The 121,896-nt window shown below is 40.5% G+C and overlaps 2 protein-coding genes across 3 annotated transcripts; one reads left to right on the forward strand and one right to left on the reverse strand.

Moving 5' to 3' along the window:
• Positions 1-14,289: 14,289 nt before the first annotated feature.
• Positions 14,290-47,622, reverse strand: trmt44.L (tRNA methyltransferase 44 homolog L homeolog). The gene is given in 11 exon segments (NM_001089055.1): positions 14,290-14,608; positions 18,647-18,763; positions 23,445-23,847; positions 25,461-25,644; positions 26,974-27,080; positions 29,360-29,431; positions 32,863-32,970; positions 37,315-37,383; positions 40,430-40,649; positions 42,998-43,103; positions 47,202-47,622. Coding segments are annotated over 11 exon segments (2,007 nt in total). The 5' UTR covers positions 47,572-47,622; the 3' UTR covers positions 14,290-14,357.
• Positions 47,623-47,940: 318 nt separating this feature from the next.
• acox3.L (acyl-CoA oxidase 3, pristanoyl L homeolog) lies at positions 47,941-121,549 on the forward strand. 2 transcript variants are annotated; one of them, XM_018228433.2, is made up of 18 exons: positions 47,941-48,086; positions 56,458-56,642; positions 57,993-58,226; positions 61,399-61,473; positions 63,188-63,277; positions 65,874-66,017; positions 70,565-70,653; positions 87,039-87,135; positions 88,570-88,752; positions 90,114-90,236; positions 97,748-97,868; positions 101,290-101,412; positions 103,200-103,313; positions 113,296-113,411; positions 114,323-114,497; positions 114,844-114,911; positions 118,482-118,568; positions 121,231-121,549. In XM_018228433.2, exons 2-18 carry the CDS (start codon positions 56,481-56,483, stop codon positions 121,348-121,350), a joined length of 2,121 nt encoding a protein of 706 aa, XP_018083922.1. In that variant the 5' UTR covers positions 47,941-48,086; positions 56,458-56,480; the 3' UTR covers positions 121,351-121,549. The 2 variants fall into 2 exon arrangements, with proteins under 2 accessions (XP_018083922.1, XP_018083928.1); XM_018228439.2 differs by lacking the exon at positions 47,941-48,086 and adding an exon at positions 49,849-49,899.
• Positions 121,550-121,896: the final 347 nt, after the last annotated feature.

Consider the following 121,896-nt stretch of genomic DNA (forward strand, 5'->3'; position numbering starts at 1 on the left):
CATCCTGCCATCACTTCCTGCCTTACGTAACATTTTTTCCTGTCTACCATCCTGTCATATACAATATTGGCCTGTACTTCATGTCTTCTTTCTCTTCATTGCCACCTATTCCTCTTTTTGAGCCCGATGTCTTGTCACCTGGAGCCTACATTGTGTAGCTGTGCACTGAAATCAGCCCACATTAGTTGTGCACCTTACAATATCCCCTTCTATTGGGTGTAGACCAATGACATACAATAGAAGCGGACAATAGGCTAAGCTGCTAAAAAATTAGCAAAACACGAAAAATTTATGAAATGCATTAAAGTCAAAGGGTGACTTTTTTGTTGCAGCACCTTTTTTGTATCAAAGTATATGAGACTCTATGGGTGACTTTTTTGTCTCTCCAATTGTATTGAAGTAAATGGGTGCTTTTTCTCATTCCAAATGCATGTCAATGGGCATTTTTTATTCAAATACAAGGGAGACTTGCAAAGCTGTTGGGTTTTGGACAGAAAGACCCCAGTTCCCTGACCATGCTGGCAATCTGCGAGTACCCTTTCTGGGATGATTGCAAGCTTCCATTCCCCCACCTCCTCAAAACAAGTATTTTCCCTTTGACCTGGTTGATCTGCCTCCGGAGTAACACCACTTCCACCATAAGTGAAGTCACTTCTGATTTGTGTGGGTCCAAGTCGGCTGAATTTTGGGGCAGTGTGGGTAGGTTCCACCACCAGGGACTGGGCACTTAATAGCGGGACAGCGGGTCCAGGTTGGACTCGCAGTTATTATGCTAGGTCTGCCCAACTGGACCCGTGCAGGACTCTAGCATGTGGCGTTATTAACTGTATTTATACTGTAATCAAACTTTTTTAATAATAAATACGGTCAAATAGTGGATTCTAGCTTGGTCGGACTTTTTTTAAATAGAAATCTGTGGTCTGTGCTGGAATTAGCCCAAAAATCCGACTAATTCAGACTTTTCAGGTAAAAATCAGAAAAATTCAATCTATTCGAGAAAAAACATAAAAATCATATGATTCGATTTTATCGTGTTTTCCTCCGATCCGATTAAATCGAACTTTTTTAATAATAAATAAAGTCAAATCGTGGATTCTAGCTTGGTCTGACTTTTTTTAAATAAAAAATCAGAAAAATTCCGATTTTGATAAATAACCCACTTTATGTAAGTATATTTTCTTTAAAACGGGGCTCCATCTTTATATATATAACAACGTAGAAGACAAAAAAAGAAAACATTTGAAAAGAAATCCCTGAAATAAAGTATTCTTTATTCAAAGGCAATTCAGTTGCTGTCATTTCTCTCTGATAATGAGTTTGTGGAGTTTTCAGGTTTTGTTTTATACCCAGTGAATTCTTTTACCCAGGAGAAAAAAAAAAAATCAAATTTTTCATATTTTTTTTGCTGTGGCAGAAATCCTGATAACCAAGAAAAGTTCCCGGAACAAAGTTGAAAGTCGGACCGGTGCTTTGGAATGGCAACAGCAAAGCAAATCGCGCACAAGGTGACAGCAATATAAAGTAATCACCCTGCCGCCAGCTAAAGCGGGGAATTATTTATGATGGTAACAGCTGGATGAAAGGGAATGAGCAGAGTGCATGTTCCTCTCACCCTTTTTAAACCAACAGGGAAGACTATTTAATTGGAAGAGATTTGTTGAGTAGTGTGTCACCGGCAGCGGAACGAGGTGGGGGGCAATCAGCAGATCCGCCTGATGACATTGCTTTATGGATCTGTGTGCGGGGGCAGCAGCAACTGAGTGCAATAAAGAACATGATTCTGAACCGCTGCATAAACATAGTGAACTGGGACATCCTTTTGTCTACAGTTGCCAATACTGTACATATGTACACATATAATAAGGGCTCATTTACTTACACAAGTGCAGTGTGCAAAGAACAATTTCTGGTGCAATTCATAATGCAGTATATGTTACCCAGAATGCAGTAGTGTTCCCACATTTCCAACAAGGAGGCGGGACTTTTGCACCTGTGCCGAGTGCAACTATACAGAAGAGCAAGGTAGAGTCCATGCAAAAACCTGCGGTACCCTGTGGGTTGCAGGTAGACGTTCCGGGTGCGGGTGTAGACGCGGGTTTGCAGGTCGCAGGTCGGGCTGCAGGTCTTCTCAATAATGATTTTTACTCCTTTTTTCTGATCATGTCTACTTCCGATGATGCCACTTCCGGTTTAAAATGACAGCACTTCCTGATTCTTGTCAGCTGGACGTGGGTCTGGGTTGCGGATAAGGTACTTGCTGGTCGGGGAGCAGGTCCTGGTTGCAAGTTGCGGGTACGGTTCGGGTACAGGTTTCAAAAAATGAACCCGCACAGGACTCTAGTGCAAGGCAGCTTTGCATGTAAGAAATTTTAAAGGGGTTTTATATCTTCCAAAAATTACTAAGCAAAGTATACCCCACAGATTGGGGTGTCCATAAACAAACCAATTTGGAATACATATACAAAAATTGGGACTTTTTTGTCTCCAACCGTGAGCCCAAAAATAAGACAATTCTATGAATAATCAAAACATGTAGATAAAAAGGCAATATGTATTCACAACCATGATATAGTCCATATTTAAAACCAAGTTAAAACCATAAAGTTTGAAAGGGGTTGTTCATAGTGATGGGCGAATAAATTCAGCAGGCGTGAATTTGCAGTGAATTGCCACGTTTCTAAATCATGAAACTGCAGAGAAAATTCGCCAGCGAAAAATCCACCGTGGCAAAAAAAAATCTGAGCGCGCGTCAGAATAGTTGCGTGAATAAAAATTGTTGCTTTTCAAAATTATTTGGACGCCCTTTGATGAGTTTGGACAAAATAGACACAAGTATAAAAATCGCGGGCGTCAAAAATTGCTGCGTGTCAAAATAATGTTGATGCCCATGGACTTCAATGCGTTTCGCAAATTTTGCGGGAAATTCGCAAATTTTTAGGCGAAACAGGACAAATTCGCCCATCATTTGTTGTTCACATTTAAGTTAACTTTTAGTATGATGTAGAGAGTGATAGTCTGAGACCATTATCAATTAGTTTTCGTTTTTTATTATTTCTGGTTTTCATCATCATTAGGCTGTATTAGGCATATACACCTGATTGGGCAGATTTTCCCCATGTTTTTAGTTACCGGCACGGTCAAACATTTACTCTTTGATGACCTTTCAACAATGACCTTTCACCCAAGGTTGGAGTGCATTGTGGGTGAGCACTTAACGAGATACACAATTCTAAAATATATTACATAGAATCGATGAGACCACACAGCCAGGATCTATACTTTTGCAGAGATGGTTGCCGTTCCCGAAGAGACAATATTCCACGCAGCAGCCACTCTATCTAGAATACTATTTATATAGATCTATAGAGTAATAAAAATAAAATAAAAAAAGGTGTTTGCAGCTGACAGAGTGACTGTAGGCAGGCCGCCCCAGGGAGTGCTAGGAAAAGATGGATGGAGGCTCCTCACACGTTCCCTCTTTCAAAGACTTCTATGTAGAAACCTGGAATTATTGTTGGCATTATTCTAGCCTGGCTTTATACTTACTAGGTCAGAGGAATAGGACTCTAATAAGTCTATAAATCTTCTGTGCTCCCCGGTGGCTGTGCTTGTCATGAAGGTGGCGTGTCAGAGTTCTCGTGCCCTTTAGGGACATTTATGATATTCTGAGCTGATTGTAATACTATAGGGCTGTCCTTTTTTATCCTCCTTAAAATTATTCTTCCATTGCATCTCACAAACAGCCCACTTCTAGTCATAAAGAATTAACAGAACCCCGCCATATGGTACAGTCCTGCAGTGGGTGAGCTACCAGCAGGTTACCCCCAAAACCACCCCAGTAACCTACAGGTTACTGGTATAGATGCAGGTCTGTGTGTCATGGGTTGCAGGTCTTATCTATATTTCTTATCTCATATTATCAGGGCCGCCATCAGTGCTGCAGTTTTTTAAATAGCCGGGCCCCATTGGCAGCGCCTTTTTGAAAGTCCCGAACTGCCGAAGTCCCGAAGCCACCAAAAAACCCGAAGTCACAAAAAGAGCCGAACTTGAAGTCCTAAAGCCGCGAAAAGACCCGAAGTCACGAAAAGAAGCTTGAAGCCTTGAAGCCACTAGTTCAGTTCTACTAAACACCAATGTGTGTTTTTTTATTTATTTAAAGCCCTCGCTACCAATGTATTTTCATACTCTATAGGCCTCTTCCACCAATTTTTTTAAATATTCTCTGGGGCCCCAATGTTTTTTTTAACTTGTAAGGGGGGCCCTGCCACCAATATTTTTTTTTCAACTTATGGAGGCCCTGACCACCAATGATTTTTAAAAAATGTTTATGGGGTCCCTGACGCCAATGTTTTTTTTCTTAACTTATATGGGGGCCCTGACCATCAATGGCTTTTTATAACTTGTGTGTGGGGGGGTTTACCATTTTTATCGCTGATGACTTTGTGGTCGGGCAGGATCTGGGGTGGCGCTTGGGGGGTGGGGTGGGCGGGACCCAGGGGCCCTGAAAATGTTGTTGTATGGGGCCCTGTGATTTCTAATGGCGGCCCTGCATATTATGTATATTTTACTCATTTAAACATGTTATCTGCCCTTTAATGGTCACTTCCGGTTTGCAGAAACAGCACTTCCTGTTTAATGGTGGTAGTGGGTCACAGATTGAGTTTCAGTTATTGGTAGGGTTGGTTATAAATGGGGGTTGCGGATCTGAGATTTAAAAATTGGTTCTGTACAGGACTCCACATGGGTAAAAAGTAAAATTTTTCTCTTTTCAAGGACTTACCCAGAAGCTGAAGCTTAGCCACTTGAATAAAATTCAGAAGAGTTGCTTGCCACACTTGATAAGCAAAAGTTAGTTCTAGGGTTGCCACCTTTTCACATGGATGAATACGGGCAGGCCATGATGCAATGGGGTGGGCATGATACCAGGGGCGGGGCTATGATGTGGCGATCGGCATTTGGCCAAACGCTGCGTCAATTATAGGATTCTGACCGGATTTCCAAATTTCGAAAAACAGACAGGCAGTTTTGACCTGGGCAGTCCTTCAAAAAACCAGGCTGTCCAGGTTTAAACCAGACAGGTGGCAACCCAAGTTAGTTCTATGGATGTAGATATTCCATGGTCTGAACTTCTGCCCATCTCACTGTGCATCTTGAAGGAACAGTAACACCAAAAAAAAGTGTTTCAAATTGTTCAAAGTGTTTCAAATTGATAAAAATATAATGTAGTGTTGCCCTGCACTGGTACAACTGGTGTATTTGCTTCAGAAATTCTAATGGGGGCAGCCATTTAAAGCTGAAAAAGGAGAAAAAGCACAGGATACACAGCACATATACAATGTGATTCGTCAGAGCTTATCTGTTATCTACTGTGTATCCTGTGCTTGAATGGCTGCCCCCATGGCTACACAGCAGCTTGTTTATATAAACTATAGTAGTACTTATCTGTTATCTACTGTGTATCCTGTGCTTGAATGGCTGCCACCATGGCTACACAGCAGCTTGTTTATATAAACTACAGTAGTACTTATCGGTTATCTACTGTGTATTCTGTGCTTGAATGGCTGCCCCATGGCTACACAGCAGCTTGTTTATATAAACTATAGTTGTGTTTCTGAAGCAAACACGCCAGTTTTACCAGTGCAGGGCAACACTACATTATTTTGTCATTCCTTTAAAACACTTTCATTTTTTGGTGTTACTGTTCCTTTAAGGTGCTCATAGACATAAGAGTTTTCCTTCGATCATTGGTCCTTAAAAAAAAAACCACACACTTGTTGGTTCAGGAATTAAAATCTATATTGTAGCATGAATTATATGCAGTGTTAATGTAATTTAGAAATAAAAACGAAATCATTACAGAATCCCTTTAAGTTTTTCGGTTACTTATTGGTTGGAGGGAGCTGAGTCATGCTATAAGAAATGAGCCCAGTCAGCTGTGTGCAAGTCACTGGGGAAGAAGCTATAACTGGGGAAGCTCCGCGTCAGGCTATTACCGGGAACGCATGCCTGTGTTTTCCTGGTCCCAAAGGATGAACCTAGTCAAGACTGGGAGCTCTTTGCTGTATGATGTATTTGTTTTCTACGTTGTGATATACAAGGACAGCAGAATAAACACTTGAACATTGAAGCTCATTAAACACTAAATGTCAGTTAAATTGGCTGGGCCATGGGCCCTGTTTTGGGCAAATTCTGCTGCAAGGTAGTGTAACGCCCACTTGGCCAACCCCCCTGGTGCCAAGGTCGTACCTGCGAGTCCTGAGTCCCCCTGAGTGCAAGGTGAAAGGTACCTCTGGCAGTGCCTTCCCCTAATGGGATCCGGGAATACACCTGTGGTGGCCCCATTAGGACAACAAAACAATCACACACTTTATTATAGTTACATAGTTAATTGGGTTGAAAAAAGACAAAGTCCATCAAGTTCAACCCCTCCAAATGAAAACCCAGCATCCATACTCACACCACTCCCTACTTTCACATAAATTATATATATCCATATCTATACTAACTATAATCGGTGCAAAAGCATTGCCTTCATCCCTGTAATGGCAGAAGCCCAGAGCCTGTGTCTGTATGCTGTAAGCTGCTACCTAGAAACCAGCTAGCTAGTCAGTGATCTCAGTGCAACAGGAAGTGACACAGCAGCTAAGGAGTGACAGGCAGGAAAAGGTCACAGATACTGGCAAAAGAAGAGAGCCTGGCATAGAGAGTCGCAAGAGCAAGAGAGTTGCTGGTGGGCCCAGAGAGCTGAGAGGCTGCACCAAAAGTATTCATTTGGATCAGGCTGGCACAGGGAAGCCACATACTGTGCCTGGAGAGACAGAGAGTGTGAAAGGAATCATTCGAGTTTTCGGGTTGTTAACCCCAAATTACCTTGTTTGAGGTTTTTCCCATTCAAGTTTTTTTTTAAACTAGAAAGCATTTGACCCCTAAGAATTACCGACAGAAAATATTGGTTGGGGTTTCTTTAGTGTGACTGAGCATATTATATGTGTCTGCGTCCATTCAATGCATGGAGCATGGTGCAGAATACACAGGGCCGGATTTCTTGGACGAGCACCCTAGGCTGTACAGTCCTGGCACCGCCCGCATTAACCCAGCGCGCATAAGCGTCAGCTAACGGGGATCGCACAGCTCCCCATAAAGCGGCTGGATGGCATGCCGCCCCTAGTTTTTTGTCGCCTCTCCACAAATCCGGGCCTGAGAATATGTATAACTATAGGATTTGCTGGACGATATCCCTTGTTTAAAGGAAGTCCATCATACTCTAGCACATGTGAGAGCACATTAAATAATAGGAGCTGCAGCAGGAACCCCCAATCAGCTGCCCAAGGGGAACAAAACCGGATCCTCCTCTTCTGTATCTGCATCTGTGGTGTCACATGAAAGTTCTGAGTCAGTCCAATAATGAATCCTTGATTATCACGACTTCCCAATGCTGATGATCTTTTCACTGAGCTCAGTAGGAACTGGTCACGCCTGCTCATGGGGCACAGCAGTGGATGTTTTCACTCTGCTATCTGAGGGACTACTTCCAGCTAACTGCAAGGAATGCTTTCTATGGATAAGACACATCCACTTGGAATGATCTGTTCTACATGGATTTCCAGCTGTCCTTGATCTAGAGCAGGGGTCCCCAACCTTTTTTATCCATGAGCCACACTCAGATATAAAATAATGTTGAAAAGCAACACAAGCATGCAAAAGGTCCCTGGGGGTGCCAAGGGCGGTGATTGGCTATTTGGTAGCCCCTATGTGGATTTGCAGCCAACAGAAGGCTCTGTTTGGCAGTACACATTGTTTTTATGCAACTAAAGCTTGCCTTTAAGCCGGGAATTAAAAAATAAGCACCTGCTTGGAGGTCACTGTCAACAACATGCAAGAGGCTGAACAGCAACATGTTGCTCACAAGGTATTGGTTGGGGATCACTAATCTAGAATGTAAGCTTCAGAGATGCTCCTCAGTTGGCTCACTGCTCCTGCCTCTTGCAGTTGTTGGCAAACCTATTACTTCTTTCACATTTATATTTCCTCTGCAGGCTAAGAACCCTCCAACCATATCCCAGCATTAAGTGCTTGGGTTCACTTGACAGTGTAGCTTTCTAAATAAAACAGGCCTATTACTGCCAAACCAGTTGACACCTGCCCTTATAAACATGTCCTCTGTATTTAACCAGTTTATCTCCTCCTCGTAGCTCTTTCTAAGGATATATCCCCAAAATCTACCCTGCAAAAAGGAATCAAGGCATGCAACATCTAAAATATGTATACTATAAATGATTTGCTTCCATAGGCACAGCTCCAAAATAACAAAATACTCTATACTTCACTTGCTACAACAATAAACACAATTCAGGCAGAATTACAGCACCACCTAGTGCAGCGCGATGAATTATTCATACAGCAATGGAAATACACAGTAGTAAAGAGAAATCTGGTAATGCATTATAGAAAATATGTGCACAAAAGCACTCTCTCTTGTACCTGAGCATCAGGACCGTGGATTCTGTTAATTAGATAATTACAACTTTGCATTTATTAACTGCACCCACGCTCCACACAATAGGCATTTCTTTGCTTTTAGTCATGTTTCACACCAAAACTGATGACTTTTTGAAGTTTCTCCATAAGGCAAATGTCATTCACAATGTGAAACCATCTGTCTACCCTTGGAGGATATTTCTCTCTCCTTAAATAGTTTTTTTTTGTTTTTTTCAAATCCTCTGGATCAAATGTAATGGAGTAGTAACATAACTGGAGTCTCTAGCAACCTGGCTTCCAATTATTTCAGTACAGACACATTATTAGACCAATAGGATTTCAGCACTGGGCAAATGAAGCAGATATGTTCCAAGGTGCTCACATCCAGCACTGGTGAGTCAATATTAAACACTAATGATGTGCAGGTCAACCACCGGGTGAGTGGGATTGAGTTGAAATTTGGCCAGCCATTGCAGGTTAGGGTTAGGTGCAGGTCAGACTTGGGAAGTACACTACTCCTCTCGTCCTATAGACAGAGTAAGACATACAGTCATATGAAAAAGTTTGGGATCCCCTCTTAATTCTTTGGAGTTTTGTTTATCATTGGCTGAGCTTTCAAAGTAGGAACTTCCTTTTAATATATAACACTTATGGAAACAGTAGTATTTCAGCAGTGACATAAAGTTTATTGGATTAACAGAAAATATGCATCATAACAAAATTATACAGGTGCATAAATTTGGGCACCCCAACAGAGATATTACATCAATACTTAGTTGAGCTCCTTTTACAAATGTAACAGCCTCTAGACGCCTCCTATAGTCTTTGATGAGTGTCTGGATTCTGGATGGAAGTATTTTTGACCAATTCGTCCATACAAAATCTCTCCAGTTCAGTTAAATTTGATGGCTGCCAAGCATGGACAGTCTGCTTGAAATCATCCCATAGATTTTCCATGATATTCAAGTCGGGGGACTGTGACGGCCATTCCAGAATATTGTACTTCTGCCTCTGCATAAATGTCTTTGTAGATTTCCAAGTGTGTTTAGGGTCATTGTCTTGTTGGAATATCCAACCCCTGCAGCGTAACTTCAACTTTGTGACTGATGCTTGAACATTATCCTGAAGAATTTGTTGATATTGGGTTGAATTCATCCGACCCTCGACTTTAACAAGGGCCCCAGTCCCTGAACTAGCCACACAGCTCCACAGCATGATGGAACCTCCACCAAATTTGACAGTAGGTAGCAGGTGTTTTTCTTGGAATGTGGTGTTCTTCTTCCACCATGCAAAGCGCTTTTTGTTATGACCAAATAATTCAATTTTTGTCTCATAAGTCCAAAGCACTTTGTTCCAAAATGACTGTGGCTTTTCTAAATGAGCTTTTGCATACAACAAGCGACTCTGTTTGTGGCGTGAGTGCAGAAAGGGCTTCTTTCTCATCCCCCTGCCATACAGATGTGCAAATTGTGCTGAATTGTAGAACGATGTACAGATACACCATCTGCAGCAAGATGTTCTTGCAGGTCTTTGGAGGTGATCTTTGGGTTGTCTGTAACCATTCTCACAATCCTCCGCATTTTCATACATTTTTCTTGGCCTGCCAGACCTGGGTTTTCCAGCAACTGTGTCTGTGGCCTTCCATTTCCTGATTACATTCCTTACAGTTGAAACTGACAGTTTAAATATCTGCGATAGCTTTTTGTAGCCTACCCATAAACCATGATACTGAACAATCTTTGTTTTCAGATCTCATGTGGATCCCATGCTGTCACTCTTCAGAGGAGAGTCAAACCGAAGCACAACTTGCAATTGGCCACCTTAAATACCTTTTCTCATGATTGGACACACCTGCCTATGAAGTTGAAGGCTTAACGAGCTAATCAAACCAATATGGTGTTGCCAGTAATCAGTATTGAGCAGTTACATGCATTCAAATTAGCAAAATTAATTAAATCACATTATTAATCACATTAATTTCATACAGCTGATTACTGCTTCACTAAAAATCTTTGTTCAGGAAACACCCCAGTACTCAGATGTCCCTGGGAAATGAAAGACATATCACGGTTATCTTTTTTGTTGAGAGTGGTTCCCAAACCATATGACTGTATGTAAAGGTCTTAAAATGGCAATGTGTTGTGGGTTAAGGTTGGGTGCGGGTTGAGTTTTTCCTGATCGTACAATCTCAGGGGGCAGCCCTTTATGCTTACAATGACAATTTTTTATTTAGGATTTTTCGGTCCCTTTCAGTGAATTGTGTGCAGTATTTTATAGAATGCATTATTTTTGCATTATTTTAAGGCAGTAGATATTGTCACACGTTATTAGTGCAATCTATAGCACCCATGACATTCGGGATGCCCCTGGCCGAGTAGAAGTCCCTTTTTACAGTATTCTTGTCATTCCTTTCCCTGGGAAACTTGATATAATTCCACGACACAGAACTCCAGCTCTAGACCTGCCCAAGGCACCATGAAAACGTGTTCGTGGCTGTAGGTAAGGCTCCAGCTCCTCTAAAAGGCATTTAATTACTGCCCTACAGTTGCGGACTACTTCTTCCTCAGTACATCCATCTGATGTTGTCTAGCAACGCCTATTCCTGGGAGGTGTTACGTTTCACAGTAATTATGGCACTATTTTATGCTTCTATCGCTTTAAAGATGTTGGTGAATTATGCGTTAGGCTTAATTCGCAATGCGATTCGAATACCGATTTGTGGTAATGTAGAATTAACGCGTGCAATAAGTCTATTAGCGCATGCGAAAATACTTTGACGAATCGTTCCTTAAATAAATTGTTTTTTTTTAACGTGCAAAACTGTGCGTTTAAGGGATACTGTCATGAGAAAACATGTTTTTTCCAAAACGCATCAGTAAATATTGCTGCTCCAGCAGAATTCCGCACTGAAATCCATTTCTCAAAAGAGACATATTGTCAGTTTCCCAGCTGCCCCAGTCATGTGACTTGCGCCTGCACTTGAGGATGGAATTACTTTCTGGCAGACTGTTATTTCTCCTTCTTAATGTAACTGAATCAGTCTCGGTGGGACTTGGCTTTTACTATTGAGTGCTGATATTCCAGGGAGCTGTTATCTTGTGTTAGGAAACTGCTATCGCTTTACCTTCCCATTGTTCTTTTGTTTGGCTGCTGGGGGGGGGGAAAGGGAGGGGGTGATATCAACTCCAACTTGCAGTACAGCAGTAAAGAGTGATTTAAGTTTATCAGAGCACAAGTCACATGACTGGGGGTAGCTGGGAAACTGACAATATGTCTAGCCCCATGTCAGATTTCAAAATCGAATATAAAAAAATCTTTTTGCTCTTTTGAAAAATGGATTTCAGTGTAGAATTCTGCTGGAGCAACACTATTAACTGATGTGTTTTGAAAAAAAAACATGTTTTTCCATGACAGTATCCCTTTAAGGAATAACTACCATTTGTGAATCGGCCCCATATATTCTTATGAAAAATGGTTTATTTAGACAAATCAGGGTTTTATATATAGGATGTTTCATGCAAGATAATTTTAGAGAGACCTAAGTTGTTTGGGGGGGGGTTTATAGTTTTCCTTAAATGAGAACAGAAGATGTAATTGTTTGGGTGGTACTATCTATTAACCGACTGCAGGCTGTTATAATAGAGGGCGGAAAAAAACAAAAAACAATTAATGTTTTAATTAGTTGCAGCTTTTAAAGTCCCAGAAAGTTCTCTCTGCTATGCGTCTATGTGAAATAAAAGGCTAGCTTGTTGCACGTTGTTCCAGAATAAAACAGAATTATTTAAATGTGGGTTCACGAAGTACAGTAAGCTATAAATTTATCCCCAACCTTTTGTTCAAGCCGCAAATCATGGATACGAATTTTAAACACTGCAGCCGTCTTGGCCTTAAAATGACAGACAACAAAAGAAAGCGCCACGACGGTGACAGTTGAGAAATGTGAGGGGTGTGGGTACGTAGGGAATAACAAGTCTCCGCTGTCTTGTTTATTTTAACAATTGTACTTTTGCATCAGCTTTTTATCGCTCAGACAGGTGATGGAGAATGACAAAAGGCATAACAAGACAAGGCTTTGAAGGCAAAGTATTCTCTCTGAAAACAGCCAAACATAGGCCGAACCTGCACAGTGCCAGGGTGCCCTTCGAAGCACCTTTGTAATTTACATGAATTCTTTTTTCTCTATTTGAAAGCTATTAGGCGGTTTATAAATTGTTAATATAATGTCTTTTTGTAACAGTGCCTCCTGCTGGTTGGAGAAGGAAAACAGAAAACTGTGCTGATGTTACTCCAATCAGGAAAGAGATGGGAAAGGTCATATAAGGCTTTTGCAGGGGAATGTAATAAAAGTCACAAAGAGCAAAACAATTCGCACCAATAAGACTAAAAATCCACATCTCGCAATGTAATATTGTTCCTTAAACTGTTATTGCATTGCGAATTTTAATTGCGCATTGCGAATTTTAATTGCGCACTCATAAGAAGTGCTTGAAGGTGTCGTAATCTTTTGGAGCAAACATAACGACTTTTTCAGTAAGACTTGATAAAGGATCAACATGGATCCGAAACATGTCATGTAGTAGCCTGAATAAACACATCACAGCATAAATTGCTATTTATGAGTGCTCTCCTCATTCTTGGAAATTTTTCAGTAAGAAGTTTTATTACATTGACTGCGTATTGGCGCAAACTATAAAATTCGCAAACGGTCTTTCACTGTCGGAAGTGGTCGCTAAACAGTTTCTGGGCTCGCAAAAGCTATATTAAATTCGCACAAAGCAAAATTTGTTCGCGCAAAGGCATAACTTTTCGCATTGCGAATAGTTTTTAGCGATTTTTTTACATTCCCCCGTTGATCTCTTTCCTGAACAGAGCAACACCAGAATGGTTTTCAGTTTTCCTTTTCTTACCATTTGGGCACTCTTACAAAATTCGTTATATTAGCAGTTAATAGAGAGCCTAATCAATTTGAAATGGGGGGAAAAAAGGAAATGAATATAAATTGCTAAACCGCTTAAAGGAAAACTAAAGCTTAAAAATGAATATGGCTAATAATGCCATATTTTATATACTGAACTTATTGCACCAGCCTAAAGTTTCAGCTTGTCAATAGCAGCAATGATCCAGGACTTCAAACTTGTCACAGGGGGTCACCATCTTGGAAAGTGTCTGTGACACTCACATGCTCAGTGGGCTCTGAGCAGCTGTTGAGAAGCTAAGCTTAGGGGTCGTCACTAATTATCCAGCAGAAAATGAGGTTGGTCTGTAATATAAGCTGATGCTACAGGGCTGATTATTAAATTCTGATGCTAATTGCACTGGTTTCTGTGCTGCCATGTAGTAATTATCTGTATTAACTACTAATCAGCCTTATATTGTGACATTTCTATTCTATGTGTACTGTATATTGTGAGTGGGTCCCTAAGCTCAGTAAGTGACAGCAGCACAGAGCAGGTGCAGTGAATCAGCAGAAAAGAAGATGGGGAGCTACTGGGGCATCTTTGGAGACACAGATCTTTACTGCTAAAGGGCTATGGTTGCCTTGGGCTGGTGCAGAAGCACAAAATATCATGTACAACATTTTTAGCTACTTCTTTAGTTAGGTTTTAGATCTCCTTTAGTAGCCTGAGCAATTTTATATATTTTTTTCCATATGCTTTAAGCTGAAGGCCTGGTGCATGTGCTCCTAGAAAGCCACGTAATCTGTGTCAAGTGTATACCAATTATTACTTTTCCTTTTGTCTATAGCGATATTCATTGGCTCTTCAGCATCATCAGAAAATAGTTCAACAAAATAATTAACGATACTTTTGCTTAGCGTCAGAGTTCATTTAATTTAAAAAAGTTTACAATAAAATGTGCGATTAGAAGCTGCTACGCAGTCAAGTGCAGAGCTTATTTCTAGGATTCTTTCTTCGTGAAATGAAACTTGGTCGAAGCTCTTCAGCTCCGTGAGCATATGGACAAGACTTGGCGACCCGGGGACAGCCATTGGGATGATGTACATAGAACCAACATAAACGAGTTTTTAGGACATCAGAGGGGACCGTTCTTTTGGCTTCCGGTTTTCGTTTCTTTGTGTTGGTGGGGGTGTCCTTTTGCCAGTCCCGGATAGAAACATTTGAATTTATCACTATGTAAAGAATAGAAGATAGTAGGAGTTAAGAAAAACAAAACACACAGGTAGTAAATTTACAGTTACAAGGATAACTTGTAAAGAACTAGTAAATCCCTTGGCATTATCGAATCTTCAACTAATAATTGGATGAAAGGCAGGCTTTTAATGAGCAACTCTAAAGCAGCCGCATAAAATTAAATTACCGTATATACTCGCGTATAAGCCGAGTTTTTCAGCACCCAAAACAAGCTGAAAAACGCTGCCTCGGCTTATACGCGGGTCAGTTACTGATGCGCTTCCGACCGGCAGCTTCTGACCTGCAGAACCCCGGAAGTATGCTTAAAGCGATTCTGACACGTTCCTATAAAAATCATAGGAACGTGTCAGTATGAAGAAAATGCTGCACATAAAATATTTCTGCAATATTATGCTGCACATACCGGTAAAATATTTCCTGCAAAGGCCCCCCCCCCGCAAATCCGCCCCCAGCCCTGCGCACCTTTCTCAGCCGAATCGGTTCCTGCACTGACTGATCTTCCAGGTTGCTTCACTGACGCAGGGCTGGGGGCGGAGCGATCCTTCCATAGGCTGAGCACATACCGGTAAAATATTTCCTGCAAAGGCCCCCCCCCGCAAATCCGCCCCCAGCCCTGCGCACCTTTCTCAGCCGAATCGTTCCTGCACTGACTGATCTTCCGGGTTGCTTCACTGACGCAGGGCTGGGGGCGGAGCGATCCTATTAAGCTTCAAATGGCAGCAGAAAGCCCCCTATGACGACGTGAACACCAACCCCATGATGGCACGAATAACCGCCTTCAGGGCCACCATTAGAAATCACAGGGCCCCGTACACACACCCCAGATCCCATCCACTCCACATCACAGTTAAAAGACCACACAGACATCAGCGCTAAAAAAAGGTATCACCCCCACACACAAGTTATAAAAAGCTATTGATGGTTAGGACCCCCTTATAAAAGTAACAAAACAAACAAAAAAAAAAAACTGTGGTGCCAGGGCCACCCATAAAAGTTTTTTTTTTAAATTGGTGGCCAGGGTCCCCCTTACAAGTTAAAAAAAAAAATTGGCGCCCTAGAGTATATTTAAAAAACAAAAAAACATTGGTGGCAGGGGCCTGTAGATTATTAAAATAATACATTGGTGGTCAGGGGATTAAAAAAAACAAAAAACACATTGGTGTTCAGTTGAACTGAACTTGCGGCTTCAGGACTACAACTTCGGCTGCTTTCGTGACTTCAGGTCTTTTCGCGGCTTCAGCTGTTCGGGACTTCAGCAGCGGCAGCACGGCTTTGGCGCTGTCAAGGGGGGCCCGGCTATTTCGAAAAGTGCAGCACAGCCGGGCCCCCCCTTCAGGCCCAGGCCTGGTACAGCCGTACCCCCTGTGCCCCCCTGATCCCCCCCCTGTGCCCCCCTGATCCCCCTTCTCCATAACTCGCTTGTGCACCAACCCCTGCCTCCCTTCATACAGCTAAGAAGAGAGAACAGAGATGCAGTTGTCTGGGAGAGCAATTCAACCAGCTGTCAAAACTCCTACCCAACCAGTGCGACTCCATTCTCCCTTCTGTCACCAACAAAAAAGCATCAAGTTCCTCCTTAAAAATGTGCCAACCTAGACTCCTTTGTTGCCTTCCCACAAAATCAGACCTGGGTGCCAGACTGCCAGCCTAATATTCTATGGTAAACATTCTTGGAATTATTTTGTAATTCCTTATACCCTTTCAAGGTCGAATTTCGAATTCCCCTAAACCACCATTAATTTGAAATTCGACCAATCGAAATGTATTAATGAAATCTCATTTTCAAAACTCGGATGAATAGAATCAACCTGAAAACTCTAATCGATTTTGATTCGAGTTTTTTCCCTCGAAAAAAAAAAACTCAACTGTCAGGAAGGCTGCAAACAATTCAAAATGGATTCCTGGACGTCTCCCATTGACTTAACAGCAATTCGGCAGGTTTTAGGTGACGAATAGTCAAATTCGAGTTCTTAAGGGCCAGAGTATGATAAATCTCGAAAATATAATTCAAATTACATTTTTTTTTTTTACAAACTCGTATCGAATTTGAATAACTCCCTAGTCAAATGACAGTTTTGACCATAAAAAAAAAACAAAGCTTGAAACTTTGAATTTTCAATTCGACCCTTGATAAATCTGCCTATTTATGATACCAAGACGTTTAGTCCCAGACGCAGCAAACCAACCCTAAAGATGGCTATACACAGAGAGATCTATGTTGCCAAACGAGCGGATCTCTTTCTGCCTTGAGGTGGGCGATATCGGGCTGATCCGATCATGGGCCCTATGGCTCAACAATCGGATCATAATGCAGGAGTACGGGTGGTCGAATCGCGGGACCACATCAACCAACAGATGCGGTCCATGATCCAACGGGATTTTTATCCCTGTCTGATCGACATCTGCCCGACTTACGGCCAGATATCGATTGGGGAAGCCCATCGGAGGGCCCCACACACGGGCCAATAAGCTGCCAACTCGGTCTGTCGGCAGCTTTTATCAGCCTGTGTATGGCCATCTTAAATCATGCTACTCCCCCCGCGCTTCATGGTCAAGTAGTGGTTCTGGAAATACATGTTACAGATAAAAAGTACAACTTCTGTCTCATTCATGCACGCAACATTGTCCCTGAAGAATTGTGAAGCATTCATTCAGCCTTTTGCAAATTGAATGTCCTACTTCAAATAATACCATTCATGTTCAGTGGTTTCCTTAAAGTGGACTTATGAACAGATACATGGGCAAGTCCAAGACATTTATGAAGATCTTTTTACAGGTTTTTTTTTCATTACCTTCTGAATTGCATACTTTATGCTTGCCCTGATCTAAATTTCTACTACATTTCCTTCATTTGTAAACAATTTGTCTGACTGTACATTGATTTTCAATCAGGCCTTACAGATGTTTTTCTAACCTTTCTCTAACTCAGTGGCAAACTTGTCTTTCCTAAGGGCAGGTCTCTTACTACTCCCACTTCCAATCTCTAATCCAGTTAGCACTAAACTTTTTTCTAAAGATAGATTGTGAATATTTAAACAATGTTTTTTTGTGATGACAAGTATACAGTCGAATGTGTGTGAAGAAGGATTATCCGCTATTGTGACTTAGTTGAGCACCCGGCCACATCAATGATTCCGGCAGTTTCTTTTTATATGTTTTGTGTACCCTTTTAAAAACGGTTCACAGAGAGTTGTGTGCTTTAATAACCACAAATGAACAGCTTACAGGTAGCATCTTGCAATAGCAAAAGAATAAAGCCAAACACTAGTGCCCAGGTCAAAAATTGTGTATGACGTGACTGATTTAAGGTGGCCATAGATGTAGAGATCCGCTTGGATGGCGATGTGCTAAACGAGCGGATCTCTCCCTGATATGCCCACATTGAAGTGGGCGATATTGGGCTCATCCAATCAGGGGCCGTAGGGCCCAACGATCGGATCATAATGCATCCAAAACGGGCGGTCAGATTGCGGAACCGAATAAATACACATCCGCGATCCAACGGGATTTTTTTAAAAGAGAACTAAACGCCCCATTATTCAAAAATCCCCTTCCGTCCATTGGCCCCCCTCAATGCTTTCTCCTTCTTTAGTAACTCAATGGAAAAAATATCCCGGTCATGTACCTTGGCATAATTATGCAAAGTAACGCAGCGGAGCTCTCGGCACCATCTTCTGCATCTTCGGATACGCTTCTTTTCCTTTGGCAATCTTCGGAGCTTTCCGAAAAAGCTCCGTGCCGGTGCTCACTTCCGCGAGAAACCAGAAGATACAGAAGATAACACCGGAGAGCTCCGCTGTTCTACTCTGCATGAATATGCCAAAATGGGGATTTTTTTTTTTTTTTTTATTAACGGGGAGTTTAGTTCTCCTTTAACCTGCCCGATCGGGTGGCCCCACACATGGGCCAATAAGCTGCCGACTCAGTCTGTCGGCAGCTTTTATCAGCCCGTGTATGGGGACCTTAAGAGTAAAAAATATACAGACCCCATGGATTTTAAACATCTAAAAAACTACCTTCAAACACTTGATGATTGTTCCGAAGCAAAGTCTGCAAACCACCACATTCATTCTTTAGTTTTTGCAGTGTGTCTGTGTGAAGATGCTCTGCAACCTCCCGTAATGTCAGAGACCCTAAAGAACAACAAAGAAACACTTATCAGAAAACAGTTCCCACGCCATGACACATTAAAGGGGTTGTTCGCCTTTAGATTAGTATATACAAAAAAACTACAACTTGATGACCACCAAAAAGCCCATAAAAAGCATGATACGTAAATCTAAATATATAACTAAAAAGGCAATATTTATTCACAACCATTACATTGAACACAATTGAAATCAGATTAAAGGAGAACGAAAGCTACAAAGGCAGTTTATTGCCAATAGATTAGCCACAATAGTGCAAGCAAGAAAGCCATTTTTATTCATTAGAATGTCTTTCCATACATAAGTAAACAGCTCTAGACACTGTCTCTGTGTGTTTAGGATAGCAGCTGCCATATTGGAGTGCTGTGACATCACTTCCTGCCTAAGTCTCTCCCTGCTTGCTCATAGCTCTGAGCTCAGATTACAGCAGAGAGGGGAGGATGGAGGGGGAGAGGAGCAAACTGAGCATGCTCAAGCCCTGCCCTGGAGGTTTAAGCTGAAAACAGGAAGTCTGATACAGAAGCCCATGAGTACACAATAGAAGGAAAGAAATGCTGTGTTTCTTTTGACAGAGGACTCAGAGCAGCATTACTTTGAGGGTTACTGGTATATTTAGGTGGACCTTTCTGATAAAGTTTACTTAGTTTTAACCTTTCCTTCTCCTTTAAAACCATACAGTATTGCATAAGGGAGAAGGGAACCCTCTAAAGCGAATGCTTAACCTCACAGTCAGAGATATATAATCAGATGTGGGGATAATGCATATACAATTAGATGTACAGGTTTACCACCTTATCTATATTATTAGTGCACAATGGGAAACATAACATAGGTCATAAGCCTATGACCTATACAATAATGTTAGGCATTTAATAATGTTGTCGTACATGTTTCCTGGGACTAAGAAAACTGTGATGGAAGAAAAGTCATGTACAGGCGTGATAGCAATAAATTATCCAATGCAGTTGGTATTTCAGCGGTTAAATGTAATTGTTTAAATCCCAGCTTGGTGGGTTCTGGACCCATGTGCGTGTTGTAAATTTCTGATGGAAGTCTATCCAAACGTTCGAAAGATGAAATCACAGGAGGATAGTCAAGTTGGTGCTCAGGTGGTAATATATAATTGTTATAGTTCAGGCTCGATTAGATTAGGTACCCATAGGCAATTTTATATGCTCCATAATACGGCCAAATTATCATTCAAAAATGAAATTGCAGTGTAAGAAACCCCTGCTTTATTGGAGTCTACACCATTTATGTGGGTGCTAGCCAATAGAGTCCTGCGCGGTACCATTTTTAGGAAACCGTACCCGACCCGTACCCTTACCCTCTTGGACCTACTACCTCGCAAGTACATTATCCGCAACCCGCTGACCATTCAAGAATCAGGAAGTGCTGTCATTGTAAACCGGAAGTATTTACAAAGTTCGGAGTGCTCGACCCTTCAAGAAAACCCTGTGCAGGGTATCAGGTGCTTACTCTGGTTGACCCTTTCCTGCCCACCGGGTCCAGCATACAATGTAGAAAGTAATCCAGCAGCACACTGATTTTTGGTGTGACAAGCCTTGACAAAGGCTTGACAAAGGGCCCAGTGGGGTCCGAAACGTTGCCGTTACCTTGTATGTATGTGGGCTAAATAAACAAATTATCACTTATCACATCAAAAATCAGTGTGCTGCTGGATTACTTTCTACATTGTAAACCGGAAGTAGGGATGCACCGAATCCAGGATTCAGTTCGGTATTCGGCCGAATCCTAGAGCCTGGCCAAACCGAATCCTTAAAATCATGTGACTTTTCATCACAAAACATGGAATTAAAAATTTTTTTAGCAGCACACTTCGTGCGCAGCACTATTTTTCCCTCCCCCTCACTGATTTGTATATGCAACGTGCTCAGAATCAGAAAAAAAAAGGAGTGAAAGACTCACAGCCCAACCTGCAAATAAGCAGAACCGCCAACCCGTGTCTATACCATACCTGGAACTTCTACCTGCAAACCGCAGGGTTCCGCAGGTATTTGCGGGTAACCCGCAGGTACCCGACCAGCTGCAGGACTCTACTTGCCGATGAAATTCCGGATACCTAAATGTCCTTATTAGATCAGAAGAACCACATCATAAACTTAGGTTTACTGATGATTGGTCTCTTTATTTTGATCAAGTTGACCCTAGGCAGGAATCTAAAATTCTGGAGTTGTCACAGGGTTAACTATTTTATTTATTGGGCATTTAATGGTTATGTATCGTCATAAAACATTCTGGATTTGGTAAATTTACCATGCCAGATTTTTTTTTTCTTGGTTTATATTTATATAGTTATATAATCTTGTGTTGTCAGCTGCATTTATTTATTCTTTCAAGCTTAATATGATCTGCATTGTAAATCTTTTAAGCTTTGTAAAGCCCAATAAAAATGTTGAAGGATACATGTCCTTATTAAGCATATGAAAAAGAGCTTTACAGACCATGTGTCATGTCCAACCGTTATAAAGCAACGCTGAATCTAGTGGGTCAGCCTGATGTCCGTCCAGCCTCAGCTGATTAATTTCGCTGTATGTTATTCGCGTCAGAAGTCCTCGGAGAGGTGTTTGTTACACTGCGATTTCAATTTTTGAATGATAACTTGGCCGTGTGATGGAGCATAAAAAATGGCCTATGGGTACCTAATCTAATCGAGCCTGAATTATAACAATTATATATTACCACCTGAGCACCAACTTGACTATCCTCCTGTGATTTCATCTTTCGAACGTTTGGATAGACTTCCATCAGATATTTAAAACACACACATGGGTTCAGAAGCCGACCAAGCCGGAATTTAAACAATTACATTTAACCACTGAAATACCAACTGCATTGGATAATTTATTGCCATCACGCCTGTACATGACTTTTCTTCCATCACAGTTGTCCCTGGGATACATCTACATCAACATAATTAAATGCCTAACATTATTGTATAGGTCATATGCTGAAAAAGGCCGAATCCTGAACCGAATCCTGGATTCGGTGCATCCCTAGTTTTCATATTTTATTATTTGTGGTTTTTGAGTTATTTGGCTTTTTTTATTCAGCAGCTCTACACTTTGTTATTTCAGCAATCTGGTTGCTAGGGACCAAGTTACCTTAGCAACCATGCATTGATTTGAATAAGTGACTGGAATATGAATAGGAGAGGCCTGAATAGAAAGATGAATCATAAAAAGTAGCACTAACAATACATTTGTAGCCTTTCAGAGCATTTGTTTTTTAGAGGCGGTCAGTGACCCCTATTTGAAAGCCGGAAACAGAAGAAAAAGGCAAATAATAAAAAGACTATAACAAATAAATAATGAAGACCAAGTGAAAAGTTTCTTAGAATTGCCCATTACACAATATATTCAGGGGCAGATTTATCAATTCGAAATTCAAATATTTTTTATGGTCAAAACTGTCAAATCCGACTAGGAAGTTATTCAAATTCGATTTGAGTTTTTTTAAAAAAAACATTTGAATTTGATTTTTCAAGATTTATGATACTCTGGCCCTTTCAGAACTCAAAATTCGATTCTCCACCTAAAACCTGCCGAATTGCTGTTTAAGTCAATGGGAAAAGTCCAGGGATCAATTTTGAGTTGTTTGCAGCCTTCCTGACGATACAAATTCGATTTGAGTTTTCGGGTCAATTCCATTCATCCGAGTTTAAAAAATGTATTTTTTTTTTTTTTTTTTTAAAACAAATTTTGATTGGTCGAATTTCTAATTTTTGGGAGTTTAAAAGAGTTTTTAAAAACTCACATGAATTCGAAATTTGACCTTTGATAAAGGTTAAGTTAAAGGTGAACTGCCCCTTTAATTGTTTCAGCAGGCAAGTTTCTAAATACACAAAATGAACTTTCAGATAAAAAAAAGTTTCAATTCACTTAAATTCCTTTCTATGTCCCTTCGGTTAATTAAATCTTATTTTGCTGAATATAGTTAAAATTATAAATATATTTAAAAAAAAAAAAAAATCCAGAGTGCCCCTTGCTACTAATATAGAGTCAAGTCACTATAAACAAAACGACAGAGACATGTACAAAATGAAAGCACTTATTAACGTTGCTCTAGACCAGAGACGAGTCACTTTATTTCTCCGGAGTGCCTAAATCAGATCAGACTTGAAAGGATATTCCTACTGCAACACTTAACTCAATTACGGAGTCTCTAATTAGCGGCCATGTGATTGGCAAGGACAATGTCCTTCTGGGAGCATCATTAGGTTAATGCATCTGCTTCTCAAAAGTACAAAATGCTGATCAAAATGAAATGCAATTTATAGTTCAAATTAGGGAAAAAAAAAAAAAAAAAAAAAACTTTCCCAAAAGCAGGGATGCACGGAATCCACTATTTTGGATTCAGCCGAACCCCCCAATCCGTCACAAAAGATTCATCTGAATACTAAACTGAATCCTAATTTTCATATGCAAATTAGGGGTGGGAAGGGAAAAAAAAATGTTTTGTGACAAAAGGTCACGTGATTTCCCTCCCCATCCCTAATTTGCATTTGCAAATTAGGATTTGGTTCGGCCGGGCAGAAGGATTCCGCCGAATCCTACTGAAAAAAGCCGAATCCTAGATTCGGTACATCCCTACCCAAAAGTTTCCCAACGTTCTTTCAACGAGTAAAAGCTTTGGAGGCACTTACTTCCCATGTTCCAAACAGTCTCACTTTGGTCAGTAATAGGGGTTTCCTTTTCCTTCGTGTTTGAATATAACAGCAACTTGGCTACTTGCAATACCGTTTCATCGATAAAGTCCCTAGGAAGAAGAGCGCAGTTTCGGATGGGTTCCTCTTTTTCCCGGGGTTGGAATCCAGGCATCCAGCTTCCTGGAAGCTTTTCATATTGAACCAGAGAAGAGTCCCCATTGTCCAATTGGCCGTTTTTTGCATGGCAGTTTAAGAGTGGAGGATCATTTTTGTCTAAGGACGACTTGCTAGAAATGTGTAAACTGTCAGTATGTTGGCTCTTTATGTAGCGTGTCCTTTGCTCATCGATTCGTTTTTCCTGGGTCAGTGGGTAAGTTCTAGACATCCCTATAAGGCACACCTGCAATCAGAAACACATTTCTTTTTAATACACTCATACATTTTATTCAATACACATTGAAGATCTTTTAATACATTACAATCACTTCTTGCCAAATTATTTTGCCCCTGATTCCTATTGTTTATAAATGTATAATTTAACCTACGTCCATACTTGAATGTTTTGGGCCAAGGTGGAGATAGTTAAAGGAGAAGGAAAGGTTAAAATTAAGTAAGCCTTATCAGAAAGGTACATCTAAATATACCAGTAAACCCCAAAAGTAGTGCTGCTCTGTGTCCTCTGTCAAAAGAAACACAGTATTTCTTTCCTTCTATTGTGTACACATGGACTTCTGTATCAGACTTCCTGCCTTCAGCTTAAACCTCATTGCCCTGGGCAAGAGCATGCTCAGTTTGCTCCTCTTTCCCCGCCCCCTCCCTTCTCTACTGTAATCTGAGCCTAGAGCAGGGAGACTCAGGCAGGAAGTGATGTCACAAAATGTTAATACTGCAGCTGCTATCCTAAACAAACAGAGAATTTCTAGAGCTATTTACTCAGGTATGGTAAAACATTCTACAGAATAAATATAGCATTCTAGCTTGCACTGTTGTAGCTAATCTATTGGCAATAAAATGCTTCCGTAGCTTTCCTTCTCCTTTAATAGGAAAAACATAGAATTTGGCAAGACCACACACACAGGAAAGGGCAAGAAAAAAAAATGCCGGAGGGCCACTGGAGCAGAGACAGTGAGCATGCCCAGTAGGCACAACTTTGAGGTCTTCATAGTGGGAGGGAGAAGGAGTGCTCAGAAAGCAAAAGGGGGCAGAGCTTCAAACTCAACAGGGAAGTAACTAAAAGAGCTGCAGCGGAACAGGCTTTAATAGAGAAACAAAATAAATCTAAGTGCAGGTAAAAATTTATTTTCTTCCTGGGGCTGTTTAGTCATTTTAGAGATTGAAAAAAAGGTTCGAGAACAGGCCACAAAAAAGTAGTAGAGAAATCTACCATCACCTCTAAAACTTTGCGTGTTTTGTGTCCAAAGAAGATAGCATAATTATTTTTCTACTTTTCTTAATACCTTATTGTAACCATTTTCCAAAAAAAATTATAAATAGCATTCAAAGATAATGTTATGATAGATAATAAAAAAAGGTTATTTTAGGATGTCAGTATCTCTTTAAATAAAGACAGTATGAGGGCACAGTTTATAACCACTGGTTCCCAAATCCACGATGTTGCTCCTTCCCTTGTTTGGAAGGGAGCTTAGCTATTCTCAAACGCCTGCTATTGAGATTATTATTTATATAGTGAATAAAGTACCCCCTCTTGTAAAATATATGGATATTATAAGTCACAGAGTTCAATGACCATATAAAAAGGCCGAGTGTTTTTATACAGGTCATGGAACTCCAAGGTAACTTCACAAGTTTCAGGGAGTCATGTGACAGAAATGACATCACTAAGCTCTGATTATAACCGATGACCTCACTAATCACCATTTATAAGGATATAAATTACAGGATATTCATGGCTTGTGTATTACACACACACACACAAACATGAAAATGTAAATTCTGGCTTCTTGACATTTGCCAGAAATGCAACAGCAATGTTTTAGATAAACCAAAATGTACCCTTTTAGTAGAAGGAATTCTAAGGCAGTCCTCTTCCACATTAAATCCGCACTGCTGACCGACTTCTTTCACAAAGTCAAGGTATTCTCTGTACTGGGTTTTCTTACTTGATTTCCGATTGTATTTTCCATAGAAATTGAAAAAGCAGCACGGCAGTACAAAGTAGCGGCAAGAGTAGGAGGACCTAAATGGCAAATTTAAACAGCAAAGCTTTGTACATGTAAAATAAATATGGAATTAGGGCAACACACAAACATGCAAAGATTTTTTTCTTTAAAGGCTCGTTTACAATCCAAATATTTCACAATCAGGACTTTCGGTAATACAGGTATGGGACCTGTTATCCAGAATGCTCAGGACTTGGGGTTTTCTGGATAACTAATCTTTCCATAACTTGGATCTTCATACCTAAAGTCTACTAGAAAATCATGTAAACATAAAATAAACCCAATAGGCTGGTTTTGCTTCCAATAAGGATTAATTATATCTTAGTTGGGATCAAGTACAAGCTACTGTTTTATTACTACACAGAAAAATTATATATTTAAAAAAAAAAAAAATTGATATGTTTACAAATTTTAATTATTGGGATAAAATAGAGTCTATGGGAGACAACCTTTTGGTAATTTGGAGCTCTCTGGTATAGGTTTCTAGATAACGGATCCTCCTCTGGCATAGGTTTCCAGATAACGGATCCTCCTACCTAACACACAGCTAGGTCTTCAAGCATTGTACCCTTTTAAAAAAGTATATACAATAGGTCTAATCACCAATAGCAACCAGCTAGGAGGCATGCCGGTTCATGGAATCTAGGGGAAATATTGATCACACGGATATTCTGATAGAGATGATAAAATGTGCTGCCTCCACCCTAAACTTCCCGTCTCCAAAATTGGCATAAAAGTTGTTATTTCTAATATTCGCTTTTAATGTCAGAAAGTCCTCCGATTAAGGAGTATTTGAGATGTTAAAGGAGAACCAAACTAGGGATGCAGCGAATCCAGTATTCGGTTTGGGAGTCGGCCAGGATTCCGCCTTTATATGTAAATTTCGATTTGGTTTGGTATTCAGCCGAATCTTTCGCAAAGGATTCTGGGGTTTGGCCAAATCCAAAATAGTGGATTCATTACATCCCTAAACCAAACCCTTTATATTAAAATCCCCTAACCCCTTACCATACATAGACCCCCTCCCTGCTCCCTCCCATCCTAGGTGTTGCCTTTGGTAAATGCCCCTAAATCTTCACTTACCCCTCGTTGCAGATTCAGAGCATCGGAGTTCACCGGCGCCATCTTCTCTTTGGTAAAGTAAAGTTAGGGGCATTTACCGAGGGTAATACCTAGGCTGGGGGGAGCAGGGAGGGGGGTCTATGTAGGGGATTTTAATATAAAGGTTTTGGTTCTCCTTTAAGGTACAACAGATATATCGGTTACCACTACTCAGAGGAGATCGATTCATCTACAGAAACCCTCACAAATTACATAGCGGATTAAAATGAAAAAAATCTTCCTACCGAGATGCAATAACTGGAAGCCACGGAGTCAGCTCATCCGAGTGGTTCCCGATGAGCCAGTCTGTGTCTGGAAACAAGTAATCATCATTTGGGAGAATGGCAGATTCCTTAATGGAAAAAAAAAAAAAATATATAAAGTTAAAAATGAAGTAGTTTGCAGGCAATAAAAGCACGGTATCCTTATATACATTTTATTGCTACAAACTAAAACTGCAGGGTAAAAGTAGCAATTATATACACAATTTTAGTTGACTCCTATCAAAACAACTATCAAGTAACAATATATTAAGTCAAGAAATGGGTTCAGGTTAAAGGGTGACTAGCAACTTAATTGTTTTGATAAAAATTTTAAAGCCTACAGTTATTAATGTGTACAGGTATGGGATCCATTATCAGGAAATCCATTATCCAGATTACGGAATGCACATTACCCGTAAACTCCATTTTATCCAAGTAATCCAAATTTTTAGAAATTATTTCCTCTTTCTCTTTAATAATAAAACAGTAGCTTGTACTTGATCCCAACTAAGATATAATTAATCCTTATTGGAAGCAAAACCAGCCTATTGGGTTTATTTAATGTTTATATGATTTTCTAGTAGACTTAAGGTATAAAAATCCAAATTATGGAAAGATATGATATCCGGAAAACCCCAGGTCCCATACCTGTATTAATATATTCAGCATGCTACCACTGTATAGGCCACTTTCTTCTTAAATCCTTAAAGGAGAAGTAAACCCCTTATTGAAAAAAAACCTCTACCCTACATAGACACCCCTCCCTCCTCCCCCTGCCCAGTCTAGCAGCTACCCCGGGAGAATGCCCCTAACTTTTTACTTACCCGTCGGTGCAGATTCATGGCATCGGCGTTCACGGGTGGCATCTTCTTCTTCAGTCTTCTGGGCAAATTTACTAAAGGGCGAAGTGACTACTGCTGGTGAAAATTCACCAGCGTGACGTCATTCAGGCACTTTGCAGATTTACCAACGGGCGCAGGCGTCACTTTGCTAGCGAAAAGTAGACACTAGCGTTGCTTCGCGCTCTTATCGCCAGCCGAATTTTCTCTCTGGCGAATGGACATAACTCTGCAAATTCACTAAGATGGGGATTTTTTACTTAACGTTACCTCTTTCGCCAGACTTGCCTTCGCCAGCTCAGACCAGGGGAATGTGCATAGGATTTTCTCAATTTTTAGTGGAAAAAAATTCTAGTCCCAAAAAACGCTGGCGTCTTTTCCTTTTTTCAGAGTGATAGCCTGGAAAGTCCATAAAATTTTTTTTTGGGTAACCGGGTTCCCCCCCTACATTTCCTAACATATGGAACATAAACTATACAGTGGGCTCATCTGTAGGGCATTATATTAATTCTAATGTATTTATTAAGGTTCCCTGGACTTGTGTAATGTAATGTATTTGCTGCAACATCTATGTCCATGTAACTTTATAATTTCCCGCCGTATGCAAATGAGCCAACGATAGCGCAACTTTGCTGTGATTGCTGAAGTAACGCTAGCGAAACTTAGCCAGCATTCGGCGCCCTGGACGCAACTTTGCATTTTAATGAATTAGCATTGTCCTAGCGAATATACGCCTGCCGTAGTGTTGCGATCGCTGCAAAGCCATCACTGGCGGTTAGTGAATTTGCCCCTTCATCGGGTCTTCTTCTGGTGCTTTGCAAATTTTCGGCGCATGCGAAATTAACAAAAACCGAAGACTGCTCCAACTGCGCATGCGCCGATATGGATGGCAGCGATGATATGGGTGGCAGCCGTGAACTCCGATGCCATGAATCTGCACCGAGGGGTAAGTAAAAAATTAGGGGGAATTTGCCCGAGGTAGCAGCTAGACTGGGGGCAGGGAGGTCTATGTAGGGTAGGGGGGGTTTTTTTTTTTAATAAGGGGTTTACTTCTCCTTTAAGATGGCACTGCTACAAAGGCTCCCTATAGATCAAATAGAATACTTATTGCCAGACTGTCTCCCATTGTGAACTGAAAAGTCTATGGAAAGAGGAGGCAGATCAGAGAGCCTGAGAATTGTTTCTAACAGGGTAAAAGAATAGTTCTGGTTATAACCCATACAGTATTGCCTCAAAACGTGACTGCCCAGCATAGATCCACCCAGGGAGCAGTTTTCCTAAATAAATCAGATCCCGTGCACCCATTAAGGCACCAAAAAAAAAAAAATGAAAAAAAAAGTCCACTGAGATAGTAGTCTACACAAAATATTAAAATTGCTTTGTTTAGCTATCCAGTAAAATTGCATGTTTTGAGTTATAACAGTACATTACACAATTGTTGTTACAATTACATTTAAATTACGTACTTGAAGGGATACAGTTCAATTCTAAATGTAATATTTAAATAGAAAAGTTTAGAAAAAAACTACCTCTAAAATAGTCTGTGGTCCATACATATCCCATATTTTTCTTCTTCGGACATCAATTCCTCTGCCAGGATGCTGCAGACAAATATTCATACATTAAAGTAAGAAACGGCACAAACAAGAAACGAGAAAAACTCTGGCACTCGAGGCAAGTGAAATGCAGGGTTTCCCCTTGCTTTTATTTCTTGTGCAGATGTGCAACGTTTCGGGGTGACCCCCTTTATCAAGCCTCCTGTTCCTGTTAACAAACAAGAAACGACACGGAGCTTTTCACACATAGTTGTCTAATATCGTCTGAAACTGAAATGACATTCAGTATTGTTAATAGCAAAGACAATAGATGGAGCAATCCCCATGCCTTTTAGGAGCACTTGGTGTTATAACAGTGACGGGAACTGCACACAAGTCAATTTTATGGCATTTTGCTTGTGGAGTTTATTAGCTGCCCAAACACACGGAGCTGAATCGGATCTGTACAGACATAGGCTGAGGCCCACTGGTGACCCTGGTATCCTTCATTATCACAGCATTTGTCATGAGGAGCAGTATATTTTTAGAGATACATTTTCAATCATTGCGCCAATATCATTTTCTCTATCATGAACAGTCACAAGTTTCTCTTTAAAAGCATGGAAACAGGACATTATGGAAATAGACAGGGTCCAGAGAAGGGCAACTAAGCTAGTAAAAGGTATGGGAAATCTTAGCTATGAGGAAAGACTGACCAAGTTGACGCTAGAGTCCTGCAGCGGGTCGGGAACCGCGGGTTACCCACAAAAACCTGTGGTACCTTGTGGGTTGAGGGGAGAAGTTCTGGGTGTGGGCTACTTCCGATGACTTCACTTCTGATTTACAATGACAGCACTTCCTGATTCTTGATGGTCAGCGGTACGCGGGTTCGGGTTGCGGATAAGGTACTTGCGGGTAGGGTAGCGGTTCCAAGCGTGTAAGAATGCGAATTGCAGGTTGGGTACAGGTCCCAAAAAATGGACCCGCACAGGACTCTAGTTCATGCTGGAGAAGGAGAATTCAACCCAAAACATACAAATACCCAAACCCCCTACTCCTCCCCAACCTACCTGGTACCCGGGGAAAATGCCCATAACTTTTTACTTAGCCCTCAGTGCAGATTCTGTCCTCGGGAGTTAACGACAGCCATCTTCTTTTCTTCGTTAGACTTCGGAAGCAGACTGTCATTTTCGGGGCATGCGCATGTGCCGAAAGTCACAAAAAATTACAGAAAATTAATCCAACTGCGCATGCCTCGAAAATGACAGTCTGCTTCCGACCTTTAATGAAGAAAAGAAGATGGCTGTCGTGAACTCCCGAGAACAGAATCTGCACCGTGGGGTAAGTAAAAAGTTAGGGGCATTTGCCCCGGGTACCAGGTAGGTTTGGGGGAGGAGGGAGGGGGGTATACTTAGGGTAGGGTTTTTTTCTGTTAAAGGAAAACTATACCCCCCAAACAATGTAGGTCTCTATTAAAAGATACTGAGTAAAACAGCTCATGTGTAAAACCCTGCTTCATGTAAATGAACCATTATCATAATAATATACTTTTTTAGAAGTATGTGCCATTGGATAATCATAAATAGAATATTGCCATTTTAAAAAATAAGGGCCGTCCCCTGAGATCATAAGATTCACTGTACACACATACAAACCACATGTAAGGTCACATGAGCCAATTAACAGACAGAGTTCTGCCTTTTGCTTCCTCACTTCTTCCTGTTACAGTTAGTTTTGTAGTATTTCTGGTCAGGTGATCTCTGAGGCAGCACAGATAGAGTCACGAAATGGTGGTTCAAGGCAAGAGATGTAAAAAGGCAATATTTACTTAAATATATATTCCAGTTTGGTAAGATTCTTTAATACGTCATTCAATTTGATATAAACTATCTGTTGCTTAAGTATTCATTTTGGGGGTATAGTTTTCCTTTAAGGGTTGAATTCTCCTTTGAAGTGATACCAACGCTAAAAAGCTACTTTTTAAAATATGAATGTACATTAAAAGTAACCTATAGGTCATGTTATTTGTTTTTTGCAGAGGGGGTCTCTTTTTGTAAGTAATAGTTAGTTGAAGTTCCTAAACCTGACTAACTGACAGGCTGAGATGGGACAATCCGGTTGGCAAAACAAAGTTTCTCATGCTAACGGACTCCTGCTGCACTAATATGGCAGCCCCCTCATAGACAAACACAGAGAGTCAGAAAGGTAATGTAAAAGCTTTGAGCAAATACTTAAAACAAAATTAAAAGTAGTAAACAAAGCCAATATTATGATAGATGTAAAAAAAAAAAAATTCAACTCCTAGTGTCAGTATCTCTTTAAGGGGAGATATGATAACTATGTATAAATATATAAGGGGATCATATAATAATCTCTCTAATGCTTTATTTACCAGTAGGTCTTTCCAGCTGACACAAGGTCACCCGTTCCGATTAGAAGAAAAGAGGTTCCACCTAAATATTCGTAAATGGTTTTGTTACAGTGAGAGCTGTGAAGATGTGGAATTCTCTCCCTGAATCAGTGGTACAGGCTGATACATTAGATAGCTTTAAGAAGGGGTTGGATGGTGTTTAATTTAAAAAATATATATATTTATATACACATAATTTGTTGTAACATGTTCAACTCTCCGATGCCTCAGCACTAATCAAGTACACTTTAACATAACTTACTACAGAGTGTGGAACAGTTATTATTCAGATCTACTTTATTTAAAAACCAGGGCAACAGACCTAATTATAGCAGTGCCTTTATGTGCCTTTCCTCCACAGTGGTACCCAGGCTTGATGTAAAACAGATTTTATTCCTAAAGTCAAAGAAATTGGCCCGTAGATGTTGTGGTCTGTCACAATGATAAAACCATCAATATTTTCCTGCTGACGTTCTGAAATGTAAGCGAGGCACATCACTGTTCTAAATACAATATGGCCAAGGTTATCATGATTATTCATTGTGGGGCCCATTCACACTCATTTATAGGGGTTGTTCAACTTTTAGTATGATGTAGAGAGTGATATTCTGAGATAATTTGCCGTTGGTTTTCATTTTTTATCATTTGTGGTTTTCGAGTTAAGTGGCTTTGTATTCATCAGCTCTCCAGTTTGCAATTGTGATAATATGGTTGCTAGGGTCCAAATTATCCTAGCAACCATGCACTGATTTGAATAAGAGACTGGAATATGAACAGCAGAGGGTCTGAATTGAAAGGCGAATAATAAAAAGTAACAATAACAATACATTTATAGCCTAACAGAGCATTTGTTTTTTTAGATGGGGTCAGTGATCCCCATTTGAAAGCTGGAAAGAGTCAGAAGAAGAAAAAGCAAAGTAATTAAAAAAAACTAATAAAAAAATGTAGACCTATTGAAAAGAATAACATACTAAAAGTGAATTTAAAGGTGAACCACCCCTTTAGTGAGAAATGCACAAAGACATAGTAATTATATGTAATAATAAAATAATAATAATAATAATGAAATCAGGTACCAAACACATACCCCCTCGTTGCTCAGTATATGGACCAAGAGACCATTTCCACATCCCAAGTCCACAAATGACTGTTTTTCTTTTACTTGATTCTGCGATCTCTCCTCTTCCCAGATAATCTGAAAACATATTTCAAGGCAAGATGGTGGTGTCAATAAAATATAGGACACATTGTACAAAAAAGCCTGATGATCTTTAAAGGGACGATTTATTAAACCGAATTTCATATTACAGGTATGGGACCTGTTATCCAGAATGCTTAGGACCTGGGGTTTTCCAGATAAGGGGTCTTGTTCACCAGTGAGTTAACTTTTTAGAATGATGTAGAGAGTGATATTCTGAGACTATTTGCAATTGGTTTTCATTTTTTATGATTTTATTTAGCTTTTTATTCAGTAGCTCTCCAATTTGCAATTTCAGCAATCTGGTTACTAGGGTCCAAACTACCCTAGCGGCCATGCATTGATTTGAATAAAAGACTGGAATATGAATAGGAGAGGCCTGAATAGAAAGATCAGTAATAAAAAGGATCAATAACAATAAATTTGTAGCCTTACAGAGCATATGTTTTAGATGGGATCAGTGACCCCATTTGAAAGCTGGAAAGAGTCAGAAGAAGGCTAATAAGTTGGAAACTATTAAAAATAATAATGAAGACCAATTGAAAAGTTGCTTAGAATTGGGCAGAACATACTAAAAGTTAACTTAAAGGTGAACCACCCCTTTAGGTCTACTAGACATGTAAACATTAAATAAACCCAATAGGCTGGTTTTGCTCCAATCAGGATTAATTATATCTTAGTTGGGATCAAAAAAAAAACGTACTGTTTTATTATTACAAAGAAAAAGGAAATCATTTTTAAAAATTTGTATTATTTGGATAAAATGGAGTCTACGGAACATGGCCATTCCATAATTCAAAGCCTTCTAGGCCATGGGTTTCTGTATAACGGATCCACTACCCGTAGAGCACAAAAAGAGAATGAAGAGATGGATGTTGTCATATCTTTATTATCAGCTCATTTTATTCAGGGGAACAAGGGGTACGCTGCTGTGGAACGTTTCGGACATTTCTGCACTGCATTTGTGATGTGACCCTGCTTTATTCTGAATAAAGTGAGTTTATCAGGTAGAGATCTATCCAATGTTGTAAATAAGCACCGTCCATCTCTACATTCTTTTTCCGAGGTAGCTTCATGCATGCAGACCAGACATGGCTGGCTTTTAAATAAGGTACATTTTCTCTTTAAAGGTTATTTGGTTGTTATTCTGATTAACCAGCTTCACCTTCATTTGCCCATTAATTTCCACAACCCCTTTAAAGAGAATACTTTATTCCCCTCCAACACTGTTCTACATAACTCAGTTCAAGGTGCCAGCATTCAAGAGATTTTTAATGGCTCCCCCCAGTATTAACATGGCCAGGCACATACGGTAGAGCATAAAAAACACTAACTGGCTGTAAATTACAGAAAAGAATCCTGGCAGATAGAGTGGCTCATAAAGGAAAATTCAACCTGTAGTTTAAAATAAAAAACTCCCTCCCACCCTGGGTAGACCCCCCTCCCTTCTCCCCCCCAGCCTACCTGTCCCCAGGCAAATGCCCCTAATTTTTTACTTACACCTCCGTGCAGATTCTGGCCACGGGAGTTTCTCGGTCGCCATCTTCTTTCTTCGGAAGTTTAGGCGCATACGCAGTTGGGAGTAAATTTCCGGTCCCGAACTACTGCGCATGCAGTTTTTGAAAATGTTTGTGGCTTTTGGCGCATGCGCAGTGGTTCGAGGCTGGAAATTTATTCCAACTGCGCATGCGGCAAAAATGCCGTCAATACACGAAGATTACCGGAGAAGAAAAAGATGGCTGCCGTGATCTCCGAGGCCTGAATCTGTGAGTAAAAAATTAGGGGCATTTGCCCAGGGGGTGGGGGCGGGGCATACATAGGGTGATCCCACCTTGAGGTGGGTGATATTGGGAGGATCCGATAATGAGCCCTAGGGTCCAACAATCAGATCACAATAAGAAGAACACGGGTGGTCGGAAGAAGGACCACATTAATGAACCAATGCAGTCCTCGATCCGACTGGATTTTTAAACCAGCCCAAATGTCCTCTGCCAGACTTTCGGTCAGATATAGATCATGGAAGTCCGTCTGAGGGCCCCATATATTACCCAATAAGCATCTGACTTAATCTGGCAGTTTATATCTGCTCGTGAATGGCAGCCTTTAGGCTGGATGTAGGACTGGTATATACAGTGCCACACAAAAGGTTACTGGTTAAATTAAGGAATGTTGGTCTGGAACATAGTATTTGTACCTGGATAGAGAACTGGCTAAAAGATAGACTACAAAGAGTGGTGGTAAATGGAACATTTTCTAATTGGACCAGTGTTGTTAGTGGAGTACCGCAGGGCTCTGTACTAGGTCCCTTGCTTTTCAACTTGTTTATTAATGACCTGGAGGTGGCCATTGAAAGTACTGTTTCTATTTTTGCAGATGATACTAAATTGTGCAGAACTATAGGTTCCATGCAGGATGCTACCACTTTGCAAAGTGATCTGTCTAAACTGGAAAACTGGGCAGCAAACTGGAAAATGAGGTTCAATGTTGATAAATGCAGGTTATGCACTTTGGCAAAAATAATATAAATGCAAGTTATACACTAAATGGCAGTGTGTTGGGAGTCTCCTTAAATGAGAAGGATCTAGGGGTCTTTGTAGATAACAAGTTGTCTAATTCTGGGCAGTGTCATTCTGTGGCAACTAAAGCAAATAAAGTTCTGTCTTGCATAAAAAAGGGCATTAACTCAAGGGATGAAAACATAATTCTGCCTCTTTATAGGTCCCTGGTGAGGCCTCACCTGGAGTATGCAGTGCAGTTTTGGACTCCAGTCCTTAAAGGGGAAGGAAACCTCGTCGGCGCTAACCCCCCTCCCCCCCTCCCGTGTATTGCCCCCCCTCCCTCCTCCCCCCTGGCCTACCCCTCCCGCTGGGCAAATGCCCCTAACTTGTTACTTACCCTTCTGCGCAGGTCCAGTCCAGGGAGTTCACAGGCGACATCTTCTTCCACGCGATCTTCTTCCTCCTTTGACCGGCGCATGCGCAGTAGGATCGTTTCGCCGGTACGATCTACTGCGCATGCGCGTGACTTTTGGCGCATGCGCAGTAGATCCGTACCGGCGAAACGATCCTACTGCGCATGCGCCAAAACGCCGGTCAAAGGAGGAAGAAGATCGCGTGGAAGAAGATGTCGCCTGTGAACTCCCTGGACTGGACCTGCGCAGAAGGGTAAGTAACAAGTTAGGGGCATTTGCCCAGCGGGACGGGTAGGCCAGGGGGGAGGAGGGAGGGGGGGCAATACACGGGAGGGGGGTTAGCGCCGACGAGGTTTCCTTCCCCTTTAAGAGGGATATAAATGAGCTGGAGAGAGTGTAGAGACTAAGTGCAACTAAATTGGTTAGAGGGACGGAAGACTTAAATTATGAGGGGAGACTGTCAAGGTTGGGGTTGTTTTCTCTGGAAAAAAGGCGCTTGCGTGGGGACATGATTACACTTTACAAGTACATTAGAGGACATTATAGACAAATAGCAGGGGACCTTTTACCCATAAAGTGGATCACCGTACCAGAGGCCACCCCTTTAGACTAGAAGAAAAGAACTTTCATTTGAAGCAACGTAGGGGGTTCTTCACAGTCAGGACAGTGAGGTTGTGGAATGCACTGCCGGGTGATGTTGTGATGCGGATTCAGTTAATGACTATAAGAATGGCTTGGATGATTTTTTGGCCAGACATAATATCAAAGGCTATTCTGATACTAAACTCTATAGTTAGTATAGGTATGGGTATATAGAATTTATGTGAAAGTAGGGAGGGGTGTGTGTATGGATGCCGGGTTTTCATTTGGAGGGGTTGAACTTGATGGACTTTGTCTTTTTTCAACCCGATTTAACTATGTAACTATCTTTAAGTCACCGACATTAAGGGGCAGATTTATCAGGGGTTGAATTGAAAATTCTAATTTGGAATTCAATTTTTTTTTTTATTGTCAAATTCGACTAGGGAGTTATCCAAATTCGATTAGAGTTTTTTTTTTTTTAAAAAAAAAAAAAATTCAAATTAGATTCGAGATTTTTTCAGCTAAAACCTGCCGAATTACTGTTTTAAGTCAACTTGGAGATTTTTGTAGGCTTCCTGACATTCAAGTTTTTTTTTGGAGAAAAAAACTCGAATCGAATTTGATTCAAATTCAATCTGAATTTTCAGGTCGTTTCAATTTGTCCAAGTTAAAAAAATATATATACATTTTTTATTAATAAATTTCAGTAAGTCGAATATTAAATTTATGCTTAAGGGAGTTTTTTTTTAAAAAAAAAAAACACGAATTCAAAATTCGGCCCTTGATAAATGTGCTTCTAAGATTTGTGTCTGCCTCGAGGGCTAAAAAATATCTATGCCTGGACTTACCAACAAGTAGGTAGCTATAGCGACATCCTCGTAAACAAATTTCTCAGGATCAGTAACTTCGGGCCAGACCTGCAGAACAAATGAAACTGCATATTTACTCGCGCAGCAATGATTTTCCAGAAGACACAGGATTATAAAGTGTAGAAGAAAATCTGCCAAGCAGCCAATTTAAATCATTCAGTGTTCATAAGCTCAGCGCCCTCCTGTCATTGGATTTTCTGCCCTTTAAGTACTCAGCTGCGTGAGACAAAAAGGCCATTTTTATCCACATTGCACAGCTCCTTGGAGTGAAGAGATTTTACATGGGCAGAATATAAACTAGACACACAAAGCCTCTGCTTATCCAAATGGATACTCGGTAAGATAACTCACCATTTTACACGCGTTACGCCAATACAAGATCTACTGTATAAATTCTTTTAAAGGTGAAGTTGAAGCTTAAAGGACCAGTAACACACACACACGAAATTAAAAAAAAAAAATCGAAGAGTTTTGTATTGCATCTACCGTAAATATATGGATACCCTTGTTCACTTCAGTGGCAGTACCATAATATAATACGCAAAAGCCATGAAAATCTTGTAAATCATATCCTTATAAAATGGTGACTAGTGATGTCGTCAGTTATAAACGGTGAGTAGTGATGTCATTTTGGTCACATGACTCACTAAAACATGTGTATTATAATAAATAAAGTACCCCTTGTTGGAAAATGAGGATATTAGAAGTAACCTCGGAGTTCTATGACCTGTCTAAAAACACTCAGCCTTTTTATATGGTCATGAAACTCCTCGATAACTTATAATATCCTTATATTTTACAAGAGGGGGTATTTTATTCACTATAACCGGTGACTACTGATGTCATCAGTTATAACCGATGACTAGTGATGTCATCATTTATAACCCGTGACTAGTGATGTCATCAGTTATAAACGGTGAGTAGTGACGTCATTTTGGTCACATGACTCAATAAAACTTGTGTATTATAATAAATAAAGTACCCTTTTTTGGAAAATATGAGGATATTACAAGTCACCTCGGCCTTGTACTTTTATATGGTCATGAAATGGAATGAAAATCTGGTTGAAAGTTCTAGCTATTAGAATATTGTACGAAGTTGGGATTTCACTGCATACAGCCTTAAACGTTAAAGGAAAGGTTAAAATTAAGTAAGCTTTATCAGAGTGGTCTATATAAATACACCAGTAAACCCTCAAAGTACCGTATATACTCAAGTATAAGCCGACCCGAGTATAAGCCGAGGTACCTAATTTTACCTACGAAAACTGGGAAAACTTATTGACTCTAGTATAAGCCTAGACACAACTACAGCCCTGTCTCCCAGCAGCGCACATTCTGCCAACCCCCCCAGTGATCAACCAGACTTCTTTGCAAAGTTGATGGTGACAGAGAATTGCCAAACGGATTACTGTGTGCATTGTCCCACTACCATGTGCAGAGGGTGCTGTTTGATATTGCCATCACTGTTAATCTTTCGTATAACCAACAGAGGGCGCTGTGTGATATTGCAGTCACTGTTATTCTTTCATATAACCAACAGAGGGCGCACTGTTATTCTTTCATATAACCAACAGAGGGCACTGTGTGATATTGCAGTCACTGTTATTCTTTCATGATATTGCAGTCACTGTTATTCTTTCATATAACCAACAGAGGGCGCACTGTTATTCTTTCATATAACCAACAGAGGGCACTGTGTGATATTGCAGTCACTGTTATTCTTTCATATAACCAACAGAGGGCGCTGTGTGATATTGCAGTCACTGTTATTCTTCCATATAACCAACAGAGGGCGCTGTGTGATATTGCAGTCACTGTTATTCTTTCATATAACCAACAGAGGGTGCTGTGTGATATTGCAGTCACTGTTATTCTTTAATATAACCAACAGAGGGCGCACTGTTATTCTTTCATACAACCAACAGATGGCGCTGTGTGAAATTGCAGTCACTGTTAATCTTTCATATAACCAACAGAGGGCGCACTGTTATTCTTTCATACAACCAACAGATGGCGCTGTGTGATATTGCATTCACTGTTATTCTTTCATATAACCAACAGATGGCGCTGTGTGATATTGCAGTCACTGTTATTCTTTCATATAACCAACAGAGGGCTCACTGTTATTCTTTCATATAACCAACAGAGGGCATTGTGGGATATTGCAGTCTCTCCCCAAGTGTACTGTTGGTATAGGAATGATTAAAAGTGACTGCAATCTCAGCTACTCGGGTCGGGTACCGCTGACCCGGGTATAAGCCGAGGTAGACTTTTTCAGCACATTTTGGATGCTGAAAAACTCGGCTTATACTCGGGTATATACGGTAATGCTGCTCTGAGTCCTCTGTCAAAAGAAACACCACATTTCTTTCCTTCTATTGTGTACTCATGGGCTTCTGTATCAGACTTCCTGATTTCAACTTAAACCTCCAGGGCTAGGGCTTGAGCATGCTCAGTTTGCGCCTCTCCCCTCCTCTTTACCCCTCCTAAATAATTTGAGGCCAGAGCTATGAGTGAGCAGGGAGAGACTCAGGCAGGAAGTGATGTCACACCAAACTAATGACAGCTGCTATCCTAAACAAAGAGATTCTAGAGCGGTTTACTCAGGTATGGCAAAACATTCTACAGAATAAATATAATGTTATAGCTTGCACTATTGTGGCTAATCTATTGGCAATAAACTGCTTCCGTGGCTTTCCTTCTTGCACTGGGATAGCTATTTTTAATTGTGTTCATGGATATTCATAGGCAGATGGACATAAAGGTGTCTGGAGAGAGCCAAGAATCTGCACACGTGTAATATCCATCGGTGCATTGTTTCTGGCAGAGTTTCCATATAGAAATGCACATTAAAACATTTATACCATTACGCTTCATGACACGATTTAGCAGTCCCTTGAAAGATGTGCAATTTTCCACTGCAGAAAATAAGACTGTGCTGGATTAAAAAAAAAACAAAAGAAAACCTGGGAACAATACACAAGAGTCTGAATTCTCAGGGAGTTAATGGAAATTTAAAATGTCATATAAATAAATCATTTGCATCTGATGATCAGAGCTAGGCGGGAAGCTAAATGAAGAATGCACAATACCTTCACCATGTCTCTGTATTTTTCCTTCAGGTTCTGATAAAGTCGGCTATATTTATCGACAGGAACGAGCGATAAAGTGCTTTTAAATTCACTTTTCTTGTCCTCCGTGGACCACTTTGCCAGCTTGGAAAGCAGCTCATTTTTCATCCAGGTTATTTTAGGGTACACAACTCCATCACTTTCCCAGGCCTCGGAGCACAACGTATAGAGGGAGATTGACCTTGAAAAGCAAGACAAATAATATTTGTCACAATCGTATTCCAAAACTGGACAAACTGCAATTGGCATGTCTCAGAGAGCATGCTGGGAGGTGTAGTTCACAAGAGTTGTTTGCTTTAATGCACTGGCTGAGGATCAGAATTAGTTGCATGGTTTCTATTGTGAAAAAAAAAACGAATTAAAGGAAAAGAATTGCATTAAGTATAGAGGAGATAATATCACAATAAAAAGTGACCCCATTTAACGAATGCCTGAGAGTGGTAGACTGCATCCTACAGAATACTACTCTAACATATACTATTAGTACAGAATTTTAATCCATTGTTCGTTTCTCTCATTATATAGATACACAGGTATATATGGAATATATTGAATATGGAATTTGAGCTTATCACAATGAACTATATTTTGGACTATAAAATGTTTAATTCTATTTTGGATGTATCCCAAGCCTCACTTTAGGACCTTAAATGTTATCCAAGCCTGATTTTGGGTCCCCTTTACTGTTTGAAGCACTAATATTTTCTTTTACAAGGGATTCAACTGAATTCTAAAATAGTGGATTTGATGCATTCCTAATTAGATCTGCTTGTTTGGAGAGGTTGACAAATGAATGGATCTTCCACCAATATGACCACCTTGAGGTGGGAAATATTGAGCTGAACCCACAGGTTGGCCCTTGGTCCAATAGGAAAATCAAACCTGTCCAACTGTCATCTGGCCAGATATCGATCACTTCAGCCCTTTGGAAGGGCACCATATGGACAGATAAGGTGCTGAATTAGTATGAAGGGCTCAAAAATGGTGGCTCAATGGAGAACTCAACTGTATCCAAAAAGCCCCCTGTAACTGCTGCCATCGCCCCTTCCCTACCTGTGCATTAGTCAAAAAAAAAAACAAAAAAAACGACTAAAACTGTCTTTAGACACAAAGATTCGATTGTACGAATTGAGGATTCGTACGGTTTTTGGACCGCGTGTGGAGAGTCCCGACATTTTTCGTCCGGCGGAAATCGGTCGTTTGGTCGGACAGGTTAAAAGATTTCTGTCGGCTGCCAATAATATCTCAGCATGTATTGCCAATCGTACGATTTTCAGAGGGAGACTGTCACTAGCTTTCGTTGTACGATTACCGTCAAGGGCAGAACAACTTCTGATCTGTTCTTTTCTACTTTATTAGATCGGCATGGTTAGTGGCAGGTCGGGAGATGGGGAAGTCGGATCAAATCTTTGCATCTATGGTCAGATTAAATTGCAGAGCAGTACAGCGGAGCTCCAGAGCACCTTCTTCGGCCGCTTCGTATTCTTTTGGAACTCAACGCCGACACAAAGTCTGCGGGAGCATTCCCAGTCAGGAATCCGCTTCAACTGCGCATATCAGCGTTGAGCCCTGATAGAATATGAAGCAGCGAAAGATTGTGCCCTGGAGCTCTACTGCTCTGCATTTTTTTTTTTTTACGAATGCACAGTGCAGGGAGGGAGAGGATAGGAGGGCAATTACGGCAGTTATGGGGGGGAATTTTTAGTACGGGGGTTTAGTTCTCCTTTAAATCTGTCCTTGTATGGCCGCCTTTAGAGGAGGTGGGAAAATGGAGTCAAAGGCAGACTATCATGGCTTCCTCTCCCAAACTGAGGAATCATATAAATGTGTGTTTAAAAATGAAAAAAAATTAAAGATTTATTTTTGGAACTTCCAAGGGTTTTCCCCCAACCCTTTAAAGGATAACTAAACCCTCCCCCCCAAAGCTCAGATCCCCTTCACTGGCCTCCATCACTCCCCTCTCACAGCGGAGTTCACAGGGGCCATCTTTTCTAATGACAGATCCTCTGCTGTCACCTCACAGGACCATATGCAGTTAAAAGCAAGGTCCAGGATCAGACTCCATGAAGTGACAGAAGAGGATCCTAAGTGGAATCCTATATCTCAATAACACTCTGCCTTTTTATATTCTTTAGAAGGAAGTTAAAAAGTCGTGAATCCTCTGACCCAACTGCAGCAAAGCTGCTGATATAACAAAAGGGACAACAACCAAAGCCACTACCATCGAATATGGCACTTTGTAAAAACTGCCAGCTCAGTGAGGAGAACTGTTCTCTAGTTCTCCATTGGGCAACAAACCAATTATTAAGTAAAATGTCAAAAAAGGGGAGGGGGAGGCAATTATGTTGCTGTAAGGGCAGCCATTCCAATGAATATGTATATTCCATATATTGCAGAACAGAAATATAAATTTAAAACAAAAAAGGATTTAAAATTCCTACATTTGCAGAAAATCTTTACATAATAAAAGAGGCCGAGATGTAATGCTAATGTGTGCGATACAGAACAGTCTCTCCCTACAATGCTCACCATTCATCATCCTGGACATGTGCGAGACGGATTTGATAAATGTTGTTTTTCTTAAACTGATTTGCTTCATCCAGAGGTAGGAATGTCACAACGCTGTTAGGCAGATCTGAAAGGAGGATCCTCGTTATTTCGGCAGCAGTTAAAAAAAGCAACAGACTGGAAAAAGGAGGCGAGGGATTTCTTAACAGGCAGCTTTGGTGTAAAAATGATTGCTTGAGGTCCAGCCTTTGGCTCTCAGGTGGATGCTGGGAATTATGGGTCAACAATAGCTGGGGGCTGCATATTGGACATCCTTGATTTATGTATGGAGTGCTTGCCCTCAGATGGAGAACCTGGCATTTCATTGCCATGAGCCCTATTCTGGCCCAGATAAACATCAGTCGGACAGGAAAATTTTCCCCCATCCTGCAACTCTGGCATCCTAGTACATAGTAAGTACCATAGTAAGGTAGGTTGAAAAAAAGAGACACACATCCATCAAGTTCAACCTTTTAGTTTTTTTTTAATCTACCTAACTGCCAGTTGATCCAGAGGAAGGCAAAAGACCCTATTTGAAGCCTCTCCAATTTGCCTCAGAGAGGGAAAAAATTCCTTACTGACTCCAAAATGGCAATGGGACTAGTCCCTGGATCAACTTGTACTATGAGCTATCTCCCATAACCCTGTATTCCATTACTTACTAAACACCATCCAACCCCTTCTTAAATCTATCTAATGTATCAGCCTGTACCACTGATTCAGGGAGACAATTCCACATCTTCACAGCTCTCACTGTAAAAAAACACTTCCAAATATTTAGGCGGGACCTTCTTTCTTCTAATAGGAATGGGTGACCTTGGGTCAGCTGGAAAGACCTACTGGTAAATAAAGCATTAGAGAGATTATTATATGATTCCCTTATATATTTATACATAGTTATCATATCTCCCCTTAAGCATCTTCTCCAGCGTGAACATCCCCAATGTGGCCAGTCTTTCCTCATAGCTAAGATTTTCAATACCTTTTACCAGCTTAGTTGCCCTTCTCTGTACCCTCTCTAATACAATAATGTCCTGTTTGAGTGATGGAGACCAAAACTGTACAGCATATTCTAGATGGGGCCATTGTGAACTCTCTTTGGGTCACTAGGATAAAAGTTGCAATGAAGCCAACTAGTACGTGAATAGAATGCATGAAAAGGCTGGTTTCTGTCCATTCAGGTAAAGCTTTTTCCAGGTGGCCAATGATCAGATTGTGAGGTCGTCCTACGAGGGCCTGTTAAGGTGGCCATATTACAATTACGATCTTTCCACGAAATATCGTTTGTTACAACATACACATGTAGAGCGGATATACAGGTAGAAACAATAGAATTCTACCCGTATTCTGACAATTCAGCACAAACAATGGGTGCTGTTAGGGTGCCACCAAAAGTGCCCGATCAATATTTTCTGCCTGGGCCGATCAACGAGACAACCGATATACAAGTCTTCTGTCTATATCGATCGGCTCATCTCCTGTCATACACGCACCTAATATCGTATGAAAATTTGTTTTGTACGATAATATTTGTGCGTCTATGGCCACCTTTAGTCGAGGACCACATAAGCCAGGTCATCACCCAAGGGGATTTTCAAACCTGAAGATTTTTACCAAGATATGTCGGGAAACCTGTTGGGAGACCCCCATACATATGCCCATAAGACTCAATCTGAAGTGGTCAATTTATTGGCTCTTGTACAGCCAGCCTAGAACACCGTAACCTCAAGAGTGAGTCATTTCATCCAAATACATTTGTACAGTACACAGTGAAACTAAACAACATTCCTCTAGGACCATGGTGCTACACACAACATAGATGTACCGGACATCCTGGAACTTTAAGAACTGCAGCTTCGCCAATAACCAATCCCAAGGATGTGTTCCCCAGGGGGAGAACCTCGGTACATTTGTATAATTAGGAGCAACTGGGAATATAGGGATGACAATATACTGCATAGGAGCCATCTACTGAGCGACCCAACACGGACTGCTCCAGATGAACCTTTATAAGAGGATGAAATTAAAAGTCCATAGTCACACAGATAATTAAGTGCCCCTGTATGGGCGTATGTGATCCCCGCTACATGGTGTGGCCAGGTACACAAGTAATCATGGAATCAAAGACTCCTGTCTCTTTTTTTCGGATTCCTTTTTTTGTTTGGACTATGGACTGAAAACTTGTTCAAATCTTTGACCTGAATATGAATGATCGTCATACCTTAGGTCTAGTTAAAAAAAATAAAAAATAAGTTGGCACAATTTTCCACCTGAAACTATGTTAATCTAGAAATCAGTGATGTTGCCCAAAGCAACCAATCAGATCTTTGCTATTGTTTTCTAATTTGCAGATTGTACAAATTGAATTGCTGATGACTTGCTGTGGACAACATTACCAATGTTATTTATTTATAATACAGGTATAGGATCCCCTATCCGGAAACACCATATCCAGAAAGCTCCATTTTATCCAAATTTTTAAAAATTATTTCCTTTTTCTCTGTAATAATAAAATCAAGATAAGATCCCAACTAAGATATATTTAATCCGTACTGGAAGCAAAACCAGCCTATTGGGTTTATTTAATGTTTACATGAATTTCTAGTAGACTTAAGGCATGAAGACCCAAATTACGGAAAGATCTGTTATCCGGAACCCCCAGGTCCCGAGAATTCTGGATAACAGGTCTCATACCTGTATTAGTAAACACACTCGGTTTAGGTTGGAAAAGTCCTCACATGTGCACTTCTTTGTGGTTCCCAAGAAGTCAATGAGAGCTGAAGGTAGTGGTTATGGGAGTTTGTCAGGGGTCTCATCCTCTGTAAGTCCCACGCCTGGACAAATACCCTTGAACCTCCAGTAAGTGAATAGTAGGGTCTGGTCTCCTACATAAACCAAGGTTGCACAATCACTTTCCCTCCAGCTATTATTAAACTACAACTTTCAGGATCCCTAGCAAATGTTGTTCTCTGTAGTTTTTCCCCAAAACGTGGACCTCGAAGAGAGATAAATGGACAAACGGTTACTCTGCAAAGAAAAGTTAGTGAGCAGAGAAGAGCCTCGGGACAACTCTAAGCAGAGCGAGATGACAACGGTCAATTAGATTATTAAAAAAAGAAGATGGATAACTAAAGTAGAAGAAATGAGGTGATTAGGAGAGTTTACACAAATAACAGAATAAAAGCTCAAGATACTGGAAAATGTGGATACAGTATACAAACATAAAAGGTAAAACCCTAATAAAGACCTCAGCCAAATTCCCCCACTAATCTAAAATACATTTTGGTTTGTACTTTCTTAACAGAATATTGTTACTTTATGCTACTTAGTAATGACTTGTGGTCAGGACTTGCTTATTCAAGCGAATCGTTTGTGTAAATGTACATATCCCACCCCTTATCCTGTTACTTAAAGGGGAACTACGGCTTCCATATGAAAATTTGATAAAAAGAGGCCCACATAACACAGAAACCTCTAATATACCAATGACAGATAACAAGTTTCTTCAAAAAGTATGAATAAATGCCATTTTCTATGCTGAAATCCAGCTGTTTAACAGTTCTTCTCTTTCTGCATCATTTCAAATCCTGGCAGGGAAGGAGGGACTAAACACTGATGTTACAAATTGTAACAACTTCTCCACAGCTTACAGACAGCATGCAGCAACTACATAACCCACAATGCATTGCACGGTCATGTTCCTTTCCTTATTGAAATCATGTGTGCAGGGAATTGTGGGGTTTGGAGGTTGCAGGTTAAGGACAACAGGCTGTTGATACAAAGTAACAATAGTCAGACAGCTCAGTAAAGTAGTCAGACAGATCAGCAGGAGAGTAGGGGGCTAGGCTTAGGGAATTGTCAGAAACCATAAAAAGTCTGCATATTTTTTAATTGATGTATATTGCAAAGATGCTTGAAATTAGGTTTACTTTTCAAAAAGATTAAGTTATGTTTTTTGAGGAGTTCCCCTTTAAAACAATAAAGAATTATAAAAAAATAAAAAAAAGATGTATCTATTGCTCCCAAACTGAAGGTCGTCAGTTGAAATGAGCAGCAGGTGGCGCTGTTGCAGCAAATTCATTATACGAGCATTGGGAAAACGGAGAATATCTGCAGCACCAGCAAGTGTACATGATTGCTATAAGTGCACATTTCCTTGGCTCTGAGCTCTCCCCGTGGTTTGTACCTCGAATAACAATCTCGCAGCGGGGCTGGCACGACGGAAAGTGCGGGTTCGCCTTGGGGATGAGAGTCCGGAGTGTGAGCGAGCCACTGTCCTCTTCTCTCTTCCCGTATCCGCTGATCAGCTTCAGCATCTCCTCATCCCGCCCCGGGCCCGACATGTCCTCCAGCAATGCAGCAAGTGCCGTCTCCACATCGATCCCTTCAGACTCGCTCTCTTCCCCCACATGATCCCATTTCTTTCCTACGGTGGAACCGCACAGTCGCTTGTTCAGAACCTGCGGCTTCTCCAGCCACACAGCGACAGCAGCCCAGAAGCCCCCGGGAAGCACTGAGCGCTCGTCTCTTACAAGCACCGAAGCCAACTCCGGCATCGTCACATACACGGACAAGCTAATAACTGATAGAACTCTCTCCTCTTCTCTTTCAGCTACGGCCTCACGTGGATGACAACTTTGTGTTGACGCGAGCTTTTGACGTCACTGTAGGAAACGAAAAAAACTTCCGGGTCTTTACTCCTCTGCGGCCATTTTATTTTCAGGCAATGCCTCCCTTTACAAACCCTTCACTGCCAAAACAAACATGGCCGCTGAGTTAGCCGCGCCTACCTGCCCACCCCCTGTAGGAACCGAGAAAATCCCCTTTGTGTTGACGCGAGCTTTTGACGTCACTGTAGGAAACGGAAAAAACTTCCGGGTCTGTACTACCCTGCGGCCATTTTGATTTCAGGCAATACCCCCTATATACAAGCCCTTCACTACCGAAACAAACATGGCCGCGGTGTTAGCTCCACCTACCTGCCCACCCCCTGTCACTTGTGAACTCTGTATCTTTCTAGTGCTGCTTTCAGTGCGGTTCTGCGACTGAATTACCTGATTCTTGTGTCCAGGTGAGGGGTCTGTAGGGATTGGGGTGTAAATATTGCTTATAATGGCGTAACTAGGATGTGCTGGCCCATAAAGAAACATTATTTTCACCTAAACTTGAGGAATAAGACTTTTTTTTTTTTTATTACATAAAACTGGCTTTTAAAGGGCTCACATATTCATTGTTCAAACAGCTTACAATCTAAATTAGGGATGCACCGAATCCACAATTTTGGATTCTGCCGAGCCCCCAAATCCATAGTGAAAAATTCAGCCGAACCCCCGAATCCTTCTAAAAAGAATTGGCTGGATACAGAACCGAATCCTAATGTGCAAATTAGGTGTGGGAAGGGGAAACATTTTTTACTTCCTTGTCTTTTGACAAAAAGTCATGCAATTTCCCTCCCACCCCTAATTTGCAAATCAGGATTCGGTTCGGCCGGCAGAAGGATTTGGCCGAATCCGATTCCTGCTGAAAATGGCAGATCCCGAAATGAATTGTAGATTCGGTGCATCCCTAATCTAAATCCATCATGGCCCCTTTCTTAACTGGTCCCCCATAACATGCAGGGTTTGTTTCCTTGGTAGCTCTTAGGAATATTTACTGAGCTGCTGTTACAGCCACTTCCAGTGACTCTAATGCTGTTTTGTTTCAGCAACTTTTATAGCATGTAACTATGCATTCTGCATTCATTGTTTGCATAAAAATCATCATTTTTAGTGGTGCTGTAAAATTAATTCATCTACTCAAGCCCTGTTGCTGGAGGACCCCTTGGGTCAGGGAGGCGAAAAGGTAGATAACGGGATCTACCAGTAGATCTTAAAGGGCATGTAAAGTCTAAAATAGAATAAGGCTAGAAATGCTGTATTTTGTATACTAAATATAAACATGAACTTACTGCACCACAAGCCTAATCAAACAAATAATTTATGCTTTCAAAGTTGGCTACAGGGGGTCACCATCTTGTAACTTTGTGAAACTTCTTTGCAAGACTAAGACTGTGCACATGCTCAGTGTGGTCTGGGCTGCTTAGGGATCGTCATAAACAAAGCTGCTTGAGTTCTGCATGGCTGGGAAGTAAGGCGGGGGCTCCCCCTGCTGTTCATAAGTATGATTGTTTCCCTGCAGGGCAGCTAGGGACCGTCTGACAATTCCTATCCACAGCAGTAAATGAAGGGAGAATTTCACTGCATACAGTCAGGTTTCTTATAAAAATGGTACACATTTTTTAATTAAAGTATATTGGAGATATGTTTCCATTTCATTAAAGAAAGTAAAAATAGGATTTTATTTTTTTGCCTTTACATGCCCTTTGAGCTGGTGAGCAGTGATCGCAACAGCCCAGAATGACCTGCAATCTGATCATTTAGAATTCTCATGTAAAGTACGTGCACCCCTGCAGCCTTGTATGTTCACCTTTGAGTTAACTTTTATTATGATGTACAGAGAGATTCTGTGACAATTTTTGGTTTTCATTTTTTATTATTTGTGGTTTGTGAATTATTTAGCTTTTTATTCAGCAGCTCTTCAGTTGAAAGTTTCAGCAATCTGGTTGCTAGGGTCCAACTTAACCTAGCAACAATGCATTGATCTGAATGACAAACTGGAATATGAATTGGAGAGGGCCTGAATAGAAAGATGAGTAATAAAAAGGAGCAATAACAATAAATGTGTATCCTTACAGAGCATTTGTTTTTTAGATGTGGTCAGTGACCCCCATTTGGAAGCTGGAAAGAATCAGAAGAAAAAGGCAAATCATAAAATAAATAATGAAGACCAATTGGAAAGTTGCATAGAACTAGTCATTCTAAAACATACTAAAAGTTAACTTGAAGGTAAACCACCCCTTTTAACAGGCATTTTACTTTTTTTATTGTTTTGTTTGTACTGAAATCTATCATCATCATTTATTTATATAGTGCCGACATCATAAGCGGTGCTTTGCCTCAGTTTATAACAGGGGTAGGCAACCTGAGGCTCCGGAGCCTCATGTGGCTCTTCATCCTGCTTGCTGTGGCTCAATCTTGCGGCTTTGCCTGTCATGTCGGCTATACAGCCCACACCTGCTGGCGGCTTCTTGAGTGTGTGACCGCGGTAAGCTAGCGGTTAGCTTACCGCGGTTGCACACTCAAGAAGCCACCAGCAGGAGCGAGGGCTGTAAAGACGTCCCAGGAGTGACAGGCAAGACTGAGCAGGAGCAAGATGATTCCTCATGGACCTTACCCTGGTCACACACTCAAGACAAGAGAGGGAAGATCAGCACGGAGCTTCAGAAACAGAAGTCACATTAAACAGATGAAAACACTATAATTTAATAGGGCTATTTAGTGTTTTAAAAGTGTATAAGCTATGTTATGTTTTGTGGCTCCAGACTAATTTTCTTTAGTGGAAGAGGTGGCAAAATGGCTCTTTTGATAGTAAAGGTTGCTGACCCCTGGTTTATAACAACAGGAGAAAAAATGGTGAATAACAAACAAGGGTTTACAGATAGGATTAGAGGGCCCTACTCACAATAGTTAACAAACTAAAGGTTAGGGTACAATTGAGACATAAGGATTCTAGAAAAAAATGTAAGTTATGATACAGCAATGACTGATTAATTAAGGTACATTGAATAAGCTTCCCTAAACCGGTGGGTCTTTAATGAGCGTTTGGAAAGAAGGAGAAATTCTGACGGCTTGAGGCAGAGAGTTCCAGAGAAAAGCAGAAGCCTGAGAGAAGTCTTGACAAGAATGGGCAGAAGTGATCAGAGGAGAAGTGAGGCGAAGGTCAGAAGCAGAGCAAACGTTGCGTAAAGGAGAGTATTTGGATATCAGTGATGAAATATAGGGAGGGGCTTCATTGTAAAGGGCCTCGAATTTAAGTTTGAGTAGTTTGAATTTGATTTTACAGGAGATTGGGTCCAGTGAAGGGATATACAAAGGGGAGCAGCTGATGTTGACCTGTGAGATGGATAAATGAGTCTAGCAGCAGCATTTAGAACAGATTGGAGTTGTGAATCTATTAACTTTTGACTTAGGCGTGTAATAAAAAGGTGATATTTTAAAGTAAGGTTACCATATCATTTGAAAAACTAGAGACACATAAAAAAAAATTGAGATTTTTTTTAAAGATATGTCAACACAGTCTCCCCATCCACCCTGTAATTAAAACTCGCCCCTTCATTGAAAAGCAGTGAAACACTCCCAGGATGCATATGAAGTGTAGCAAGGGAGTGTGGTGTGCTGAGACCGGGGCAGAAAAAGCACAGTCAGTGGTGGAATGGGAGCCGCAGCAAGTGAGTAGGAGCTGCAGCTCATCTGCTGATGTGCAATGCACTAGGCAATATGGGGAATTGCTACATTACATTTTTCAAACCTGCTCAAACTATTAACCAACTGATATGCATGGCTTGAATATATTGGCCAAGATCAGTTGTGCATACAAACATAAAAATATGCAGAATTGGTTCTGTTTATCGAATTGCATGCAGGCCCAGATTTCTGGAAACGCCACCAAGGCCGGGCCTAGGGCGGCAGGATTTTAGGGGACGGCATGCTGCCCAACCTCACCCACATTGGTTCAGAGACACTGGAGATGCGCAGGAGATGTGATTGTTTTTTAAATTCCCCGTGTGCCTATCCCCATTTCTCCGGTCCCAATGGAAATTTGTGCAAATAAAAGGGAGGGGATGGGGCGACAACGGCAGCGGGCCTAGGGGTGCCTGCTATGTAAATCCGTCCCTGATTGCATGCTTGTTGACTTCAGACAGCAACAAGGAGTGGTACCGATTCTACTGTGGAGATAAATGGAAATGCAGCTTATCCCTCTGTCACACAGTCTGGCAAAGAATGAGAGATACAGAGTGAACTTTAAGGACTTTGGAACTCTGGGGAGATACAGTATCAGCTTTACCAATCAAGATCACATAACAGCTAGAATACCAGCATAATATTCTGACGAGATTTCAGATGATATCTAGATGTATTCCACATTACTTAGCGTGCAATCTTTTACATCATAACCTTGGCTATTATGCACACTTGCAGTAAAATTCTATATATGCCGTCGCTATTGAAAATCAAAAAGGCACACTCATAAAGCTTAATATTTTGCTCACATTTGGCAAGGATTTAGATTTAGTAGCTTCTTACTTCAACTTTCTCATTACCTTTTCAATGGAAAAATCCGTACGCATTTCTGTACAGTTTTGTCTGTATCTACATGTAGATGTACTAGAATAAGTTAGTAAAGCATTAACTCTCGTTGGGAAGAATACCTATCTTTTACTTTGATTAGCAGTTTGTTTTGCCTTGGTCGAAAGGTTTACATAATTCTATGCAGTACTGAGTACACATCAGTACTGGTTAGGGATGCACTGAATCCAGGATTCAGTTCAGGATTTGGCTTTTTCACCAGGATTTGGATTCGGCCGAATCCTTCTGCCCGGCCCAACTGAATCCGAAACCTAATTTGAATATGCAAATTAGGGGTGGGGAGGGAAATTGAGTGACTTTTTGTCACAAAACAAGGAAGTAAAAGATGATTTCCCCTTCCCACCCATAATTTGCATATGCAAATTCAGTTCAGTATTCGGCCGAATCTTTCACGAAGGATTCGGGGGTTTGGCCGAATCCAAAATAGTGGATTCGGTGCATCCCTAGTTCTGGTGTTCAATTGTCCCTAAATGAAATTACAGATATGGGACCTGGGGTTTTCCGGATAACGGATCTTTCCGTAATTAGGATCTTCATACCTCAAGTCTACTAGAAAATCATGTAAACATTAAATAACCCCAAGGTACATTTTTAATATTACAGTGAAAAAGAAAATAATTTTTAAAAATTTGGATTATTTGGATAAAACGGAGACTGCTTTTCCATTATTTGGATAATGAGTTTCCAGATAACGGATCCTATACCTGTATATGTTTCAGGATCAGTAGCCATACCGCCCTGTGAATGGCTGCCAGGGAGCATTAGCATTTGGGGGACAAAAGAGGAGGCTGGCTGGGAAACGGGCAGGTTGGAATTAAAGGGGTTGTTCACATTTGAGTAAACTCTTAGTATGATGTTGTCTGAGACAATTTTTAATTGGGTTTCCTTTTTTATTTTTTGTAGCTTTTAAGTTATTTAGCTTTTCATTCAGCAGTTCTCCAGTTTGCAGTTTCAACAATCTGTTTGTTAAGGTCCAAATTACCCTAGCAACCATGCATTGATTTGAATAAGAGACTGGCATATATATATAGTAGAGGCCTGAATAGAAAGATGAGTAATAAAAAGTAGCAATAACAATAGATGAGGATGAAGTCAGTGAACACCATTCGAAAGCTGGAAAGAATCAGAAGAAGAAGGCAAATAACTTTAATAAAAAAAGAAAATATGAAGTCCAACTGAAAAGTTGCTTAGAATTAGTCATTCTATAACATACTAAAACACATACTAAAAGTAAAGGAACAGTAACACCAAAAAATTAAAGTGTTTTAAAGTAATGACAATATAATGTACTGTTGTGCTGCACTGTTAAAACTGGTGTGTTTGCTTCAGAAACACTGCTATAGTTTATATAAACAAGCTGCTGTGTAGCCATGGGGCAGCCATTCAAGCACAGGATACACAGTAGATAACAGATACGTACTACTATAGTTTATATAAACAAGCTGCTGTGTAGCCATGGAGGCAGCCATTCAAGCACAGGATACACAGTAGATAACAGATAAGTACTACTGTAGTTTATATAAACAAGCTGCTGTGTAGCCATGGGGGCAGCCAGTCAAGCACAGGATACACAGTAGATAACAGATAAGTACTACTATAGTTTATATAAACAAGCTGCTGTGTAGCCATGGGGGCAGCCAGTCAAGCACAGGATACACAGTAGATAACAGATAAGTACTACTATAGTTTATATAAACAAGCTGCTGTGTAGCCATGGGGGCAGCCATTCAAGCACAGGATACACAGTAGATAACAGATAAGTACTACTATAGTTTATATAAACAAGCTGCTGTGTAGCCATGGGGGCAGCCATTCAAGCACAGGATACACAGTAGATAACAGATAAGTACTACTGTAGTTTATATAAACAAGCTGCTGTGTAGCCATGGGGGCAGCCAGTCAAGCACAGGATACACAGTAGATAACAGATAAGTACTACTATAGTTTATATAAACAAGCTGCTGTGTAGCCATGGGGGCAGCCATTCAAGCACAGGATACACAGTAGATAACAGATAAGTTCTACTATAGTTTATATAAACAAGCTGCTGTGTAGCCATTGGGGCAGCCAGTCAAGCACAGGATACACAGTAGATAACAGATTCTTTTCCAGCTTTGAATGGCTGCCCCCATGGCTACACAGCAGCTTGTTTATATGAACTAAAGTAGTGTTTCTAAAGCAAACACACCAGTTTTACCAGTGCAGGACATCAGTACATTATATTTTCATTACATTGAACGACCCCATTTAATAATCTAGAGTAGCTTTATTCAGCAGGAGGAAGGCAGGAACAGGCACAGGGACATCAAGGCAAGTCCAAAGCACAGCTCTAGGAATTCTTGGTGTCTAATGCACATGTGCCAATTTTTGGCAAGATACCCATCACTGGTATTGATGGGTGAATCACGAATCAAAATTCGCTAAATGATGAAAAATTTGCGAAACACATTGAAGTCAATGGGCATCAAAATTATTTTGACTAGCGACAATTTTTACACTAGCGACTTTTTTGTCTCAGCGAAATTTTTTTGCCAGTGAATTTTCGCGAAACAATTCGCAGGTGGTGATATGCGGAAATTCTCTGTGAATCCATGCCTGGCGAATGAATTCGCCCATCACTAATCACGGGCTGTACCCGCACAGTGATATCAAGTGAGTCCGGCAAGCGTGTTTTCTACATTTTAGTGTGTGGAAGAGACTAATATAAGATGTTTTAAAGGAACAGTAACACCAAAAAATGAAAGTAATTTAAATTAATGACAATATCATGTAGTGTTGCCCTGCACTGGTAAAACTGATGTGTTTGCTTCAGAAACACTACTATAGTTTATATAAACAAGCTGCTGTGTAGCAATGGCGGAAAATCGCTATTGCTAAAATACTATATGGCACAGGATAAATAGTGGATAACATAACATTATGTTCTGCAGAGCTCATCTGCTGTGTAACCTGAGCCTTTTCTCCTTTGAATGGCTGCCCCCATGGCTACACAGCATCTTATTTAAATAAGCTAAAATAGTGTTTCTGAAGCAAACACAACAGTTATACTAGTGCAGGGCACCACTACATTATATTTTTATTACTTTAAAACAATTGAATTTTTTGATGTTACTGGTCCTTTAAGGTGGCTCATCACGCTCAGAATCTGACCAGTCAGCCTGCAGGCCAAACTGACAGATACTGTACAAGAGACTATACACTGTATGGTCTTCTATGGTCTCTATAAAGGCGGGGCAGGCAAAATATGATTGACAGCTAAGATGAATACATTTATAACAGGTATGTATGTGTAAAAAAGATTTGGGCTTTATGTTTAATTTGAAAAGGTGCACATGAGTGCTGGAACAGAAAATGAATTTAGAAGAGCGTAGGCAGGATTTAAAGGATAAGTAAACCTTAAAAACATGTGAATGTAAAATTGATGAGGATTCTATTCTAAGAACTTTTGCAATATACATTCATTATTTTTTTTTTTTAATTCCAAGATATTAAAGGATACATGTAATTTTGTTACATCACCACCTGCTGGTCATTTTCTGACCAGTCTGACCACCAGGTAGTCCAGGAAGTCAAGTAGCTTTCAGAAAATTCGTTCAGTCACCTTCACCTGTGTATCATGCTCACTCTCCAGTCAGGCCACACCAGAAGACCCACAGACAATTTCAGCAAACATAGGTTTGGATGGAGCACATAAGACGCAGTCTCTGCCGCAAATAATTATTTATTGAATTACAAAATGTTTTGGATCACTAGGATCCTTTATGACTGTGTCTTATGTGCTCCATCCAAACCTATATTTGCTGTCAAGGAAGTCAAGTCAAGGAGGGAGAAAGAGACTGCTCTGATGTTCTTCTGGTTAGAAAGAAAAATTAGAAACCTTTCTCACATGTTTCCTAAGCAGAAGAACATGAGAGCAGCCTCTTTCTTTCTCCTGACAACTTCCTTGACTACTTGGTGGTCAGACTGGTAGGAAACTGACCAGCAGGTGGAGCTGTTGTAACAAAATTCATTCATATTAACAACACATGTATCCCTTAATATCTTAGAAAGGCACTGATTTCATATAACTCTGCTTTATTCAGGAAAGGTTTTTTGTTCTGCATGTGCTTACATCGGAGGCCCGTGAGATTTATATAAGCCTGGTTATATGAAAAGTCTGTTATAGAGATTTTTTTATAACCTACCTTGTTATTCCAGGTAACAGAACACACTTCATCGCAATGAACACAGTCAAAGGCAGCGTAGCCCGGGACCAAACTATTCAGGATGAGCTGCTTTCAGATTTACCTCACGGGCCTCTCTCGGAGTATAGAAGAAAAGCCTCTTTTAATTGGAAGGAAATGGTCTCTTTTTTGGATGATGAAGAACTTATCCTATTTAAGGTGAGTTTAAAGTGTTTGACCGACTGTTAATAGGGGGCTGCCCAGATGTGAGCAAATGTAAGGCAACTTATTTTAGACTTTTATTTAGGGTGATCCTTTGGCTCTGGAAACACTAGTTTTGTCAACTCTTTTTTTTTTCTTGGTTCCCAAAGATGGTTTTGAGTCTTCACCCATAATTACTACTTCAAAAGCTATCTGTGTGGCATGAGGCGTGTGAAAGTTCTATTTTAAAGGAGACATAAAGAATAAATAAAAAATGATGTATACTGTATGGTGATAGTTTTACTTTTGGGTGTAAATTAATATTGTCTTTAAAAATTGACCCTTTACTAGAGCTCCCTATAGTTCACTGGTCCCTGTCCATGTTTCAAATGAGGGGTGGGTGTGTCCTAATGGTCCCTGGCAGAAGCACAGTAGGAGGGGGACAGCCAATCACAGCCCTGCAGTCGCACCATCAAAAGCTGCTGACTGGTTCCTTTTCTATAGTGCAGTGTGCTGAGTGCTGCCGGCTCCCCTGTACAGCCTGGGAAAGGAGGCAGCAGGACGTGGAGCTCTCCTAATAACCTTACAAGATATAATGAGAAAAAATGTCTTAAAAAGAGGTCTTGCTAATGTAAGTTATATTAAAAAGACAGACTTTATTGATACATAACAAAATAAATTAGTTAAAATATTCCTTCAAAAACTGCAGTGTATTTACGTGAGATACCATTCTGTTCATCTATATAAATATATTATCCCCATGTGTTCTAGTACCTGGGTACTGAATAGGGAGTCTTAATTATACCTTCTTGCCTAATTAAAGGGTTGGCTCACCTTTAAGTTGACTTTTATTATGACATAGAATGGCTAATTCTAAGCAAGTTTCCAACTGGCACTCATTATTTATTTTTTATAGTTTTTGGATTATTTGCCTCCTTCTTCTGACTCTTTCCAGCTTTCAAATGAGGGTCACTGACACCATCTAAAAACAAATGCTCTGTAAGGCTACAAATGTATTGTTACTGCTACTTTTTATTAGTATTCAGGTCCTCTCCTATTCATATTCCAGTCTTTTATTCAAATCAATGCATGGTTGCTAGGGTAAACTGTACCTTACCAACCAGATTGCTGAATTTGCAAACTGTAGAGCTGCTGAATAAAAAGCTAAATAACTAATGAATATATGAGATGCTGATCCAGAGTGTGTGTGTGTATGTATATATGTGTATATATGTATATATATATATATATATATATATATATATATATATATATATATATATATATATATAAACATATTAATGATTTTTATATTCTTGTACAGCACTGCATTTTTTTAATTTTTTTTTCACTTTTCTCTTCATCCAGAAGAAAATCTTCTCTGCTCTAGAGAATGATCCACTGTTCCATCGACATCCGGGACAGGACTTGTCCATGGAGAAATACAGAGAACTGACATTCCGACGGTGCAAGAGAATCTTTGAATATAACTTCCTGACTCTGCAACAGACGTTTGAGAAGCCGCAGAAAGTTTTAGCTCTTATAAATTGCTTGGGCATGTACGATTGGTCTCTTGGAGCTAAATATTTTCTGAATACTCAGGTATATCATACATCAGCTTTAAACTTCTTTTTGCATTTGCATTCACTTCTTTTCTACATACAGATTTAAATATGTCTTTGTGCTTGCACCTCTCATGTACTGTATATGCAAAGGAAACTGCTTTAAAGGAGAACCAAACCCTTGCTAATAAAAACCCCTACCCTACATAGACCCCTCCCTGCTCCCCCCTCAGCCTAGGTGGTACCTTTGGTAAATGCCCTTAACTCTTTACTTACCCCTCGGTGCAGATTGAGGGCATCGGAGTTCACGGGCGCCATCTTCTTCTCTTCGGGAAGAGAGTGGCATAACGACGCATGCGCAGTTGGAGCAATCTTCTGTTTCACGACAACTGAGCACGCGCCGAAAGTCACGAAAATTGCTGAAGCGCCAGAAGAAGACCCGAAGATGGCGCCCGTGAATTCCGATGCCTTGAATCTGCACCAAGGGCTATGTAAAGCGTTAGGGGCATTTACCAATGGTACCACCTAGGCTGGTGGGAGCAGGGAGGGGGGTCTATGTAGGTTAGGGGATTTTATAAGCAAGGGTTTGGTTCTCCTTTAAGAAGCACAATGCACTTTATTAAGGGTCGAATAGGAAATTTGAATTTTCAAATTTTTTTTTTTTTTTTTGGTCAAAACTCTCAAATTCGATTTGAGAATCATCCAAACTCTTTTTTAATTTAAATCCGAATTTAGAGATTTATCAAACCTATACCCTGGGAATAATTCGAATTCGGCTATTCTCCACCTTAAACCTGCTGAGTTCATGTATAAGTCAATAGGAGAGGTCCACTGACCAATTTGAAGATGTTATTAGCATTACTGACTTTGAGTTTAGTCAAATTTGATTAGAATTCGATTTGAGTTTTCAGGTTGCAAATATAATATTCAGAGCAAGCTCACCGAATTTCTTTGTTGGCTTCTTCCACAGGTATTCGGTGTGTAATACCCAATAGTTCAATGCATTCAGTAGTTTGTGGAACAAATCCAGGGCAGCAACTTGTCTGCAAAGTTCTTTATTGGGATAATGAGTTACACAACATGTTTCGGGCCCACGCCCTTTATCAAGTGTAAAAAGGAACAACCAAAAACAATCATTTATAATCTCATGTGACTACCAGCAGTGCAGTATGGGTAAAAGTTTTCCATTAACTATTTAGTGTTATACATCTTAAAGTGCATTGTGCAACTATAACTCCCATATGGCTGCACACAGTTCATCATGGATAAAACTTTTTCATTAACTATTTAGTGATATACATCTTAAAGTGCATTGTGCAATTATAACTCCCATATGGCTACACACAGTTCATCATGGATAAAACTTTTTCATTAACTATCAGTGATATACATCTTAAAGTGCATAATAGAGATTTTACAAATTTATAAAAGCCTCTCACAAAGTGTAAAATTACAAAATATGATCTCTAATAAATATTGTAAAAACTTAATGTGACCCAATTCATCTAGCTATTAAAAGTGACACACATTATTTTATATAATACATGTTGAAATCCCACTGAAACATAACGTTAAAACCAGGTTACTGCTCAATCCGTCTAACCTGTAAAAGACCTGTAAAAACAAGGAAATTGCCATTAGCCTATCCAATTCACTTGAAATCTTTATGTTGCATTGGATAGGCTAATGGCAGGTCTTTTACAGGTTAGGCGGATTGAGCAGTAACCTGGTTTTAACGTTATGTTTCAGTGGGATTTCAATATGTATTATATAAAATAATGTGTGTCACTTTTAATAGCTAGATGAATTGGGTCACATTAAGTTTTTACAATATTTATTAGAGATCATATTTTGTAATTTTACACTGTGAGAGGCTTTTATAAATTTGTAAAATCTCTATTATGCACTTTAAGATGTATATCACTGATAGTTAATGAAAAAGTTTTATCTATGATGAACTGTGTGTAGCCATATGGGAGTTATAATTGCACAATGCATTTTAAGATGTATATCACTAAATAGTTAATGAAAAAGTTTTATCCATGATGAACTGTGTGCAGCCATATGGGAGTTTTAGTTGCACAATGCACTTTAAGATGTATATCACTAAATAGTTAATGGAAAACTTTTACCCATACTGCACTGCTGGTAGTCACATGAGATTATAAATGATTGTTTTTGGTTGTTCCTTTTTACACTTGATAAAGGGCGTGGGCCCGAAACATGTTGTGTAACTCATTATCCCAATAAAGAACTTTGCAGACAAGTTGCTGCCCTGGATTTGTTCCACAACTACTGAATGCATTGAGTTTTCAGGTTGGTAATATTGGTTCAAGTTTTAGATATTAAATTTTTTCCTCCCAGTCGAATTTAGATTTTTAAAAAAAAAAAAAAAAAAAAACACATGAATTTGACCTTTGAGAAATGGGCTTCCCTGTGTTATGTTGATACAATAGATCCCAATGAAGGGCTATCAAGAGTGTCTGACTGGAAACATCAGTCATTAGTCTGTCCTGCATTTTGTTCCCAAACCAAGGGTATTAATATGAAGTTGTTTCTTTCTTGATGCTATAACAGTTTCTATTCTTCCCGGAGTAATTTAATTAAAAAAGTTCGACCAAACTAGAATCCACAATTGAAGCTTATTTATTATTATAAAATCACGATTTAATCGGATCAGGGAACAATCTGAAAAAACCAAGTGGAAATCTGAACCGCTCGATTTTTTTTTTTTTTGTGGCTTTTTCGCTAAAAGCCCGAATGTTTTTGGATTTTTACCAGTAAAGTCCAAAATAGTCGGTTTTTTGGGCTAATTCCAGTGCAGATCACAAAATATTCCAAATAAGATAGGGACTTTTCCATTAACTTATATACAACCTTGGAAGGTCTGAGATGCAGTATTCTCGGATTCAGACTTTTTCCATCCTCGGGGTATAATAAAATCGATAAATTAAGTTGGATTTTATATTAAAATTATTATTAATTTGACATTCGGACTTTAATAAATAACCCCCTATATGCTGGAACATTGTTGGTGACACTTGACACCAGTCACATTTACCTGCCTATTGCAGCCATAGGCCAATACCATTTTTGACAAAACATCTCTGGGATGAAGCATTATGGTACAAAAATTAATTGGTGTCCAAAGAGTTTTATTTGTAATAATATTTTAATGTATTTTAGCTCAGCATTTATCATCTGTTTTCCAGGTGTTCGCTGGTGCTGTTGGAAGTGCAGGATCTGAAAGGCACAACCAGTTTTTAACACAAGTACAAGCGATGGAGGTAAGTAAAGCAACACCTTCATATCATAGACTGTGCTATACTCCTATAACTAGATACGACTGGTAGGATTTGACGACCAGAGGAGTACTGAATCCATATGTTTTTTAATTCAGCAAAATACCAATTTCTTCAACTTTATGCCAAACTGAATCCGACCCCTAATTGTCATGGGCAAATGTGAGGAAAATCTGAAAAATGTATAAAAAAAAATAACAATAAAAAAACCTCCAGTTTTTACAGTGATTTAAATTCGCGTGAAATTAAAGGGCAGATTTATTATGGGTCGAATTGAAAATTTGATTTTGAATTTTTTTTTATGGTCAAAACTGTGAAATTCGACTAGAGATTCGAGTTTTTAAAACCAATTTGAATTGGATTTTCAAGATTTATTATAATTTAGAATTGTTCAGTATAAAAATTAAAACTGGGTAAATAGGCTGTGTGAAATAAAAATGTTTTTTAATATAGTTAGTTATTCAAAAATGTAATGTATAATGTGACTGGATGTCTAACAGAACAGAACACTACTTCCTGCTTTGCAGCTCCCTTGGTTTCCACTGATTGGTTACCAGGCAGTAACCAATCAGAGACTTGAGGGGGGCCACATGGGACACAAGTGTTGCTTCTGAATCTGAACTGAATGCTGAGGATCAATTGCAAACTCACTGAACAGTTATGTCCCATGTGGACCCCCTTCAAGTCGATGACTAACTCAGAGTTAGAGAACTGAAAAGCAGGAAGTAGTGTTCGGGCTATTATGTTAGACATCCAGTCACTCCAGCCTTTATACATTACATTTTTGCATAACTAACTATATTAGAAACATTTTTTATTTTGCACAGACTATATATTTACCCAGTTTTTATTTTAAAACGGAACTGTTCCTTTAAGAATTGAAATTCGACTATTCACCACCTAAAACCTGCCGAATTGCTATATAAGTCAATAGGAGAGGTGCAGTGACTGATTTGGAATTGTTTGTAGCCCTCCTGAAATTCAGGGTTTTTTTCAGAGAAAAAACTCGAATCGAATTCGATTCAAATTCCATTCGAGTTTTCAAGTCAGTAAAATTCATCCGAGTTTTACATATTCAATTTTATTAATAGATAGTCGAAAATCTAGGGATGCACCAAATCCACTATTTTGGATTCGGCCGAATCCCCGAATCCTTTGTGAAAGATTCGGCCGAGAACCGAATCCGGATGGGAAGGGCAAAAAAAAATATTACTTCCTTGTTTTGTGACGAAAAGTCACACAATTTCCCTCCCTAGCCCGAATTTGCATATGCAAATTAGGAATTGGATTTGATTCGGCTGGGCAGAAGGATTCGGCCGAATCCTGCTAAAAAAGGCCGAATCCCGAACCGAATCCTGGATTTGGTGCATCCCTAGAATATTCTAATTTTAATTAAAATCGAATTCATGTTAACAAAAAACTCGCATGAATACGACCCCTGATAAATTGCCTCCCCCGGGTTCAGATTTGGCTCATCTAGGAGCTCAGGATTTATCTTAGTATGAATCTTGTAAAAAGTGCTGGGAATCAGCCAAATTCCTGTCCCAAGATACGTCCATTTCTACAGGAAGCCACTGCTGAGCAACATTATGGAATGATGGTTTAGTATTAGTGTTTGTAAGTTGTATGATCACAATTCTGCTGTACTTAAGTTAGACTTTATGCACTTTCTCCTTATGCACTTTCCTTATACATGTAGATTTTCGGGTGTTTTGCACTGACTGAACTCAGTCATGGCAGTAACACAAAAGCTGCAAGAACAACGGCAACATTTGATGCATCTACCAAGGTATGGTTAAATAATATGGACTAATTTTACGTTTTTTTTGTTGTGGTGCTGTTACTGTATTTGTTATTTATGCAACAGGAAATAAGATGGCAATATCTCTCTTATTTATTTGGGCACTGGTTTTCTGCATAGAAGCCCTTATTTTTATAGAGGTGAAAAAGTCCATCAAGAACCTGCTCTTCGATGCCCCTCCCACTCCCACATATTTCCGACTATTCCCCAGGTGTTTATATTTATTAGGGGGAAAGTATCATAAAAAATTACATTTTGAAAGGGAAGGTAGCAAACCAAACTACTTTTAGCATGGAAAAGTCTAATTCACTGTGAGGTTCCAATGAGCTTTTTGCACAGGCTGGCTCCTCCTCAGAAAAAATATGTCAAGCCAGGGTTCTTTATATCTAAACACTGCACTGTCACCTTACCTTCATTTCCAGGGACCCCTTGCACCCAAATAGACTCAGTATACAAGCAAAGTATAGTACATTTTTCTGTTTTACTACACAAGTCTACTGAGCCACAATAAATCCCTGGGAAATGCAGGCAAGATACAGAGAACCAATATAAGTCAATGGAGGGCACATTTACTAAGGGTCGAAGTGAATTAAAGTGAATTTTCGAATTCAAAAACTTTGAATTTCGAAGTAATTTTTGGGTACTTCGACCATCGAATAGGCCAAATTCGAGTTTGATTCAAATTGAAAATACTTAGAATATTCGACCATTCGAAAATCAAAGTACTGTCTCTTTAAAAAACTTCGACTTCGCCACCTTAAACCTGCCGAATTGCTATGTTTAAAGGAGAAGGAAACCCTAAAAAGGAATAAGACTAAACATGCCATGTTTTATATACTGAAGTTATTGCACCAGCCAAAAGTTTCAGCTTGTTAATAGCAGCAATGATCCAGGACTTCAAACTTGTCACAGGGGGTCACCATCTTGGAAAGTGTCTGTGACACTCACATGCTCAGTGGGCTCTGAGCAGCTTTTGAGAAGCTAAGCTTAGGGCTCGTCACTAATTATCCAGCAGAAAATGAGCTTCCCCTGTAATATAAACTGATGCTACAGGGCTGATTATTAAATTCTGATGCTAATTGCACTGGTTTCTGTGCTGCCATGTAGTAATTATCTGTATTAATTACTAATCAGTCTTATATTGTGACATTTCTATTCTATGTGTACTGTATATTGTGAGTGGGTCCCTAAGCTCAGTAAGTGACAGCAGCACAGAGCATGTGCAGTGAATCAGCAGAAAAGAAGATGGGGAGCTACTGGGGCATCTTTGGAGACACAGATCTTTACTGCTAAAAGGCTGTGGTTGCCTTGGGCTGGTACAGAAGCACGAAACATAATGTACAACATTTCTAGCGACTTCTTTTGTTTAACTTTCCTTGTCCTTTAACTTGCTGGGGGGGGGGGTGTGCTAACAAATTGCCACCCCAGTGAATTTTTTCCTCTGTCCATAAATATTTTTAGAACTGCTTCATGGAAGGAATCCTTATAGCAGTTCTTTATTTGTATATTTTCTGTGGGTGCCTTCCGCTGCCTGAAGTAACACAGTTCTGTTCTGCAGTGTGCACCTTGCATTTTCCAGATTAAAAAAGATAATGTATTGCCATGGTTGTGTTTTATTTCTCTACATTCACCAGCCTATAAACAGTTAGAGGCACATTTATTAATAGTCAAACTTTGAATTCATGTGAGTTTTTATAAACGCCCATAAATTTGAAATTCGACAAGGTGGATTCGACTATAAATTTAAGATAGGGATGCACCGAATCCAGGATTCGGTTCTGGATTCGGCCAGGATTCTGCCTTTTTCAGAATTTGTCTGAATTGGGATTTGTCTGAATTGAATCCTAATTTGAATATGCAAATCAGGGGCCAAGAGGGAAATCGCATGACTTTTTGTCACAAAACAAGGAAATTAATAATTTCCCCCCTTTTACCCCTTCCCACCCCTAATTTGCATATGCAAAGTAGGGTTAGGTATTCAGCCGAATCTTTCCTGAAGGATTCAGGGGGTTCGGCGGAATCTAAAATAGTGGATTCGGTGCATCCCTAATTTAAACTACCTGAAAATTCAAATCTTAGAAAAAAACTTGAATGTCAGAAAGGCTGCAAACATCTCCAAATTGATCCCTGCACCTCTCCCATAATTTGGCAGGTTTTAGGTGGCAAATAGTCGAATTTGAATTCTTAAAGTATGATAAATCTCAAAAATCAAAGTAGATTTTTTTCAAAAACTCAAATCGAATTTGGAGAACTCCCTAGTCAAATTTGACAGTTTTGACCATAAAAAAAGATTTGAATTTTCAGTTCAACCGATGATAAATCTGCCCCTTAGTTTTTAATGATATAGCAGTTATAATGCTACAGGAAATATGTGATTGGTTGGTATAGCCTTACTGGACCATGGCAAACTTTGCCTGTATTACTACATAATTCCCATAGTTTGAGAATCCACTGGACATACCTTCAGTTGGTAGACATGGTATCCTTTGTCTGTTCTTTTATGCATAGATCAGCAGTTTATGACATGTATGAAATGTATTCTGCACTTTGTGTAAGATTATCTAATAACTCTGTCTCTCCCTAGGAATTTATTATAAACTCACCAGATTTTGAAGCTGCCAAGTTTTGGGTGGGCAATATGGGAAAGACCGCTACCCATGCAGTTGTTTATGCCCAGCTCTATACCTCCGATGGAAAATGCCATGGGTTACATTCCTTTGTTGTGCAGGTAAACCATGCTTTATTTCTGGACAATATGGCAGCACACACCCTGACTGTAAATGGTTTGTTAAAACAGTCTGTTTATACCAGGGGTCCCCAACCTTTTTCACCCGTGCGCAACATTCAGATGTAAAAACTGTTGGGGATCAACACAAGCATAAGTTCCTGGGGATGCACTGCCAAATAACAATGTGATTGGCTAGTGTTAGCCACTATGTGGACTGGCAGCTTACATGAGTCTCTGTTTGGCAGTACACCTGGTTTTTATGCAACCAAAACTTGCCTCATTATTCAAAAATAAGCTCCTGCTTTGAGGCCACTGGGATTAACATCCAAGGGGTTGGGAAGCAACATGTTGCTCACGAGCTACTGGTTGGGGATCACTGATTTATACTCTACCCCAGTGGTCCCCAACCAGTAGCTCATGAGCAACATGTTGCTCACCAACCCCTTGGATGTTGCTCTCAATGGCCTCAAAGCAGGTGATTATTTTTGAATTCCAGGCTTGGAGGCAAGTTTTAATTGCATAAAACTAAGTATAGTGCCAGAGCAGAGCCTTGCTGCCAGTCCACATAGGGGCTACCAAATAGCCAATCACAGCCCTTATTTGGCACCCCAGGAACATTTGGATGCTTGTGTTGCTCTCCAAGTCTTTTATGTGGCTCACAAGTAAAAAAGTTTGGGGACCCCTGCTCTACCCTATATACTGTGTACTTCTTACAGACACTCCCAGCCAAATTGGCAGATTATTGGCTTGTTAATGAGGCCAAAATGATAGTCAGTCTGACTAATTTGGGACTTGGGGGGTATATTTTTCAAAGAGTGAAGTTAGAGATCTCTGCAGTCCGCTAGAGTGAAATTCCGTCACTCTACATTAATTTCTATGGGATTTTGAAAGGCGTAATTATCAAGGGGTGAATTTTCACTTTCACCCTTCGATAAGTACTCGTGAAGTGAAGATGAAAGCGTTTTTCAAATGCAATGTTTTATATTGTACAGTACAACAATGAACAAAAACTTGAAACTAAATTTTGATTAAAACAATAACAATATTTTCCAGCACAAAGCATTTGCTGGTCTTAAGTAAAGCAGAATTGTGTACAGGTATGAGACCTATTATCCAGAATGCTCAGGAGCCTGGTCTTTCCAGATAATGGGTCTTTCTGTAATTTGGATCTTCACACCTTAAGACTACTAGAAAATCATATAAACATTATATAAACCCAATAGGCTGGTTTTGCTTCCAATAAGGATTAATTATATTTTAGTTGGGATCAAGTACAAGATACTGTTTTATTATTACAGAGAAAAAGGAAATAATTTTTAAAACTTTGGATTATTTGATTAAAATGGATTATTTGATTAAAATGGAGTCTATGGCCTTTCCGTAATTCAGAACTTTCTGGATAACGGGTTTCCGGATAACGGATGTTTTTAGATGTATGTTAAAGTTGTTAGTAGCTTACCTTCTATCCCAGGCAGATGCTTCATTTCAGTTCTGAACAGAATTGTTCTTTTTTCAATTCTGTTCTTTTCTGAACAGAACTGTGTACTGCCCTCAGATTTTCCATATTTGACACATTTTGCCATTTTCCATATTTTCCACATTTAGCCTAAAAAATACTGTTCGACCCCATAGGGAATTGTTAAATTCAAAGCGGAGGGGGAACCTTAAAGGGGTGGTTCACCTTCAGGTTAACTTTTATATTGTTATAGAATGGCCAATTCTGGGCAATTTTTCAATTGGTCCTCATTATTTATTTATTCATGTTTTTTTAATTATTTGCCTTCTACTTGTGACTCGTCCTGACTTTCAAATGGGGATCCCTGACCCCATCTGAAACTGAAATGCTCGTTAAGTCTACAAATGTATTGTTATTACTACTTTTTGTTACTCAAATTTCTGTTCAGGCCCTCCCCCATTCATATTCCAGTCTCTTATTCAAATCAGTGCATGGGTGTTAGGGTCATTTGGACCCTAGCAACCAGATTGCTGAAATTGCAAACTGGAGAGCTGCTGAATAAAAAGCTAAATAACTCAACACCACACATAATAAAAAACGAAAACCAATTGCAAATGGTCTCAGAATATCACTCTCTATATCATACTAAAAGATCATTCAAAGGAGAACAACCCCTTCAATCTTCTACAATCACAGGCATAGTACATCTGGAGCACCTTTGCATGTACCAATCACTGTGGTAGACTGAGGTCTGGTGTATAGGGCACCACCGGACCTAAATAAAGAGCTGTGTCCATGCCCCAGCATTATGTCATACACTTGAATATTATTGGCATGTATGTATGCTGATACCTGTATGCTGCTAGTGGGGAAAGCAATTTTGGGGGCAACAGGCACCCTTTAATAATGCACTGGCAAAGTCTCATTTAGAAGCACACTTATCAAAGGTTTTTATAAACTCCCCTAAACTCCCATAAATTCGAAATAGAAATTTATAAAAATTTATAAAAAAAAAAAAAAAAATTTAAAACTCGGATGAATTGAATCGACCCGAGAACTAAAATCGAATTCAAATCAAATTCTATTCAACTTTAAAAAAAAAAAAAACTCAATTCAAGTTTTTTCTCAGAAAAAACATAAATGTCAGGAAGGCTGTAAACAACTCCAAATTGATCCCTGGACCTCTCCCTTTGACTTAAAGGAGAATTCAACCAGTAATTGAATATGCAAATTAGGGGCGGGGAGGGAAATCGCGTGACTTTTTGTCACAAAACAAGGAAGTAAAAAATGTTTTCCCCTTCCCAACCCTAATTTGCAGATGTATTCGGCCAAATCTTTCGCAAAGGATTCGGGGGTCCGGCCAAATCCAAAATAGTGGATTCGGTGTATCCCTATTTTTTACTCACCCCTGCAGATTCTCCGGTAATCTTCATGTATTGGCGGCATTTTCGGTGCAGTTGCAGTAAATTTCCGGTCTCGAACCACTGCGCATGCACCGAAAGTCACAAAGGTTTCCGAAACATTTTGGAAATTTCTGCGACTTTCGGCGCAGTGGTTCGGGAAATTTAATCCAACTGCTCATGCGCCAAAACTTCCGAAAAAGACAGAGGAAAGAAGATGGCTGCCGTGAACTCCAAGGCCATAATCGGCACGGAGGGGTGAGTAAAAAATTAGGGGCTTTTGCCCGAAGAGGGAGAGGGGTCTACCAATTTGAGTTCTTAAAGGGTCAGAGTATGATGAATCTCGAAAATCTAATTTTTAAAAAAAACTCCCTAGTCGAATTTGACAGCTTTGACCTTAAAAAAATAAATCCGCCCTTAAAGTATAGGTGCAATATTAGTCTCCAGTTAACAGAATCATTATGTAACATAGTATTTTATTCTGAATTATAAAGATAGGTTTAGCAGAGATCCAAAGGTCTGGAGGGTATCCCTTTTAGCAACGTACACATTCTTCATCCAAATTAGAAGGTGTTCATGAGTAGGACTTATAATATAGCAAGTGGCCACACCAATAAGAATAGCAATGGTTTTGTCCTATTCAGCTAAATCACCTTCCCTAGTGGCTTTCTTACATTCGTTCTAGAGACAATATTTCTAGGTGTTATATTGATGTACTAGGCATACATCCTAATGGGAACAGCAGCCCCAGACTGCATAGACGTTCAGAAATAATAGCTTTCCCAGTAGCTGTGCTGCAAATTGGCAAAAAAAAAATGTTCATGCTCCGTTTATGTAAAAGCTACAGATGGGCTGTACAATTGTTACGCTTTTCAGATCACCAAACAGTTCAGTAGGAAGTATTGTCTGATAATTAGTAGGGATGCATTAAATACACTATTTTGGATTCTGCCGACCCCCCGAATCCTTCATGAAAGATTCGGCCAAATAGAGAACCGAATCCAAAACGATACCCCTCAAACAATGTAGGTCTCTATAAAAAGATATGGCATAAAACAGCTCATATGTAAAACCCTGCTTCATGTAAAAAAACATTTTCATATACTTTTTTAATAGTATGTGCCATTGGGTAATCATAAATAGAAAATTGCCATTTTAAAAAATAAGGGCCGCCCCCTGGGATCGTAGGATTCACTGTACTCACAAACATACCAACAAACCATACATGTTAGGTCACATGAGCCAATTAACAGACAGAGTTCTGTGTTTTACTCCCACACTTCTTCCTGTTACAGTTAGAGTTGTAGTATTTCTGGTCAGGTGATCTCTGAGGCAGCACACAGACCATCACACAATGGTGGTTGAAAGCTAAAGAAAGGGAAAAGTTGCTTTAGTATACATTTTGGGGGTATATGCAAATCAGTAATGGGGAAGGGAAAAAGAGAGAGTAATCATTTTTTTAATTCCTTGTTTTGTGACAAAAAAAAGTCACATGATTTTATGGTTGCGGATTAGGTTTGGCCAGGCAGAATCCTGCTGAAAAGGGCCAAATCCTGACCTGATACCGAACCAAATCCTTGATTTGGTGCATCCCTTATAATTAGTCTATTTAGTCCTTGTAGCTTTATCTACTCTCTCCCAGTTGTTGAATCTTTCATCAGGATTAGTGATCTATAACCTTTTCTCTGTAGATACGGGACCCTCATACTCTTCTTCCTATGCCTGGAGTGATGGTCGGGGACATTGGCAAGAAGCTTGGCCAAAATGGTTTAGACAATGGGTAAGTACAATTTGTACAGACATATACTCAGGAATTACGTTACAGATGGTCTTTATGGCACATTTTAGCCCAACTCACAATAAATTAATGGATGTCATTTATTAATGGCGCCTCTCTGTTATACCCATTGTCTAATACAAACTGGATGTATTTCATTGCTAAATATAATTTTGTCTTTATTATTATGGTGAGTTTCTACTTTTGGAATGTGCTTTGTGCTTGGCTACTGTTTGCATTCCTAATCTACATGTGTGAGTTCATGGTTGGAATACACCTCCTAGGGCCCCTAAAGAATTTTCAGAATTCACTCGGTAAGATGGGCAAACACTGCCAATTGTTATATACACGGTAAAAAGAAAAGTCTGATGGGCAATAACATAGGCTGGGCCCATGGAGGGGTCCTCTGGTGCCCTGGATGGCCAGTCCAACCTTGTGTGACTTTCATTTAAACCTTAAAGGGGAACTATCGTGAAAATGTAAAATAAGCTTCATCATACTGAAATAAGAAACTTTGTAAATACAATAAATTAAATATTCTGCACTGTTTCTGAAATAATTGTTTATCTTCACTATTCCTTGCTCAGCATCTGTTTCTCTTCATTCATTCTTCATGCAGCAGTTGGGTGTCAGATTGACAGTTAGATCCAATATATCTTATAGGAGGGCTTCCTTTCCTAGCAGATGTATTAGAGCTCACTCAAATAACTGATTCCAGTACAAACAAACTCTAACAAAATAACTGCCTTTTGCACAAATCCTGCATGTAGAGAGACTTGGGGGCCGATTCACTAACTTCGAGTGAAGGATTCGAAGTAAAAAAGCTTCGAATTTCAAAGTGTTTTTTGGGCTACTTCGACCATCGAATGGGCTACTACGACCTTCGACTACGACTTTGAATCGAACTATTCGAACTTAAAATCTTTCGACTATCCGACCATTCGATAGTCGAAGTACTGTCTCTTTAAAAAAAACTTCGACCCCCTAGTTCGCCATCTAAAAGCTACCAAACTCAATGTTAGCCTATGGGGAAGGTCCCCATAGGCTTTCCTAAGTTTTTTTGATCGAAGGATATTTCTTCGATCGTTGGATTAAAATCCTTTGAATCGTTCGATTCGAAGGATTTTACCGTTCGATCGCACTATTTGCGCTAAAATCCTTCGACTTCGATATTCGAAGTCGAAGGATTTTAATTCCCAGTCGAATATCGAGGGTTAATTAACCCTCGATATTCGACCCTTTGTGAGTCGGCCCCATAATGTCTGGTGATTTTAATAGAGTGAGCGCTAGTACATCTTCTAGGCAAAAGGAGCCCCCCTATAAGATATATTGGATCATTTATCTGACACCCAACTCCTGAATGAAAAACAGATGCTGTGAGAGGGATAGTGAATATTATTATTTCAGAAACGGTGCAGCATTTTTAATTCATTGTATTTAGAACGTTTCTTATTTCAGTATGATGAAGCTTATATTAAATTTTCATTTTTGCAATAGTTCCCCTTTAAATTGAACTGAAAGGCTGCTCTACTCATATCAAACCACTTTTTATGCAATCTACTGGGGTGACCGGGGGATATACCAGTTCATACAACTTGGAACATTTAATAACTGTCAGATGCTGCAGAGGAAGATGATTTCACAAGTTGATTTGGATGCTTCTCGCATCACTGTAAGCATATATGAAGTCTCAACAAAGAGTTTGGTTATACAGGTATGGGCTCAGTTATCCAGAAACATGTTATCCAGAAAGCTCTGTATTACACAAAGGCTGTCTCCCATAGGCTCCATTATAATCAATTATTTAGAATTTTTAAAATAATATCCTTTCACTATAATATTAAGACAGTAGCTTGTACTTGATACCAACTAAGATATAATTAATCCTTATAGGAGGCAAAACAATCCCAGTGGGTTTATTTTAATGTTTAAACGATTTTTTAGTACACAAACTATGGTGATCCAAATTACAGAAACATCTGTTATCTGGAAAACCCCAGGTCCCGAGCATCCTAGATAGCAGGTATTTCTATCTGTACATCAATATTCTGTGCTGACCAAAGATAGATATGTCCAGAGCACTTCATTTACCAGGGTAAAAATGTTGATTTCTCCTAGGTCTGCTTGGGGGACACAGGAACTATGGGTATAGCTAACACCACTAGGAGGCAGGACACAACAAAAAAGAACTAATCCCTCCTCCTCCTGCTATACCCCAGCTCCCAGGCGGAGCCAGATCAGTTTTTAGTTGTGTCCTCAGGAGGTTAGGACATGGACTCCTATCAGGAGTTAGTTTTTATTTATTTCTTTTATTACTTGTTATTATCATTCTCTTCAACATGAGGCTGGAATGGGCATCCACACTGCGTGCTTTGTCTTCATTACCCCCTCCAACTGGATGTCTCCGGGGTCTATTGTGCTCTGGCACTGACCACCCAGGCTTTGGTTTTTATCCCCCCCTTCTGCTACAGTGGGGGTGAACCGTCTGGCCGGTAGACTGCGCAAACTGGGCAGGTAAGCATCAATTGACTTTGTTACCTTGCCATGTGTCCTGATCATATACTAGTGATCAGCCTGCCTGCGCCCCTGCTGCTCCTTAATCTGCCTAACTTGCCCCAGTCTGGACGCAAGCATCTCCCTCTGCATCAGCGCTCATTCAGCACTGTCCGCAGCATTGGTAAGGCCGGCTTTTCCCCTCACCAGCCACGCGGCGCACCTTCTGTGCAAGCGCCGCATGGCGCCTCCTTCACTTCCGCCCTGTCCTCCGCCAAACCGGAAGTGCGCGCACATTGCGCGTCACTCCTAAAGGGCGGTCCCCATCTTCGCGCCTTTGCAGGAGTGAGGCAGGGCGGTGAGACATTGCCACGCACATTCACGGAGCAGCTTCTGGAGACTCTCCATTGGGCTCACGGGTCTCCCTGTCAGTGGGTTCTCCCTGTATTCCCCTGCACTGCTTCCCATAGCACACGCAGACAGACCTCCTGTGTTTCCTGGATTTCACTGGGGGTTGGTTTAGGGCTCACCTCACTAGACTCCTGGGCACCTAGTTAGAAGGAAGTGTTTCTAGCATCCTGCCATACACCTGGGCACTTAGCTAGAAGGGGGGGGGGTTTAGTCCTGTACCCCTGCTCCCTTGCAGACTCAGTGTTCCTTTTTCAGGACCAGATTACCATTGACTAAAATTCTGAATTCTTTATTCTAGCACCATGTCTGAGGGTTCCAGTGACAACCTTTTTCCACGGACGGCAGTAACTGCTAAAGTGACCTTTTTGGCCTGTGCCAAATGCCGCAAACGTTTACCACTTGGTAACAAGGAACCTACCTGCCCCACGTGCAAGCCACCTGAGCCTGCTCCGGAAAATCCAGCACCCAGATCTCAGGTAAGCTTAGAAAACCAAGGGGCTACAGCGGGTCCGGCCTCGGATCCCCCACCTCAGGGCTCCCCTCCTCCGCCCCGGTGGGCTTCCCAGTTAGCCTCGGGCATTCCCAAACTGGCCGATTCCTTGGACAGGCTCCTTGCTCGCTTGGATAATCCCAAGCCACCTAAGCGCAGGGCCCCTTCCCCATCTGCCATGGACAGCGATGAGGAGTCCTTCTCCCATTCTCCCCTTCTCATAGCCTCTGGAGATGACCAGTCTCTCTCTGATGGCGAACTTTCCCAGACTTCGGATCATGAAGAGGAGGACACCCCAAAGCTATCCTCTGAGGCTATTGATTCTCTTGTTTCCTCTGTTTTGGAAACCTTACACTTACAGGAACCTGGAACCAGTTCCGGATCGTCCTCGGGCCTCTTCAAGCGGAAGAACCGCCCTTCTCCTTCTTTTCCTTCCCATGATCAGCTCGATCAGATCATTCAACAAGAGTGGGACAAGCCCGAGAAGCGTTTTCAACCCAACAGACGCTTCCTTAAACTTTATCCTTTTCCCTCAGATGTCACTGAGAAGTGGGCTTCTCCACCTTCGGTGGACGCTCCCGTGTCACGTCTTTCCAAGAATACAGCCCTGCCGGTTCCTGACGCAGCGTCCTTCAAGGATCCCATGGACAAGAAGATCGAGGGTCTCCTGCGTACCCTTTTCACCGCTACCGGCACCTCCTTGCGTCCGGTCTTCGCTTCGGCATGGGTGGCTAGGGCCATGCAGTCCTGGTCGGATGCTCTTTGTCGAGCTATTTCCTCCGGGGTTCCTCGAGAGGAACTCTCAGAACTTGCTTCTCAGATCAAGGAGGCCAGCGACTACCTTTGCGAAGCATCCCTCGATGCAGCTCAGGTGATAGGCCGTTCCTCCGCTCTTGCGGTAGCTGCCCGTCGATCTCTTTGGATGAAGCTTTGGTCCGCAGATTTTTCATCCAAGAAGTCCCTGACTTCTATTCCATTCAAGGGCAAGCTCCTCTTCGGTCCCGACCTTGACAAGCTCATCAGCCAGGCTACGGGAGGCAAAAGTACTCTTTTGCCCCAGCCTAAGACTCGCCCTTCCTTTCGCAAGGGAAGGAATTTTCGTGGCTTCCAGACCAAGTCTTCTAGGTCCCCTCCCCCTAGACAATCTTCCAACTTCAGAGGGCGTTTTGGGAATAAGACCAAATCGTCATGGCAGTTCCGTAAGCCCTCCTCTAAACCGGCCAACAAATCCTCTTCTGCCTGACTATCAACCCTTCGGGCCTCTGCCCGTCGGGGGCAGACTGCGGCACTTCGCCTCCGCTTGGACCACCCTCACTTTGGACTCCTGGGTACACGAGGTGGTGACTCGGGGTTATCACTTAGAATTTTCCTCCCCTCCACCTCACCGCTTTTTCATGTCCAGGCTTCCCCTAGACCCGCCCAAGGCTCTGGCGCTCAGAGAGGCCATCAACAATCTCCTTCGTTCGGACGTCATCATTCCAGTTCCTCCAGGAGAAAAATTCCAGGGCTACTATTCCAACCTTTTTGTGGTCCCCAAAAAGGACGGTTCTTCGCGCCCAATCCTGGATCTCAAGGAACTCAATGCGTTCATCCGACCGAGGAAGTTCAAGATGGAGTCTCTCCGCTCCGTTATTGCTGCGATGTCTCCGGGCCAGTTCCTTGCTTCTCTCGACATCAAGGACGCGTACCTGCACGTCCCCATTTTCCCTCCCCATCAGAGGTTCTTGCGATTTGCTGTCCAAAACCAGCACTTCCAATTTTCAGCCCTCCCGTTTGGGCTCACTTCCGCCCCGCGAGTCTTTACCAAGATCATGTCGGTGGCCACGGCACTGATCCGGACCTCGGGGGTGTCCATCACCCCTTACCTCGACGATCTTCTCATCAAGGCTCCGACCTTCACAGCAGCCCAACAGGCAGTCCAACTGACCTTGGACCGGCTGCAGGAGCTGGGCTGGTACATCAACCTCGACAAGTCTTCCCTGTCGCCGAGTCAGTCGATGGTTTTTCTGGGGATGCTCTTCGATACACAGACGCAGACGGTGTCTCTTCCGCTAGACAAGGTCCTTCATCTTCGTTCCTTGGTGCTGTTACTTCTCTCCAAACCGAGGCACACGGCGAAGTTCTGCATGAAGGTCCTGGGAGTGATGGTGTCGACCATAGAAGCAGTCTCCTTCGCTCAATTCCATCTCCGGGAGCTTCAATGGAACATTCTCTCGGCGTGGAAACGCAAGTCCCTTCTTCAGGAGATTCGCATATCACCCAGAACGAGAGCTTCTCTACACTGGTGGACTCTCTCCAGCCACTTGACCAAGGGCAGGCTTCTCGGGGACCCGCAGTGGCGCCTCCTCACCACGGACGCCAGTCTCTCCGGCTGGGGAGCAGTCCTGGAGGGACGGTCAGCACAGGGTCTCTGGTCCTCCGCGGAGCGACGTCTCCACATCAATCTTCTGGAGATTCGGGCCATCCGCCTGGCCCTGTTCCACTGGCAGCCCCTTCTAGCCGGCCAGGCGATCAGAATCCAGTCCGACAACGCCACAGCCGTGGCCTACGTGAATCATCAAGGCGGCACCAGAAGCCGGAGCGCTCTCAACGAGATCGGCCTCATCTTTCGCTGGGCGGAGACGCACCAGGCACATCTTTCCGCGATTTACATCCCGGGACTTCTCAATTGGGAGGCGGACTTTCTCAGCCGCCAATCCCTGGACCCGGGCGAGTGGTCGCTAAATGACGCCGTTTTTCTGTAACTCACCCAGAGGTGGGGCACTCCAGAGGTCGACCTAATGGCCTCTCGTCACAACCGCAAAGTACCTCTCTTCTTCGCTCGGTGCACGGACCCACTGGCCCTAGCGGCGGATGCCCTGACGGCTCCTTGGGACTTTCGTCTCGCCTACGCCTTTCCCCCTCTGCCTCTTCTTCCCAGAACCATAAAGAAGTTACAGAGGGAGCACACGGCTCTCATCCTCATCGCCCCCAATTGGCCTCGGCGCACTTGGTTCTCGGACCTAGTAAACCTATCTGTCGACGAGCCGTGGCCCCTTCCCGCCATCCCAGACCTTCTTCATCAGGGACCAATTCTTCACCCAAGCCCCGTCAAGCTCCAATTGACGGCGTGGCTCTTGAAACCGCTATCCTAAAGAGAAAGGGGTTTTCCGACGACGTTATCTTGACCATGAGAGCTGCTCGCAAGCCTGTCTCCGCCAGGACTTACCACCGGGTCTGGTCCACTTACCAACGGTGGTGCCTGGCTCAGGGAGCGGACCTCCTTCGCTTCTCCGTTGCCAACGTGTTGGCCTTCCTCCAAGAAGGGCTTTCCATGGGGCTCTCCCTGGGCTCTCTGAAATCCCAGGTTTCGGCCTTGTCTATCCTGTTCCAGAGGCGTCTTGCCCTCCACGCGGACGTCAAGACCTTTTTGCAGGGAGTGGCACATGTTCGGCCTCCCGTTCGGTCCCCCGTTCCGCCCTGGGATCTCTCTCTGGTTCTCCGTTCTCTCCAACGGCCTCCGTTCGAGCCCTTGTCTTCCATCTCTCTTCAATGGCTCACGTGGAAGACCGTTTTTCTCGTGGCCATCGCTTCAGCTCGACGAGTATCTGAGCTGTCTGCCCTTTCATGCAGATCTCCCTTCCTCATTTTTCACGGGGACAGGGTGGTTCTCCGTACCATTCCTTCCTTTCTTCCTAAGGTGGTTTCCTCCTTTCATCTCAACCAGGAGATCACCATCCCCACCTTTTGCCCTTCTCCGGCTAATCCTAAGGAAGTGGCACTCCATTCGCTGGATCCAGTCCGGGCTCTCAAATACTATCTTCATCGAGTCGAGGATGTCCGCAAGTCGGACTCCTTGTTTCTCATTCCCTCTGGGACGCGACGGGGCCTTCCTGCCTCCAAGGCGACCATTTCCCGCTGGATTACGCAGGCCATACAGAGGGCCTACACGGCTCAGGGTCTACGCCCCCCAGCTAGGATCAGGGCTCATTCCACCAGAGGTGTGAGCACGTCCTGGGCTTTCCGGAATCAGGCTTCAGCTGAACAATTGTGCAAGGCTGCCACTTGGACTTCTATCCATACTTTTGCCAAATTCTACCATTTTGACACCTTTGCGGCATCTGACACCCGCTTCGGTAGGACGGTACTGCAAGCCGCGGTGGCTGGTTCCACGTCGGCCTCTACCTCCCACCCGTGATTTTTGGGACAGCTTTGGTATGTCCCCATAGTTCCTGTGTCCCCCAAGCAGACCTAGGAGAAAAGGAGATTTTGTGTACTCACCGTTAAATCTCTTTCTCTCCAGTCGCTTGGGGGACACAGGACTTCCCTCCCTGGTGAGGCCTTCACGTGTTCCTTCAGACATAGTCTCTAGTACTACTCTTTTATGTATATATTTACAGGCTTCATGCTTTTTTGTTTAACCTCCTGTTCCGTACTTTGGTACAAACTGATCTGGCTCCGCCTGGGAGCTGGGGTATAGCAGGAGGAGGAGGGATTAGTTCTTTTTTGTTGTGTCCTGCCTCCTAGTGGTGTTAGCTATACCCATAGTTCCTGTGTCCCCCAAGCGACTGGAGAGAAAGAGATTTAACGGTGAGTACACAAAATCTCCTTTTTAAACTGTATTGGCCTATCAGTTCGCACTTGTAAACATGAATCCACCCATTAGATGGCAGCATTGTATCTGTTTAAAAATGCCTTAAAATACTAAATACAATTCCCCCACCTTGAGATTGAGGTTTATATCTTTTTGTAAGTATTACAATGATTAAAGCATGCTTCAATAATACTTTACCATATTGTTTTCACCTACATATTGTGTTCTGATGTTTGGCTTGTGCTATAGCTGCTTTAGGGCTGCAATACCTGACATATACCATTATAGACAAATAGCAGGGGACCTTTTTACCCATAAAGTGGATCACCAGAGACAGGTAGAAGAAAAGAACTTTCATTTAAAGCAACATAGGTGGTTCTTCACACTCAGGACAGTGAGGTTGTGGACTGCACTGCCGGGTGATGTTGTGATGCTGATTCAATTAATGCCTTTAAGAATGGCTTGGATGATTTTTGAGTAAGGTAGACTCCTTGTATACTGTCCCACAGGCACCTCTGAGAGATACCTTCCTCTTTATCCCAATTCTGTTTTTTTTTTTTTTTATATATATATTTTTTATATATTTTATTCTAGGATGTGGTTAAATCAGGCATGAATGTTTATGCAAGTAATAATCAATACCATCATGCAGTGGCATATAATAAATATAAATATATATATATATATATATATATATATATATATATATATATATATATATATATATATATATATATATATATATATATATATATATATATAAAAGAAAGTATTACCGCAAATCGGATGAAGGTTCACCATAATCTAAAGAACCATCCGGATCAGGCAAACGCTTCAACTGAGCCGAAAAATGCAGAAGTGCAGGCTAGGAGACCCGTCCTTAGTTCTGTAGCGGTGGACCGGAACTCATACCGAAACCGAGCGGTTATTTAAGCAGATGCAGGCACGCGTTGCCAACCCGCTCTTTCAGTCCAAGTCCCAGTGCAAGTACTTAGAGCAGCCCACGTTGAGTAGCGCTGTTGGATATTGTATGGGATCCCTTATCAGGAAACCCATTATCCAGAAAGCTCCAAAAGGCCATCTCCCATAGACTCCACTTTGTCCAAACAATCCAAGTCTTTAAAAATGATTTCCTTTTTCTCTGTACTAATTAAACATTACCTTGAACTTGATCCAAACTAAGATATAATTAATCTTTATTGGAAGCAAAACCAGCCTATATATATACAGTATATAATATCTGTCAGATCTGTCAGAGAAAATAGCAAAATGCCCTGGAATAAAGCCCAGTAATGGTTGCAAAAATGTTTCTATGAAAACCACCCAAGCAGTTGCAGTGGCGTCGCTCTCCCTGCTGGATACAGCAGTTATTTCATAGGCAACCAGTCACTTTTAAATGTAAATGACTTTTTAAAATCCGAACAGCACCCAATGAAATTAAACTTCCCACACAAGCGGATTGCCGGCCAGAGCTTTCTAGACACATGCTCTTCTTAGATGTGTTTATTTTTAAATGCAGAGAGCTGACTAGATACTGTGTCCCATAAAAAGCCGTTCCTCTATTTATTTTCATGCCTCCCTAAGTCTTTGCAGTCTGACTTGTGTTTGTTTACTGTCTTCTTGCACTCGATGCTGTCTCAGGGGTCACTGCTCAGTACAGAAGTGCTGTGTTCATGTATATAGAAGTGCACAGTAACCCACTACACATACCAGCAGCAGATCAGTTAGACCAGTAACACATTTATTCACTCTGAATGGCCCTGCCCTCACTGTACTACTTGTTTAAATGGTGATACACAGTATTTCTAAGTAGTGTTTACTTTAACTTTGTTTTCCTTATAAAGTTCGCTAAACTGTTCTGGCATAGGTTGTTATACTGCTGATGGGGCCTTTTGTATTTTTGTACTTATCCCTGTCAATGGGAATGCGCCCTTAATGCTCTGATAATCTCATCCTCAGAAAAGTGCTTTATAGTGGCCAGATTATTAGGAAAAAGGCATTTTGTGTCACAACCAAATAATGAGTTTAATATATACTACGCATCCACCAAATAACTATTTGGGATTTGGCTGAATTCCAGAATCCGTCGAGAAAGATTCGGCTGAATCTCCACATGCAAACCGAATCTCCACATGCAAATTAGGGGCGGAAGAGGAAAAAGTGGGACATTTTTTCCCCCTTCCCGTCCCTACAAATATTGCACATAATGACATCATTCATTAAAATGTGCTTTTTGCCCTTCTGTATAGTTGTGCTAAACAACATTGCGCCTCCTGTCTCCTGCTGAATCCAGCAAAGTGCATTCATTAACACTAGGGAACGCTGGAATTGTTGTCACCACCCTGAACATGGAGGAAATTCCAGGGTATCCACAGTGGGTTGCATCAAGGGGTGCATTACATGTGTGCTCAAAGAATCTCTAAGCTCATATTTTAATACCATGTGCCCAAAGCGACACATTTCTCCACTCTGAAAATTACACCCAATTTGCGACCACATGCAGTTGCATTCAATTTGACATCACAATTACACACATTTTGTGCACAGATACTGTGTTAAAAAGATGGGGATTTTCATCTAAAAATTGCACTTTGCACACTTCACTGCATCAATAAATGACGCTTATATCTTATTTTAATGGCTGGAGGGTTCCAACCAACTAGCATGTGAGGCTTGTGTAATAGCCTGAACAAGAATATCCACAATACATCCTATCAGGTTTATCTGATCAGTTCTGTGATGTGGCCTTTGCTTCTCAAGGATGTCTGGAGGTTTAGCACTTGACCAGGAGCAAGGAATTTACACTGAGGGTAAGTTTTCTGCACTATTAGGGCAGACACATGCTCAGATTCGGTGGGAGATTTAGTCACCCGGCGATAAATCGCCTCTTCTTCGGAGAGACTAATCTCCATGAACTGCCTTGTGAGGCGACTTCAAAAAACGAAGTGCATAGATTGCCATCCCGCCGGCGATTTACATTCTAGCCGGCGGGAGGCAGTTCGGGGAGATTCGTCGCTGGATGACTAATCTCCCCGAATCTGAGCATGTGTCTCTGCCCTTAAAGGATAGTGGAAGGTACAGTAGTACTTTTTTGACCACCAAGATCCATTTCAAGAATAGCCATGGTGTTCAAAACATCCATACCCAGTCACAGGGTTTCCCGAAAAGTACCGTCCTTTCTAACAAAAGACAGCAGGACATAATCTAGTCTAAAAGAGGAGGCAATAGAAGGACAGAATTGAGGCTGAGTAAGGCAGGAGTTGGGGCTAGCTCTGTTCATAATCCATCGAGTTGGAAGGCTGCCATGGAAGGAAAGAGAGGATGATGACAAAAGAGGCAACAGAGAAGATTATTAGAATGCAGGATTGTACCGGTTTAGTAGCAAGATAAGCCAACTGGGTAAAGCAAGAGTTTAGGTGCTGGGAATGGACATGCCAAGAAAGAGAAAATCAAAAAGAAAACAGAAAAAGGAACATTAGGAAAATAACGAAATATTATAAAACCACAATGCCATAAGTAACTATCCCTGGGCAACTAGATGTATGAGCCATGAATATCCTTTAAATGATATCTTTATAAACAGGGCTTAGAGATGTCATTGGTTATAATCAGAGCTTAGTGATGTAATTTCTGTCACATGACTCACTGAAACTTGTGTATTATAATAAATAAAGTACCCCCTGTTGCAAAATATGATGATATTAGAAGTTACCTCGGAGTTCCATGACCTGTATAAAAACATTTGGCCTTTCGGCTGTGGAACTCCTTGGTAACTTACTGTATAATATCCTTATATTTTACAAGAGGGGGTAGTTTATTCACTATATATTACGCTGCTTGGTCGGTACTTACAATAGGTCCCATTTGTATCAGGGATACTGCATCGGAATAGCGAGTTGTACTGCTGTCACATTATTTTTGTTTTTAAATCTTCACTAATTAACAAAAGACGTGTGTACAGTTTGTATCATTTATTTGATGAATGTTCCATGCGATGAATAGCGAATCGGTGCAAACTGTGTCGCAATATGAAGAGGGGGCTTAACAGGCTTTTAAATGTCACCCCTGGGTCAATGAAATCAGCTAAATGCCATCACGCCCTGCTTGTATTATGTTGAATGGACACAAATATTTATGGCGTATGTAAATATTTCCACGGTGTTGCGACACATGAATGCTAAAATCAAACAAATGAAAAGCTTTTACCAAAAGCAACCTCTAAAAATAAATGTAGTGGAGAATTTTAAACAGCTCTCTTCTCGGCTATACACAAACTCCACTTTCATTTATTTCTGTTAGGCTTATATGGATTACACTGGTACTTGCAGCATAGTGCAGTTATTTGGGGATTCTTTTTTTTTTTTCTTATTAAACCGTTATTTTTAGCATATCCTTTTTTGATGATAAAACCCTTTTTATTAAGAATATAAAATTATGGGTGAATCTTTCTGGTTTAACATACTGGGAGTTTCCACTACTCCCTGTTTCTTACTATAGAGAAGGCAGACCCTGCAGATGCAGGGGGCCCCAATGGGGAGGAGGGTGTAGCAGGTGAGGTTGGGGTTCCTTTACAATTTTTTCACAGGGCAGTCCGGGCCCCTGGAGTTACACCACTAGGCGAATGGGAGTGTTCTATAGGAAGTTTTAGCAGAAGGTTGGCTATTACTATCAACTTCTATAAACTTGCTCCACAGTTGCAAACACCAATGGTTCTCAGGCTCCTGCAGCTCATTCCTCACATCCCTGTCAATGGAGACACGTCCCGTCGATAGAAGATTGCTGGTTCATTTACAAAATACAATTACTTCTAGATCCAAAGGGGAACGGCAACCACAACCGGCTGAAGCAGTGGACTACAGAGTTCCTGGACATTTATTGAATGTTTTTCAGGGAGGCAGCAGCCCCAATGTTCTTCAGTAGTTGCCCTTGATTCAGCAGAAGAGGAAATAAGTATAATATTCGCCTCCATATTAGAGCGAAACTTGTGGCTCTATTCGTAAATGATGCACTTTATATCAGGAGATGCAGCAGGGAGGACTTGCTCTTCTAAGATTCTCTGTATGGGTATCATTCTGAACAATGTACTCTTAATGAAAGATCTGCCCCCTATTCCATAAAAAAGTGGTAGAAAGGTGCCTTTGGACCTCAGGGTTGACACTGTCCCCATCTGTTGGCACCACTTAGCTGCCTGTATTTCAGCTGTGTTCTGAATAGGGTCAGCTTAATAAGATGAGTGCCAGTCAGTGAGAGTAGTTACATTGTTAAATCGGGTTGAAAAAAGACAGGCCATCAAGTTCAACCCCTCCAAATGAAAACCCAGCATCCATACACATACACCCCTCCAAACCTTCACATAAATTATATATATCCATATCTATACTAACTATAGAGTTTAGTATCACAATTGCCTTTGATATTATGTCTGTTAAAGAAATCATCCAAGCCATTCTTAAAGGCATTAACTGAATCAGCCATTACAACATCACCCGGCTTTGCATTCCACAACCTCACTGTCCTCACTGTGAAGAACCACTTATGTTGCTTCAAATGGAATTTCTTTTCCTCTAGTCTGAAGCCTCTGGTACGGTGATCCACTTTATGGGTAAAAGGGTCCCCTGCTATTTGTCTATAATGTCCTCTAATGTACTTGTAAAGTGTAATAATGCCCCTTCACAGAGAAAACAACCCCAACCATGTCTACCCTCATAATGTGACTTCCTTCCCTCTAGTACTCTCTCCAGCTCATTTATATCCCTCTTAAAGGACATGTAAAGGCAAAAAAATAAAATCCCATTTTTACTTTCTTTAATGAAAAAGAAACCTATCTCCAATATGCTTTATTTAAAAAATGTGTACCATTTTTAAAGGAAACCGGACTGTATGCAGTGAAATTCTCCCTTCATTTACTGCTGTGGATAGGAATTGTCAGACGGTCCCTAACTGCCCTGCAGGGAAACAATCATACTTATGTACAGCAGGGGGAGCCCCCGCCTTACTTCCCAGCCATGCAGAACTCATGCAGCTTTGTTTATTGTGATCCCTAAGCAGCCCAGACCACACTGAGCACTGAGTCTTGGTCTTGCAAAGATGTTTAACAAAGTTACAAGATGGTGACCCCCTGTAGCCAACTTTGAAAGCATAAATTATTTGTTTGATTAGGCTTGTGGTGCAGTAAGTTCATGTTTATATTTAGTATACAAAATACAGCATTTCTAGCCTTATTCTATTTTAGACTTTACATGCCCTTTCCAAAACTGCACTGCATACACCAGATGAGGCCTCACCAGGGACCTATAAAGAGGCATAATTATGTTTTCATACCTTGAGTTAATGCCTTTTTTATGCAAGACAGAACTTTATTTGCTTTAGTGACCACAGAATGACACTGCCCAGAATTAGACAACTTGTTATCTAAAAAAAAAACCTAGATCCTTCTCAGTTAAGGAAACTCCCAACACACTGCCATTTAGTGTATAACTTGCATTTATATTATTTTTGCCAAAGTGCATAACCTTGCATTTATCAACATTGAACCTCATTTTCCAGTTTGCTGCCCAGTTTTCATTCTGCAAAGTGGCAGCATCCTGCATGGAACCTATAGTTCTGCACAATTTAGTACCATCTGCAAAAATAGAAACAGTTGAAAAGCAAGGGACCTAGTACAGAGCCCTGCGGCACTCTACTAACAACACTGGTCCAATTAAAAAATGTTCCGTTTACCACCCCTCTTTGTAGTCTATCTTTTAGCCAGTTCTCTAACCAGGTACAAATACTCTGTTCCAGACCAACAATCCTTAATTTAATCTGTAACCTTCTGTGTGTCATGTATCTACTGCCATCCCTACTCCTAAAAAGAAGTTAGTCTGGCAAGATCTATTACGCATAAAACCATGCTGGTACAAACTCATAGTATTATGATTTGCTATGAAGTCCAGTATCTTATCCTTTATTAACCCTTGGAAAATCTTTCCTACCACTGACGTCAGACTAATTGGTTCTATAGTTTCGAGGCTGAGAACACGATAATTTTTTGAATAGTGGCACCACGTTAGCAATTCGCCAGTTCCTATGCACCATGCTAGACCTCAATGAATCCTGAAAAATTATGTAAAAAAGTTTGACAATCACAGAGCTAAGCTCGCTAAGTACCCTGGGATGAATACCATCCGGCTCCGGACCTTTGTTTATTTTAACATGTTCTAGTCTCTTTTGAATTTCCTCATGTGTGAACCATGCATAATAACAGGCACTCCTTTTCTGGAAAAAAAAACCCTAGGCTACTTTCCATTATAACATGCAAGGTTAATTGAGTCAGATCCAATATCCTATTTATCAAAAGTATCTGGTGCATGTTCAATGGCCACTATCCATCCATAACTGAATGAAGATCTTCATACAGAACCAAATTTTCATATAATTAAAATGACTTTATTGAATACACATGGCAAAACCTGGTTAACAGATGGCCACAACCAGCCTTTTATCAAGGTTTATAATGCTCATGTGCATGCTGCATAGGATCCCTGGCTCAACAGTCTCAAATGCTCAAAAGAGCTATTAAATACTGGTGTTTATTGCTATACACATTTTTACATGTGAACATCAGTTTGTTTTTTGTACTTTTTTTTGGAACTTGCTCTTATTAAATACTTTAGATGGTTATCAAAATAAGCAATTTTGTGTGCCGACATCCAGCCCTGATCCTTCAGATTACAGTGGCTGTTTTTGGCAGATTTACTGCAGATCTGCGTATCCCACATATCTCTTTTAGCCTCAGGGAGGAGAGTATCTCAACACCAGATATTTGCATTAATGCTCGAGCAGCCCTGCCAAAAACAAAAGAAAAACAAAGCTGATGTCGTTGCGAAGAGAAGAAACAACCGTCAAAGCCAAATTTGATTTATGAATTGCGTCATATGAGACATTTGTTCATGTGTTTTTATGTTTCCTCCAACTGACTTATTCATTTACCTACTCATTGGCCATGATCCAGCTTTCTGTCTTGTAACTGATGGTTTTCTCTGGATAGATGGAGAACCTGGCCCAATACAAATGCTGCTCATGTGCTGTAAAACCTACCCAGATAACATAGACACTAGTGATGTGCGGGCCGACCCGATACCCGCGGGTTCAGGCAGACCTCGCACTCCTCAGCACGCCACCTACAAATGCCGTCTTCCTACTTCCGGCTTTATAGCCACGCGCCTGCTCGCCCGACCCTTTTGTGACGTCAACGGTAGGGCGGGTCGGCGTGGGTCTATAAAAGGAACCCAGAAGTCGGATTGCGGGCGGGCACCCGACCGGCAAACCACTAATAGACACCCTAGGATGTTTACATCATCAACTAACAGGGATTATTTCATTTTTTTCTGCCTTATGTCTTTTTCTTAAATAATATAATTTTTCTACATTTTTAAACAGATTTGCCATGTTTCACAACGTTCCAATTCCTCAAGAAAATCTTTTGAACCGCACTGGTGACATCACATCTAGTGGAACCTACACAAGTGCTTATAAGGTAGACCTCTGCTCTTTCCATGTATTGATGAACAATGACCAGGTCTATCCAATCTTATGCTTTAGGGAAAGCTATAGAAGGCTATCTGGGTGCTCCAACTTTGAAACTTTAAAAATTATCCTGTATTTCTGTTGATAGAAGGATGTGGTTTAGAGTAGAAAACCCTTTCACTATAGGTTGGAGAGGGGACACAATGCCTATCAATATATATTGGACAGGCTGGATTTATATGTTCGATTGAAAATGTTTATACATTTTATTACTGTGCCTACTGGGGTTTGCAGTTGGGATTTGAGAACACATGCTGCTTGGCTATGGCTTGGTTCTATCCATCCAGCTTCTAAGTTGCAGACAAACACACATGAAAAAAGGTATTACCATAGAGTCTTCAACCAAAGTGAAAAAGCTTTAAAGCACAGAAGGCAGTAGAAATGCATTAGCTGTTTTGCTATATATATACATGGAATCACAGGGATTTGTGCATCTGGCACACACAGCCATTCCCTTTTACCAGTAAAAATGAATGGGGTACAGGGTACACAACAGAAATCATGTTGGCTCTATAAATATGTAATTGTATATTTGGATATCTCTAACTAAACAACATCCTCCACAGTACCTTGGAATTACAGGTATGGTATCCGTTATCTGAAACCCTTTATCCAGAAAGCTCTGAATTGCAGAAAGGCCGTCTCCCATAGACTCAATTTTATCCAAATAATCCAAATTTTTAAAAATGATTTCCTTTTTCTCTGTAATAATAAAACTGTAGCTTGTACTAAACGAAGATATAATCAGTCCTTATTGGAAACAAAACCAGCCTACTGGGTTTAATTTTTCATGATTTTCTAGTAGAAGGTGGCTAGAAATGGGCTGATAAAAGCTGCTGACAGACAGAGTCGGCAGCTTATTGGCTCGTGTGTGGGGTCCCTCCGACAGGCTTCCCCGATTGATATATGTCTGAGAGTCGGCCTGATGCAGATCGGGCAGGGGTACAAATCCCGTTGGATAGTGCACTGCATCTGTTCATTGATGAGATCCAACTGCCTGTTATGCTCTGATCATGGGCCTTAGGTCAGCCAGCCTGATATCACCCACCTCAAGGGCATATCGGGGAGAGATCCACTCGTTTGGCGAAATCGCAAAATGTGTATGGCCACCTTTAAGGTATGATGATCCAAAAATAGTAAAGTGCCCCAATATTTTGCACACGTTTCCCCCATTAGGAATCAAGTCCAGTGTCTGTTGTCCATGCATGTATGTATAAAGGGATTATGAGTTATGCAACAGATAACATAATATCAGATCTTCCCTGGTCTAGCAAAAGAGCCCAGATCTCTATGCAGGTATAGACTGGGACTGGTTCAAATCATCTTTTCGTACCAGAAACGTAACTAGTGTTTTATGGTTAATAATATAATCTTTTCCTTTCAGGATCCTAAGCAGCGTCTTGGCGCCTCTCTTGGTACATTATCCAGCGGAAGGGTTTCAATTATGAGCATGGCAGTAGTGAACCTGAAACTTGCCATTTCCATAGCAATACGTTTCTCTGCGACTCGTCGGCAGTTTGGCCCTTCAGAAAACGAAGAGATACCAGTTCTGGAATATCAGCTGCAGGTAGGCCAGTCTTAAGTATTTTGTAGTCATTCAAAGAAGGTTTTCTGTTTTGTTTGTGACAATACTTTTTTTTTTTATCTAATTAATTCATGACATTTTTAGAGCTTCACAATTCTTAAATTCAATATAGATTGGAGGTCTCAACAAAATATTGTAGAATCTCGTGCACCGTGGGGAGTACTCCATCGTATTTAGGAAACCCACCATAAAGTTGTTCCTGTCTAAATTAGGAACAGCAAGAGGTGAATAAAACTGGACCAGTTTCAGTGCTACTTCTACTCTTGCTGATATACTGTACATGTTGTGTGGTCCATGATAATCACTTGACTAGTAGGATTTTTCAGGAAGTGTATTGTACGCTAATGATCTCGAACCAATATCCATGTTCTACGGATTAGCTGGTTCTATCAGAATAGTCAGATCTAATCTTACTTTGCTTTTGTGCCCTTCAGTATTTGCTTAGTTTGCTTATCTTAGGTGACAACTGCAGGACCTCGTCGTTGGGATTCCTGCTCAGGACTATATGGAAACTAGTGGTATTTTTTTAATATAAAAAGCCCAAGACCAGCAATTGCACAGACATTGCTTCCATTATCACAGAAAATGTGGAATTCAGTCATAGAACACAATCACTGCACTGTAAATTTTGGATATTGCCCAGCTTACAAATATTTTTCAAGGATAACCGGGTTAACATTTATAATTTTACGTAAGCAGAAAAAGCACAGACCATAAAATCAAATCATTGCCAACCCTAAGATGATTTTAGCATGATATAAAGATTATGACAAAGCAATTCTAGGTAAGAGCACTCTTTAAAGCAAATAACTGAACCAGAAAAGAAACACTATTTTCCAACACTTTCTTTTCCCAGTATCCATTAGAGGACTCTTCCACCTAATTAAAAGGGCACCTGTAGACATGCTGTGTAGAGAGTAATTAGTTGTACTGTGAAGTTATGCACATCTATATATACATATGCATTTAATTATTCTCTACTGTATATATGTATAGCCCTTAAAATTAATTCCTAAAATATAGAGCCTCAATATAGAGTTTAGATATTCAGGAGCCCTTTCACAGTAAAGATTTCTTGTTATAAAGTTGTCCCCTAATACTCATCAACATTATGGAGTCTTTCCTATGCCTCTGCAAGTTCTATTACCAGGCATGTACAAAGCATTCCCAGTAAGTACATGTAGAAGCCCTTTAGAACAATGGACTTGTGCTGCCAATATCACGGAGAGGTGAGACCAAGATTTTCATTGTCGTGTATAAGGTAAAATACCGAAACCTGATTCTTTATAATGCTTTAATTTGTCTTTAAAATAATTAGTTACATACAACTTTCCTCCACCCAGCAATGGCGCCTTATGCCTTATCTGGCTGCTACATATGCCCTTGACTACTTCTCAAAGACCTTCTTCATGAATTTGGTAGAACTTCAGATTGGAATCCTGATGAAGGATAAGAGTCAAAGACAGGTAAATGCACTGGAATAAACCAGAGTAGTATAACGACTGTCTATTAAGAACGATTGGTTCCTGTATCGCTGCCCTTGTTTTATAACTAACATGTATTATGTGGGTACATAGGTTGAGACTAATGGGGAGAAGTAGATGCAGTTCAACTAAAAATTAAATATTAGCATTAAACTCATTAAAACCATGTGTCTATGAAGGTTTTCATTCATCCAGGTCATGGTATATCTTAGTAGAAGTAAATCTAAAGCAACTGGACTTGCTTCAGTTCAACTGACTGGTGTTTGAAGTCCTGGCATTTAAACTCTTTCAATAATCCAATATGCCGAGGACTTCCCATACTAGTCCATTGCACTGAAGAAACTGCTCGGATGAGTAGAGTTAAGATGGCCATAGATACAAAGATACCATTGTACAAAACGACTAACGATAAGATCTCTACATGTATTGCCCGTCTGATTATATCAATGGAAGATTGTCACTACCATAACTTTCGTACAATTGCTGTCTGGCCCGAGCAGCATGTGGTTTATTATTTTTACTACTTTATATTAATCTGAATGGGTAGTTGCAGGTCGGAAGATTGGAGTGGATGTTCATTCGTCCGATATAGCCCAATAATCTGCACGTCTATGGCCAGCTCGGGAGGCCCATTTATCAAAGTCCAAATTTTTCTCATTATTTTCTGAAAACTACTCCAAATCGACACGGGTTTATTCCCCTTATTTATCAACACATTTTCCCAAAAATTTCCTGTGCAGGAAAAAACCTGAAATTCGGATTGTACAAAGACCACAAAATCTTCGGATTATTTCACGAAACCCAGCTCAGATCAATATATCTTCGGAACTTTTTCCATTGACTTATATGCAACCTCGGCAGTTCTGAGATGACAAATTTTCAGTTTCGGACTTTATCCATCCTCATGGTATAATAAATCCCAAAAGATTTGAGGGTTTTTTTTCCCACTAAAAATTCGGGTTTTATAGTAAAAAAACACAATTTATTCAGGGTTTTGGCATTCAAATTTTAATAAATAACCCCCATAGTGTTCAATGATTACTTAGCATGTCCAGCTGCTCTAGATTTACTTTGTTAAAACCACGGTATTAGTCAGCAAGAATGCAACTAGGTTAGGAATGGCAGTGGTGCTGGATTCAGATGTAGAGGTGTTGTGCCAAGTGGAGGAGACCAGTGCCTATAAAGCAAACTCCAACCAAAGCATTGTTACATTGGCACATGAAAGATTTCAGAAAGGCATAATAAGTACAACTGAAAGAGATGATTTAATATCCAATAAAGTCATTAAATGGCATGTAAAGGCAAAAAATAAAATCCCATTTTTACTTTCTTTAATGAAAAAGAAACCTCTCCAATATACTTGGATTTAAAAATTTCTACCGTTTTTTAAGAAACCTGACTGTATGCAGTGAAATTCTCCCTTCATTTACTGCTGTGGATAGGAATTGTCAGACATTCCCTAACTGCTGAGCAGGGAAACAATCATACTTAAGAACAGCAGGAGGAGCCCCCGCCTTACTTCCCAGCCATGCAGAACTCAAGCAGCTTTGTTTATGACAATCCCTAAGCAGCCCAGACCACACCGAGCATGTGCACAGTCTTGGTCTTGCAAAGATGTTTAACAAATTTACAAGATGGTGACCCCCTGTAGCCAACTTTGAAAGTATAAATTTTTTGTTTGATTAGGCTTGTGGTGCAGTAAGTTCATGTTTATATTTAGTATACAAAATACAGCATTTCTAGTGCATTAGCACCTCAATACCCTTCAGAGCCTGTAATGCTCCTTGCCATGTCCAGGGCTGAGTGCCTCCAAAATATTTGGCCCCCTCATATGGTGGTGCAGTCACTTATCAATGTTCATGCTTTCAAGGTGATTATTTAGTAGTAACAAATGTGCACAGCCGGCTCTAATCCCTAAACAATGTATTACTTGTTAGATAAGTGTTAGCGAGGAACCATAAATCTCCGAGCATTACGAATATAGATGCAAAATAAAGTAGAACTGCAGCTCACCTGATGGGAGGAATGACCTGGGTGTAAAAACCCCAGGTCGGACACATTCGGTCTCAATCCGTACAAAATAGATAAAATCAGCTTTTTATTACACTCACCAAGAACTAGAGTCCTGCAGTGGGTCGGGTACCCGCGGGTAACCCGCAAAAACCTGCAGTACCTTGCGGGTTGCGGGTAGAAGTTTCGGATGCGGGTATAGACGCTGGTCGGCGGGTCGGGCCACGGGTCTTCTCAGTAGCAATTTTTACTCTTTTTTTCTGATCATGTCTACTTCAGATGATGTCACTTCCGGTTTACAATGACAGCACTTCCTGATTCTTGATGGTCAGCGGGTCGCAGGTCCGGGTTGCGGATAAGGTACTTGCTGGTTGGGTAGCGGTAAGAATGCGGGTTGCAGATGGCAGGTTGCGCTTTTGGCTTGCGTACAGGTTCTAAAAAATTGACCCGCGCAGGACTCTACCCCGAACCCATAGATTGAGGTGAATTCACAACCCGACGTGTATTTTAGTATTATGGAATAAACTTCGATTTTACCTCAACGGCTGGCTCCAGGAGTGCGTGTTAGTTTTTGCTGCGGTCGAGGGGAAGGTACAGCCAGGTATCAAGCTGACGTCTACGTGCAGGTAATACTTACCCTTTACAGTAATTCTTCCATGGCCTGAAACATACCCAGAGACAAGTCAGTGCTGTGCACCTGAAGGGAACAGCAAGACCGGAATAAGTAAGGGCAGGACGTCTGTTAACCAAAGGAAAAAATGCCAGGCACTCATAGATCCCACAATCAGGCTTGTAAAAAGAACTGAAAACTTTATTTTAGGGCAAAAATCAATACATTGGACCAGTAAAGTCCAAAAAATTTATAAAAAAAATTGTTTGTATACTGCGAAAAAAAAAACCCCAACACATATTTAACTTTAAAATCTCATAGTCTTCATTTAGAAATAACTTACAGAATCTCTGCTTGCACTCCTCATCAGAAGAGGTGACAGGGCGACAATCCATCGTGCGGCACTCAATTTCTCCTCCCTGGCTATCTCCTATAAGGAAGGCAAGGAGGAGAAATCAAGAGCCGCACGATCGATCACCCGATTGCCTTTTTTGAAGTGGAGCACAAGCGGAGATTCTGTAAGTTATTTCTTAATAAAGACTTTGCGATTTTAAAGTTTAAAATGTATTGGTGTTTTTTTTTTTGTAGTATACAAACAATTTTTTACATTTTTTTTGATGTTACTGATGCTTTAATCATAGGCTTTATTAGTTAATGCTGGACCCATAGTGAGGAAGGATGATTGTCTGCTTAACATAATATAAACAGATATAGAAGATAATTATACACACAGTATAATGGAATTCTTTAGAGTAAATTTTTACTAGTATTTTTTTTTAAATACACACTGAAATTAGATTGCCTTGTTTATTTTTAACTGTATTTTCCAGTTGTATCATATATTCAATATACCCAGCCCAATAGATGTAATGTCAGGATTTGATATAAACACTCTGTTCTCTCCGTTTTTTTATTCTTCCCTCACAAAAATTGGAAAAATTTCCAATCCGGTTCAACCGCAGCATGTGGCGTGCATTCCCAATTATCTGAAGGGCATGAACTGCTAGTCAGTCAGTCACTAGATGGAAAATATCTGTGCCAACTATTATTTTAAGATCTTTGAACACACAATTCAGTGTTCCTTCAGATCCCTTCCGCTTTATTTATGCAATAAAGTTGGTTTATTCATTTTGTTTCCAATGATTATATAAAGGGCCATTATTTTGTAATTAATACATATATTTAAGCAGATATATAATAAATTATATTTAAAGTTTGTGTTCCCTGATTTTACAGAACTGCAGCTTTCAGCATGCTTGATTATATGTTGGAAAACAGGAGTTTTAGTGCTGGGGAGCCAAGGTCAAGAAACCTTGGCATAGACAATGAAAACACGTTTAACCACCGTCAACCACTGAACTTTTTGTTGAACGAGAAACACTCGGCTTTGAGTGTATTGAAGTGGTGTGCCTTTTACTTTCAAGGAGAACTAAAGCTTAACTAAAGAAGTAGCTAGAAATGTTGTACATTATGTTTTGAGCTTCTGTACCTGCCCAAGGCAACCACAGCCCTTTAGCAGTAAAGATCTGTGTCTCCAAAGATGCCCCAGTAGCTCCCTATCTTCTTTTCTGCTGATTCACTGCACATGCTCTGTGCTGCTGTCACTTACTGAGCTTAGGGACCCACTCACAATATACAGTACACATAGAATAGAAATGTCCCAATATAAGGCTGATTAGTAATTAATACAGATAATTACTACATGGCAGCACAGAAACCAGTGCAATTAGCATCAGAATTGAATAATCAGCCCTGTAGCATCAGCTTATATTACAGACCAACCTCATTTTCTGCTGGATAATTAGTGACGAGCCCTAAGCTCAGCTTCTCAACAGCTGCTCAGAGCCCACTGAGCATGTGAGTGTCACAGACACTTTCCAAGATGGTGACCCCCTGTGACAAGTTTGAAGTCCTGGATCATTGCTGCTATTGACAAGCTGAAACTTTAGGCTGGTGCAATAAGTTCATTATATAAAACATGGCATTTTTAGCCATATTCATTTTTAGGGTTTAGTTCTCCTTTAAGGTTGCCATAAACAGGCAGATACTGAGATGCCAGTTGGTCATCGCTGACTGATCGGCAGTCCAATCAAGTCTTGGTGATTTTTGCACTTTGATGCCGCACATGCAGTTTGATTGTCGGCACAAGGGCGGAGTTATTGGATCATCCCCAGTCAGCTCTCCTCATTGGTTGTTAAAGATATAAGGGGGCAAGTACTTACCATGCTGCACAGTTTAGCTTGGCCACAGCCAGTTGCACAACATTAATGGGTAGATTTATTAAGGGTCGAAGGGAAAATTAGAATTTTCGTGGTTTTTTTATGGCCAAAACTGTCATATTCGACTAGAGAATTGTAAAAATTAAATTCAAGTTTTTTAAGATTTACCATACTCTGGCCCTTTGAGAACTCGAATTTCGTCTATTCGCCACCTAAAACCTGCTATATTGCTGTTTTAGTCAGTGGGAGATGTCCTGGGATCAATTTGAAGTTGTTTGCTGCCTCCCTGATATTCAAGTTTTTTCAGAGAAAAAACCTTGAATCGAGTTTTCAGGTCGATCCTATTCACCCGAGTTTCGAAAATTAGAATTATGTAATGAATTTCGAGAGCTCGAATTTCAAGTTCAATTGGAGTTTAAAAAACTCCCATGATTTCGGAATTCGACCCTTGATAAATCTGCCCCTAAAGATACTTGAGTCAACAAAGCTCCTTGCACTTCTGTTTAGTTCTGCTTGGTGCCACTGCCTGCCTCATGTTTACAATTTTGCCTATTTGCATCCCTGAACTACCGCTACCTCTGAACTGGGTGGTAATTTAATGGTTCCTTAGTTGCCTGCCCAATCATTGCATCACAGTTGCACCAGTCAGGTGCATGTTTCACTCTTACACAAACACCGCAAATGATGCCAGCCAGTTAGAACATTTTTAGCACTGTTGGATTCAATCCATGACGAAATGCAACTTCATCAATTTTTATACATCGGCTTTAAAGGGCATGTAAAGTCTAAAATAGAATAAGGCTAGAAATGCTGTATTTTGTATACTAAATATAACCATGTACTTACTGCACCACGAGTCTAATTAAACAAATAATTTATGCTTTCAAAGTTGGCTACAGGGGGTCACCATCTTGTAACTTTGTTAAACATCTTTGCAAGACTAAGACTGTGCACATGCTCAGTGTGGTCTGGGCTGCTTAGGGATTGTCATAAACAAAGCTGCTTGAGTTCTGCATGGCTGGGAAGTAAGGTGGGGGCTCCCCCTGCTGTTCATAAGTATGATTGTTTCCCTGCTCAGCAGTTAGGGACCGTCTGACAATTCCTATCCACAGCAGTAAATGGAGGAAGAGTTTCCACTGCATCCAGTCAGGTTTCTTATAAAAACAGTACACATTTTTTAAATAAAGTACCGTATATACTCGCGTATAAGCCGAGTTTTTCAGCACCCAAAATGTGCTGAAAAACTCGACCTCGGCTTATACGCGGGTCAGCTAAATCCCTGCACATACCGTAGCCAATCCCTCACCGGCCGCAGATACGAGGCTCCTTCCGCGGCCCCAAAACACCTCCCTCTCCCATAGCGCATCAGGACTGTCTGTGACTGACTGTCACGATCGCCGCCCGGAGCAGGTCCAGGAGCTCCGGGCGGCGCGTCCTTCCCTGCCGGCGTCGCTCCCAAAATGGCGGCGCCCATGGCCGCCACGTGGGTAGCGGCGCCGGCAGTTAAGGACGCGCCGCCCGGAGCTCCTGGACCTGCTCCGGGCGGCGATCGTGACAGTCGGTACGGTACCTTTTTTCTGCTTTTGCTAGTTGCAGCGCCTCGTTGATCTTCTGAGCAGCCATGACAGGTGGGAGGTCACAGGGAAAACAAGTGGCAATTGTCCAGCTAATAGTTCTGACTCTTTTAAATCATTTTAGATAGATTTCTATGCCATAAAACATGATTACACATTTACACATTCACATTTTGAAATCTGACATGGGGCCCCTAGGCTTATACACGAGTCAATACATTTTCCCAGTTTTCATAGGTAAAATTAGGTACCTCGGCTTATACGCGGGTCGGCTTATACACGAGTATATACGGTATATTGGAGACAGGTTTCTTTTTCATTAAAGAAAGTAAAAATGGGATTTTATTTTTTGCCTTTACATGCCCTTTAACTGTGCCAGACAAAAATACTCCTAGCAGCCGCAATGGTACAGGAGGTATGGGGGAGGGCATGTCGCATTGTGGGTTAAAAACATTGCACTTTGCACACTGTGGTGTGATAAAAAAAAATGAACCCTATAAAGCAATGGTCCCCAAACTTTTTTGTCCCGGGGACCGGTGTAGCAGCAGGATTTTTTGCAAGGACCAGGGGAGTCGGGAGGGGTCGGCATCCAATTCTGCTTGCCGCTGCCAATTCGGGCACAACAACAGCCAATTTGGCGTCTGAATTGTACACCGGCACATTAATTTCGGCAGCCCGGTGGTTGGGGACCCCTGCTATAAAGCAATGGTCCCCAACAATTTTGCCCCAGAATTGGTGTAAAGCCCTAATTTTTTTTGCAGGCCTGGGGGTTGCCGTAAATTTTGCATGTACCGCTTCAAACTCGTGCATCTTGCGTCAAATTCGGGGTGCGCCGCTTAAATTCAGATTCAACTCGTTGGCCCAGTTCAAGTATGTCTGGGCTGCGGCTCGGAGGTTGTGGACCCCTACTATAGAGAGTGAAATGATATTGCTTTGTGTTGATAATTCTGTAAGTATGTAAGATATTTTACTGTATGCACTTTTGTTTCTGCAAATATGCAGAGAACATTTGATTTGTTACAGAAATCTTTGATAAGTGTACCTCAATTGTTCTTGTCTTTTTACCTGATTTTGTTTCAGGCTGAACTTGGCAAGGAGATTCATGCTTTGTCTTGTGCCGGGAAACCTCTGGCCTCTTGGACTGCACAGCACGGAGCACAAGAATGTCGGGAAGCCTGTGGAGGTCATGGCTATTTAGCTAGTGAGTGTCAGCAGTGCAATTACCATCACAAGAGAGGACTTAATCCCATTCCATTCGTATCCCCTGCAGGTTGCTCTTAAATCACAGATTAACAGTAATGTGAGCGAGATTTAACAGCATGTTCACTTGCTTAAACTGTGCATTCCCATATACACGTTACACGCAGGCTTCTTACTGACCTCTAATGATAATCTAATACAAAGGGAAGGGCTTTTCAAGAAACTTACTGTAACTCACCTATTAATCACGGCTATTATCCATAAATGAAGAGGTCACACACAGGTTTCCACTGAAAAAATGTTTTAAAATTGTTTAGCATCTTATTTTTGGCTGTAGTTTCCAAATTGTATGGATGGCCACCCCCTAGGAGGGGCTGAGGGCCAGCCTAGAGCACATTTAAGGAGACCTGTGGAGGAAATGCCTATCTCTTCTCCTGGGACCTCAGCTCACAGTTAAAGGGATACTGTCATGGGAAAACAAGTTTTTTCCAAAACACATCAGTTAATAGTGCTGCTCCAGCAGAATTCTGCACTAAAACCCATTTTTTTCAAAAGAGCAAACATATTTTGTTATATTCAATTTTGAAATCTGACATGGGGCATATTGTCAGTTTCTCAGCTGCCCCCAGTCATGTGACTTGTGCTCTGATAAACTTCAGTCACTCTTTTCTCTGATATCACCCCCTCCTTCCCCCCCCCAGCAGCCTAACAACAGAACAATGGGAAGGTAACCTAACAGCTCCTAGCAGCAAGATAACAGCTCCCTGGAAGATCTAAGAACAGCACTCAATAGTAAAATCCAAGTCCTACTGAGACTGATTCAGTTACATTAAGTAGGAGAAATAACAGCCTGCCAGAAAGTAGTTCCATCCTAGTGCAGGCACAAGTCACATGACTGGGGCAGCTGGGAAACTGACAATATGTCTAGCCCCATGTCAGATTTTTAGGGATGCACCAAATCCACTATTTGGGATTCGGCTGAATCCTTGGTGAAAGATTCGGCCGAATCCTTGGTGAAAGATTCGGCCGAATACTGAACCGATTCCAACTCCTAATCAGCAACGTTTCAGGTCCGAAACGTTGCTGTGCCAATGTAAAGTGCTAATAAAGGCGGTTTTATTATCTGGGAGTGCTGCAATATTTTGTGGATTTCATATGCACATTAGGGTCAGGAAAGGAAAAAGTGGAAAAAATTCTTCTTTTGTGACAAAAAGTCACATGATTTCCCTACCCACTCCTAATTTACATATGCAAATTTGGACTCGGATTCGTTTCTGTCAGGCACAAGGATTTGTCTGATTTCGAATCCTGCTCAAAAAGGCAGAATCCTGAACCGAATCCTGGATTCTGTGCATCCCTACAGATTTCAAAATTGAATATAAAAAAATCTGTTTGCTCTTTTGAGAAATGGGTTTCAGTGCAGAATTCTGCTGGAGCAGCACTATTAACTGATGTGTTTTGCAAAAACATGTTTTCCCATGATACTATCCCTTTAAGTAAGGGTGAGATTGGGGCTAAATTAAAACTGTATCCCTACTGTTAGCTAAGGGTGACCCTGACCTAATTTCCAACAGTAAAGACTGGACTTGAAGCACAAAAGATTCCTGTAAGTCTGAAGTATAAGTGCTAACCCTTTTACAGTAAGTAAACATGAGTAGGGATATTGTTTTATTATACTGGAAGTGTGGTAGTTGTAAAAAGTACAGGTATAGGACCTGTTATCCAGAATGCTCGGGACCTGGGGTCTTCCAGATAATGGATCTTTCCGTAATTTGGGTCTTTGTGCCTTGTCTACTAGAAATTCATTTAAACATTAAATAAACCCAATAGGCTGGTTTTGCTTCCAGTAAGGATTAATTATATCTTAGTTGGGATCAAGTACAAGCTACTTTTTTATTATTACAGAGAAAAAGGAAATCATTATTAAAGATTTGGATTATTTGGATAAAATTGAGTCTATGGGAGAGAGCCATTCCGTAATTCGGAGCTTTCTGGATATCGGGTTTTCGGATAAGGGATCCTATACCTGTACAGAATTAGAGAGGCTGATGCCATTCGCTTCCTTAACCAAGTTTGTTCTTTAGACTGTGACCCAGTTCCAGACCTAGGAAAACTAGTCAAATTTAGACAACCTGTTAATAGAATAAATAAAACCTAAAAATGAAAATGGCTAAAAATTGCAAATTTTATATGCTTAACTTATTGAACCAGCCTAGTGGTTCAGCATCTCTATAGTAGTAATGATCAAGGCTGTCAAAATCCTCACATCTTGGCAAAAAATAAGGTTTTGCTGTAATATAAGCTACAGATCTGATTATGGAATTCTGACGCGGATTGTGCTGGTTTCTGAGCTGCCATGTACCAATAATCTGAATAATTTATTAATCAGCCTAATGTTGTGCAATTTATATTAAATGTATACAGTAAATTACATGTCGGTCCCTAAGCCCAGGTAAGTGACAGCTGACAGAACATGTGCAGTGAATCAGCAGCTACTGGGGCATCTTTGGAGACCACTGCTAAAGGGCTGTGGTTGCCTTGGGCTAGTATGGAAGGCCAAAACATTATGTGCAAATTTTCTGTACTACTCCTTTTGTTCTCCTTTAACTAGGAAAGCACCAAATCTACTATTTGGGATTCGGGCGAATCCGCGAATTTTTGTGAAAGATTTGGCTGAATACCGAACCAAATCCTAATTTGCATAAACAAATTAGGGGCAGGAAGGAAAAAAAGTGGGGTTAAAATTTTTACTTCCTTAATTTGTGTGAAAAGTCTTGATTTCCCTTCCGTCCCTAATTTCCATAAGCAAATTAGGAATCGGTTCGGTCAAACACAAGGATTTGGCCAAATCCGAATCTTGCTGAATCTGCCTTTAACTACAACTTAAACTGATGTGGGTTGGGTTGCCACCTTTTGGCTTGTCTAACTCCAGGCAGGAGATGGGCTATAATGGGAGTGCAGGGTAATGATGAAACGGGGTGGAGACATGACGTCTGCAATTGGCTGATCGCTGCGTCAATCATAGGGAATCCTGCCTGGTTTTCAAAAAACCAGGATGTCCGGGTAAAAAACAGACAGGTGGCTACCCTGATGGGGGGCTTGTTGCCCAATCATTGTTAAATGATGGCCATACATAGAAGGATCTGCTTGTTTGGTGAGGCTAACCCTTCTGACCAAACTCTGAAGAATTAGATATTGACTGGCTATGCTGTGATTTAGGCCTACTAAAAAGGCCTGAAAGGTGGCAACTCCCTCAGTGGCCATGCTAGCAGCCCCAATAGCAGTTCAATAACTGCTGGATATGGAGATTAATAATAATAAAGTACAAGCTTGGGGGCACAGAGGTTTATTTGTAACCAGAAATTGCGCATTTGCACGCACAGCAAGCTAAGTTATACTTTCATCTGTTTTCTTTCTTTCAGTGAACCGTCTAGGAGACATCCGCAGTGACAATGACCCAAACTGCACGTACGAAGGCGACAACAACGTGCTGCTTCAACAAACTAGCAACTACTTACTTAGCTTGGTGCATTCAGTCCACGAAGGTCAGTGTGAATAGTGTGTGACATGCAACATTAAGCCAAAAAAAAAATATATATGTAAACACTAACCAGTTTCTATGCCTCAAGCTGGCTACACGGGCCCAGAGTTTGGTTTGACCCATTTCCAAGGGATTGTGAACACCCCAAAAGTAAGACTTGTCTGAGCAGTAATTCAATTCAGCATGTGGATTGGATGTGTTCTCTCTGCATCACATGATTCTAGTGGGTCTACACCCATAACAATATTTTTGCCTACTTATACTCCTTGAAACAAGTACCATTTGTCGCTTGTAGTTCACAAGGCACCGTGAGCTGTTGTGCAAGGCAGCCTGGTACCTAAAACTTGCCATGAATAGCCATTAAAGGAACAGTTCAGTGTAAAAATAAAAACTGGGTAAATAGTGCAAAAAAAAAAAAAAAAAAAAGTTTCTAATATAGTTAGTTAGCCAGAAATGTAATGTATAAAGGCTGGAGTGACTGGATGTCTAACATAATTGCCAGAACACTACTTCCTGATTTTTAGCTCTCTAACTCTGTTAGTCAGCGACTTTAAGGGGAGCCACATGGGACATAACTGTTCGGTGAGTTTGCAATTGATCCTCAGCATTCTGCTCAGATTCAAAAGCAAATGGTTATGAGTCATATTGCCCCCCCTCAAGTCGCTGATTGGTTACTGCCTGGTAGCCAATCAGTGGAAAGCAAGAGAGCTGAAAAGCAGGAAGTAGTGTTCTGGCTATTATGTTACACATCCACATCCACTCCAGCCTTTATATATTACATTTTTGCCTAACTAACTACCGTATATTAGAAACATTTTCTATTTTGCACACCCTATCTATTTACCCAGTTTTATTTTTATACTGAACAATTCCTTTAAGTACAAGGTTACTTTTGTGTGTTGTCCCTGTAGGGTGGTTGATATTACACCACTTTATGTATGCAAATGAAGGGCTTGTCCCATCTGCATGTTAGAGCTTATGTTTCAGGAGTGAGATGGTCCGTTGCATGCAATTTACTAACCAGCGCAAATCATTTCACCTCTTGTAATTGCTGCAACATTCTGAGCCTGTTTGCAGATGGTGCAGTTGTGCTGAAATTCTGAAAAATAATGTTGTAAGGCAGGTAAAATCCTGATAAACTAGTAGTTTTCTGCATTTTACACTTGTTTGTTAAGTAATGCCTCGTGTTACAGGCTCAGAAATAAGCCTTTTTAATACCAAAATATAATGCCAGATCTTATAAAAATTAACTTTTGGAAATAGATGCACAATCATACCTATAGGAATAGGTATGTGTCTACACACACACACACATATACAGGTATGGGGTCTGTTATCAGGAAACCTGTTATCCAGAAAGCTCTGAATTATGCTAAGGTTGTCTCCCGTAGGCTCCCATTTTATTTAAACAATACAGATTTTAAAAAATGATTTCCTTTTTTTTTCTGTGATAATAAAACAGTAACTTGTGCTTGATCCAAACTAAGATGTAATTAATCCTTATTGAAAGCGAAACCAGCCAATTGGATTTAATTCATGTTTGAATGATTTTCTAGTAGGCTTAAGTTATGAAGATCCAAATTATGGAAAGATCCGTTATCTGGAAAACCCCAGGTCCCAAGCATTCTGGATAACAGGACCCATACCTGTATACTAGATGCTCCTGTAAAGCCTGTGTGTGTTCTTGATCATTTGACATTATAAAGTTGAATGTTTGCATTTGTAACCCTTCAGTTGTGATTATTCCCTCCTTTGTGTTCATGGCTAATCCCTGAACTATTTCATTTGCAGACAAGACTCGTATTGAGTCCCCTCTTGGATCTGTTAACTTTCTTAATGACTTTAAAGCTATTTTGGGACACAAGTTTACGGCAAGCGCTGTTGAAGAATGCCTGGATTCTAAAGGTAATAATGATATTAAATCATTTTCCACCCTATTTCTCTTTTGTTGCTAATTCGTGCCGTTGCCTTCTGTGGTTTATCATATTCTATATATCTCCACTAAAGCTCTGGAAACGAATGCAATACTATTAAATTATTAAATGATGACTGTGAAGACCAATAGTATGAGAAGTGAAATACCCAACAATGAACAGCAAACAATCAAAAATGTATCCAAAAATGAGGAATAGGGGCACCCTTAAAAAACCTGGATTCTCTTTGTGAATCCAATCACTAAGGTTGTTACCTGTAGTGATGTGTGGCTGCACCCATCCCTTACCCACTTCCTCCCAACCCGGCCTGCTCCGTCCCCTCTATTTATAGACTCCGCTTGTCCCACCCTGCTGTGATGTCACAAAAGGAGCGGGGCAGGCACATGTTTATAAATTCAGCGACCTTAATATTTTTTTCCGAAGCCGGCCCAAACCTGCCCGACCCGGGGGCCAGCCTGCACATCACTAGTTCGCTGGGTGCTCCTTTTAGGAAAAAAAAAATTACCAGCTCAGGAAAAATAAATCTTGCCACCATTTTACTTGTTTTCCCCAAGTGTCTATAGCATTTGCATGTACAACAGGAAAATTATACTCTACTGCACATGTGCAAGCCTAAGTCAGAAATGCCTAGGACTTTGTCAGCATGGCATTCTGTTCATTTTTTCATGCTGTTCATTTGGGGTGAGGGAGGCCTTTCGAGGGGGTCATGGTATTATAACAGGCCTTCATTCTCGTTTAAATGCTTTTCAGTTTAATATTTACAAAGAGTCACCCCAGAAGGTAACCAGAATTTGTAAAATAACTTGCACATTTTCCCATTATAGTTATAGAAAAAAAATTGTGATGTCAAGATGCAAATGTGCAAATAAATAATTTAGCACCTAAGTTTGAGTATATTGTCCTTAAGATTTTGGAATTCATATATAAGATGTATATAATAAACAAGAGCCATGAATATCTTGTAAATTATATCCTCATAAACTGTGAGTAGTGATGTCATCAGTTATAAATGGTGAGTAGTGATAAACATGTGTATTATAATAAATAAAGTACCCCTTGTTGGAAAATATGAGAATATTAGATGTTACCTTGGAGTTCCATGACCTGTATAAAAACACTTTATATTTTACGAGAGGGGTACTTTATTCACTGTATAATTTGTTTTGTTTTTGCTGTTTTATTTTTATAGGCCCACCTTCCACCTACTATTTCTAAAGAAATTCCTCTCTAATTCATATCTTCTTAGTCTGTTTACCGGGTATAATCTAGTGCTAACCCCCATATGTTTTGCATAGGATTAGGTAAAATGTTTTCTGTTGGGATTTATTATTCTAAAACTATATGCAGTGGTAATGGCATCTGGACAGTATTATAGAATAGTTCTGTGATTTACGTAGCTCTTTTGCTTTGGCTCATTTACTATCATAAGGTAACGGTTAAATCATAGCAACCAATCACGCAAAACCAATGGGTTCAGTGTAAGTTAGACTAATGAAAGCAACGTTTGACTGTTTTGCTATGAATATCTGCCCCTTTTGCCTTTACACTAATGCAGCCAGTGCAATCATTTAGCACCATTTAAATGAGTATGGAAACCATAGTGATATCAGCAACAGTAGCATTACCAATAGTGATATCGGCTGTTCAGGATCAAATATTAATTGCGACAACCGAAGAGATCCTGTTCGAGCCATAGATGGGGTCCTCTTCTCATTCACTTTCTTTTATCACAACTGTGAAACCTAATGATTTATTTAAAAACCAAACCAGGGAAAATAAGAAATGATAAGGAAGAAAATAAGAAAATTATTGTGGTTATTTTATATTGAAAAATATGAATATTATATATCTTGAATTTAATTATTTTATTCATTCCCATATGCAACATGAAAAAGCAGCGTTTAAAGGATAAGTAAACCTTTAACATATGTTTGATTGTGACATTAAAAACAAAAATACAATTTGTTTGAGGTTTAAAAGTTATTATAATCGACAATTTAATTTTAACCAATATGATTCCGGGAAATGAATGAAATATGAACATTAGTAAATCGGCCCCTTAGTGTCTGCCAATATAAATCTGAACCCTTTAAGTCATTTGGATGACTTTTACTCTGGACAATAAAAAGGACAGTTAATGTAAAAAAAAAAAAAATTCTCAGAATGAATACGCAGTTTAGGATTTGCCTCCATATTCAGGCAAATCTTTTGCGTCAGATTCAAGATTATCCGAAGAAGAAGAATAGCCAAACCCAAAAATTATGGATTAAGTGGATATTCTGCCTAGTTACCTCCTGCATTCCTGTCCTGGAATCCAACTCTTCTTCTTGTAAGCCCACAGCAAGATGCATACCCAAAGCCACCTCCAGATCCTGGTCACCTAATGTGCATGCTCATTTAATGATTACTAATCATCAGGTAGAGGAACCTGCTTGCATTTTCAAGGGGGGCCTGAGCATTCAGAAAAAACGTCTGTTAATTATAAATTAAGAGGTGCATCTATACAGCTGTGTCATTCAACACCATCCTTTATCCATCAACATCTGCTAAAAAGAACCAGACCAGCCTTTATTATACTTTACTATGATACCCATAGATTCCCTCAAGGTGGCTCTACACACAGAGGAATGCTTGTATCACCCACAGATGGTGGTAAGACTGATCTTTCTGTCTATAGAATAATGAACCATTAAAGGGAAGACCGCCATCTTGCAAGTATGATCATTTATAGGAAAGACTGGTCATCACACTGGCCATGCTTGTTAAGACACCAGTCAGAAAGATCATACATTGTTGCCAGGGTCGTACTCAGGCCGGGACTGGCAATCTGTGGGTTCTGGCAAATGCCAGAGGGGCTGCTATAAGTTGCCATAGACGGTCACTATTTATTGAGCTGGTGGGGAGATGTTTGGGCCTCTGTGTACTTGGAATGCCAGGGCCTATTGTGAATCCCAGTCCGGACCTGGTCGGACTGGGCTGGCGCGACACCAGGTAAAAACCCAGTGGGCCCTGCAGACCTGCACCGCGATGCTCTTGTGGCCGCAACTACAGCACAGGTACAAGGGGGGACCCAGAGGTGGGGGGGGCTCTATTTTGGTGGCCACGGAGGTAGGGGACCCGGAGGGGGAGGCTGGGGACCCTGTGGCTAGGGTTGCCACCTGGCCGGTATTTTACCAGCCTGGCCTGTACAAATAATGACTGATCCCAATGTTATTAATAGGGAAAAAAGATAAATATATAGGAAGGCCGGTATATTTTTCCAGAAAACGTGGCAACCCTCCCTGGTGGGCCTCCAGTGCGACGCTGTTTTTTGTTATCGATTAGTTGTCAGTGTTAATCTGGCTCTACACCTACAGATATTGTGGTTTATTGGAGGCAAAACAAGCCAAATTTTTAAACCTGCCCAATCAGGTGAAACAACCAATATCAATGGAAGAAGAACTTCTGTCCATCATCGTCTCTATCTTATCTTGTGACACCAGTATTTGCACTATTCTGACTCCACCCTTTATTTCCCAGAACTCAGTTTGTTTTGACTATAAGCTGTCCTCCTTTATTTCAGTCTTTCTAATTACATGTCAGCATATTCTATAATGCTGAACAGCTGAAGAGCATTACCTGCTACTATTTGATATATATATTTATACAGTTACACACAGCTGGAGATGCTTAGAGCATTGCTGCTTTATTAGTCATGGTATAACATTTGCATTTGTGGTTCAGGTTGTTGTTAGAGCTGTGTGATATTATAACCCAAACAATGTTATTGCTATGGTCCTAAAGCATTGGTTCCTAAATTGTGGGTCTGCCCCCAAGTACCTCAAGCCATCGATGAGGGGGTTAGTCTAAAGGACAGTTAGAGTGAAATATGGCTGAATGCTTCTTTGTGCTTTTGGATATTATTGGAGCACAGAAGGACTCTTAAAGGGCATGTAAAGGCAAAAAAATAAAATCTCATTTTTACTTTCTTTAATGAAAAAGAAACCTATCTCCAATATAAAACTTTAATTAAAAAATGTGTACCGTTTTTATAAGAAACCTGACTGTATGAAGTGAAATTCTCCCTTCATTTACTGCTGTGGATAGGAATTGTCAGACGGTCCCTAACTGCTAAGCAGGGAAACAATCATGTTTATGAACAGCAGGGGGAGCCCTCGCTTTACTTCCCAGCCATGCAAAACTCAAGCAGCTTTGTTTATGACGATCCCTAAGCAGCCCAGACCACACTGAGCATGTGCACAGTCTTAGTCTTGCAAAGATGTTTATCAAAGTTACAAGATGGCGACCCCCTGTGGCCAACTTTGAAAGCATAAATTATTTGTTTGATTAGGCTTGTGGTGCAGTAAGTTCATGTTTATATTTAGTATACAAAATACAGCATTTCTAGCCTCATTCTATTTTAGACTTTACATGCCCTTTAAGGCAATCTTTTTATCAGATTGTAAAGCTAAGGATGAGTAGACCAAACATTTTGATGACAACGTGACCTTAAGCTTGGGAAGTCAGTGTTTCAATAATCTACAGTAGCCCTGTATTTTCTTACTTGGTAAAAAAAAAGGCAACCAACCCTTTCTCAAAGGGGAACTATTGTGAAAATTAAAATTTAATATAAGCTTCAGCATACTGAAATAAGAAACCTTGTAAATACAATCAATTAAAAATACTGTACTCTTTCTGAAATGATCAAGTTTATCTTCACTATTCTCTCAGCATCTGTTTCTCTTCATTCTGTCTTCATGCAGCAGTTGGGTTGATATTCATTGACAGTTAGATCCAATATATCTTATAGAGGGGCTCCTTTTGCCTAGAAGATGTATTAGAGCTCACTCTATTAAAATCACCAGACATCATGTCTCTCTACATGCAGGATTTGTGCAAAATGCAGTTATTTTGTTAGATTGTGTTTGTACTGCGATTAGTTATTTGAGCACTACTACATCTGCTCGGAAATTAATCCCCCCCTATAAGATATATTGGATTTAACTGTCATTGAAAATCTAACTCCTGAATGAAGACAGAATGAAGAGAAACAGATGCTGAGAGAGGGATAGTGAAGATAAACTTGATTATGTTAGAAACAATGCAGAATATTTGAAAGTTTCTTATTTCAGTATGTTAAAGCTTATACTAAATTTTCATTTTCATGATAGTTCCCCTTTAAAGCTAACTTTTCAATCTACAGTATAGCCAACTGAGGAAACTGGAGATCACAGCTTTATTCCCTACAATCTAAGGCTCAAAAATACTGCAATGCCGTAACTACTGATTTCTCTTCGTATTGAACACTATTGTGAGAAAGCTCACTAATAAAAAAATAGCTATAAATAGTCCTAAAACAGGATCATACCACTGCTGTTTGAAAGAGGGGAGACACGGCCAATAGTATTAGAAAATATACTCTCCCGTTTAGGTATAAATGGGACTGGATGGTTTTAAATAGTTAAAGGTAATCACCATTACTCTAATTTACTTTGCATTACACGTTGCATTTTTACGGGTGAACACAAATGACAATTTTCATGGGTAAATCCATATTAGTTCTCAAGTTCCCAAATTATCAAACAGGAAGGCTGCTAGATACATTGCCAGTCACACATAATGGATTAGTCCTCTGATCTTTGCCTGCAGCTGGGATTTTCAGGAGGGACTTTTTAGCTGTTTTGCATCATATGTCATCTGTAGCCCGGCCAAGACAAATATGATTAGTATATGGGTCACCAAAGCAGTTTTTTTAGAAAGGGGAGTAGATTTATGTGCCTGGTGATTGTTAGTTTGTAAGTACGGACTCCACACCCTGTCTGAAAGACTGGGAGAAACTCAGGCTAGACTGATCCCTGTCAACAGTTTCTTGGCTTTGAATATTTGGGCCTGTCTTCTGTTGCTATGGATTGGAAGCAATTCTGTGAAATGAGGATATGCTAGACACAACCTGACTGAATTCAGGCCCAACCTATGCACCTTCATCTGTTGTTGATATGCAGCCCCCAACAGCATGTTATTACAGGTTATTACATCATGTGGGGCGTGTATATCAACAACAGCTGCAGGTTTATGAATTCTAAGGACTCACACACATAAGGGCTTATTTACATCCACAACAAAAATGGACACATTCATTTCATGCATTGACACCAAGGTACTTGCATACAAAGATGTTCCTTGTACTTCCAGGGAACCCTGGAGCTACCACCACTTTCAAGACTTGCACCTAAAGGAACACTCCCAGATGTCAATTTAATTGCGTGCAATTCGTCAGAATGCTTTCAGTTGCATGTTTTAACCCATCAGCCGTATTGCTTCAGATGAAACTCCCACTCGTATACTGGAATTGTGACTTTCTTATGTAAGCCCTGTAGTTTACTGGGCATATTCTACATTCTATTGCGCCTCAGTCTGTCTGTAGCATTGCCTGCATTCAGAGTGGGCAGCATGTGGGTGTTGCATGGGATATCCCCTAGGTTTCCCATCATAGAGATCACTCGGGGCACCAAGAAACTGATGAGCCCCAAGCAGGCCTATGGCAGGTAATAAGTGCTCCCCAGCGGCTGACCCAACTGTATTTTCACCTTTCGACTGCTTTTATAATTTTTAATCCAGTGCAAGCTTCAGAGAACCAGATGTTGTGATATTGGTCAATGAGTCCTACAGATGACACATTTGGTGATGATAGTGTCCCTTTAAGCAATTTAATGCAACTGGAGACAGACCTATAAAGACCTATAAAGTGATATTTGCTCTTGCGCATGGTAAAGCCATGATTTCAGTTGGAAGGTTGAGAGTATTAAGAGCTGAATCTTTTCAATCTCCCCACATACCCTTAACAACCAAACCCATAATACAGCAGACAAATTAAGATCACATGCCAAGTTTTGCACCATAGTAATCCTTCCAGTGCTGCTTATTTCAACATTTTCTATAAACATTTATACCGACCTATACAAATCTCTTTATGTGCATGGGATGAGCATTGCTTATATTTAGTGTGATTCAAATCCCTGCAGAGTTCGTAGCTCACTGCCCGGCTATAACCTCTTTCCAAGAATCTTTCCCACCCAGAGCCATGGAACACTCCTTTCCCCTGAATAGAACTAACAGACTAACACTTTGGCATTGGATATTTTAACATTTTCTTATAAAACGTGGATTGAAAGATAAAAATGTGGTGGAGGCGGCTGGGAAAACAGCAAGAGTTTCTTTGCAAATAGTCCTGTGCTGATGTAGAGAGTAGCTTTCAGTCATGGGAGTAATTGTGCTACGAATTAACCTCCAGATGTTATTTATGACCCACTTTTGATTTTCTTGCCTTTTACTGGAAGCAGATACTGATGTATGTAGTGAGGTTGGCTGTACATGTTGTCTGAAGATCCCCCAAGCCTCCAGTTCAACAAAGTAGTAACCCTTTCATTTTCAACAGTCCTACAATCTATGGGGTTGGCACAGAAGTACTAGGTTGCCAAAGCCAGAGAGTCTTTGTTTACAGACCGTAGACAAGGCAACACATGGCTTAAAGAGGGTATGGTTGTAACTCTTCATCAAGGCCTAGAAACCCATAGCAGATAACATTTCTTGGTGCCATTTAAATCAGACCTTTGGTTGCAGTTGTCCTGGTGAAAACTTTGCACTTATTATTAAACTATAATCCAAGTGCATTGTGTATTGTCATCCACCATCTCAATAATCTTCCACAATGTTACTCTATGCTGTTTTTCTTATTTTTCTTCTATTGTTTTTTTTTTTTGTAGTTCTTGGCTTTGTATATTCTTTTCTTCTTTTATCTTGTCTGGTTCTTTGTCCACATTCTATATACTTTTCTCCTTCCACCTTTAATTTCTATTTTCCTCTTTTATTCCTTTCCAGTATTTCCTCTTCTCTTACCTCCTCTTCTTGGTCCTCATTCCTTCACTTCTCAACCACATTCTCTACCCCTCTCTCATATTCTTTTTTCTTCTTCTCTCTATTCTCCATTTTCCCATGCTACCTCTATCCCATTCATCCTCTGGTTGATGACGGTGTACTTCATTAGATTTCTTAAATCAGGCCTTTAGACATCATGAGAGTACTCTATTCTTTATATACCTATCAGAAATACATTTCATAAAACATCTGAATGCTGCTTTCGTACATGTGTTAAACCAATAATTAGTGTTAATTCAGTAGAACTCCCTCCCGTTCCACAATGAGCCATTCATTTGGTGGCGAGTGCATGTGCAGGTTTGTATTCGGCCATCTAATGAATGTCATGTTGTAAGGCAATAATTTCCCAAAAGAACAAGGTTCTGTTATGGAATTGCTGTTTTGTTTTGATGGAGAAAGTGAGGTCTTGACTCTGAACCATTCCTTGCAGCCACATTTTAAAGTAGTTAGAGCAAGAGTCCCTTCAGAGCAATGACATCAATGGAAAGGTTTCACACGTATCCCTTGTAATAAAATCAACTTGGCCTGGAAAAAATGTTTTGTATTTTTTTATTATGCTAACCCTTACTCCTATAAATATAACATATAGCATTTGGTTTCAGACAAGAGTTCATGCCTGTTTAATAGACCAGGTTGCATTCCATTTAGTTTTACCATTGCCTGATTAGGTGCTTTCTACTATTAAAAAAGCCTATTATGCAACAAAGTACAATTTCCTTATATAAGCTGCAGCATGAACTCCCATGCAATTGCATTTTACTGCAAAACCAATTGCATTAACCTTATAAATGAGGCCCAGATTTTTGTGAACAAGGTGGTAATATATCTCCTGAGCTGTTCCCTTGTCTCAAATGACCTTAAAATAAATGCTCACCTGAAAATGGACTAGTCTGAAAGTTGTCATCTATGTAACTTTTACTTTTTTTATTGTAGAAGAAATAAGAGAGGATGGTTTCATGCTAATGGCAAATGGGGATGGGGCTATTTCCGGTTCTTATCGCAAGGCTTTTGAGGAAGCTACTGCATCACTGGCACTTGCCAAAATGTTGTTGTGTTTTTTAATGGGGGGCTGTTTCGAGCACTTTAACGTCACATTTTTTGGGATAACTCAAAACATTGCCCATACTGCACCTGAAACTACTCTGTGTGCCAACAAACTAAGAAGAAATGATAAGGAGAAAATAGAACAAGTTTAACTTTAAATGCTTAATAAAAGAATAGTAGAATAAAAAGAAATTTCATTAGCTTACTTTGAGGCTGACCACAAAATCCTTAAAATATCCTATAATTTTTGCTATGAATTCTTTTCTAAATTGAAATATTTACATTTTAGTAAAAGTAGTACATGCATTATAAATGCAACCATGAGAACCTTGTTTGTCCTAGTTTTGGAAGCCTTTCATAACCATGATGGTCTCAAACGTTACTTAGCTTGCTAGCTGCTTTTCTTCGTAAGCTGATAAATGACATTCTAAGATAAATAGACATGGGTAGATAACTGTTAAAAAAGGGGTGATTTTGCAAATATTTTACAAGTGAGCTCATGTCCACCAGTTGCCTCAGGCAGCAGAAGAGTCTGGCTGCCTTATTGGTCCCCCTTCAGCTTTTCTACGCAGCAGCTGAAAGAGCTGTGCAGCCATGTGGAGCTGAGCTTCTTCTCTAAAAGTAAAATACATGGGCTTGTGTATTATAAATATTCACTAAAGAATCATGTTCATTGGAGATGAGGTGACCAGGTCTGTTTAAGGACTATCTAACTTTCCCTAGGGGAAGCTTTTGCATGTCTTGTTGATATTTCCAGCCATTAGTAGCCATTAGTAGTTCTCAAACTTCATTTTGATGATAGCATTATAAATGGCATAAACATTATGACTGTGCAGGCCCATATTTGTCTTTTATTAACAAGTGCAAACTTGTCCTTTAGGTGACAAGTCTAACTATAAACACATTGCTGGAAACCTAGCACCTACTAGGAAACGTTGGATGTTTAATGGTTGCAAATGCAGATGTGCCAAAAGTGTCCCTGTTTTATATTCTAGTTTCCCTGGCAGCCTATAAGTGGTTGGTCTGTTATCTCCTACGTGAGAGTCACCTGAAATTACAGCACGAGAAGCAAAGTAGAAGTAATGATTTTGATGCAAGGAACAACAGTCAGGTAAGACTTGCGGCCAATGTTTCAGGATCATACGCAGCAGAAGCTTCAGTTGATGGTTCAAGTTTTCATTTAGTTTTTTCTCTAGCTCTGTTGTTGGGTAACTTTTTCAATTCAAGTCCTCTTGGATGTCTGTCCCCTCCACCTTTGCTCATAAAAAAAAGTTTATAGTTGTTGGAAAATATTAGTCAAATATGGCTGAATGTAGTTCCAAGATTTTCTACAATAGCAAATATATTTTCACCTTAAGTGACCTTCAAGTAGGGCTTTCGTATTTATCTAGAATATCCTCTGTGGGGTGGGGGAGACACAGCAGTTTGGGAACCACTGTTCTATCTATTATGATAGGGTTGCTGGTTCTGCAATTTAAACTTGCTTGTGTTGACATCGTCAGGCTACAAACTTCGTCAAGCTTCAAATTTCCTTAACACTTGCCATACTCCTCCTTTTGGGGCATCTTTTGATATCATTGCATCATAGCCAGGTGCATAATAAATAAATCACTTCATTCCTGGCTCAGTTGTCTTAATGTGTTCTGGCCATTCAATCAGATTGTCATAACATCAGCATATTAACCCATGATTCACTGTACCTACAGACTTTCTGATTATTCATATCATGTCATTGCATAAATATAAGAACAGTGAAAGAAAGCAAGGCAGTGAGCGTACTCTATCTTCCCATTATATACTTTACTAACAGAGTTAACGTCATATTCATTACAGATTCTGCTCAGAGAGAGTTTCCACTCAATACAGTAGGCTGGGAATGTACTAAATGGGCTCTTTTTTAAATTTGTTGTCACTTCTATCAAATTCTATTGGATTCAAACTCAGGATTGCGGAGGCATTAGGCCAGGTAAAAACATCTCAATGTTAATGCAGCTCATTATTTTTGCAATATCTTCTCTTTAGGTCTATTATTGTCGCTCCTTAGCCTTGGCCTTCATTGAGCATGCTGTACTAGAGAGATTCTATGAATATACCCATGATTTCAACACACCCACCACTTTACAACCAGTCCTGAAGAAGCTGTGTGCGTTGTATGGTCTATGGTCACTTACTAAACATTTGGCAGTCCTCTACCAAGGTGAGTTCTGTTCATTCTTCTGCCCAAATGTGTGTGACTAATGTCTACTTCCCTATCCAATTGTATCTTTGTCTCTGTTGTTACCAAGTTATTTGTATTTTTTCCACATACAGCCTTGCATGCTTTGAGCGGCAATGGGAGGGTGGCCGGGAAATGCTGAAATAAGCAGGTCAACAGTTTTATGTGGATGTGAGCCATGCAGTCCTTAAGGCATCTGCACCTGCAAAGTTCATTACCAAAGAGTGACCCTTAACATGGTTTTATCATATTATGTACAGACTCCCCTCAATAAATGAGGAATGTCTGTTTGCCTCAAAGCAGTAGTTATATTTAATTGATCTTGCAGGTGGATACTGCTTAGGGCAACTGCCTGGAAGGATCCTGCAGGACGCTATCCTGGAACTCTGTGCAAAGGTAAGACATATGCACCACCAAATAGTAAAAAAGAGGCATGTTTTATTGAGTGGCATGCTTGGTTTTATTATTAGTTATAGTATTGCGTTTAATTATGCAACGTTCTTTGATTCCTCCCTTCAGTAGGCTTAATGCATGTGCTGTTGTCGGGGAAATTCAGTAACCGGAGACCACTTGAGGTGAAAGACAAAATTTATTTGACACAAGCTCTGTGTATTCTGAACTCACAAAGAATCAGAACCCTTAGCAACGGATTCAAAGGAGTTTTTATTGACCTGTTAAAAGGGAATTACCTGTGGGAGAGCAGAGGAATATCTCTCCAACCCACAGAAAAACAAAGAACTGCTCTTTCAGCCAAACATGTGGCTCTGCACTCAAGGCCAGGGTACTAGTGACCAAGGATAGATTGAGAACAAAATTCATCCAAAGAGGGTTTCATGTGGGGATCTGCATACACAGAATTGTATTTTCCTAAATACTATTTATACATTCTGATGTTTTTCCCATATTCTAATAAAGCTGATATTAGCTCTGAAGCGTATATAGAAGTATAGGTTTTTTGTGTAGACTTTTTTTTGCTGGTCCAGGGTCCAGCAGACCGTTCACATTGCCTTTATTAATACATATTGTTACTGACCATACACAACATCGAACAGAATTGTTTAGTCAAAGCAGGTGCAGTTGCTATAGGCAGAAACACAGTCACAAGCTTAAAGGGAGACTGTTAAAAACACAAATATTGGGTCTTTTTTTTAAAAAAAAAAAAATAATATATTCTGAAAAAAACATTATTTATTTTATTTCCCAGCACTCGTGTGATGGTCTGTGTTTTCTGGCAAACTACGGCAGCTTGATCTTGCTCTATCACAAAGATTCTAGATATCAAAGTTCAGTTCTTGAGATTAAACAGTGTTTTGTCGGCCAATTTCTAAGTACCATGTGCTGGGAATTTTAAGAGATTATCGGAATGTCAATTTCTGACATTAAGCATTATTGTGCGAGTCACAGGTCAGAGCTATTATGTGTCTGACTGGGCGGCCAGGTGTACACATTGCAGAGTCACAGCCAAACCACAAGGTGATACATAAAGTCTCCATGGTGCCTCCAGGGCTCTGTTTTGTGTCTCTAAGTCCAAGAATAATAACAAGTCTTCTCCCAGGGGGTCTCTGTGTTAAAAAAAAAAAAAAAAGTATATTGTTTCACCTATTTTAAAAGGGTTGTGTACCTTTAAATTATCTTTAGTATGATGTAGAGAGTGAAATTCTGAGACCATTTGCAATTGGCATTCAATTTTTTTTTTATTATTTATGGTTTTTGAGTTATTTAGCTCACTGATTTCCAGAGTCTAATCTGTTTTATTTCCCACTAAATTGAATTCCAGAAAAATCCCCTATTTGAAATTATAAAAGAAGGATATGAACTTAATGGGATTTCATATTATACTTTTTAAATGTAGTTTCTAGTTTGTAGGTCAATATTGATAATATTGATTTAACTATTCGAGTGTTTTCTGATCTATTCTTTTTTCCAAAAAAACACAGAAATGTATTAAAATAGAATTAAGTTCTGTTTAAACCTTTTCTCCATAGCTCACAAAAACTGTGCTGTAAGTAGTGATCAGAGCTGGGCCAGGGCGGGCATGCGCCCTAGGCAACCTGGCCAGCTGTTGCGCTGAAAGGGGGCACGCATGGGCAAATAGACGCTGACCCGCACAGACGACGGCGCGCATGCGCGAATCACTGCTGGCGCGCATGCACAGACTGATGCCAGTTCGCATGCGCCAATCGACGTGAGCGGACAGTCCAGACAGGAGAGAGGGTACCGGACTAGGGGGTAGGAGCCAGAGGAGGTATGTGCCTGGCGCCCCCTCAGCTTTGCGCCCTAGGCAGATGCCTACTTTGCCTACCCAGTCCCAAGGTTGTTCATGTACAGGTTAATGCACAACTAACTTTCCTGGAATTTGTGATAGATCTTAATCTGGAATTGCTTTTTGTATCTAAGGGCAGAGACACACGTGGATTTTTCGGGGAGATTAGTCGCCCGGCTACAGATCACCTCTTCTTCGGACGACTAATCTCCCCGAACTGCCTTCCCCCAGGCTAGAATCTAAATCGGCGGCGGGATGGCTTTGTTTTCCAAAGTCACCAGAAGGTTCCTCGTGAGGCAACTTCGGACGACTTCGGAAAACTCAGCGCTCCGAGTGCCATCTCATCGACGATTTCGATTCTAGCCGGTGGGAAGGCAGTTTGGGGATATTAGTCGCCTGAAGAAGAGGCGATTTGTCGCCGGGCTACTAAATCTCCCCAAATCTCTACGTGTGTCTCTGCCCTAAATGTGTCCCACAGAAAGGACCTGTGTCCTCTGCCTTGGGAATTCAGGAGAGGCCACATTTCATGGCACTCCTACCTGTTATTGTTCATTTTATACAATTCAAACTGACGCTCACTCAATACAATGTACCAGTCAATGTATCTTTGGGAAATATAGATACAGATAGCCCTGTGCTTGCATGTACAGCGATGCCCGTTTGTGTCTCCCATTTCTCACAGTAGGATCCCATTGCAGTTCCTTGTGAGGTGATGGCATGGATGTGCAACCAATGCAAGGACCACCAATATGGAATTAGACTCTACATCCCCCCACACACACACACTTACATTGATAGGTTCTACAGCCCCAAAACCTCTACTCTTCTCTTCTTCGTATTCTTTTTACTTTGTATCTTCATATGAGATATAAAATATATGAGGTAGGGGTCTCCAAATTAGTAGAGTATTAACTCACCACCAAAATTCCTTTGAAGCAGGCATATGAGACACAATGTGTAGGAATGGGAAATATCAGGAGATACTTGGAGATGAGTTCAGAGATGGAGGGTGAAGAAGAGCTTTGAACTTCTTTAAAGAGGGTCATTAATTTGAATTATTTGGTGAAAAGTAGTAGAAGCCAATGTAGTGAGTGGTATGGAGAAGGAAAAGTTTGTGAGAAGTTTGAACCTTGCAGCAGAATTTGCTATGGGCTTGAGTGGTGGCTGTCTTTGGAGGTGAAGGCCAATTAATAGAGAGTAATAGTTGTCAATACATGAGCGGGTGAATTAGAATTGATAGAGATAAAATACCACATCAAACTGCCGCCAGCTGTTGAGAGGTTGAATCAGAACTGATAGAGATAAAAAGCCTCATCAAACTGCCACCAGCAGGAAACCATATATGAAAGCCATATACATGAAAACAAAATGCAAAATATTATAAAATACAGATTGTTTGCAGTGGTAGTCCTCACTCAAATCCACCTCGCCACCAGTTTCCAGTTATATTAGTTGGCTGAGTCGGATATTAGAACCTTCTGAGCCTGAACTCTGCATCTGGAATATATCTTCATATGAGGGGTTGTTACTCCAAAACAATAAAACACAATCATGGACATTATAAATGCATTTCCACCCGTGTGCCGGCTCGTGTTACTCTTTGTTGTGATGTCTAGTTACCATATTCTGTCACTGTGTTTTTTTATGTTGCCAAGGAAAGGCAGAGCCCCTTCCAAATTCTCTTCTCTCTCTTTTTTAAACAGCTTAAAGACGATGCCGTTGCTTTAGTGGATGTTATTGCTCCTCCAGACTTCATTTTAAACTCACCTATTGCCAAAGCTGACGGAGAGGTAAAGAGAAAATGCCAAACCTTCAGGAATAGGAAAAATATGTAAAATGGACCTAGCAGAACCTTTATTTTATTATTCCCCAGTATCCGTTATTCTCCACCTGACACAGCCAACAGTTCCCTCTCCGTTGCTTTATGGGTTTACTCTCTTTCATTTTGAAATGTCAATTATAATTTGCTTTTAAATTGAATCTGATGCAATGCAATTTTCATTTTTTCGTTTTAATTGAAAACCAAGAGTTGAGTGTCTGAGAACATTAAGGGGCAGATTTATTAAGGTTCGAAGTTGGATTTTTTCGAGTTGGATTTTTGGTAATAAAAAAAATCCAAACTCGAATTTGAGATTTATCACAACTCAAACCTGGGAACAACTTGAATTCGATAGTATGCCACTAGGGATGGGCGAATTTGACCCGTTTCGCTTCGCCAAAAATTCGCCGCCAGTGAAATGTCGCAGACGCCCATTAAAGTCTATGGGCGTCAAAAAATTTTTGTCAAGCGGCGAAACTGTTTTGACGCGCGTCTTTTTTTTTGGACGCGCGCTGCCATACGAGTCTATGGGCGTCATTTTTTCGGCGAAACGAGGCGAAAAAATTCGCCCATCCCTATATGCCACCTTAAACCTCCCGAGTTCATGTAGAAGTCAATGGCAGACATCCAGTGACCCATTTGAAGATGTTAATAGCCTTCCTGACATCCAGTTGAGTTCCATTCGAGTTTTCGGGTCAGTAATATTCGTTCAAGTTATAGGCGTTCAAGCTTTTTCTTAAATAAGATACCATTCGAATTTCGAGGTCATTAGACTTTTATTTGAACTGAAAAAAACCTCTGATAATTGATAAATATGTCCCTAACTCAAAGAAAAAAAAGGAATAAAGCTGAATATAACCTGCACCAGTGAATGTCCTTGGTGACTTGGTGCAATAACAAAAGGGAGCTTTATTCACATAAAAGTTTCTATTGGCCATAGTGCCGTAGCACAATGTTTTCTTTTACTTCTTTGTAAAAAATACAATTAATAGCTCCAAAAAAAACCCTCAAATTCATAACAGCATGCACAAATTCTACATTAAGCTCCCTGTGGCTGCCGGAGGCTTCATTAGCTTGCAGCTAAAATATTAAAGGCTGAGTATCAATTGAAATAATAAGCTTCCATTCCATAGGTCACACTGTGTCTAATTCTTCACCTTATTCTGAGTGTGGGCTCCAATGGATTCACTGGTTTCAAAGTGACACTTGAATGAGTATCTCTCACAGAACTCCAGTGGATACATATTTGTGTAGGAATAAACCATATTCTAAGCCAGGCGTGGAAGTAATGTATGAAATTTCTGGACTTTGGCTTTTTCCTTCAGCCACAGTGTAGCTTCCATTAGAGTTGCCAACTGCCTGATATTTCACTGGCCTAGCCATTAAAATGCCAGCCAAGACAGATTTACCAGCAATGTTAATTTGGCCCCAGCTGCCTCAGATCTGCACCCATTTCTTACACTTTTTAGCTTCCATATTCACCAAATCCCCTTCGAATTCCACCCTTGATGATGCAACTTGATCCCCGATGTTATAATTATTAAATTGCATCATGATCCGCCCCCTTTTGTGCCTGCCCCTCACCAGTCGCTATAGACGACAACCCTAGCTGCAGGTATAGGAACTTTCATTACTGACAGGAGCCCTTATTTAATTTCCAGTTTATTTTAAAGGGGTTGTTCACCTTTAAATTGCATTTTAGTATGATGTAGAGATTGATTTTTGAGACAATTTGCAATTGGTTTTCATTTTTTATTATTTGTGGTTTTTGAGTTATTTAGCTTTTTATTCAGCAGCTCTCCAGTTTGCAATTTCAGCAAATGGGTTGCTAGGGTCTAAATTACCCTAGCAACCATGTATTGATATGAGTAATAGACTGGAATTTGAATAGGAGAGGGTATGAATAGAAATATGAGTAATAAAAAGTAGTAATATCAATAAGGGGCAGATTTATCAAGGGTCGAATAGTAAATTCGAATTCTCGAGTTTCAAAATTCACACATTCAAATTTGAATCCCCTATTTAAATGTGAGATGTATCAGACCTCGACCATGGAAACAGTCCTGATTAGAATATTCGCCACCTAAAACCTGCCGCGTTCATGTACAAGTCAATGGCAAAGGTCCGTTGAGCCATTTGGAAATGTTAATAGCCTTCCTGACATTCCAGGAGTTTTTTTTGGAGACAATTGAATACGATTTGAATTTTCGGGTTGGAACCATTCGATCGAATATTAGACATTCCATTTTTATCTTTAATACACTCTCAGTCGAATTATGAGTATATTCGAATTAAAACAAAATTCACATGAATTTGAAATTCGACAGAATTACAGAGCATTTGTTTTTAAGATGGGGGTCAGTGACCCCATTTGAAAGCTGGAAAGAGTCAGAAGAAGGCAAAATAATTTGAAAACTATAAAAATAAGAAAAAATGAAGGCCAATCAAAAGATTGCTTAGATTTGGCTGTTGTGGAACATACTAAACGGCAACTTAAAGGTGAACCACCCCTTTAATACTTTGCTGTTCCAAATCCAAAGAGGCTTCAATTCTCAAAGAACCCACTGGCCCCATTACTTTTTTTTTTTTTTTTTTTCTTTCACCCGCATCTAACTTGTCATTTTGCTTTATAGCTGTATAAAAATCTGTGGTCTGCGGTGCTACAAGGAGAGAAGGTGCTGGAGAGGGCTTCTTGGTGGGAGGAGTTCTGCAACAACAAACCAGTTATTGGCCAGCTGAAGTCACAGCTGTAACCACGTATGTGAATCTCTCTCTATTGAACTGTGACCTTTTCTTCAAAACATCAAATGCACCAAATGCACATTGACGTTTTTCAATGTATAATGATGTTTCATTGTGTTGCCTTTAAAAGAAATAATTAAAAAAAATCTGTAGTACAGGTATAGGATCTGTTATCTGGAAACCCATTATCCAGAAAGCTCTGAATTACGGAAAGGCTGACTCCATTTTATCCAAATAAACCACATTTTTAAAAATTATTTCCTTTTTCTGTGTAATAATAAAACAGTCACTTGTACTTGATCCAAACTAAGATATAATTAATCCTTATTGGAGGCAAAACCAGCCTATTGGGTTTATTTCATGTTTATATGATTTTCTAGTAGACTTAAGGTATGAAGATCTAAATGACAGAAAGATCAGTTATCTGGAAAGCCTCAGGTTCCAATCATTCTGGATAACAGGTCCCATACCTGTACAAATGAGTTTGTATATGAAATGACAGTGAAAAAAGTATCATCGATATTGTGGTTTCCTTGTTGAACTATATACTGTATGCT

The sequence above is a fragment of the Xenopus laevis genome, chromosome 1L (genome assembly GCF_017654675.1).
Source record: "Xenopus laevis strain J_2021 chromosome 1L, Xenopus_laevis_v10.1, whole genome shotgun sequence".
NCBI lineage: Eukaryota > Metazoa > Chordata > Amphibia > Anura > Pipidae > Xenopus > Xenopus laevis.

What these genes read in the sequence shown, in the direction of transcription:
- acox3.L (XM_018228433.2), top strand. Translation starts at nt 56,481, where the DNA reads ATGAACACAGTCAAAGGCAGCGTAGCCCGGGACCAAACTATTCAGGAT. An exon ending in AATATTTTCTGAATACTCAG is followed by an intron (nt 58,227 to 61,398) that starts GTATATCATACA and finishes TCTGTTTTCCAG; the next exon opens with GTGTTCGCTGGTGCTGTTGG. An exon ending in TACATTCCTTTGTTGTGCAG is followed by an intron (nt 66,018 to 70,564) that starts GTAAACCATGCT and finishes TTTTCTCTGTAG; the next exon opens with ATACGGGACCCTCATACTCT.